The sequence below is a fragment of the Pleurodeles waltl genome, chromosome 2_1, assembly GCF_031143425.1.
Source record: "Pleurodeles waltl isolate 20211129_DDA chromosome 2_1, aPleWal1.hap1.20221129, whole genome shotgun sequence".
NCBI classification, from domain to species: domain Eukaryota; kingdom Metazoa; phylum Chordata; class Amphibia; order Caudata; family Salamandridae; genus Pleurodeles; species Pleurodeles waltl.
The window spans coordinates 771,801,431-771,945,609 of NC_090438.1; the positions used below are offsets into that span (position 1 = coordinate 771,801,431).

A 144,179-nucleotide genomic window follows, 5' to 3' on the forward strand; every position below is an offset into this window, starting at 1 on the left:
GATTTAAAATGACACCATAACTAATGAAACTGGATAAGGGGAAGCGGAGATATGAATTTTTAAAGAATTAATGATTTTTAGCGTTTAGAAACTAACAGCGCCAATCTGGTCATCTGGTCGCACCTCGAACGGGCAAAGTCAAAGTTTGAGGCTGACCGCAATGGAACCCTGCTCGGGTACAGCTCACAGGAGGCCTTGGTCAAAAGTTTACCTTCAGACTTAGTCGTTTTTCTGGAGATTTTCTTCAGTGGGACCAAGTCACCAGTCCAATCCCACTCTTCCTCGGATACGAGTTGCGTGAGCCCTCGGTGGAGATTTTTACCTTCGACTTAGTCGTTTTTTTGAGGTGAAACCCCTTTGACTGGGGCAAACATGAATCTTGATCCAATGTCCCTGGAGCCCTCTTCAGATACACTGCCCGATGTCCTACGTTTGGACTTAGTCACTTTTTCAGAAATTTTCCTCACTGGAAAGAACTGGAAAATCAGGCTGGGTCGCGGTTGAGGCAAGCCGGCTAGAGTTGCCGCAGCGGGTCGGTCTGTTTATGGAGCTCCAAACTTCTGGATCTTTTTCCAGATGTTCTTTTAAGATGCTCCTTGAGGGTGCGGACTACAACTCCCAGAATGCACCTGGCACAAACTCTTTTTTGGCCACTGGGCAGTGGTCAGCTGGTTAGTTTCTTCAGGAGTTGGTGCAGGGGACTCTGGTTAGCACGTTTGCACCTGTAAAAAACAGGGAGTCCCTCCTTGAACCAGTTGAAGCCAGGCAAATCCCTTCTTGTGGTGAAGTCCAGCTGGTGCAGTCCTCCAGAGTGCAGTGTCAAGGTGTAGGCCAGGGGTCCAGCAGGGCAGTCCTTCTTCTTCTGTAGTTCTTCCTGGTAGGGATCTGAGGAGTGGGTGCAGGTCTGCCAGTTGTATCCTTGCTCCTGGGTGAAAAACAGGGGGTACTGGTTCTCTAATCAGGTGCAGGGTCCTTCCCCCTGTGATGACCACTTCCTGGGAAGCGTGGCAAAAATCAGTCCAAGGGAGCAACATTCCTCAAAAATCCATCATGGCTGAAAGTGATTTTTGGAGGATATATCTGGCTGAGCCCACCCAATGATGTGGCTAAAAACCTTAAACACACCCTTCTCCTGCCCTCTCCTAATCTAATTAGGGGGGCACCTAATTGTCTGGGTTTGCAGGATGTGAGGGAGGTGCTGGGCTACTCCAAATGTCCTTCCCTGTCTTTGAAGACCAGTTTGGCAGCCCTCCCCCTTCCTGCTTCCCCATCTGCTGAAGGAAGATCTCGTCCCCTAGGCACATCTCTTTGTGTTGATCCAGGCCACTTCACAACTCATCAAGGCAGCCTAGCAAGGATGCCAGAGGTTGGCCAATCAGAGCAAAGCAGTAAAACACTGCAGGGCCGAAGCTGGCAACATTTCAGGCAAAGATTAAAACTCTTTACCTGAACACGCTATATTAAATCCAACAATTGTAAGTTGTGAGATTTATTATAACAATTACATTTATACCAAACTTGAGGTATCTGTGACTTAAGGAGTCTTTACAAAGTAAAATAAAGTCCCCCGATTCTAGCCTATGGAGGCCATTCACTACAATGAGGGAAAAACAAATTTGGCTGTTTTACCTCACTAGGGCTTATAAAACTATTTTTATAAGGTCCCTGCTTATAGTATCATGGCACCTAGCCCTAGGGGCACATAGGGCACACTTTAGGGGTGACCTATATGTAAAAATAAGGTAGTTTAAGTCATTGGAACTACTTTTAATTCCAAAGTCGAATTTGCATGTAACTTTAATTTAAAAGCAGCCAGCAAGGAAGGCCTGCCTTTAAAGTGACACTAGGCACCCAAGCAGGCACTTATGGGTGAACCACCTTTTCTGGGGTCCCTAAACCTACATGCTCTACCAAATACTAGGGACTTATAGGTAGGTTGACTTAACCAATAATAATTGTCCTAATTTGCATACTCATTTTATATGGAGCACAGGGCCTGGGACTGGTTAGCAGTACCCAGGGCAGCCCCAGAGTCACGAAAACACCAGCAAAAGGTGAAAATGGGGACAAGAAGTCAGGGGGCCTCTGTAATCAGCCCTGTTTTCACACATATGCATATATTTTATATAGGTAGTTATAGTTAGGGCCATGTTTCCATGGATAAAGCATTTTTTGACTTGCCTATATCTTTGGCACTATTTGACGAATCTTCACAAAAGTTTCTAAAAATAAGTGTGCTGTGATTCTTGTTGTGCATCGAAAGCTTTGGGGTGATCTGTCAAGGGGGGTGGCTGAGAGAAAGGGGGTGTCAAAAAATGTGTGTTTCCCATAGTAATTCCCAAAGGAGTTTTGAACATGACTAGAGCCCTAACCACTGGACGGAATTACACCAAATTTGGCAGAAAGGTAGCTTTCGGTACACAGACTATACTTTTAGTTCTTTGGTGTAAATCCATCCAGAAGTTGTTGAGAAATTAAAGGAAATCCAAATTTGTATATCTGAGGCCGCGACTACTTTGCGAATGATGACAATCTCTTGCAGAGATCTGCAAAGCTCTGACTGGCTGTCAACACTTCAGCTAGGAAGCTGAAAAAAATAAAAGGGGCCAGGGTAAGGACACCCTGACTCCTTAGCTCTGGTGCTGTGGTCCACCCACCACAGGGCAAAAAAGCACTTTAAAAAAAAATTTTTGGAACATTGCAGGGACGGTCACCTCCACAGTAGGGCTTTAATCAGATACAATGGGGGGTGGGGGGGGGGGAAGGGGTGCGGGCCCGCAGTCCTGGGGTCCACCACCTCCCCGGGGCTTTCAACAAATATAGTGCAGGAACACCCTCGCCATGCACTGCCCCACAAATTGTGCCACTCACGACATCTTTGATAATATCAATGTAATATTTGCAGTAACATTTTTGAAAAAAAAACTGTGCATGCAGTGGCACAAGTTATAGTTACCTTAGGGCACGAGTTATAGTTACTTGAGATAACTCTAACTATAACAGGTGAATTACTATGGTTTTGTAAGCTGGACGGGGATGGGATACCTTTTACATTTGTGACAGAGTATTCCCCTCTGCCAAGATCTAAACCAGGCCCAGAGTCACTTGTGGTCTTCTAGTAAAGTTCTTGCCTGTCACTGAGTAGGATGAAGGTTCAAATCCTGGTACCTCATGCTAGTGCATCTATATACTTACTAGAGTTTTGAACGTTAAACATTCCCTGCGATGTAATATTTACGTCTTTGTCCAAATCTTTGTGTTAAATGTCATAGTTATGTATGTATACCACACTGCAAAGAGTCACCTGTAGCTTAATGGATAATCTCTCAGACCTTCACACTGAAAGTTGAGGATTCTAGTTTAGGTGGGCCTGTGGTAATTCCCCTAATTTAAATTCAGATATTTAAGGTACATACCGAAAGGTAATTTCACACTTCTTACTTGACAAGTACATTTTTCTTTTAAATTTTTCCGGAATTATCACCTTCTAACTATATCATTCACCAAAGCCTAAAATATCTCTCTCTCTCGATAAGTTTCTCTCTGTCAATATCGTTCTCTAAATGCCTCTCTCTCTTTATCTTCTCTCTCTATTCCATCCTATAATGGGATGGGTGCGAGAGAAAGAGAGATTGTTAATGCAACGGTCTCTCCATACAATGACTTCAAATAGTCACAATAGCAGGATGTTAGGTTTGAATGTTATATAAAGTTTTGAGGCAAAGCAGAACAGAGACACCTCTGGTCTACTGGTAAGGCTTTTGGACTGTCAGTAGACTGATGGTTCAAATCTTGGTATCTCACAGCAGTGTTTATGTCTATTTAGTTTTGTTTTAAATATTAAACATTTCTAGTGATGGAACAATTACATCTTTTTCTCATCAAAAGCTTTGTGTTGAATGCCGTACCTATGTTTCGACATTGTATAGTAAAGAGTCACCTGCTGTTTAGTGGTAAACCTTTTAGCCCCTGGCTTGCCCACAGAAGGGCATGCATGGTGCGGAGTTGAGTGCATCTAGCGGGTAGGCTGCAGTGCCTAGCCAGAGGCCAAACTCTTTGGCCAACACTCGCCGTGCATGGCCAAAGGCTGTGCATTGCGCAGGGTTTGGTGATTACAGGGGGAATGGCCAGAGGCCATGTGCGGCAGTGGTTGTATTAGCGTAAAGTAATTAAAACTAAAATTACTTTACTTTAAAAGATCACATAGAAATTCACTGAAAAAAACAAAGGTTACAAGGATGTTATAGTTAGGAAATATAATTTAAAAACTCTAAGATATTCACTTAAAAACCAAAGGTCACAGGGACAAAATAGTTAGGTCCTAAATTAACACACAGAGAATCATAGAAATTTAGCAGTTATAGCAGTAGAGATAAACATCTTGCTTCTCTACAGTTCGGAGAGAATGGTTGGAGGAATTTTCACCCAAACTATCTGTGACATCCTGCCCACCGCCTCAGGGGATTGGCCATTGTCTATGGAATTCTTGTGTCATGAGAATTCCGATGCCGCCTCTCTGAGGTGACTAAGAACTGAAATGTCAGTTGGGACTGCTGCTGTGGCGGAGGTGTAAAGAATAAACTAAGAGTTAATTCTTGAAGAGCTGCACTTCATTTTTGGACATTTCCTCTACAGTTTATACTATCCTCTTTTAAAACCATTTCCTGAAGGTCTTTGTTTTGCTTTAGTGTAAAAAACAAGCACATTACTGATAGAAGGTGGCTTTGTGTGAGAAGGAGAGCTAAAATCTTGGTATGTTAATCTTTCTAATTCCTCAGGCTGTTTAAAAAGCACCTCAATACGTTTTCCTTACCCATTGATCCCACATATCACAATTCATACATTTTTGTGGCATTTTAATCCATATTTGTTCTTTTCAGATCACTTGGTTTGGGATTGTCTTCTTATTTCCTAAATGAATTGTTCTTTGGTATAGCCTTTCAATTACCGCTAGCAATTTTCACTGAGGAAGACTTTGTGGCCCATGCCAAGCAAACCAGGCGAAGCTCCAGATTTCTCACAGAACCCAGTTCACTTAATAGGAAGAAAAATATTTTGAATTTGACCTTGAGGAGCTCAGTCATACCACTTATCAGTACTAAGGCCTCACATTACCCCGGTCACTTACAGTCACCAAAATATAAAAATGTTATTACATTTTGCAAGTACATGCTGTGCTGGTCATTTCCTGCTCTTAAAAGTTAATGTCCCTTTGAATCAGGCTCTGTATTTTTAATGTTTCTCACACAACTTCACAGGATTAACCTGGTAACCTTTGATCATTATGACTAGACAAGCCAGACTAAAAGTGTATCTTAAATGTTTGTGCATATTAGTTTCTCATATATTTAATTATTATGTCAAATATTTTGAATACAGCCTAACAAAATTGTTACACATATACAATGTTTTGTATGATTGTCAGACAACATTTTTTCAGGAATGCATGGAACACATTGCTGACTAATCAAAAGTCAACGTTTGGGTTTGCAAAGTTGTCAAACTCACATCTTCATTTTGTAAATTTTGATAAGCACTTACTTAATTTGTTGACCACCACCCACAAAAGGATTGCGAAAAATAATTCTATAGTATTAGTTTTAAGACAACCTCTTGGATGGAAAACAATGTTTCCTGTTCACTGTTTCTTCTTAGACAAGCGGGAAAAGAGTGAACCAATTTTGCCGTTTATTTATCTCAAAGTTGATAATGTAAGATATCCCAGAGTAAGATATTAATTTTGCCAGATGCATCTATGCCATCAAGGATGCCATATTCCTACCACTTGTGTTTTTTACAAACCACTGTAATCTATAAATGTCATTCAATTAAAGTATACTAGGACTGTGCCCAATGGAATGCATTGTTTGATAAACGAAAGACAAGGACAGAAACTGGAGTTAATGATGACATGGAGTCTTTTGCTTACCTTAGCTAAAATATATCTGATACATTTTCCCTACGATTTATTAGTGGAATTTACTCCCGGGTCCTTTAAATAAAAGGAGACATAATGTGCCAATTTTCTAACCCTACCTATTGTCAAAGTCTGCCACATTGGTCACTATGGGGAACAGAATCTGCCATAGAAGAGGATGCTACGGGTCATGTTATGCTGGATAAAGAAGAGGAATGGATGGTCTGCCTCAAACTTTATAGTACGGTGGCTACTTTTTACAGCTATAATGCCTGCAGTGGCAGCAGCTGCCTCAGTGCCTTCTTCATTAACCTCCACAACAGCCTGATGCAAGATATGGGACAGAAACAGGTCCCTTTTGGCAGCCATTCCGGTGAGATCAGCCTTTCCCTCTATGAAGATATCACTCATCCCCATTCTGCTCAGAGTTGATTTGAGGTTGTATTTCTCTTCGAGCTTGAATCTGGGTAGTTCCACCTCAACTTCAGACATCTCCATCTTTTCAGGGTTGCACCACTTGGCTATATTTTCAAAGCTCAGTTGTGCTTCCAGCTAGAATTTGGATAAAGAACAAGCAATTTCAATTTACTAAACTAAGAAAAATAGACATTGATTGCTGCTGCCATAGGAGAAACTTACAAACACATCTATTTCTTGACTCGCATACTGTTATCATATGTTTCTGTTTGTACAAGAATCTATTCATTCAGTGTTACTAGCATATCAACAAGAGAAAATAACACCCATCTGTATAGCAACTTGTTCCAAAAAATTGTTTACTGAATGCATAGATGTAACTGGTAAAGGAGATACATAGAGATTGCTGTACAGAATTAAAGACAGTCGGACATCATGTTTTGAATGTCAGATGCTTATGCCAGATGACTATTATACAAACAGAGAGAGTACATTAACCTGTCTCGTTCACTGGAAATTGTGTAAGCATTATAAAGTGATTCTGGAAGAATACAGGCAATAAAACGTTTGTAGTAACATAAGATGCCCCAATCCCCACCAACAAAAAAGCTTGTAACTAGAAAGGCAGCTACACAGGACCTCCAAGTTTCAGCCTGCTTTTTCAAGACATTCCCATAACATAGGTGTGACACTTCTAGTGAACATAATTGCTAGCTAGGTCAAGCCTCAAATGTCTGTGTTATACTATTTCTTTCAGAAATGTCCTCTTTTTTAATATCGAGTTTAGAAATGGCCACATAACTGTCCTGTCTTTACAAAGACTATTGTTCCTTGTAATATTCTGGGTAGCCACTTTGTCCTGAAGGTGTATTGCGATTGTGGTCGGCATGCCTTGCAGCTCTTTATTTCTTTTGTACCACGTCCACCAGGATATTTATGGGCAATGTTCTCTCTATTTGTTTGGTGTGTGGTAAGGCAATGTGTTTTTGAGCTGTATGTGCAACTGAGACACAACCCAACTCACTATGTGGGCAAATGTGTTACCTGTAATAAGGATGATTGAAAGTCAACACCTCTTTTTTATGGACTAAGGCCCTCATTCCGACTTCGGCGGGCGGCGGGTGCCGCCCGCCGGTTGGAATCCGCCGAAAGACCGCACCGCGGTCATAAGACCGCGGGGGTCATTTTGACTTTCCCGCTGGGCCGGCGGGCGATCGCCAGAAGATCGCACGCCGGCCCAGCGGGAAAGCCCCTGCAACGAGGAAGCCAGCTCCGAATGGAGTCGGCGGAGTTGCAGGGGTGCGACGGGTGCAGTGGCACCCATCGCGATTTTGACTGTCTGCAAAGCAGACAGTGAAAATAAATCTGTATGGGGCCCTGTTAGGGGGCCCCTGTACTGCCCATGCCAGTGGCATGGGCAGTGCAGCGGCCCCCAGGGGCCCCATGACACCCGTTCCCGCCATCCTGGTTCTTGCGGTGAAAACCGCCAGAAACAGGCTGGCGGGAAGGGGGTCAGAATCCCCATGGCGGCGCTGCAAGCAGCGCCGCCATGGAGGATTCCCTGGGCCAGGGGAAAACCGGCGGGAAACCGCCGGTTCCCCTTTTCTGACCGCGGCTTTACCACCACGGTCAGAATAGCCCTGGAAGCACCGCCAGCCTGTTGGCGGTGCTTCCGCTGCCCTCCGCCCTGGCGGTCAGAGACCGCCAGGGTTGGAATGAGGGCCTAAATGTGCTAAAAGGTAGGTTTTAATTGTTGTTCCAATTTTCAAAAAGAGATAAAAATCAAGTTGACCTTCAACTGTGGGTAGGTAGTGAAATACTTAGCTACTGTATGTCACTGCACAAATACAAGTCCTATCCTCACCGCTGATAACCAATGTTAGAAATGGGGTTTTTGGTTGGCAGTCAGGCTACCCTCTGTCCAAGCAAGAACCCTCACTCTAGTCAGGGTAAGTCACACACAATCCAAATTATCCTGTGCCCACCCTCTGGTAGCTTGGCACGAGCAGTCAGGCTTAACTTGGAAGGCAATGTGTAAAGTATTTGTGCAATAAATCATACAATAACACCATATAGCACCACAAAAATACACCACACAGTGTTTAGAAAAATATATAATATTTATCTGGATATTTGTAGATCAACACAATAAAAGATGCAATAAGAATTTGTAGAAGTATCACTGAAAAGTGATATAAAGTGTCTTAATTCTTTAAAAAGCAAACAAAGGGCCTGATTCCGACCCCGGCGGTCAAGGACCGCCGGGGCCGGGGTCGGCGGGAGCACCGCCAACAGGCTGGCGGTACTCCCCAGGGTGTTCTGACCGCGGCGGTTCAGCCGCGGCCAGAAAGGGAAAACCGGCGGTCTCCTGCCGGTTTTCCGCTGCCCTGTAGAATCCTCCATGGCGGCGCAGCTTGCTGTGCCTGCCATGGGGATTCTGACCGCCATCCTGTTCCTGGCGGCTTTGGCCGCCAGGAACAGGATGGCGGTATGGGGTGTCGTGGGGCCCCTGTAAGAGGGCCCCACCCTGAATTTCAGTGTCTGCTTAGCAGACACTGAAATTCGCGACGGGTGCTACTGCACCCGTCGCACATCCTCCACTCCGCCGGCTCCATTCGGAGCCGGCATCCTCATGGAGGGGTGTTTCCCACTGGGCTGGCGGGCGGCCTTTTGGCGGTCGCCCGCCAGCCCAGTGGGAAACCCAGAATACCCGCGGCGGTCTTTTGACCGTGCAGCGGTATTCTGGCGGTTCCCTCCAGGCGGGCGGCTCCCGCCGCCCGCCGGGGTCAGAATGACCCCCAAAGTCTCTTTCAAGCACAAAGTACCTGGTTTGGAGTGGAAAATCTCCGCAGAGGGCCGCAGAGGAGGAGATGCGTGGAAAAATGGTGTGTGCGTCGGTTTCGCCCCGTCACACACGGACTTGCGTCGTTATTTTTCACGCGGGGAGACGTTAGTTGTTCTGCGGGAAGAAAAATGGTGTGTGCGTCGGTTTCGCCCCTTCACACATGGACTTGTGTCGTTATTTTTCATTCGGGGAAGACGTGCGTCGTTTTCCGCCATGCAGGCTGACTCCTTCTATGGTTCGCGGGATTACCAGATGTTCCAGGGTCTGTGCGTGGTTTACTCGGCTTGTTATGCGGCTGCGCGTCATTCCGGGAGGCTGTGCGTGGAATTTTCTTTCTCACGGCAGGCATCGCGTCGATTTCCTCTCTGGAAGCCGGGCGGCGTTGTCCATGCGAGCCCGTGCGTCGAAGTTCCGGTCGGCCCGTAGGTGTCGCGTCGGGCAGCGTCCGCGTGCGACGATTTTCTCACTGCGGAGCAAGCTGTGCGTCCAGTTGTTCGCCGCACGAGGAGTCCAAATGAAAAAGAGAAGTCTTTTTGGTCCTGAGACTTCAGGGAACAGGGGGCAAGCTCTATCCAAGCCCTTGGAGAGCACTTTGGCAGCCAGACAAGAGTTCAGCAAGGCAGCAGGCCAACAGCAAGGCAGCAGTCCTTTGTAGAAAGCAGACAGGTGAGTCCTTTGAGCAGCCAGGCAGTTCTTCTTGGCAGGATGCAGGTTCTGGTTCAGGTTTCTTCTCCAGCAAGTGTCTGAGGTGGTAGGGCAGAGGCCCTGTTTTATACCCAAATGTGCCTTTGAAGTGGGGGAGACTTCAAAGAGTGGTTTAGAAGTGCACCAGGTCTCCTTTCAGTTCAATCCTGCCTGCCAGGGTCCCAGTAGGGGGTGTGGCAGTCCTTTGTGTCAGAGCAGGCCCTCCACCCGCCCAGCCCAGGAAGACCCATTCAAAATGCAGATGTATGCAAGTGAGGCTGAGTACCCTGTGTTTGGGGTGTGTCTGAGTGAATGCACAAGGAGCTGTCAACTAAACCTAGCCAGACGTGGATTGTAAGGCACAGAAAGATTTAAGTGCAGAGAAATGCTCACTTTCTAAGAGTGGCATTTCTAAAATAGTAATATTAAATCCAACTTCACCAGTCAGCAGGATTTTGTATTACCATTCTGGCCATACTAAAAAAGACCTTCCTACTCCCTTCAGATCAGCAGCTGCCACTTCAACAATGTATGGGGGCAGCCCCAATGTTAGCCTATGAAGGGAGCAGGCCTCACAGTAGTGTAAAAACGAATTTAGGAGTTTTACACTACCAGGACATGTAAACTACACAGGTGCATGTCCTGCCTTTTACCCACACAGCACCCTGCTCTAGGGGTTACCTAGGGCACATATTAGAGGTGACTTATGTGTAGAAAAAGGGAAGCTTTAGACTTGGCAAGTACTTTTAAATGCCAAGTTGAAGTGGCAGTGAAACTGCACACACAGGCCTTGCCCTGGCAGGCCTGTAACAAGGTAAAGGGGCTACTTGAGTGATTGGCACAACCAGTGCTGCAGGCCCACTAGTAGCATTTAACCTACAGGCCCTAGGCACATACAGTGCACATTACTAGGGACTTATAACTATATTAGATAGTCCAATTGGGTATGATCCAAAGTTACCATGTTTAAAGGGAGAGAGCATATGCACTTTAGCACTGGTTAGCAGTGGTAAAGTGTGCAGAGTCTAAAAGCCAGCAAAACAGAGTCCAAAAAGTGGAGGGAGGCAGGCAAAAAGTTAGGGGTGACCACCCTAAGGCATGTCAGGTCTAACATACGTCATTGTTTATCTGCAATTGTGTCTGTGTGTGTGCCTTTCTCCTTACACCCAAAGTTGGAGTTGAGCTTGTGCTCCATTCATGCATTGCAGCGACCCTGGGGTGTTCTGGAGTGTCCAATGAAAGGGTTGAACTACGTTGGTTTGCACTGGAGTGTGCAGTTGCATGCTAAGGTCCCCAAAGGCTGGTGAAATTTCAAGGACTTACTACTAAAGCTAATAAATTTGTGTTGCAACGTGTAGGCTGTTATTGGCTGTGGATTGGAATTGCTCCATGACATTACCATGTCTACGGACATGACCGATTTTTTATGTGTTCTCATTACAATTTTGGTCTTTCTGCATCAGGGCCGGCAAAGTGCCTCATCCAAAATATCATTTGTCCCTTCACTCCATCTGTATCCATTTGCTTCATTGTTTTTCAGCTCTACTGTATTCTGCTATGTTGCCATATCACCTCAACTTTTCAATTAAACGGGGGGTGGTTTCGATGCCACACAAGATGGCTGCCTGCCGCAGGTGCTCGTGCCGCGCTACGAACCTTTTTAATCACTGTGTCGCCTCACACTTTCAAAATGAGGAAAATACTTCATACCTCATGTCCTTATAACCAAGACAATTCTCTGGTTGTACATTGGTGAAGAAAATGGCCACCTTCGTCATGTTATTCTTCAGTTACTTGGTGGCTGTGGTGTTTTCACAACGCAGCTGCCATTTTGAGACTGCAAATGCCGGTTGTTAATCTAGGAGAAAACTACAATTGATCTGAATTCACTAAGGAAGGCATTTTTCCCAATAATTTGAGGTCCTTTCTTCAATACTGGCCTAAGATTTTGACATATGTGAGGAGTTTTTAAGTATTTCTGCTTTAAGAAGTCCTTCACACATTTGAGTGAAACATATTCTTCATTTGGTGGGACTATCTATAGAAAATGAATTCTTTACTGGTGGAGGTGCCTCTTGTGAGCTCCTATCTATTTACGAATAGAGATACATTTTCTGTGAAGGAATATTTTTGTCAAATACTATGGGTCTGCTACTCCTATAGTTTGGGATCAGTCGTTTTGTACCCTTTGAATATCAATTCTGTGATTGAATACCCTCATATGGGAAGACTGAAGAATGTTTCTCATACTTGAAATCTAAAATCTACACAAAAGAAGTATTTACTTTTACTGGTCATTTAAAGATGGATAATCCATCTCCCTCTGAAGCTGTACAGTCGACTCATTCTCGTAATGCTTCTTCAGCTGTCTCATCTAGCAAAACGAAATCACCAATGTCCACGAAAAAAGTCTTAAACAAAAACCCCCATTACCAGATAAAGCTGTAAATCCTATCTCTATGGAATTGCTTTTGGAGGAAATTAGAGCTCTTTGACCATTTGTTGAAGAAATCAATAATCAGGTTCAACACTGTGATGTCAAATGGTCTCAAATGGATTCAAGAATTTCTGTAGTGGAGCAGCATGTGTCAGCTGTACAAGATAACATTAATAAAATTCTGTCTTGGAAATCAACTTAAGCAATAGACAGAAGATTTGAAAAATAGAAATAGACGTAACAATTTGAGGATCTATGGATTACTGGAATTGAAGGTCCAGACCCTCTTGTCTTTTTCAAGTCTTTTACACCAAAAATACTGGACTTACCTCCCACTTCCACTTTTAAATACAAAGAGCACACAGGCTAGGACCTCGTTTGACTAACTTGTCTTCCTCTTCCAGGGCTAGTGGTGTAATTAAATTTTTTCTAGAATTCACAGACTTATTAATAGTTCTAAACTCAGTAAAACGCCAAAACCAGGTTACTTGGTCTGGAAATAAAATCTTCATTTCCCATGTCTCTAATGTCAGGGCTCAAAGAAGGAAGGAATTTCTTCCACTTCACCCGATGTTGAGCTCTCTGGGTGCTCATTATGGATTGTTCCATCCTTGTACTTTCAAAGTCACCTACCAAAATAAGGCCCTCACTATGTACTTGGCGGTCGAGACCACCATGCCGGTGGTGGCGGATATTTCCACCACCGGCATGGCGGTCGAGACCGTCATGTAATGTACACAGTGGGGACCGCCACATGCGGCCTTCCACCACCACCAGGCTTCCACCGATAGGCAGCCTAACAATGGCAGAATTCTTCATCTGACTGGGATTAAGAACCCTTGTTCAGCCAGTCATTCACTGGCGGGCTCACCAGCAAGGGAAGGGCTGGCAGAAGGGTTGCTCAGGTTCCCCCTGGGGCCCCCTGCACTGCCCATGCACTTGGCATGGGCAGTGCAGGGACCCCCATGCAGAGCCCCGTCGCGCAGGTCTGATCTGCGCAACGGGGCTGTTGCACCCGCCGCACAGCAGCACTGACGATGGCTCCATGTGGAGCCGTCTGCAATGTCTCGGCCCAGCATTTCGCTGGGCAGGCTGGTGGAAACACTAGCGGGGTCTCAAGGGTGCTGGCGGTCTGTGATAAGACCACCAGCATGAACACAGTGGGTATTCTCGCCGTGTTCATAATGACCCCTATGTCTACTACATATGCTCATCCAGCTGAACTTAAGAAATTTATTGACCTATATTCGTGGTCAAACATGGATACTATCGGTTCACCTTCTGATTAAATCCTATTATATGATCACATGCATAATTGTTTAGTACTGAATTCTCTTGTGATATATTGATGTTCTACTTATCATTAAGTTAATTTTATTCTCTCTTGTAGAATCATTTCATGTAATACCTCGTTTGTTCTCCCCTTCTACCTTTGTTTGGTTTCGTTGTGGCGTAGCTCCCTTATGCCGGTACGCCATTGTCATCTGTGTCTCATCACCCCAACATTGTGTATGATTTTATTTTGTTAGGTACGTAAATCAGTCGTCTTCATGGACATGTACTGTCTCTCTTTTTCTTCTCTCTGTCCTGTTCTGTTCTGTTTCCTCTCCTATTTTTCCCTTTTCGCGCTTTCCTATTCCTCCAGTTGTTTAAATAATTATTTCTCATTGTTTTTCTATTTTTTGTACATGGTATGTTTTTTGCCTGTTCAGAATATATTAATCCCCATTACATATAAATATTTTTATACTTACATCATTCACAGTTATTTCATGGAATGTGAAAGGTTTAATAATCCTGTGAAAAGACAGAGAATTTTATCTCATCTAACCAAGCTTGCTCCTGATATTGTGTTATTACAAGAAAGACATCTTGATGAAACAGAAGCTTTGAAACTTAAACGTAGTTGAGTTGGTCATTTATTTGTATCCCCGGCTGACAATAAGACAAATTGTACTATTATTTTATGTAAGAAACATCCACAGTTTAACGTCCTCTCACAGGAAATAGATAAGAAAGGTGGATGGATTATTCTACAATTTATGACCAATAACATTGCAGTAGTTATTTATAATATTTATGCCCAGACTCAGAATGATTTTAACTTTTGGCCTATGATCTCTCAGAAATGTCGTCAATATTTTGGAACACAAATGATTTTAGGTAGTGATTGTTATCAAATTATGGATCCCTTTTTTAGATTGGCAATCTCCAAAAAATTTCTTCTCAAAGAATGTGTAAACAATGTCATTCTACTATAACGAGCTCCTCATTTATGGATTCCTGGAGGATTGCTAATCCCACTTCATGTGACTACACATTTTTCTCAGATACACATGGTTTACTCACTAGATTAGACCATATATTCTTATCCAAACCTATGACACAGCATATCATTCAGTCTCTTATTGGCCCTATTGTACTTTCAGATCATGCCATGGGGGTCATAGGTTTGGACTTGGCTCCTCCAAATGCTCATACATGGTGCTTTAATAACTCTTTACTACATGACTCACAGTTTACTAATTCATTTCTTTCATTTACAATTTTTTAAGATTAATGATCACCATAACTTGTCACCCTCTATTATTTGGGACTCATTTAAAGCAGCTGCTCAAGGCTTTATTATAGATTTTTCTTCCAAGGAAAGGAAACTCCGTGTTAAAGAGCATAACTCCCTGTTATCAAATATTAAGAGTTTAGAAACTAAATATCACACATCTAAATCACATACGGATTTAAATAATTTGCTTAAAGCTAAATTACAATTTAACACTCTTTCTACAGAGGAAGCATCTTTCATTTAAAAAAAAGTAATGCTCTTTATTATGGTGGAAGGAATAAAGTTGGCAAGCTATTAGCTAATTCTCTTAACGTTAGAAAACAATGATTTCAAATTGAGTCAATCTCTAGACCTGATGGTAATATACTGAAGAAACATGATGATATTTTGACTGAATTTGTTAATTTTGTATAGGAGATTATATTCCCCAAAAACACAGACTCATCATTCTCTGCTTGTCTCCGAGTCTGTATGCCTTTTTCATTAAATTTGATGTTTAGTTGGGCTTTTCGTTCTGGTGCAAGATCATTGCATGAGCAGAGGACATGGTGGAGGTCTTCCGTGTCCTCATCACACAGGCGGCAGATAGAGTTGGTTCCATCTCTCAGCCAGGGGGCCTCATTTAATGCAAGTGGTAGGAGATCTAGTCGATACTTTAAGAATGAGTCCTTTGTTCATATCAAGAAGCCCTGGCCTAGGTATGACTGTGGTGTCAAAGACGTATAGTTGTGCAAAGTCATCCATGTATGAGACCTTCATGAGAAGGCTGCTTTGTCCTCCAGTAGTGAATGAAGCCTAAGTGATTTCCCAGCTGCTTTCTTGAAGGCATTGTGTGGGATTGGGGTCCTCCACAAGTCGGTGAGCCCGGTCTTCTTAAGTGAATCATCTAAGTGGATTCTGAATGGAGGGGTGTTCTTGTGTTCAAGCTCTTGCCACATGTGGTAGTTAAGAGTGCCCAGGGAGGCACCATGGGCGTTGCTCCAGAATTTTATGTAGGCAACGCGTCGAGCCAGGGATTGGTTCAGCAGACCAAACTCCAGTCTCAGTTGGGTGGGGGAGGTGTATGTAGGGATGTTAAAGATCGACTGGTAAAATTTGCTCACTGCATGGTTTAAGATATCAGAATCCCTGCCTCTTTGTACTTCACTCCCGTATGTTATTGTGGGGAGGAGCTTGGATTTTAGCACTTTTAAGAGGGGGGTGTACGAGGGCCCATTCCGGAGGGTTTTTAGTCTTTATAGAGATAGCGCTATGGTTAGGCTTTTTCCCATTAGGCTTTTCCTTTGATGCACGAAGTTCCCCGATTTGCCAATAACGACTCCAAGATATTTATACTTGTCTTTTTGAACAAGTCGTGTCTCACACCAATACCAGGCTCTCAAGAGTGCCTTTGATCTAATTGACAGTGTGCGTGTTTTGCCAAACTTTGCTGTCAAGGCATTAGTGGCTGAGTAGTGCTGAGTGGCCATTAGTAGTCTCTAAAGGCCTATTTCCGTGTGCCTGATCAGTACGAGGTCGTCGGCGTACATGAGGCATGGTAGTTCAAGGTCCCCAATTTTTGGAGGGTGCAAGTTTGTGAGTGCACTTGCTAAGTCTGCTAGATATAGATTAAACAGTGTGGGGGCCAATACGCAGCCCTGTTTTAGGCCTTTAGTAGTAGGGATCCGCCTTGAGAGATGAGTGCCTGTGCCCAATTTTATCTGGACCCATGTGTCCATGTGAAGGGCTTTTATCAGGCGTAGGAGTGGATGTGGAAGCCCCCAGGTTTCAAGCTTCTTCCACAACAGATTCCTGTCCTCATGGTCAAATGCAGCCTTGAAGTCAACAAAGTATAGATTGAGCTAACATTTCAGTGTTATAGTTTTGTCGGTTAAAAGGGCAATGGCCATGATGTTCGTGAGTGTGCCAGTATGTTTGGACAATCCTGTTTGAGTCGTAAGGATTATTCCCTTTTCAGTAGACCATGCAAGCAGATGATCCAATAACAGTCCTGCAAAGTACTTTGCGTTGTTGTCAATTAAGGCAATCAGACGATAGCTATCAGGGAGCGACCTGTCCCCCGTTTTAAAGATGGGAAAGTTTATGGACCCCTTCCAGGACTGCAGAATCATTCCTGTCAGACCTATTTCCAGGTAGATGGGTTCGAGAATCTTTTCCCAGAAGCGTCTATTGTGCTTGAAGACTGCGGGTCGGAGGTCATTTGGTCCCGGGGTGCCTTCTCTCCAGCCCTTGGCTATCTAGTGACCGAGTCAGTGAGTAGTGTGACCGTAGCCTTTAGTGAGGACCTCTGTGGAGGAAGACTTCCTGGCAAGATCGTGCTTTGTGGGACCATGCTAAGTGATATCGGTCTGTTGAAATGGACTTCAAGATGTTTGGCCCACATGGCTTCTGGTACATGCGATGTAATGGCACCATGATGTGGACGTGTGAGGTTGCATATTGTATGCTAGAAGCGTGCACTGTTATTACTCCTTGCATCCGAGTGTAGTCTGGCCCACTGGTCTTCATTGTGGCTCCTATTGATTGCCCATTTTAGCTTCTTCAGTGCCTGTTTGTGGTGCCTTAGGGTTGTCAGAAGGTCTGGATTGCCCAGGCTGCCACGGAGTCGCCTCATACTGGAGTTGATTTTTCTCTTTGCATCTCGTAGTGCTGTCCTGTGGGCTTGTGCCAGGTGAGTTACGGCTGCAGGAGATGGCAGTCCCCTGTTAGTGTTTGTTTCCGCAAAAATTCCACTAAGCCTGGCTGAGAGTTGTTCCCATTCCTGCACTTCGCTGTCATTATTTGTTTCTATTTCTAGTGCGAGATCCATTGCTGCTCGATGACTTGATCAATGTTTGATTGCCCACATTTGACATATTTACAGTCTGTGGTGAAAGTGGTAATGTGTGCAATATTCGTTTTCTCCATTGTGGTTATCCCCAAGATGATGGATAATTCCTGTGGGCAGTGATCACTCTCGCTCCTGTTGCCTAGCTGGAAAGAGACTACTTGCTTGAATAGTAGAAGGGAAACAAATGTGTAATCAATAGTAGTAGAGGCTGTGGTTGAAAAATATGATGCTGCCAGAGGCGATTCCTCAGTAAATCTGACGTTCAGGGCTCTTAGCTGTCATAATTCTAAGCCATTGAGCAAAGTCCTGCTGATCTTTGTAGGACGGCCGTGTTTATTGGCCCCTTGTATGGGAAGGTCCCAAGCGCTTAAAAGGGCAGTTGTGGTTTCATCTGTCGAGGATCCTAATAGATACAAATTGAAGTCACCTGAGATGATGATGTCGGCCATGACACCGCTGCTTATGTAGTTCTCGAGTAGAGCCACTAGATTATTAGCGTCACTGAGTTTAAGTTTGGGGTGAAGAGAGGTGTTTACGAGAACTATCTCTGCTGTGGGTGCACTCGTCGTGGCAGTAATTGACACAAAATTGACGGAGGAGCAGGTGGAGTGCAAAGGGGTGACTCTAGTTGATAGTGCTAAAGAGACATAAGTGACCAGCTCGGATGTCCATACTTCACCTTCCTGATTGCTAGGGTGATGAAGCACATATAGCCCTGCAAGTGGAATGGTTCATCCAGCCAGGTTTCCTGCATTAATATAATGTCAAAAGTTATGATGTACTGAATGAAGTCAGAGTTCAGAGCTTTGGAGAGAAGGCCATTTACGTTCCATGAGCACATGTGGAGGGTCTCCTTTGACAATATAGAGCCCATCTTTTTGTCTGAGGTTTGTCACCCTTGCCTACTGCACTTCTTGATTGTTTTTGAAAACCACCTTAAATCATTATTGTTTGAAAAGAGGTTGGCTGAGGTGATGGATTTTTGGGGCTGAGATTCACCCCTTGCCGTCGTGGAGGAACTTGAGAACACCGGAGAGCAGCCACGAGCTCTCCTGAGTACGGAGCGTGTTTCCCTGCACTGGGAGCCCGATTCAAAGGCAGGATCCGGTGAAAGCAGAGGAGCTGGGTAGCCAACCTCACAGTGCGTGGTAATACTGATGCCCCAGTGTTGGAAGGTTGTGCTTTCTCCTAGGATTGTTTGGGCAATTAGGCTTGTCTTCCATGCAGCTTTAGTAGATTCAGGAGCAGTGGTGTTAGTTGGGTGGAGAAATTCTACTGCTAGGAGATCAGTTGAGTTGAGGCCACTTGTGGAGGGAATATGTGAAAGTAGCTGAAGAATATTCCCCATGTTCTGGATATCACCAGATCCCTTAGATTTGTAGTGAGGATGAAAAATTAGTGAGTTGGTGGTTGAGGATTCTGGTTGAGTTTTGAATTTCTGCAGCGGATGCAGAGAGTTCCCTGGGGAGGAGGAGTATCCTCCCAGATTCCAGCAATTGTTTGACCTGCTGGGTATAGAGTTTCCCACTTGTGCATGATTTGTGGGGCTAGGAGGTATAATAGTTGCTCCCAGGACCTGTGGAGGAGGGGCCGTTAGCTGGGCCGGGGAAGGATTGGGGGAAGTTACTTGTGTAGATTGTCCCTGACTTCCGGAAGATGAAGGTTGGAGTTCTCCGGTGATGCCCGCCCCTTCAACAGACCAGGGGAAGTCGCTTTTGGCAGCGTTCTTCTCCTTGGTGGCCAAACTCAAGGATGGGACCACAGAGATTGTTGATGGGACAGGGGGCCCGGGAGACATAGCTTCGTTGGTGGCCCAGATATCAGGTATTGTTAGTTTGGGGGCTGCTTCTGGGATCACTCCATTCCCTCCGAATCGCTTTTTGCGGCCTTTCCTCCGCTGAGTACGACTCTGCTTGGCATTGAGTTTCACCATGGCATTGCCATCCCCAGGACTGCCAGTTGAGAGTATATCCCTTAAAGGTATGGGTACGGTTATTATTGGGGTCAGATTGTAATAGTTTGCTATCGCTGGAGTCTCCTGGATGGGGCCGTTTGCTCTTTCATCGTTTTTTGTTCCCAGGCTGATGGTTGTGGTCTCAAGTGGATCCAAGTGAATCTTTCCCAGGACTTGTGTGGAAAGATCAGGTGAGGGATGCAAGTGTGGGTGATCGCTGGAGGCTCCTTTCTTTAGAGATGCACAGAGGTTGGTTAGCATCAAAGGTAGTGTGGCTAGTTTGTCTATTATGAGGCCACATGAGCAGCTTGTGAGTGCATGAAGATGGATTTGAGGTCGCCTAATTTCTCATCAATGCCTGCTATGAATACTGCCAAGGTGTTGAGCAAGGTTAGCTGTATGTCCATTTTGTCTGGATAGTGGATAGTGGAGTGCTTCAACTAGGAGCTGAATGGTGTTAAGCAAGCAAGCCCAGGCTCCATCCATATGCGGATGGAGATGGTTTGAGGCAAGGTCCTGTCCAGTTGTTGATGTGGTGCTTGTGTCTGTGCTTGCTCTCGTCCTTGCACCGTCATTGGGAGACAGTTGACTAAGAAGTGGAATGGCCTCTTTGTTCCTTGCTTCGTCATCTAGAGACTGCTGGCTGGGTTCTGAGGTGAGTCGAGTGGCAGAAGGGGAGCCTTGAGAGTATGAAACAAGCATATCTCCCAACTCTTGAGTGTTTAGGTAGGATAGAGTTTCTACTCCCGACCCTCCGTTTTCATATTTGCTGAAGTAAATGAAGGGGGGGGGGTCGGAGGTCCATCATTTGTTGCGTTTTCTAGGTGAGCCCATCAGGGGCCATTGAAGGTGTGGCCAGAGCATCTGTGGGCAGCTGTCCCACCTTGTTGACAAAGTCAGGCTGCACCGCTTTCATTCCACAGAGCGCTAGGTGAATTTGGTGGGTCGCACTCTGTTGGGGGGAAGTCCACCATGAATTTACTGGAGTCCGTCTGGGCTCCTCATGCACCTCTGCCCTGAGGAATTTTGCAGATTGCCCCAAAGGCATTAAGATTGTGCTAAGTGCAGGAAGCTGAGCAGGGGTTGGGCTTGAGGAAGCCCCCGTTGTGGCAGAGTCATTTCTTGATGGAAGGCTATCTGCTGTTTATGTGAGGATTAATGGTGACTGTAACCTGTGTGTCATTGCTATTGGAGAGGAGGAAAGGTCTACAGTTTTTTTTAAAAGGAGAACTTGGTGTAGCTTTTCGGTTGAGAGTAGGAGGTGCGGCGTTTTTTGGATTGTTCCAGGCCGTTTCTCAGTTCCAGACTGTGCCCAACATGAGGTCTGGAGATGGGTTCCTCTTCTGGTCCTCCCAGGAGTGGCTCTGACTCGATCTCAATGAGGAATGAGGCATTCTGTGTCTCATGTTGACAATCTGGAGCTTGAGGTATCCTCTTCCTTTTTCCCATTGCGATTTTGTTAGGGGGCATCTTTCTTGTTTTGCCTGACCACATGGTCATAGGGTTTCCTTCCCTTTTTTGCCTCCTATGGAGCCTGTGGGTTTCCGCTGATGGGGTGATTGTGGTGGTGATTTTGGTAGTGGAAGTGGAAATGGTGGCGTGGAGGAGTTGACGGTAGGCTGTTTGAACTGTCACTCGTGAGGGCACTGGGCTCCTCTGAGGTAGAGTCAGATGTAGGTTGAAGAGTATGGAGATCTCGATGCTGGTGCTGCAGATGTTACTGACTAGGCGAGTGGGGCTCACCGGCCATCCGCATGCCGCACTCACCCTAGGAGGGCTGCTTCCACAGATGCTGGGGCACACCCTTTGCGGTGACTGGTACAGTCACCGCACTTGCCTGTTACCTGATGCCTGCACACAGCGGGGTTCGGACAACACCAACGCTCCTTGCTGCCCTCTGCCTGGCCCTGCCTGCTTGTCGGTGCCACCAGGGGCCTGATCGGGGTGGGGGGGGCTTGGGAGAATCGCCGAGGCCAGGTGCTCAGGAGCTGAGGTCTCTAGGGCCTGGGGGCGCAGGCGGCAAGGTGCGAGGCAAAATCCCATAGCAGAGGTGGGGGGAGGGCCCCAACCGCAAGGCGCTGAGAGGAGGGGCGGGAGAACCGGTGACGGGTGGAAGGGGAGGGTAGAACCGGGAGGGGGAAGCCAGGTGGTAGGAACCGGGGGTTAGGGGGGTGGAAGAGAGATGCTGATGCCGATAGCGGCAGGACGGCAAGCCAGGCAGTGGGTGAAGCCTCCACCTAGCCGGGTGCTGCTTGCCCTGCAACCACAAGCCTCAAGCACCCCCGCGTCCCCAGAGACAGCCCAGCCTGGCCCAACCAGCTTGGCCCTGACCCAGACACTTCTCCTGCTCCCGCACATTACATTGCATGCCGCTGCGTCGACCTCCTCCCCCCTCTCCACCTCCTCTCCTCTTGCGCTGCCTGACGCACACCCTCGGCGCCCCATCCTTACCTCCCCACGTCTCTGCACCCTGTCCTGTCCCGCCTGTCTGCGGCACCACGGCAGGGCACAGAGGCGAGCGTGGGTGAGCGCAGACACGGATGGCTGGCAGTGCTAGGTGCTCCTCGCTCGGTTCGGGCTCGGCTGCGGCTCTCATTGCTGCTTCCGTGTCAGCTCTCTCTGCTTCCAGGAGGTGCACCTTTATGCATAAGTCCTTCAGAGGACATGGCGGCCGAAGTGGTCAGGGAGTGAGAAACATAAGCTGCAGACCCAGCCACTTTGAATGCATGATAAACTCGTCTCAACTACAAGATGCCCAGCCCTATGCGAATAACTGCGTTTTCTTTTCATAGTGTGTACTAGTGCTCAATTAGCATATAACAAACACAAAGAATAGACTACCCAGTCAAGGAGAGACTGAGGTATGTACTCCTCTAAGAAGCTCTTGATACTGTGGACCATCTCCATACAGAACACAGAACTAAAATAAACTCACTCCTAACTCATAAATAGAGCCTGCATTGTGCCTTTAGCTCTATACCTATCAGCTACATCTTGCACTAGGGAGGTGTCCTAGAAACCTCAATGATTGCCCATTACTTAGTCAACATATACCTGACCTAATTCCCTGAGCTTATGAGCTCTTTTCAATACGCCTGTTACAAGTGGCCAATAAAACCTAGATTATCCTTAAACTGAAAGGGTTATTGGTCTTCGGGACACATGAGCTTCCCAAATACCTACAGCCAGTTAACTGAAAGCTAAAGTCACCTGCAACTGTTTGCCTCCAAAATTAAACCTTTTTATTTGCAGAATTAGGAAAACATACATTCTAAACTCAGTCCTGTCAAGACATAAAGAACTTGATGTTGATGATGATTTAGAAACTTTCAATCACACAACAAGCCAATGGTGTGCAGTAAGCAACTTCAACAGCATTAATCATTATGCTAGATCTTCTCCTTCCTAGGGTAATCCAACGGGATCCAAGCCCCAACAGCCAAAGTGCCGCCACAGCTAGACAATGCCAATGGACTCACAATCGATCTTCCGAAGCACCTAATCAGCAACCTTCATTGAAACCAGATGCTGCCAGCAACATGTCTGCCTGAACAGGGGTGTCGGCATCACCTCTGCACCAAAGACCCTGCACTGCTCACCGACTGCAAGAAAAATATCCATTAAATTTCTCACGAGTCGTAGGGCAATCCGCAGCGCTAGACTGATTTTTATGTAATGCATATTCAAACTCTACACAAAAAGACGACCGTTAGGTCGAGAGTGCAACTGCTGCAAATCATCTCTCCTTTCAGAAGAAATAGTTTGCGTGGAAGGTATGAAAAAACTTTCTCAGTTTAAAATACAGGAAAATATGGCAAACCCTGTCCAAGAAAATAAGGATCAGCAACCACCCAGAAAAGCAATTATTTGTGGCGTTTTCCCAAAACGTGACAGAACCTCGAGAATATATGATCTCATCGACAATTTAATTGTTAAAAAATTAGGTAAGTAAGTATCTGAATACCCTGCTTTGTCCATTTCTCACGTTCTCTGTAACTCGCATTATTAAATGCTGCTGAAGACCCATGCCACTGTTCTAACCAGCCTTCACACCTCGCACAGTACCCAACTTATCCCACATACAACAAGTTACACCCAACATGCTTTCGATCATGCACCCAAAGGGCATCCAGGAAGCGGATGAGAGAGAGAGCTCCACAATATAGACATTTCCTTTAGGCTTTCCAAGGGGCAAGGAATGCACTATATAGATAACAATAAAATAAAATGATATGAAACATGCTTAGTTATAATTGTGAGACAAACACGTCCCTGCTACTAAATAAATGATTGCTGAAGGAAACTAAGGGCGCAGCACCGCTTGGCAAAAGCCAAATGGTTTATTATGCCTGCCACACTCCATGCCCTTGAAGAGATTATAAACACCAGCAAATGGTTTTGCGAAAAACAGACTGCCAGTGTGCTTTACTAGAGTCAACATCTCAAAGGGCTTAGAGTGTCTTCCATGTTACCAGATGACTATCCATCCCCAAGGATGCAATGCTTTAATTCTGACCTGGGCTTTTGTCTTAAAAATCATTGTTTGCAGAGATGTTAAATCAAATGGATCAACGGAAGTGAAAAAGGGCCACAATTTACAGACTGCACAGGGCTGTTAAAGGAAAATAAAACTTTCAGCATATCTACAGCAGTTGTAAGCTGTGGTCAGTGAACCCAGAAAGGACTAATGTGACCAAGGTCTTTGGTACATACACGCTTTTCACTGAAATGTTAGTGTGAGCATATCTAGGGCTAATGTCTGTGTGAATGTAGAAGCGTAAAAGCAGACAGTAGTTTATGCTTTAAACGAAAAAATGTCACTATTTGTAATGTACAATTTTGCACCTAAAGCTGATATTGTCTATTTAGTTTTACTGCTCTGCTTGACGAAGTGTAGTGCGGGCCGCTGTAGCTATGCAGCAGGGGAACCCAACTTAATGTGGCAGGGTTGACTGAATTATGCAGAAGAAGATGGATTATGTGGTAAGTGCAGCAAATCAATAGGTATACATAAAACACAGGAGCCGTGGCAGATATGTACAAAAGTTCCATTTTGCATTTCCTAAATAGCAAATCTTTAGGAAATCACTATTTAGAAAACGCAAAATGTAATGTAGTAGTGATTCCTATTAGGAAATCGCAATTTAGGGAATGCAAAACATTCCCTACCTATGGGACTAAGACCCTCCTTAAATGTAAGTTGTAAAAAGTGATGTTGTTGTAAAGCGCTCATATGCCCTCAGGACTAGGGAGTGCTTAAAAGCGCTGCAAAAAGTGCATTTTTGTACCTTTTTGGAATTTGGACATGGTTACCTTTGAATTGGATTTGATGGTTATAGTATTTAATAAATGCCCATTTTGCATTTAGGAAATGCCTTGTACATGTGCTTAGGAAATAACAAATTGAAAATCCCTATTAGCGATTTCTTATTTTGGTAATCACAAAATGCAATCGCTACGGGGTAGAAACGCAATTGCGAGGCCATCTAGCCCTTTGTACATATGGAAAGCCTATTTAGCATTTCTTAACGGGCCGAAATAGCAATTTGTTCCCTTAAGAAATGCTAAATGGCTTTGTACATGTGAGCCCATGAATAATCTTCAGCAGATTTGCGGAGTTGTGTTTATGTTGTTCCATGTAATGTCTGACACCTTTAACCTGTTCTGTTTTTTTAGCCACAGGATACTGCTGTCTGGGTCTTAGGGTTTCCCTTTTTACATTGGAAGTATGGGCTGAAAGATCCCAGCTGAAAAATGATTCTGACTAAATTGTGTCAACTTGACATGGGGCCCAGTGTGTGTGTTTTTGTTGGGAAAGTAGCAGGGCATCAGAACAAATTCTGAATTCCTAATGATTGCAGCCCAGCCCTTTCAATTAAGCCATGTGATGCAATCCACCACTTCCCCACTTCACTTAGTTTATGGACTGCATGTCCACGGTGAGACCATAATGGTGTATTGCCTTCCAAGTCTTGCCCCACTCAGCCTGTTGCAAGAACCATTAACTGTGTGGTAGGAGTGGAGCATCCTCTACACTGCAAGGGACCTTTTGCTAATCAGTTAACTCCACTGCTCATGAATGTACCGTCTTTTAAGCACTGGGAACTCTAGACAAAGCTCTGGCAGAGCACCACACTGTTGTGTAGCAGACTTTCACTCTCCTTGCTTCTGCTGAGACCTCTACACACAGCTATGAGAAAGCAGTTCAGTTTTATTTTAGGCCCCCATATTTCTAGAGTATGAGTAATATCCACAACCCTCACCCAAGCTATTATAGGAATTCCTTTTTAGTAAGCTCTGCTCATACACAACAGCACATCAGTTTTGCGTTGAATAGTATAGTCCACTGGAGCACGCACAAGGATACCACAGTGCCCCCCACCTCCAGTACCTCAAAATCAAAGCATCCTGGCTCACCTCTGCTAATGCACATAAAGGAGAATGTAGCAGTATCGTTTTTTCCTGCTATTTAATCTGACTGGGCTGATAGGAAACAAAACAGTGCATGTGTAAATACAGTGAGACCATTCTGAGAGCAGATGGGCCAACACTGCTCTTCTCATTGATACTACTGTGGAGATACAAGCAGTTATTCATAGCCAAATGCAGAAAGGGGGCGGATCACAAGACAGGTTTGACTGCCATTATTTAATTTCCTTGGTGGTAAATTAAGGCATTGCTTGCTGCACACACATTTTACCATCAGGTGGTAATGTGTGACAAGAACGTTTGTGTACATTTGCTGTTTTGTTATGGTGATGATGAGTTATGTTGTTTGTTGTGCTGTGTTTTAATAAGTACTGTTTTTAATATTTTAATTGTGTGATGTTGCTTTGCATAAGTAATTTTCTTATGTTCCGTTGTTTACTTTAGATATTTCATTATCCATTGGTCCTTACTGTAATCAAGAAATCTCCGAGGAAGACTACAACCATGAGCATTATTGTTAGCTGTGTAGTGTGTGAGTAAAGTGCTTTCCTCTATACTGCCTTGTGCAGGCCCTGCAGAAAGCAAAAAGGTTACCCAGAATTGACATATAAAATGCTTTGGGCAGAGCATTGTGCAAAGAGTAAAAAGACAGAGCCAGAGTGTGACGAGTGCAGCTTTCTGTAAAGTTTAATATATACTCTCGATGATGGTGCAAATCGCCTTTGGCTATCATACGTTTGTTAGTATTCTGCCTCGTTTTTTGTTTGGACAAACCATGGCTTCCATGGTTTGTCAACTATGAACAAGGGGGGGCATTTGCGGTTTCATAGTGGTCCGTAATCTTAAACCAGGAGATGTGTGCACCCCTCTAAGACTGAGGTGGACAACTACTTTCTTTTGTGGGATGCCAGGGTGCCCTGAAAGGCTGGGAGGAAATCCCACAGGGTCTTCTCAAGACACCGCCCATTGGATCTACATTTAATACCATCTCTATGAGGAACTTAGAAAGTCTCCACTGTTGTCGGGCAACTGGTATAATTCCTATGATTCAAAATGCACCAGGTGCTGAAGGAGAAGCTCATTTACATGAGGTCCTGCAAAATGCAAATGAGCATTACCTTCGGGGAATAATGTGGTATTCAATTGGTTCATATGAATATTTTCTATTTTGCCATCTGGTTTGTGTCCCCTTCCTTTGATATAAAAGTGCCTTATGCCTAAACATATGTCAGAATCATGTTAGGTTTTGCACTCTGCACACTTCATGCAAGGTTTTGGGACACACAGAGATATTATGATAGCCATCACATCTGTGAGTGCCAAAGAGGACTACGTAGATTCCTCTGTTTAAGTGTAGATGGGATGGGAATCTGGCAAAGTGTAATGGAAGCAGTCAATAGAATTTTCTTTGAAATAATCTAGTTAAACATGGATAACTGCTTATTAGTGGGTATCTTGGCATTTATAACAGCGGTTTCTCCATGTTTTTGACATACCAGGACTTGAAAAATGCCTAGGCAGCCAGAAGCTCCAGACAAACAAAAAGAAGAAGTAGATTCTTAGGTTATGCTTTCAATCTTCAGAAGAGACAAGTGTTCTTCCAGTTATATTGTGCTAAAGTCTCTGGTATCAGACAGCATGAGGTTGTGTTACTAAGTTGAAATACCATAAGATTCTGCTGTTACCTGTTCCAGTCCGGTGGAGTCATCATTGATGTCGTCTGGGAGCAGTATGATCATGCTTAGGTCGTTATCTACATAGGGCAGCTCGAGGACCGTGGTCATCAGTTCTTCGATGTACAATATGTGAAATTTCTCTCTCTGGAACATCATCTGGACAGGTTTAGATGTCGCCTACAAGAAGGCAATATCACAACGTTAACACAACTAGGTTGCTTACACCAACGAAGAAAAGAAAACACTTCCACTTAATTGTGCAATGGAGGGGCACTCGATTCACATACGGCCTGACTCACAAAACCCTTTGTGCACATGACTGTATTAGTGTCTCCAAAGGACAGATACTGATGCAGATTGTTTTATGATAAGTTCGGGTTGAAAACCATGGGGCCTGCTGTAGAAAGGTGGAGTCACCAGCCACTTGGTGTTCTATGCACACCTCCACCTTTATTTTGCGATGCCACTCACGTACTTATCAGAGACATTGCAAAATAGTAATTCACTGGCAGTTGCAGAAAGTCCTACCTCATTAATTTTTATGAGGCAGTAGCGTTTTTGTGACTCCTTGTGAATGGCTGCAGACCACTATTCTGCATTTGTATTTCCTGCATGCTGACTTTTTTCGAAATAAAAAGTGGTGCAAATGGTGAATGGAAAAGTGTGTTGGGGGACACACATATTGATCATCCGGATCATCTCTGCTACACCTAATGCCAGCAGCCATGAATCACAAAGTAGAAGAAGCTGCTTCCGAAACACATCTTACATTTGGAAAATCTGTTACCACCCGATGGTAGATCTTGTTAACTGATGAATGCCTTGTGACCACAATTGTGGTTTCGCATCAGAGGTATACAGCATATCACTCGAGAAGGAGACTGCGTGCGTATTTTTTGTGTATTTTGGCTGAAGCGCTTCTCAGGCTCTCACGAGAATTGTGGCAGTCGGCTCCAGACTCTGGGTGGGATGTGAAGGAAAAGCTGGCTGGCGCGCTCTGCGTGGAGCTCAACCCGCTGCCCTTTCTTTTGCTTCCTCAACCCACTACTTAGCGGGTGGAGAGTCTCGTCCCACAGCTGCCCATGCAGGAGCACATCACCACTCACATCTTGTTCTACAACCTCAGGATGGCTGACCAACAGCCGCAGAGGGAGCCCGATGTGCCCACGGACACCACGGCACCACAGGTTCCAGGGGAGCCGCCAGCACAGGCATGTCGAAGGAAGGCACACAGGCGAGTGTCGTAATCCAAGACAATGGGGTGAGCTTTTCTCTTGAAAATTTCTCTTGAAACTCCTAAAGCTGTCAGCATCACCACTGAACTAAACTGCATGCTGAATGCAGCTCTTCTTGTCTTCCCTTCTAGCTCCTCCCCTGAGCCCGCCGGGCGGTCACCTGTATCTTAGCACACACCAATGGCCAGGAAAGAAGAATCTTCCTTCTCCCTCCCCATCTTTAATGGTAGTTGTCAGTCTGGGTTACTGCTTCCCCACAACACTACACACCATTAACAACTGGAAGTGTTCATGGGCACAACATAGCCACTCCTAGGGCTCTCCTGGGTCCGTCCCTTCCTTTCATTCTTATTATGGTCTCTATCAGTCCCGAAGTGCTGCGAGCTGATGAGACGGTTTTCGCACAGTGGCTCGACACATAAATGGCTCTGAACGCGGATGTTACACTTCCCCTTTGGGGTGGTGCAGAAAAATCTCCATCAGGAGGATCTATCATCAACCTTGGCTGAAGTGTTGCAATCCTCACACAAGGGAAATTAAGTTACAATCTCTTCAGGATTAAGTAACAATAGAGGGCCTTTTATACATCTTCCACTTTCTCTGACACCATTCTCTGCAACAAGAACTGACAGTTAGATCAATTCACTTTAAAGGGGGAAATGTCTTTATAATTAAAGAATAACCAGAGTCTGAATGCTAGCATTTTAGACTCTTGGTCAAGCTCTTTTAAAATGTTAACTTCCCTCTGGGGTAATGGCTTGAATATCAATCTGATGTGTTCCAGGCACTGCTGTTAGAACGCTGCATTTCATACTGTTTATTAATTAATTTGTGTTTAAATAATCACATATACCTTGCACAGGGCACTTTACCTCCAAGAAAAGTTCTCTAATGTATCTAGTTTTATATATTTCATTGATTGTGAAAAACGAAGTGGTCTTAATTAACTGAAATAAACTTACGAATTAGACTGTTAAAATTGCGCTTGTGCCTTAATCTCTTTCTGAGAATTTCAGGTCAAGTGTCAGAATGTAATGCTTCCAGCACTGGGTATCCCATATTAGTAACGTGGCATCACTGTCCCTGCAATGTAACAACCCGCCAAACCCTGACTTAATGATGATATCACAGTAGTTTAGCAACTTATATATTTTTGATGCTATGTGTGCAGAAGGTTTCTTAAAGCCTCACTGTGCAACTTTTTTAGGTGGAGCCTAGGCAGCGTGCTATCTCTCAACATGTTGTAATCGACATCTGCTGGTTTGCAACACGTCCATTTCACGCCCATCACTTTCATTCATTCCTTGGCCTGCCTTTCAAAATTCCCTTGATTTTGTAGGTAAACGCTTTAGGTTTGTCCTGCCTAGAGGCTCGTGAGAAAACAGGGCTGATTGCAGAGGTCCCCTAACATTTTGCCCCCATTTTTCACTTTTTGCTGGTGTTTTCCTGACTCTGATGGTGCCCTGGGTGCTGATAACCAGTCCCAGAGTCTGTGCTCTGTATAAAATAAGTATGCAAATTAGGCTAATTATAATTGGCTATGTCAACCTACCGATACGTCCGTAGTATATGGTAGGGCATGTAGGTTTAGTGACCCCAGCACAGATAGTGCACCCAGTGTCATTTTAAAGGGAGGCCTGCCTTGATGAGTGGTTTTAAATTAAAGTTATATGCAAATTTGACTTTGGAATTAGAAGTACTTCCAAAGACTTAAGCTACCTTATTTGTACATATAAGTCACCTCTAAGGTGTGCCCTATGTGCCACTAGGGTTGGGTGCCATTTAAATATAAGCAGGGACCTTACAATAATAGTTTTATAAGCCCTGGGGAGGTAAAACAGCCTAATTCGTTTTTCCCTCATTGTAGTGAATGGCCTCCATAGGCTAGAATGGGGAGACTTTATTTTAATTTATAAAGTCCCTTTAAGTGTCAGATACCTCAAGTTTGGTATCAAATTAATTGTTATAATAAATCCCACAACTTACAATTGCTGGATTTATTATAAAGTTTTCAGGTAAAGAGTTTTAAACTCTACCTAAAAAGTTGCCAACTTCAGCTCTGTAGTGCTCTGCTCTGATTGGCCAGCCTCTGGCAGCCTGGCCAAGCTGCCTTGATGAGGTGTGACGAAGCCTGGGCTGAACACAAAGAGACATGCCTGGGGGAGGAGAACTTCCCCCAGCAGATGGAGAAGCAGGAAGAGGGGAGACCTGCCAAACTGGTCTTCAAAGGCAGGGAAGGGCATTTGGAGCAACCCAGCACCTCCCTCACATCCTGCAAACCCAAACAATTTGGTACCCCCTGATTAGATTAGGAGGGGGCAGGAGAAGGGAGTGTTTAAGATTTTTAGCCACACTAGTGGATGGGCTCAGCCAGATGTAACCTTCAAAATCAGTTTCAGCCATGATGGATTTTTGAGGAATGTTGCTACCTGGGATTGATTTTTGTCACACTTCCCAGGAAGCGGTCACCACAGGGAGAAGGACCCTGCATCTGATTGGAGAACCAGGACCCCCCTTGTTTTTCACCCAGGGGCAAGGATAAAACTGGCAGACCTGCACCCACACCTCAGTTCCCTATCAGATCCCAACAAGGAAGAACTTCAGAAGATGAAGGACCACCCCGCTGGACCCCTGAACTGCACCTGGACACTGCACTCTGAAGATCTGCACCAACTGCACACTTGGGCATCACCACTAAAAGGACTCTGCCTGTCTTCTACTGCTTCAAGAAGGGACTCCCTGTTTGCTACAGGTACACAGGAGCTGCCCAGAGTTCCCTGCATCAAGTCCTGCAAGCAGAGCCCAGCTGACCAGCATCCAGTGGCCACTTGAGGATTCTGACCAGGTGCATTCTGGGAATTGTAGTCCCAACTCCAGAGGGGCAACTCAGAGCTTCTGGAACCTTGGATCAAGTTGTGGACATTTCAAAGCCCCACAAAGGACCTCTGGAAGAAGATCCAGAAGTTTGGAGCAACTCCATAAGTTGAAGAGGTGCACTGTGGGAGTTACCCCAAGAAGGAAACCAGAGCCTCTGAACTCTTGGCTGGTGCTGTGGACCACTTTCCTGAATCAAGAAACACTTCTGAAAGTAAGTGTAAAAGTGTCACCTCATGGCAATCTGTTCCTTTCCAATGTGACCTTTTTTTTTAACCCATTGCATGCTAGTTGCTTCTATACGCTAGAAAGCATAAATTCTTTAGAAATGCATAGCTCCGGTTCCCCTTTTCCAATTTTAACATATTGGTGTCATTTTAAAGATAAAAACATAATCTATCTCTATAAATTGGTGTTGGATTTTTATTGCGTTTTGTGTTTTACTTATTTACTGTTTTGTGATTTTTAAATGCTTTACACATTTGTCTGCTAAGATAAGCCTTGTCATTCGAAGCCAAGCTACCAAGGGTTGAGCTGGGTTTAATTTATTGAGACCTAACTGGACCTAAGTGGAGATTAGTGGCCTATTGCTTAGTGTAGGTACTTACCTGCCCTTACCAATAATCCATTTTCCAACAAGGCTGCTTTGTTACCGCCTTGAAGACTGACACAGTTACATGGATTATTATACAATCGGCCATATGCCTTAGTGTGGCATACTACTTTCTTCTTTTGCCTCGCCACTTCGCGCTGACTGGCCGCAGGTTGCTTCTTCCTCTTCCTTTTTTTAGGCATGCCACTGTTTCTTTGTGTGCACAAAGACTGCAAGCTGGAGGACGGTTCTTTTTTACTTATTTAATACTTTTTTTAAACAGGTTCATATATAGCGCAAACTCAATTGGAGAAGCCCTTTACATGAGTACATAAAGTTTCATATAGCGTGAACTCAACTAGAGGAGCGCTTTACATTACTAAGTGAAGTTTCATGTAGAGCGACTTCGATCTGAGGAGTACTTTACATGAGTACCACTTAATAAGTTTAGCAGTGGAAGAATATACAAACTGGAGCATTTAAAACAGAAAAAAACACAAAAATCCTCAAAGTGGCTCTCCCGGCACAGCAGTAGAGCCGATACTATTATATTCATTGCACTCTAGACACTCGCCCCATAATGCTTTACGGGGCATTCTTTTACAAAACATTTTTGCCCATAACTCACCAAACAATGTGCTCTTTCTGTCGAAGTCATCTATGGGTCCCCACACTAAGTTTGGGGGGGGGACCCCAAAATAATAATATAAAAATATATCACAAATAATAGCAATATTTTTATTTTTTGCTGCAGATAGACGAGGAAAGTAAATTGAAGTGCATTAGTTATACACAGGGCCACTATAATTATGTAGCAGAGAGGACCACATTATGCAGCAGGGTTGACCAATTTATGTGGCGAGAAAAGTCCAGTTATGCATTTACAGCGCCAATAGCTCTAACTCAAGCAAATGTGAGTGCTATTGCATTACAAATGATTGTTTAAGGTAGTGTTAGAGAGCGCCACTTCCAAATGTTGGGAGCTAACAAAGTAATAATTTTCACTGACATTAGCAATGCGTTTCCAACATTAACTCGTTACATAAACATACACTTCATAAAAAGTAGGTATAAGTGGGGCTGTTAGTGTGTGATACTGCATAAAACAACCCCCTATTTTTGAGGGTGTGGGCTTGTGGATTTCTCCACATGGAAACATGTTTTCCACATGGAAAAAGATTAATACAAATAAACTGGTACCTCCACATTTGCACTAATCCTTCAACTGCAAATTATCCTTTTTATGTACATACAACAGTTGGAGAGTGAGGCCTGTTGAGCAGAAGTCTGAAAAACTACAAAGGTCAGATTTCAAGTTTTCTCAATCTCAAAACATTATGACTAGTGCTCTTGTTTTTTATTATTTATGTTTTTGACATTTCTGTTTGTATCTATCCATATTTAATTTTTGGCCATATTATCAGTGTTTATCCATATTCATTTATTTTGTTTTTAGAATAAATGGACTTGTAAAATGGTATAGTTTCATATTTATGTGTTTAGTTAACTGATGTACATGCACTCATACTTTGATGCCTGTTGCATTTGAGCAAATTAAGCAGCCCAAAAGCATCCACATGTACATTTTAATACTGTATACACATTTAGGTTAACATATGCCTGTATTTAAGAAAATCTCATCCTGTTTTTTAATTCCCCGTGCTGTCTGTCTGTTCAGCTGTTGGCTGTATTCATGAAGGACAGCATGGTGAGTCACTCATGAGAAGCATAATTTTCTGTATTCTGTATTTTCCGCTTTTAAAAATAAATACAGAGAGAAAACACATTGTTTTCTGTCTGTATTTATCGGCGAAAATCAGTAAAAAACAAATAACTGGGATCCTTAATTATGAATGCTATACAAATCATGGATGTACTGTATGCCTGCATAAGCGTGGTATTTCTTAGTTTTAGTGTCAAGAGCCAGGGCTTTTGCATAAAAAAGTACTCTTTTTAAACCAAATATGTATAAATTGAGAATCATTTTTTAATCTTCCAGTATAATTTCCCTGAAATGATCGGAAAATATATCAATGCTTTCAAAGATTTCAGTGTATCCATTACAGTCTTTGTCTGTCAAATCTAGGTGTTTTATAAAAGCTATTGTGGTTATTTTGTGTAGCTAAAATACATTTCTTAACTGCAATTTGAAGATGTTTACATTGGAAGCATGTAATTCTGGCAGACAATTAGCTAAGCATTCAAGTAGAATATGTAATAGAGTTGTATAAGCAGGGAACAGAAAGACCAAATTCATTGAAGATTAAATAGATTCCTATTGGATGACTTTCCCGTTTACCGCCTAGTTACACTCTATAAATCAGTTAATGCAAAAGGCACTCACAGCCCCTCACCTGGCACTCTCTCAGACAACTGCACATTCAACCCAGCAATGAGGCCTTCTATGAGCCTGATTCACAACGATTTTCCTGTCACCTACTCTTATAGTATTGCTGGCTTACTCCTTAATTCTACGTGTTAGTCAGGAGTAGCCCACGAATAGCGTGGCTTACTGCTGGTATACAAAAGCTAGGCAGGAGTCCTACAAGGGTAAGGACCTGATTTAGAGTTCAGCAGATAGGTTACTCCATCACAAATGTGACAGATATTCTGTTTGCTGTATTAAAAGTGCCATCGGTTATACTACATTTGTAATGCAGCAGATGGAAAAACACGTACTTTGAATTTCAAATCAGACCCTACGTCAATAACACTCATTGCAGAATCTTTGCAAATTAGGCCATAGCTATAATGGTGACACTAGATTGTTCCTAGTGTTGAAGATGAGAGGCAGCGGTACAATTAGAAGTGGTGAACGGAATAAAGAACTAGCATTAGCAATGCCGGTAGGTCTGGCTTTGATGTGATGCACACTGCACTCACATAGAGACACCTCTCCCCTTGCACTGACACAGGCACACCATCATCCTGCTTTCACACAGGGACACCACTCAACATGCAATCACAACGGCATGCCGCTCCAGTACATTAACCCAGGCATGGCATCCAGCCTGCACTCATAGGCTTGCCACATACTCTGCACTTATACTGACACGTTTTCTGCACTCAAATGGACTCACCACCTATCATGCACTCATACAAACACACTCTTCCTGCTGAACTCACACAAGCACACCACTAACCCTTTACACACATAGGTACAACTCTCGCCTTGCACGCACACACAGACATCTCTACATTCACACAGGCACCCAACAGGCCCTGCACTCACATTGGTACAACGCACTTCCCACACTTCTGTTGGCAGAACTCTCATACTGTGCTCACATTGGCACAGCACTCACTCTGCTCTCAAATAGGCACAGCACACACTCAGACACACCCACAACCCCCACAGGCAACCCAGTCATCCTTCACTCACATGGGCACACCTGCACTAATCCAGATGCACACCAGCACTCACACAGGTGCACTCCTTCCTCTGGACTCACCCACGCACACCCCTCACTCAGCACTTATGTGCGAACACCAATCACCCTGTACTCACATGGGCATACCTCTTATTCTGCACTTATTGAAACCCATCCCTCTCACAGCACTCACAAAGCCACACTAACACACTGCTTATCCTGCACTCACATTGGCACAACACTGAATCCCCACTCATACAGATGCACCCCAGTATTAGCACAAGCACACCACACCCCCTGCGCTTATAAAGACACAACACTCAACCAGTACCCATGCAGATGCACTCCAGCACTCACATGGTCACACTGCTCAGCCTGTATTCAAACAGGCACACCCGTCCAACTTCATTAATGTAGCCCTACCAATAACCTTGTGCACACGTGGTCAACCCTCACATCATACACTCACATGAACACACCCCTCCTACGTCCCTCACACAAGCACAACACTCATCCTGCACGCACACAGACAAGCTGCTCACTTTGCACTCACACTGAGAACTTGCTCATTTGTCCATACATAGTCACATCCTAAACCATCCACTCGGACAGTCACACCCCTCACCTAGAATTAGATCGGCATAACATTCACCCTGCACACACAGAGGCATAGTGCTGACCCTGCACTCAAAGAGGTACACTGTTTGTCATGGCTCAACAAGTGTTGGGAGGTAACATGAAATATAAGACCAAACAAGAAATAAGAACACAATCGATACACAAGAACAGATCAAGATCAGAGACCTGGAGACTGTGGACACTGGACAGCTGTGTCTGAAAACAGGGATGAGTCTTCCAGGTCAGTCAGAGATGAAAGAAAGTCCAATCAGAACCATGGAAGCACTCCATCCAGGACAATTTAAGAAATTGAATGGCTTAAACACACTACCTCGCAACTACTTAGTTCACTCATCGTGTTTGTGCTCCCTGTGCCACTATTTTATTTTCTCTTGCTCCTGTTACCTGCATCATCTATGAAGAAAGCTTCTCTGTCAGTTTTTGTCCTTCTACACCTGTACTTAATTGGGAACCGGTGTCACAGACAGTGTCTCCAGGTGCTCCGTAGGTCAGAGAAGGTCTCCAGATACTTTCTGGGTTAATTAACAGTGCCATGTATTGGCGCATCGGGTGAGCAATATGGAGACTGGGGCCTGTTCACGGTTATACATATACACTTATTTTCATAGTCAAACTATGTGTGAGCATTATTATATACAGTCATGCTGTCCATCTGGCTGTGTGTCAACACCTCTGTTCTTCACTCTAAGAAAGAGAGAGAGAAGTGCAATACTGAACTCTGAGGAATTACCCTCCAACCTCCAGGTTGTTTCTCTTCTAATCCTGGTCCCCTTTCCTCCTCAGGAGAGCTTGTAGATTTGATTCCATTCTAGTCCAGGCTACTCAACCCACTTCTCTTATTTGGTGGAGAGGGGGTGAATTAGCACCTGGGCCTACTCATCTACACCTCCCATCACACCCTACCAGACCATAACATCTTGTACTCACACAAACACAATCTTTACACATACAGAGACACAGCCCTCTCCCTCCACTCACTCTGGCCCAGCTCTAACCAAAAACTCAAATAGGCACACAAATACAGTCACACCTGCACTCCACGCACCCTGCCCTCACAGGGAAGCATCTTTCATCCTGAACTCACACAGGCAGACTGCTTATTTTGCACTCATACAGATAACCTGAAAAATGGCAACATGCCACCAATATCACAAGACACTACCATATATCACCAACTAAGGACATGTGAACAGGGAAGAAGCATGGATGATGAGTTCCTGGTATACTGAGACTGCAAGAGAACATAGGAAAAAAGAAAGCTAAATAGTGTGGAAATTCGGTCACTTAAAGGGCATCGGCAACATGAGAATGGAGAAGCGCGAAAACAGTGGACGTTGGCGAGGAAGTCAGCAATTTAAAGTGGAGATGTCAGTTAGGAAATCATCACAGAAGAATCTAGACAAGGAAAACCACAAAGGCATGGTGTGGAGGGGATAAAGAAGGAAGAGAGTCAATCAGTAAAGGTGAATTGGAAATCAGGTGAAAGAAAGCCGACAAGGCTCCCTCACCACATTCTCAAGGCATCAGAAGTCAGTGCAACCAGGCTTAGCCAGGAGTCTGGGATTGAGGTGAGATTGTTGTGGTCCAGCTGTAAATCACAAGAAAGCTGTCTGAAACTGAGATTAAATAGAAAGGGTCAAAAGGCTTCAAAAGAAAAATTATATTTCTGTCTTCCCCATGTTCACTGTTTCGTTCACAACATCCCGGCTGGGAGAGACACCTGTCCATGGACCTCAATGAAGCTGTCCTTAACCCCTGCTTGAACCCTAGCATTGGCCTAAGGAGGGAGGAAAAGCTTTTTTTAATTCAAAACTATCTCTCTCCTCCGACCTCGCACTAGAATTGCTAAATTAAACCAAACTATTCACTTTGTACTCTCATTAAAAAGATTGGTTGGCATCAGGGATAATTGTAAAAAGTAATGGAGATCAATAGAAACCTGCAGAATACTATAATTCCACTCTTGATGCAGTTGCTGCAGGGCTCCCGTCTTGCTTACAATATACTGTGCCTACTGCCCATCTTGTATAGGCTTCCACAAAAACTGTGCTTCATCCTACCCTTATGATGGCTGTGCCCCAAGCTGTAACTGCTCTTCTGCTCTCCACTAAAACCCAACATTTTTTCATGGTCAGCTTATCACCACAGTTTACTTTTACTATCCACCTTTCACATTACTCTTGTCTTTACTACCCATGGCCCAAAATGGCAAATCACATGAATTTTTTAACTGTCAGTGCCCACCTGAATAAGCTCTGTATTGATCTCTCCGATGCACCAATACATAGTTGTGATCTTGTAAACGGGTGTGGCTCATTGGCAGCCTTTTATGCCATATTTACCTTGTGTGAATTTGTGAAACGTTTACCTCAATTATGCTCTGCTCAAGTTGCTGAATTGTTTATCCTTGCACGTGCGTGTAGACTCGCAGCCTGAAAACAGTTTCTATAGTCACTGATTCAATATATTCCTTCTGAGAAGCCCATGATTTTGGGCTCCTCTGGATGCAACATGTATTCCTCAGCTCAGTTGTATCCCCCCAATCAAAAATGGTGCTTCCGGCAAATGTTTACTTGATGCTCTTTGGTTGCCTCTTAAACATGTCATTGTTAAATGTGCTGTACATCACACTTCCCAACATGAAGTGTTTTGGGTGAAATGCAATCGTTGATCAAATCTCTAAAAAGACTGCTGAGTCCTCCAATTCTGAAGCAACATTGTACAATTATTGAACGTCAAGTATCTTAAAAGATTTGTCTGAATTGCAGGATTGTGCTCGGGAGGCTGAGAAATCGGCTTGGGTGAAACATAACTGTAAAGGAGACCCAGATGGAGTTTGTAGGGCTAGCAAAGGGAGAGTGCTTGCTAGGAACCTTCTCCTTCCCTAACGTACCAGACTATACCACGGTATTGCTCATGTCTACAAAGATGGCATTTGCTCTATTCTTTCCTTATGTTAGCCAGCAATATTGTCATTCCTGTGCCACGCGTGCCAGGAGTCAAGTTCACAATATTGGGAAAGGGATTAAAATCACCCCTGCTGCCCATCCACCACCATAGGGCACCTTTGTCAGTATATAGATGGACTTCACATGCTGAGTGCTGTTCATTTTTATGTTTTAGTGATATTTTGCATGTTTTCAGGCTCGAGTGAAGCGTACCTTTGCACTAAAGAAGATGCTGTTGCACTTATTAGAGATTTCATTCTTATATTCAGAATCCCATTTCAGCTAGAAATGGGGAATGGCTCCAACGTTGTGTCATGCAATATACAATGTATATGTGTTATCTGTAGTTCAGGTAGTATTTAAGGTCTTGGGTATCAAGCAACACTTCCTGAGCCCTCTGGGAAAGTAGAACATGTGAACTCCACCTTGAAAAACAAGGTAGCAGAAAATCTGTCTGAGACTGCTCTTAAGTGGCCAAGTGCACTACACTTGGCACTCTGGCCAATCAGAGCCATCTCTTCTCAAAAGATTAAGCTGAGCCCTCACAAGATAGTCATGGATTGTCCTATGCTGCTCCCGTCCCATCCCACAGTGTCTCCAGATTTGCTCGACTTGCACTTAAACAATGTCATAACTCTTCAGGACTGCAAATAACATATTCACTGCCTCCATAGCTTTAATTCCCAGGTCAGTGCTGTCTTATCTTGGTTGCCTTACAGACCTCTGTCACGAACTGCAGCAAGAAAACTGGGAAAGTGTGCAAATCCATAAATGGAAATCAGCCTTCTGGTCTTAATGGCATCATCCCTTTCAAGTCCTGCTCACCACGAGACTGCCGTAAAGTGCTTCAAAATACCAGCCTGGGTCATGCAGGTACCTGCAAGAGGGCCACCAAATCAAAAGACTCCAGCCCTGCAGCCGTTTGTGTGTCCGTGAGCCAGAAGTCTTCTATCCATCCTGTACCTGAACAAGTGAACAGTCATTCTTCAAAAGTGCACAGAGGAACACCGGCTGCCGACTTCCTTGAACCTTGTTCTCAACAGGATGCAGCTCCTGCTCTTACCCACCAGTACCACCTATGGCCAAGGTAGGCGAAGCCTCTTCAGCTACTTGATTCCCAGATGGGTCTGGCCGGTCTTGTCTACTGCAGGTCTTGCTATTTGGCTTATTGAGTGGGTCTGCTCTGTAGGGCCAGGTGGTGAGCACCAAGAGACCAACTACACCCTGCCAACTGCCCACCTTTGGGACCAACAAGATCTGTACAGTGTGAACACTTATTAACACTTCTTTGAGCAGAACAGACAAAGTCAAAAACTCTCTTCTTCTCTGCTCACTTGTCCATGGATGACAGAGGGAGCATCCCTAAGGCCCCCGTTCCTTTTGATGACAAAGAACAATCTTCATGTGTACTCCATGGGCACTACCGAAACTGTTACAATGGTCCGTGTTCCTTTGCCCTATCGGCTAGAGGTTTTTTAATCCCTGAACAATACATTATCCCTTCTGCTGTTCACCATGCTGACATTAAATAAACGGAAACAAGTAAATGGAGCGTTTTGTGTGGTGTGGAAAATGATTTCTCCCTTATTGCCCGCCACAACTCTGAATTCATCCTTATTATTCCTACAGCCGCTCCCATGAAGAACCTGGCATCTATTTTGTTTCTGTAATCAGGTGCATACCTGGTTATCCCATGCCTAGCCTGGATCGGGTTATCCTGCTTACAATTAACCCAACCACACAGCAAGCTCTTCCAAAGTCCCCACACTGGAGAAGCCAGCCCAGGGAAATATCCGAAAAGCCTGCCTCTTTGATGTAATTTCCCCATGTACAGGATCCGTGAAGTACACACTGTACCTAAGGTTTTAGAGGAGTTTGTAAATTTCATTGTAAGAGCATCGGGGTTAATTTCTAATAAATTAGAAGCTCAAAGAACTGTCCTCTTACAAGACAGAATGACTTGAATTTGTCTTGGATGTCAAGAATGGAGTCTGTGCCTTTCTGGGATCTGAAGGTTTTTCCTTCATTCCAGATGATGCATTGAGTATGCATACTCAGATTGATCACACCTGCAATAGTATTAAGAAATTACAAAGGATTAACAATGGTTTGGGACTTGAAGGATGGACTATGTGGTCTTGAGTAAAGAGCATTTTAGGGTGTTGTGAATGAAGATACTAGGGAGAGATTTAAACGTTTCAATTTGCCCATCTTGCTCTATGTATTTGTCAGCTTGCATGTGGTCTGCAATCACTGTACTGGAAATAAAGAGCCTTCCCTTGCTTTCCTCTCACTTTACCCATCATCAATGCTGAGGCAATGACAAACATGACTATCTGTTGCTGAAATCTCCTAATGATGATGATATGTCTCATGCAGGAGGCAGACTTATGAATGATTTATGTGGTTGGAAGATTACACTAGAAGAATGCAAAAGAGAAGGGATTTTGGAATTTAAAAAATTGCCTCGTGTAACTTAGCATGACTGTGTTGGTGGCAGCTATATTCTTGCTGCCTGTGAAAGCAGTGCATTCAAGTTGTGACATCTTTCATTGTGCTAAGTCTTACTTTTATGTATGTTGTGTTAGACTGGCATTTTGGGCAGTATGGCAGTCTGGCACTTCCCGACAGGCTACCTTCAAGGTGCCAGTGTGTGGGCTGTTTTTTGTCCTATCACAACCCATGGGACCAAGAAAAGTATAACATAGTGGCCCATTTAAACTGGCCCATATGACAGTGCCAGTCTGATATACTGCCCAAAATGTCAGTCCAAACTGCATGTCTGACAATGTAAGCAAGAAATTCTCAAGTAGCCTGCTCAGCTCTGAAAGTGTACATTTTTGAATCGTTTCAAAGTTTGTATGTGTACTATCTGGAGTTTTGCCTCTACATCTGTCATGCCTCCCTTTCTTTCCTTTTTGTGACCTCCATTGGATCCCTGTGTATGCAAATGTATTATGTTAGCTTGGGTATTTGTGTATGTAGCATTCCAAGTTCATATATGCTGGGAGATCCTCTTGTCACCCATTTCTGTGATTCACAAATTGTGTTTTTCCTTTAATTAATAAACATTTTAAGACTTTGTGTTGGCATGTGAGCACATTCTTTCGACAGTACAAAACAAGAAACTGGAAAGCATGCATCTCTTGCCACATTTAAAATTCCACTGGTAATCCACCAGATCTGGGTGTTTTATCCCTTGCCAAATATACAATGGCCTTCTTGATTTTCACTAAAGCAAGGGATTAATTTAAAGCTTCCCTCTATATTTCAGTCAATGTAGAAACTCCTGCCTTTATTAAGTGAGACTGTGGTTGCCCAGGGTCAGAAGTTAGACATCATCGTAGAAATGAATGCAAAACAAGTAATGTTGCTGTGTATTCAGTGTGGCACTGCTTTCTGTATGTAGGAATGCCACTAGATGTCTGGGCACTTCTAATAAAACCAGCCAGGTCAAGCTCATGCCAGCCTTTTCTCCCTACTCATGATGTCTGGCCAGGAGAAAAAAAATGCCCATAAGAAAAAATGCAGGGTCAGGCCAAAAGGAAAAAGCTTGAGATGGTGCAAGTACACAGCTGGTTGGGAATGTTTGTCCATATTGGGTCCAGTGGTTGAACAGCGGGTGATCTCATTTCATTCAAAGGGTGTCCTAGGCTGTGTTGTATCATGTGTAAAATAAAACAAATCACATTTTCATAAATTTTTTGTCGATGCAAGCGAAAGGAAACAAGAGCACTTGATTGATACTGTTTAAGAGACACCAGCTCGTGAGCAGATAGTAATAGGTTCTGACGGGAGAGAATGAGAGAAATCTTTGAGGAGTATATACACTAATACAAAGAAGTGCAGAATAAATCAGTTTTTTCAAATTCACGGTTTGCATTGGCAGCTTTAAAACAGGGCTATACTTCCCACTAGATGCAGAAAATGTGCAAATGTATGGTACTAAATAAACTGGCTTCTGAGCTTCAAAAATAAAATAAACTTATCAGTTAATATAGAAAATGAAATCAAAGTTCGAGAATAAATTGTATCTTTACATCATAAGGCACATTCAGATATTGACATGTTCAAAATATAACATTGTAATAAAGGAACGGAAATGCTTGATTTTACTTTCTCAACAACATTGATCCTCTGGGTTTTCTACAGATTCACCTAGAAAACCTATTTTATATTTTCTGTTTTTGTTGGGTATGAAGAGGGCGAGAGCTTTTACCTTCTTTCTAGACAGTTTTTCCTCCCTCAACCCGCACAATTTTGCTGCGCTTGTCCAGTTGCACCTTAGAACCGGATGTCATCTTCAAGCAGTCACTTACCTTTTACAGAGGGTTGACATAATGGTCCTAATATAACTGGCCAGTCGTGTTTTATGTACTTTAATGAAGCACTTTCTTCAGAGGTTTGACAATTCATAGTGTCTATTGTATTTACTTAGATTTTTCTGGTTCCACTAATGTGATCAAACCTTTTAGGTAATTTACTGTACCTTACTCAATCTGAATAGTTTCTCTTCTGAATTTTGTTCTGGAAATTTCCTTGCCCAGTTTCCCTTGAAGTAGATGGCATTCACAAGGACCAGTCTGGTAAGTGCATCAATAGAGCCCAGTGGCAAAAGGTTCTGAATTTTACCTTTAAGTAAACATAAGAGGGATGTTTAAAGACACATTGATAAAACAGTACAACCACGCTAAACGAAATTAAGTGAGTCTAGATATGACTGATGAAATATGACTGACGAAAAACACAAATTCAATGCATATAGGGATTGTCACTCTGAAATGTAGGAGTAAAATGTGATGAAAGTCATTGAATGTGTATGGTTAGCTTTAAATTGTGCTTTTAATGTGTGCATATGCATATGTGCGTATGAGTGCATGTGTGGGAGCCTATGTGAGTACATGCATGTGAGTTTGCTATTCTGGCAGTAAACCATTGCATATAGTGGGACGTCGTGCATGATGTTGCCCATCCATGTTACAAAGTTAACCTTGATATGGCATTGATAATTTGTGACCTACTGTGGGCATCCAAGGCATGATGGTGTCCACCCCTGGTATGATGCTATTCTTGGTAGACTTTTAATAACTCCTGGTCTATTGTAAGCATTCTAAGCATGCTGATGCCCATCCTTGGTATAAAAATAATAATAGCACAATAAGTATAATTATTCACACAGTCTGTTAATCTGTGAGATGGTGATGCAAGGGTACTCAAAGCAGAATCTATACAATGAAGGCACCAAAGCTGTATTTACTAAAAATTAAAAGCTGATATATGAGGACAAAAGCCATTTTTGATTAAATGTCTATGCTTTTGTTTATGCGAATTGTGTTTCATTTTCCAAAAATAAAATATTGTATTTGATAACAAGATGTGAGTATTTCCCTAAACTGAAAAGCTGATGTTTATAGGCAAAGCCATTCCATCTTTAAATATAGATTTGAAGTGCAAATCTGCGTGATAATGGCTAACACTGTTTAGACCCTTCATCTGTTAGATTAGTATAACCCATCTGCTATGTCAACTGGCTTGGTGTCTGTGTGGCAGCACTGATATGTTACACTATTAAAGCTGACCACTTGTACTGTTCTGCCTGAGATCACACGATTTGTGAATGTCAGATATTACAGCACATCTCTTTCAAAGATAACCAATCACTGCTGTGTGTAATTGTAAACTTTGCCATATTATCTCTGGAATTTCGTGTGCCTTAACTCATTACAACCCACTGAAGTTTTGTAGCTTTTCCTGCTATCTCACATTTTTTTCTAGCGGAATGTGGTATGTTGCTCCACACTTAAACTTTGAAAGCTCTCTCCACACCCACGCCCAGCCTACCTTGCTGCTGGGCCTGTCCTCCCTGCCCCCAGAAGCCTGGACTCCTGCTCAGCTTGACCTGTTACTAGGTCTGCTCCTGGTGCCATCCACTAGTCTGGTCTGATGTTGTGGGGTCTGTGCTGGTGCAGGCCGGAACACCCCACCCCCCAGTTCTACTTTGCTAGGTCACACAACTGGACTGGAGTTCACAAAATCATCCATTGTTCAGAGCATTCCAAGAGGGGCCTGTTGCTGACTCACTGCCCTACCACAAGACTTTGCCAATAGAGGTTGACTGCCTAAAACAGATTGAGTCCAGGAAAGAGAAACGCCCTCTGCCCAGTCTGCAAAAACATCTAAGCAGATGTCAGGTAAGATTAGATGGTAGGTTCAAGTAGAGCATTCAGAGAAGAGATTTAATTTATACTTCTTGTATTTCATTACATTTTTTCCAGGGCGCCACCAGATCTCATAAATGCCACACAAACTTGATTGGCCTATGACCTTGTATTGGGCATTTATTTAAACTGGGCCTGCTTTAAAATTTCTACAAAAATGCACCAATCAGTGATCCAAGCAAACTATACAGGATACTGCTACTAATGGCGCACTGCTGTGTTTTGTGTATGTATACCAGTATACATAATGTGAATGTGGTTTTGTAGTGTCAGTTTGTAAACACAGCACAGAGTCATGTGCTTGACTTCTAAATTGTCCAGTATTTATTTGTTATATAACTAGGCTCAATAGTGTATTCTTGTGGAGGGGCGGGTAAAGTTTTTTACACCGGCATATGGAGGTGTGTATATATTTATGCCATTAAGATTGTTCTTTACTGTCAAGATAACTCCAAATTAGTCCATCTTCCCCTACCACCACAAATCTTGCCAATTACCTCTCTCATTTAAAAGCCCCAGCCAGTGCCCTGCCCTTTTTATGTGGGTACTGTGTTGCTTGTAGGAACAGATCTGAGACTCTCATCCCTTAAGTATGATTGACAAATGTAAGTCATTGAGAGGCTTCAATCTCACCCCTTATTCAACGATATTTCCCCTCCTTAAAATAAGCAAGTTTGCACCATCTACCTAAAATGTTTTGTTTTTTATTGACATTAATGGGATCACCCTCATTTGACAGGTTGACAGGCATTACTTGTCACTTCTATTCTTGGCGGCAAAAATGGAAGACAATGACGTTACTCACTCTCAGTCTGAATTTCAACCCAGGAATTAATCCCTTGTCTTGCATCTTCTGCGGCTCCTATGAAGTCAACAATCTGCATCTTGGCATTGTAGAATTTTTCAATGCAGTAGGAATATTCCTAAAGTGCAAGAGACATAGACCACATAATTTATAGCAAGATAATTCACTAGAAGATAAATGCAGCTGTGGATTGGAAAACCTCATGTAATCCAATTGGGAAATTATTTGATTATTCGTAACACTAAATCTAGGTGGCATGGATTATTTTGATTTCAAAGATAATGTTGTGACAACATTGACCTGCTAAGGCCAACACTAGCAGGACGTGGCTCTATCAGATATGTAAAGTGCTAAATACATTTTGCAGAACAATATGATAAGGCAATAGTCATCTCAAGAGCCTTCAATATGCTTGAAACAGTAGAAACTAGGAATGATATTTACATGTAACAACTTTGCAATTCTTGTCATTTAACCAACTTGACAAATAGAAATTAAACATAAATATATTGAGTTTTTATGAACACCGCTTATGAACACATGCAACCTTGAGTTTAAAATTAAGACTGTTTAAAGATGATGAGCCTCGGAACACCCTTGGTGGTTGCACAAACTGACTTCCTTCCTATCATGTAATGTTTTTTACAAATTTGATTTTGGTGAAGTGAGGCCACTTTAGGGATAGCAGTTTATGACTGTTGCTTTCACTCAGTTGTAAGCTTGCTTCATTAGATTGTAGCTCTCTCTGCTGCGTCCATAAGCAGCCCCTCAATAGGAGTGTTGGTGGGGTGGCCCACTAGATTTGGAGGAGGGGGAGCGTGTCAGCCTTATATGCTGCTCTCCCACTGCCCACTCCTGCGGTGGAAAATCAGAATAGCAGTGCAGAGATACATGGTGCATGCAGGATGGGTGACTTCAATATCAGCCAAATCTCACAGCGCATGGTGTGTGTCTGTGAGGCAACAGTGAGAGCCAGAAGTGCAACACAAAATAACGGGCCCCTTGTAGAATGTGACGAGGGGACATTGAGTCTTCAATATCTCACAGATATTCATTCACTTTGGGCTGGATTGGGCCCCATTGAAGGGGCTGCAGGGCCCTGCTTTCCGCCCCTGGTGAGAGCAGGTAGGGGCAGCATATGCAAAAGGTATTCAGCCCTGGCTCAGGTAAGAGATCGGCTAGCTCTGAGCCATGTAATGTGCTGAGTCCTGCCACCCAGGTCCAGTCTCCTCCTCTCATTGGCTGACCATTCTACGGAATAGACATTAGGAGGAGGAAGCTCCATCTGGGAGATACTAAGTGGGAGTCAGTGATTGCTTATTGTGCGTGTTTCAACACTTTGTACTACATTTCTCTCTGCCCGCTTACCTGAGCCACAAACTACCCACATGTTGGTACTCGGTCTCTGCAGGATTCAGAAGGCAGAGAGTAGTAAACAGCAACTGCCTGCCTCTTAAACACGCCTGCGGCTACCACCACATGGTCACTGTCACAGTGACCCGTACCCCTTCCTTTCACTTCTTGCTGCCTGTACTTCCGGTGATGGCAGGTGGGAACAGACTGAGATATGTAGAGCCACTGCTACGTAAGTGTTGAGGGGAGACTTTAGCTGAGTGTTCATGGGTGATCAAGTGTGAATGTATGCATGTGCGTGAGTTAGCATGTGCCAAAAAGAATGTCATATTTGTGTGTTCTCCTGACTTATTGTGTGTGTACCTGGTAAAGAGGGACAGGTTGGTGGGGGGTGTGACACAGAATTGTCCCACAACTTTCAAAGGTCAGCGCCCTCTGCTCTGTCAGCTCTCCAGGAGATAATGCCTAATAGGAAAGAGACAAAATCTAAAAAGGGAAAAGGAAATATAATTTTGCTATGCTGGGAAAATGACTTCCAAAAAGAACAGCAGTGCGCTGGATGTGACCACAGGAACCAAGACTGAGCAGTCATGCTTTGGCGTCAGGCTGAATTGGCGGCAACTCAAGAGGTTTCAAACTAAGCAGAGAGGACAAAGGACACTGATGATGGCGATGAAGCTATTAGAGTCCCCACACAAGGCTGCCATGAAGAAACAATAGATGCTAGACATTTGGGAGATACGAAATAATGCAGACGTACACTATGATAAATCAGAATACTAACTCACAGTAGTTGAGATTATGGGGCAAAGAGAGATGGAACATGTGAGATCTGGATGCGACTGTGGCGACTCAGGGAAGGTGGGAGGGGAACGTGGACAGCCATGGCCAAAAGCAAGGTCTGAATATGGGACCTATGCTGCTTGGCCCGATAATTAGATTGTTGTCGTGATCAATTTGATGCCTAAGAAAATACCAGTCAATACCAACTATACTGCTTGACTCTCTTACCTTTGTTGTTTAAACAATAAATACAGTTTAAAAAAAAAACTTGCCAGGAAATTCCTGATAGAGCAGCAAACGAACTGTAAGGTTTTGCACTGGATTGCCTAGGTCAGCGGTTCTAAACCTGTGGTTTAGGGACTCTTGAAAGTCCGCAAAGGCCAATCAGGGGGTCCGTGACTGCTCAGACAATGAAATACTATTAACAGGTAAATACAGGGTAAATAAATTAAGAAGCAAAATGTACAACTAACATTTTTTAAACGTTTTGTAAATGTGAAAAAACTGAAATTGAAGACTAGAAAGTAAGTTAGTATACTCAGATTGAATTGTGGGAGCAAAACAAGTGCAAAACAGAATATAGTATGGATGATGAGTGGCCACAATTGACTTACAAAAGCTCCAAGCTTTCTAGTAAAATTAAAACATTTTCTTTTTATATTTGTGAATTTAATACAATATTTTAAAGTATTTATTAATTTGTGAATTTCTTTGATGAATACTTATTATATTTTGCATATTGTTTTGCAGTTCAAATTATCGAAAATGATTAGGCCAGGGTCCCTGTCTTCTAGTAATGACCCAGTGGAGGTCCCTGGATTTCAATAATGATTAAGCGGGGATACAGAGAACTCAAAAGGTTAAGTACCACTGATCTAGGTATTTGCTTGAAGCATTAATCATTAGAAAATACGTGGATTTTTGCACCCTAGAAGCAGAAACTCTTGGGGAGGAAAAACATCTAAGTGGTGTCTCTGAAGATGTTAGAATGATGCCAGAACAATGAGCTGGACAGTGTCCCTCCAGCTGAGAGCTAGAGTTTTCTTCTCTTCTTTTCTCTTGGGCAATCAAGTATATGCAGCGCTTTGGCCGCTTTTGCCTGCTACATACCTAGAACGGACTCTATCTTGATTTTGCATCGACTCTGTATTGATCTTGCCCCCAGAGTCTCACCCTGCTCCAGAGCTGTGCCAACTGTGTGTCTGCCACCTGCCACCACCACTGTTACCACTGTTGCTGTTACCGCCGCAGAGCAGCTTGCCTGAACCTTACCTGAAGTACACTGGAAGACCACTGGAAGCTAACTAACTAACTCCATCTTTCTGTGCCTTGAGCAGTTATTTGGTTGAACCACCTGTAACCACCATCGAGAGAGTATCATGCTTGTGCCTCTCCCCTTATGTTCACTGGTGCCCCGTGAGGCAAGTTTGCTGATAGGGAGGTAAGGCAGCGCTATCTACACTTCCTTCTACAAAACTCAGCCAATGTTCTATAGTACAGCATTTCAAGTATTTCAAGGACTCAATAATTCAGTACTCAATCAAAGCCTTGGCAATATGCCCAAAAGGAAAGTTCTCTCACAGAAAAAAGCTAAAGAATCCTTAGATGATACTTTTATTTCATCTCTGGTACTCCCTCTTTCAGGAGTTTGAGTTTGGCTCCAGTTCATCTAACAAGTCAAGAAAACAAGGGACAGAAGAGCACAATCAAGAAGGCACATCCATAGCCTCATCAACATCCATAACGCCTGACTCAAGGATGTCCCAGGGGTTGCCTAGTGTAAGTTTTCAGAGGACTTTGGCCAAAGGAGCCCAAGCACCAGCACAAGGGCTGATTAAAGAATATTTCTACAAGGTCCCCCATAAGGGACCTCACTCATCCACCTCATTGGGCTCATGGGAGCCCAACAAGCCATCAACGTCTTCATGCAGCGATTGCCTAGAGGGTCTGTCGGTTACAGGGCTAAAACCCCTCAGGTCAAACTTCTGCCCAAGGCTAGAAGCGGAGATCCAGTGCAGCAAGGGGATTCCTCCATCTGACCCTACACTTGGCTTCCAGGGACCTATCCTTGAGAGAGCAGTACAGATGGGAGATAAATACCCCTCGATCTAGTCGGACACAGACAACTGGGGTTTGGAAGGAGAAGTTCTGCCTAGCAACCAGCACTCATGCACGGTTATGGTGACCACTCAATTGCATGACAGTGCTGCTGCCTCTTTGTTTCAGACAATTCCACTGGAAACTCAGGGTCTCTTTATGAGTTTGGCCGGCGGCAGATGCCGCCACCACCAAACTCTTTGGGCCGGAAAACTGCCACTCCAGTTTTCTGCCCACTGGCCCTATTACAAATTTCCCACTGAGCCAGTGGGCGTTTCTGCCTGCTGGCCCAGCAGGAAACTTACCAAAACATTGACGCCGGCTCGTAATTGAGCCTGTGGCAATGTTGTGGTCTGCCAGGTGCGACAGCACCCGTCACGCACGCTTTTCAGTGCCTGTAATTTAAGCAGTGAAAAGCGCAATGGGGCTGTCCATGGGGGTCCCTGCACTGCCAATGCCAAGTGCACAGGCAGTGCATTGGGCCCCATGGGGCCCCAAGGACCCTGTCTCCACCAGCCTTTGTATGGCATTAGAAACACCATGCAAAGGCTGGCGGACACCTGGGTTGTAATCCCCAGGGCAGCGCTGGTAGCAGCACTGCCCTGGTGGATTAAGACCTTCGCCACTGCCAGGCTGTCGGCTGGCCTAAAAGTGGCGGTGCCGGCGGTGCAACCATGGCGCTTTCACCACGGTCGTAATATGCAGGTCAGACCACCACTTTGGCTGCAGTCCGACCGCCACAGCGAGTGTGGCAGTCTTAAGACTGCCACACTTGTAATGTGGGCCTGAGTCACCAAAGAACATTCCAGAGGCCAATTCCATTTGGTCCCCTACAAAAAAGCCTAGGAGGGAAATCAAATCTGATTGGGAAATCTATCCGACCGCTTTCTTGCCACTCTGGAAGACCAAATTGAAGTATCACTGGCACAAACCTCTGTACTTAGGAATTAGCTTAATCACAGATCCATCAGCCTTACACAACTAGGGACATCAGTCTCTCCCCCCACAGTCTCTCCTCCCACACCCTCCCCAGCCTCTCTGTCTTCTAACAGTATTCAGCAAGATATGATACCAGGGCTCTTTTATGGCAATTGCAAAAGATGGAGCTTCAGATGGACTCAGTCCAATCTATTGCTTCACCCTTAGTGGATCTGGGTCTCAGACTAAACTCTTAAGAAAATTTCCTTGGGTGGGCAGGGGGAGATCAACCCTGCTCGTGTTCCCCACTGATCGATAAACTAAGGGGCAGATTTAAGAGCCCCTAGCACCTCCTTGCACCACATTAGCATCATTTGTTGTTACGCTAATGTGGCCCAACGAGGCTAAAATCGCCGCACCAAATTTACAAACTTTTGCAATGCATGCGTTGCACCACTTTGTAACCCTTTTGCGCTGTATTATACCTGCCCCAGGCATAATGTAAGCAAAGGGGGCATTCCCCCATTAGGGGGAGCCGAAAAAATGGCGCATAGAAAGAGATTTCTTTGGGTAATTTTTTTCAGCACTTTTAACGCCTGCTCAGAGCATGCGTTAAAAAGAGGCACACTATTGTTTACAGTGGGTCTCAATGGGCTTTGCAAGATTAGCATCAAAATTTTAGACTATCTTGAAAAGCTCCGAACTACTGTCTACAATTCTGATGCTAATTCCCTAACTACCGCCATGGTAAGCTGTATATTAAATACAGCACACACATGGTGGCATTAGGGGGGGCAAGGTGGCGCAAGAATAGTGGCACTGCACTGGGTGCAGCGCCACTTTTCTTAAATCAGTGCCTATGTTTTTTACCCAAAATACTATGGACCCTTGACAGTGTCAAGATCATGACCAGCACCTCGGGAAAAAATACAGGTGCAACACCATTGAATTGAACTCCCATAGCCAAATTAACTGGTTCCAATAACAAGTCCTTCCCAGTTGTGGCAATCATGTTCCCCCTTGGGACAGAACAGAGGTATAATTTTTCAACAAAACAGCCCACTTGCCCCCCCTAGCACTACAGTGGACTTGTCTTCCCCTAGTGCGATCAAAGTGAGCACACATGTCCAACCTCCTTAATCACTGGCACCATCAGGCTCATCAAACACCTTCAATCTCTCAAGAAGGCTGAAAAAGAAAATGAAAAAACAGTCAGAAAAACAGTCCCTCATAAAAACGGCCATCTTTGTTTGCAGGGGTTACCGCCATCTCTCAAGCAGTCCAAGGGGATGGGTCTTCTAAGCTTTTCCCTATATTTAACTCAGTTTCCAAACCAAGTATGGGGCATACAGAGGACACAAGCCCACCACGCTGCTAGCTAGAACCACTGCCCACGAGAACCACTGAGTAACTTCACCCTTTCAGAGACAGCGCCGGATAGTGCATCAAAAGCTGCAGAGTTCTGATCTCCGCTAACTGTCCTGAAAACAAATAAAAAGTGACCATTCAAGGGGTCAACACAGCACAGGTACCAATGGTCAACACTTACAAACTTGGAGTCACACTGATGCCTGCGCCTGTTGCCGAGCTATCACTGGGTCTCAAGGAGATCCAAGAAGGCACATGCTTATTAGCCTCTACATCAGAAACAATGGCAAACAACAGTTCCTCAGACACAGCGCAGGTGGGACTGCATACAGATGTTGCTCCTACAAGCTCAATTTTTGCACCAAAGAAATTTACAGTGGCCGAACACTGGATCAATGGGGCGGAGCCACCAAAGCCCAACAGGCAAGGGCCTGTGGTTCCAGCAGTCACAACAATTCCTAGACCACAAATGGCAGAAATGAGCACTAATACAATCCCTTTTTGCACTGACTTAACCATCAGCTCAACTCTTATCGAGGGCCCTCCAGGTCCTGCAAGCAACAGCCGAAACGCCTATTGGCCTTGTGGTATCTTGCCTAGCAACTTGGCTCAAGTGAGCACATGACACGAGCTGAATGATAACTTGGAACAGGCCCATTCCATCAGTGGATCTTCCAGTGACATTAGAGCTCACAACAACTAGCTATAGCCAACACCAAGACCAAATGACTAATGATTGGAGGCAAAGTGGAACGATAACTAGTCAGAAACATCACCAAGATCAAATGTTAACATGAGGCACAATAGCCCAATAAGCAATTTCTCTCCTGATCACTCGAGTCACCTTCAAGGTGCAATCAGGCCCTCATTCTCCCAACCCCAACAAGCAATGGAACCACAGTTTAGCAGACCAGGGGAAGGCACACATGTAGGCACCAAGGATTTGTTTGAATTGGCATTTATCCCACACTACACCCTCAGCGGTGCCCATGATATATTAGGCAGAGGAAATTTGTTACACCTGTTCCAACACATTCCAACTTTGAAGAATCTAACCTCGGCTGACTTCTGTGAATTTCACTCAGACCACAGAAAAAGGAACCTTGGATGCCATAATAACCACATGGCAAAGAGCTGATCTTAGAGACGCCATTCTAAGTAAATCAAGGATCTTTGAGGAATGAGGCATTAAGCTGTTAAATCTACATACAACAAAATACCCTCATGTGTTACTGCCACATGAGCCCCTTAGTCTGCATTTGAGCGTCCTGAGAGGGGATTTGGGCCCACCCATGACTAGCTTCCAAGTGCGTCAAAAGCTACAAACTCCCTAGAAGTATCACGTGCTCAAAACTTAAGAAATTTAAGATATGTGATAAGAAATAATGACATTGATGGATAGTGCCAGCTGGGCCACTTTCACCATGGCACTCGAGGGGATTATTCCTAGCCACCATCGATCAGACCACTCTCAATCTCAGAAATCCACAAAGTAGCCTCAGTTTATAATCACACCGTGGAACATGGCAGGTCTGAAGACAATTCTGACAAGCAAACTGGCGGTGGCATTCTTGCACAGAAGCAACATCATCAGCTTACATTAAAAGTGGGCACATACTCCAACAGTTTTAGACGGCTTCTACAAGCTTTTCAAGGTGGCAAAACGTGCCAACCTATTTGGCCGGCCATCAGGAGGTCTTTAAATCTTCATTAAGCAAACCGCCAAAATTTAAGTTATGCCCCTAAATCAATCCTCCCCAGCTTTGCAAGTGTAAATAATGCCAGGGCTAACAATTTGTCATATAAGACTCTCCTACTCCTGATTAACTGTTATCATAACTCACAGAAAGCATTACAACTCCATGCAACTGATGACCTTTGCAATTGCCTTAAAGCCATACTTCTGGATCTGTTGAAGGGGAATTTAACATCAGGGACTTGGGAAGCTTCACTATCAGTGCCCAAAATGACAAAGAACAGGAAAAAATAAACAATCTTCCGAGTACCTTGAAATTAATTGCTGCTGAACAAGTATTTAAAACTCAAGTTCCCAATTATCAGTTTCCCTCTACTTTCAAAGGAATTTCAACAATTGATTACATCTTCCTGTCTGAATCTCCAGTGAATCACCTCATTAACCTTGAGATTCTCAACAGATGTGAAAGTGATCATAATCATCTGACCTTAACTGTGAATCTAGGAGCCCCCATTGCAGCCAAACATTGGACAGTGGGGCCCTCTACATGCGTCGAAGCAACAAAGTTAGTTAGGAGGATCAAATGGAAGGCCACAGACACCTCAAAAGGGACCAAGTGGCTTCGCATGGTGATCACGGACCCCAATAATACTCAGGGAGACACTCAAACCAGGTGGGCCAGACTGACTATGGAGCTCATGATCTCTTTACTAGCAACTGGGGATCACATGCAATCCTTGAAGGCAACAGGAAAGGAGCAGCATAACCAGCATTACAATAACGCTATTATCACTACATGGAGAATGCTAAGAAGGTTCTTGCACCACCACAAGTTCAACCCAGCTGTTAAAACTACAACAGAGATCATCAAATTGCACAAAGAAAATAAAAAAGTAGTGTGGGAAGCAAGGAAAGCCTTACAAGAAATGGAATGGCTAAATGCAGGAGGCTGGCCTGGCTTGTAGTGGGTACCAAAGGTGCTAACACCTTGTGCCAGGTCCATCCCTTATTAGTAGAGAAGAGGTGTTTCTAGCAGCTTAGACTGATAGAAGGTAGCTATGGCAAAGCAGCTTAGGCTGAACTAGGAGACATGCAAAGCTTCTACTATACCACTTACATCATATGCGCAATATCATAAGAAAACACAATACACAGAGTTACTAAAAATAAAGGTACTTTATTTTTATAACAATATGCCACAAGTATCTCAGTGAGTACCCTCAGTAAGAAGGTAAGTAATATACACAAGTTATATGTACACAAACCAAAATTAGGTAAGTAAGAGCAAGAAAAGTAATGCAAACAGTGTAGAATTACAATAGGTTGCAATAGGCAAGCATAGGAATAGGGGCAACAAAAACCATATACTCCAAAAGTGGAATGCGAATCACGATTGGACCCCAGACCTATGTGACCTTGTAGAGGGTAGCGGGACTGTAAGAAAACAGTCAGGGTGTCCAAGATACCCCACCCCAAGACCCTGAAAAGTAGGAGTAAAGTGCACCTACTACCCCAAAAGACCACAATAGCCATGATAGGGGGATTCTGCAAGAAGAACAAACACCTGCAGTGCACTGACAACGGATTTCTGGACCTGAGGACCTGCAAGGCAAGGGGACCAAGTCCAATAGTCGCAACAGTGTCCGGGGGGGCAGGAGCCCAGGAAACCCCAGATGAAGATGCAAGGAAGTTGCCTATGGATGGAAGAAGCTTGGAGTTCTGCAAGAAAGAAGAGGACTAGGAACTTCTCCTTTGGTAGACAGAGGTCCCACGTCGCGATGAAGCTTGCAGAGGTGTTCCTACTCAGAAATTCCGGCAAACAAGCCTTGCTAGCTGCAAGGATCATGGTAGAGGTTTTTGGGTGCTGCTGAGAACCAGGAAGGACCAGGATGTTGTCTTTTGGAGGAGGAGATTGAGGGGGCACTCAGCAACTCAGAGAGCCCTCACAGAAGCAGGCAGCATCTGCAGAAGTACCCCAACAGGCACTTAGAAGAAGATTGAACCGGAGTCCATGCGAAGTTACAAATGGGAGTCCCACGACGTCAGAGGAGAACTCAGAAGGTTGTGCACTGCAGGACGGAGTGCTGGAGACCCAGTCTAGGCTGTGCACAAAGGAAATCCTGGAAGAGTGCACAAGAGCCGGAGCAGCTGCAAATCATGCAGTACACAGCTTTGCAGTCTAGCGTGGGGAGGCAAGGACTTACCTCCACCAAACTTGGACTGAAGAGTCACTGGACTGTGAGAGTCACTTGGACAGAGTTGCTGTGTACCAGGGACCACGCTCATCAGGATGAGAGGGGACCCAGGGGACCAGTGATGCAGTCTTTTGGTGCCTGCGTTAGCAGGGGGAAGATTCCGTCGACCCACGGGAGATTTCTTTGGAGCTTCTGGTGCAGGGTGAAGGCAGGCTAGCCCCAGAGCATGCACCACCTGGAAACAGTTGAGAAAGCTGGCAGGATTAGGCGCTACAATATTGCTGGTAGTCGTCTTGCTACTTTGTTGCGGTTTTGCAGGCATCCTGGAGCAGTCAGCGGTCGATCCTTGGTAGAGGGTGAGGAGGGAGATGCAGAGGAACTCTGGTGAGCTCTTGTAGTCGTTATCTGAAGAATTCCCCAAAGCAGAGACCCTAAATAGCCAGAAAAGGAGGATTGGCTACCAAGATAGGAGGATTGGCTACCAAGAGAGATAAGAGCTTATCAGAAGGAGCCTCTGACGTCACCTGCTGGCACTGGCCACTCAGAGCAGTCCAGTGTGCCCCCAACACCTCTGTTTCCAAGATGGCAGAGGTCTGGGACACACTGGAGGATCTCTGGGCACCTCCCCTGGGAGGTACTGGTCAGGGGAGTGGTCACTCCCCTTTCCTTTGTCCAGTTTCGCACCAGAGCAGGGCTGCGGGATCCCTGAACCGGTGCAGACTGGCTTATGCAGAGATGGGCACCATCTGTGCCCATCAAAGCATTTCCAGAGGCTGGGGGAGGCTACTCCTCCCCAGCCCTTAACACCTATTTCCAAAGGGAGAGGGTGTAACACCCTCTCTAAGAGGAAATCCTTTGTTCTGCCTTCATGGGCCAGGGCTGCCTGGACCCCAGGAGGGCAGAAACCTGTTTGAGGGGTTGGCAGCAGCTGCAGTGGAGACCCCGGAAAGGCAGTTTGGCAGTACCCGGGTTCTGTGCTAGAGACCCGGGGGATCATGGAATTGTCATGGAATGGTATTGGGGTGACAATTCCATGATCTTAGACATATTACATGGCCATGTTCGGAGTTATCATTGTGACGCTATACAGAGGTAGTGACCTATGTATAGTGCATGCGTGTAATGGCGTCCCCGCACTCACAAAGTCTGGGGAATTTGCCCTGAACGATGTGGTGGCACCTTGGCTAGTGCCAGGGTGCCCACACACTAAGTAACTTGGCACCCAACCTTCACCAGGTGAAGGTTAGACAAATAGGTGACTTATAAGTTACTTATGTGCAGTGGTAAATGGCTGTGAAATAACGTGGACGTTATTTCACGCAGGCTGCAGTGGCAGGCCTGTGTAAGAATTGTCAGAGCTCTCTATGGGTGGCAAAAGAAATGTTGCAGCCCATAGGGATCTCCTGGAACCCCAATACCCTGGGTACCTCAGTACCATATACAAGGGAATTATATGGGTGTACCAGTATGCCAAAGTGAATTGGTAAATGTAGTCACTAGCCTGTTAGTGACAAATTTGGAAAGCAGAGAGAGCATAACCACTGAGGTTCTGGTTAGCAGAGCCTCAGTGAGACAGTTAGGCATCACACAGGGAACACATACAGGGTACATACTATGAGCACTGGGGCCCTGCCTGGCAGGGTCCCAGTGACAGAAGGACTAAAACAACATACATACAGTGAAATATGGGGGTAACATGCCAGGCAAGATGGTACTTTCCTACACTAAAGATACATCAAATGATCCATGAAAGAAACCTAGCCCCCTTCTGGAATTAGATCAATCAACTAAAAGCCCCAAACTCAACTGGGGATAATGAAGTTTCGGAAGGAGTCTAGGTGAACTATGTAGCAGCACAATTTCTAGCCACTCAGCTGCACCAGACCACATGGATAAATTGAGGTCTCCAGACCAGTCCACATGGAACCAGCAGGATCTTACAACTCTGGCCCAGGTTAGCAAAATCACCAAGGCAATGAAAAACGACATGGCACCAGGATCTAATGGCCTACCTGTTGGAATCTTAAAATGGGGCTTGGAGAACTGGGCCAGGGCTTTAACTCCTCTTTTCAATCAAGCCTTCCTCTCTGCCCAAGTCTGAGATGCATGGAGGGGGCTCTATCTTGTGCCCCATTTTTAATAAAGGGGACCCAACAAAGCATTCTACCTAACATTTGATAGCCCTACTAGATCCTGAGGCAGAAGCTTACACTTGATTACTACTCAAACAGCTAGAGACTTGGGTTCTGGACAATGATGTTCTTCCATTCTTTCAGACAGGCTTCAGGGCAGCAGCATCAACTGCAGACGACATAACCAGCCTTGCTGTTCTTAATCATCAAGCAACCCAAAGAAAACAGCTACTACTCTTCTCCTGCTTCATTGATTAAAGCGCTGCCTTTGATAAGGCTCCACGCTATGGAGAAAACTAACTATGTGGGGAATTCCATCAAACCTCTTCGGGGCGATAATTCCTCTTTATTCGGACACATGGGTTTGTGTTAAAATTGGGCCAAACACTGTTACCTCCAAAATTACCACCAAAGGTGGTCTGAAGCAAGGCTGCGTTCTCGCACTCCTGCTCTTCAACCTGTACACAGCAGACCTGGGCAAAGCTCTGGTGAACAACTGCTTGCCTCTCCCCTCATGCCCACAATTAGGACACTCGACTCTACACATTCTTCAATACACAGACAATATTGTATTAATGGATCACACTAAAATGGGCATGCAGTGAGCACTGACTAGTCTCCACACATACAATGAAAAGAACTACCTTACAATTAATCAGGACAACACCAAAGTCATAATCTTCGGCTGTTATGAGAACAAGAAATCTCTCACTTGGCGTATGGGGACCATGATTATTAAAATGGAACCGAAATATAACTATATGGGAGTCTGGCTCACAGATACCTCCAAATCCTCGCCCCACGTAGGCTCATTAAAAAAGAAAGCTGCTGCCATCACATACGGTTTTGCCTGCCTTAACAAGAAATTAAAAAGTCCCTCTGCTGCACTAATACTCAAAGTCATAAAGGCTTCCCTCCTCCCAGCACTACACTACGGGCACCAGGCCTACGCTGGTGCCTGTGCTCTCAGTCTGGAGCATGCGCAGTCCTCAGGTTACACAAACATATTTCAATTGCCCAGGCATCTTCGTGGATCTAGGAATTTGGTTTGGCAAATCAAGTGCTAACTTGTGAGTCCGACACCTTGAAATACTATCTACACATATTGAAAACGCCTGGGAACTCATTCAATGCCTGCTTAAAAGACACACTTGAGAGCCCAGGGAACCCATGGCATTGGCAATTACAGAGGGCAATTACATTGCTTCAAATTGAAGTACCAGCATTAAGACTGAACTCCATCTCCTTTTTGACCTGGAAAAAGGCGATCAACAGGCAGCTGTCTTTAATTTCATTTCAGCAAGATATTGCTTCTTTAAAGTCCACAGATATTCTACTCACCCTGAACGCCTTATATTTGGTAGGTAGACACCAGCCTTACCTTTCAGAGGCCATTAACAGTCAGATGTGAAGAGACATCATGTAAAGGCGACTGCTTGGCCTACTAATAGCAGACTTTAACTCGGCATGGGTCATCCCAGGTAAAGAGGGAGCATTTAGACTAAGTAACTTCAAATGAGAGTCATGGCTGCACCTCTTGTGCTGCTGCCCCTCTGCCGCTGTCAAGAGGTCCTTACTGAAACCAATTTCTTTGAGGAAGGGGGCCCGCACTTGTCAGGAAGCCTCTTCAATATGCTTCTCTCTATCTGAGGTAAGTACTTTGTCAAGGTGTGGTAAATATGTCAATGAACTTAAGGCTCACCTTCGACTCTGAACCAGTGACTCTAAACCCATTAACTACACCTAAAAGCTCATAACTGATTATTGCACAGAGATATCTGGAAATGCTTAGCTACGGGCGACTTACTGCATGCAACACTTTTTAAATACCAGTCATGCTTAAATCTAGTATTTTGTAATTTGCATTTTAACTATTGTGTTTTGGGGTTTTATTTTGCTCCTCTCAGCTTTTAGCATTTTAAAAGATTTCACTATAACTACACTTAACCTTTAGTGCTTGAGGTTTCCTTCGTGCTATAGAAACAATTGTATTTAGTTGTGTGAACATGCATTTTTTTCTGTAAATGCTGGTCTTGGATGGTTGCTGTTGTCCAAAATAATCTGTCCAAAAGTGTGTTACGGTTTTAATTAAATAAACAATAAATTTGACATTGGCACTCCGCTTAGTGAACCAGTTCAACTTACGCTCAGAAAGTTGTAGGTCGCCTCTCCAAAGAGTCTGTTAGCAGTTTTAAGCAAGTAGGCTCTGTTAGGAGCATTGATTGCAGAAATAAGTTCCTGGAAACCACGATGAATGTTATCTTTTTCAAAATCCGTTTCCTGCTGGGTCAACAGAAAAAGAATAGTTGCAAATTACACAGATTAACAAATTGTTGCATCATTTACATGAAATTTGGATACCATGTTACAAACGTAGTAGTAGCGTGAAGTCAGATTTACAATCAGAAGAAATCTTATTGTGCCTTTATTCCGATGTGTGATATAAATGACCCATTATAATGGTATATAGATATATAATTTGTTACTTCTTCCTAATAGTTTAATTATTTCTTAGAGGGGTGTTTTCCTTGGACATTATCTGAGGTGCCTCAATGCTATTGCTTAGCACCGAGGAGATAACTCACACCATACTACATTTGCTAAAGGCGAGGTATTTTGTCACCGTTTTTGCAGCTGTCTGTACTCTTTTGCATCATCAAAAGTCAATGTAGTAATTTCCCTACACAGTTAAAATATCAAAATTATTCTTTGTTATCCCAGAACACCAGCGATCTGTGTAAAAAGAATTGGAATAAAGTGTAGATAGTTTGCTGTCTAACACCACAGAAGCAGTTTATTTTATCAGGGCTATGGCAGGTTATTTAATTAGATATTCCTTCCTTCCACAAAGTCGAACATTTATGGTACTGCCATTTTTTCTACATTGGGTAATCCTGAAGACGATAAAAAGCATTGTTATAAGATCGCTATAGGTTTAATTAATTGTGTGCACATTTAAACAGCCGGGCATGTTTGTTCTTCGAATGTTTACTTAACAAGGGCATTGAACAATCAGTGACGTCTCTAGAAAGGCTTTTGTGCGTGGACAGGTATGCGCCTATGCCTGTGTATAAGACCACTCGGCCCATCTAACTTGACCACTTTCCTGGCATCTGCAACACCGTCTGCATTGCGGTTGCACTGCGATTACATTATATACAGAGAAATAACTAAATAGGTATTCAAGGTTAGATTATGTCTGGCAACCATCTAAATTCACATCTCCCTACTTGCTGTAACCTCAAAGCTCCTGTGTATGAGCTTAGGAGTTAGTTATCGCACATGATAAATAACGAGACCTCAGGGCATTTCATTGGTTGGGCAAAAGGTGCTCGAAAAGGTTTCAAAACAATGGCTAAAGTGCCATACCACAGTAGTAAGACAAAGAGCTAAAACAATGGTAGCATGAACAACTGCCCAACACTTTGGTTAACTTAGATCATATTCATTCCGCTTCCTCGGCTGCTGGCATCATCGTGGAAAGGCACCCTTTCTTGAGCTAAATACCTCCCAAACTAATGCTGTACAGTTGGCTTCTCTTTTTTCAAATGGTGGTAATTCGCAAATGTAGGCCACCTCAAAGCAGGAAATGGGAAGCTTGACTCAAAGAAGAAACATTGTATTCCCATTTAAACCTGTGTGCTTAATGTTCAACTATTAGGCACATCAAAACAGCAGCCCTTTGGGAAGTGTGATCTTCCAAGGCTTTAAGTCCTTATGCCATGGATTTGCCCCAACTTGTGTTCTACATATGTACCTAGGGACAAGAGTGGAAATCTCCCATAATTTTATAACGACTGATACAGCTAAGGGATGAGCACTTAAGGGTATGCTAACATGCTTAGATGCTAACCAGAGACCAGTAATTATGACAGAACAGGTGGTACAGAAATTGGCGAGTGAGTTTTAGGCCCCAATATGTGTCTTGAGTTAGGGAAGATTTGTTAAACAGTTGCAACATTCTTCAGCACCTCAGCCATATCCTGGAATTAAACCATCTTAAATCAGAGGACAGGAGCTATAAATAATCTATTATCAAAATAGCGGTAAGGAATACATACACCGCTAAGGACTGGGATTGTTTAGGTAACACACATGCAAGTAACAACCAAACTATACTCAGTAACCAATCTGTTTCTTTAGGCACCAAAGAAATAGACCTGAAAACACATCCAGCCTTGCATATGTTACGACCATGGAATGTGGATGGTTTGAGAAAATAATTTATTTAGGAAACTGTATCTTTTTTGTCAATATGAACCATTTGTTGTATGCAAGAGACATAGGACTTCATGTGCAAAACTCATTTGTGATTACAGTCTCTCTGATTTGCAAAATCACAGGGATTGCAACCACAGAACGCTTTTCTTTATGTACAAAAACCCTTTTACAAGCTGGATAATACTTTCTGACTCAAATAACACTTTTGTAATCCTTTATGAATCGTAAATAGGAGGTGTGTGAAAGGGATGCCCTGCTCCTATTTTGGATTGTACACTATTGATGAGTTTTTGATTCCCGAGTTGTGGTGGTAACAGCATTGCAAATTGGAAGGGGACTCTCGGGACTGTTCCCTTTTGGGAACTCTATTGGTAGCCTCAGAGTAAGAAAGGCATTATTCCAGTGAACCACTGCCTGCTTCCTCTGAAGTTTCCCAAAATAGAAAAATTGAAACTTCACTGGTTCCTTTGAGGAACGTGGTCTGTTTTTTTCAAAAAAAGGTTTTCTGTTTTGTGTTAGAAATTGGGTCTCTGGTGGCAGTCAGTTTGCACTCTATCAAAGCAGGGACCCTCACTCTAGTCAGGGTAAGGGAGATACACAGCTCAGATAACCCCTGCTCATCCCCTTGGTAGCTTGGCACAAGCAGTCAGGCTTATCTCAGAGGTAATGTGTAAAGTATTTGTTCAAACACACACAGTAACACACCACAAAAGTATTCCACACCAGTTTAGAAAAAACGCCAATATTTATCTCAATCAAACAAGACCAAAACGACAAAAGTACAACATGCACAAGCAACATTATGAATTTTCAAAGATATAAACTTCAATATAGCGCTTAGAAATATAAATGCTTCAATTTGGTGTTATCATGGCATCGTGATGGAGTAATTCTCAACAATTCAACACCAATGGCACGAGTCACGGGGTAACATGGACCCCAGGTACAGTATCTTTGGCAATGAAGAAACAAGCCAGTGCAAGGAGTTGGGGAGGAGAGGCGTTTCTGGATCCGGTGCAGCGTCAGTTCCTTACTATGGAGCAGGAGAGGTGATGCGGTGTTGGTGCAAAGCGTTGGTTCCTTACACTCCGGCAGGGTCGATGTCTGGCGGGTCAAGACACGGTGGGTCAACCTCACAGGGTCGCAATCATGCTACGGGGCTGCGGGTACCACTGCAGAGTTGGATATAATCGATGTCGGTTACATGGCACTTGGGACTCACTAAGTCACAGGACATCAGCGGGGCTGCAGCAGCGTCAGCCCTGCTATGTTGGCGGAGTTGTTGCACTCCAGCGGGGACCATGGCTTCGGTTGCAGGCGGTGTCATGGGGTCAGGCAGCGGCGTTTGATCTGGGCATCATCAGGAGTCAGTGCAACTGTTGTTTTCTTGCTGTTCAACCGGCTTTCACACCTAGGGGCCCAGAGACTGGAGTAGGCACGCTAGGATCCATAGCAAATAGACCCAGAGGCTAGTGGGTGAAGTTTTTTGCTTTCCTTGAGACTTCTTAACAGGAGGCAAGCTTCACAAGCAAGATTGCAGAAAGCAGAGTCCAGTCCTTTCCTTCTTAGGCAGAAGCAGCAGCAGGCCAGCACAGCAAAACTACAGGCAGAGTGGCAGGTCCTCCTCAAGCATCAAGTTCTTCTCCTTGGCAGAGGTTCCTCTAAAGGTCTGGGGTTTTGGGTCTACTACTTCTACCCATTTCTGCCTTTGAAGTAGGCAATCTTCAACGTTGTTTACAAGACCATGCCTTGCCCAGACCTCACCACATACATACAGCAGGGATTGGAGACTGCATTGTGTGAGGACCGGCACATCCCTTTCAGTTGCAGGTTTCAGCTCCTCCCTCCCCACTCTAGCCCAGGAGACACATCGGGGTATGCAGGACACTTTCCAAGCTCCCTTTGTGTCACTGTCTATAGGGAATTCACAAATAGCCCAATTGTCAGTCTGACCAAGACGTGGATTACACAAGCAGGCAGAGGCACAGAATGGTTAAGCAAGAAAATGGCCACTTTCTAAAAGTGGCATTTTCAAACTGACAATCTAAAAACTAACGTTACCAAAAGGTGTATTTTTAAATTGTGAGTTCAGAGACCCCAAACTCCATACCTCCATCTGCTACCAATAGGAAACTGCACTTAAAAGGTATTTAGAGGCAGTCCCTATGTTAACCTATGGGAGGGATAGGCCTTTCAATAGTGAAAAACAAATTTGTCAGATTTTTCAGGACATGTAAAACACACCAGTACATGTCCTACCTTTTAAATACACCGTGGCCTGCCTATGGGTCTGTCTTGGGCCTACCGTAGGGGTGACACTTGCCATGTCAAATTGGCAGTGCAAGACTGCGCACACAGACACTGCAGTGGCAGGTCTGAGACATGTATACAGGGCTACTCACGTGGGGGGCTCAATCAGTGCTGCAGGTCCACTAGTAGCATCTGATTTACAGGTCCTGGGCATCTTTACTACACTCTACTAGGGACTTACTAGCAAATCAGATATGCCAATCATGGATACCCAATCACCAATACAATTTAGACAGTGAACTCTTGCACTTTAGCACTGGTTAGCAGTGGTAAAGTGCTCAGAGTATCAGAATCAGCCCTGAAACAAATTACAGCACAGAGTCCAAAAACAGTAGGCCAGAAGCAAAAAGTACAGGGAGACCACGCCAAGGGCTGCCAGGTCTACCATTTTGGAATGAAATCATATCGATGGTGGTCTGATGTCCCTTGCAAGCCACCATCCCGGTGACTGCAGGCATTCGCAGGAGGTTGAATATTGCAATGTGCCTAATGAATATGAAGCAGGATGTTTTGAGACCCCTCGCAGTATAGTATTTTGTGACCCAAATTATTAGTACATAGGTCACTTTACAAAATACTGTGACATTTGCAAAAATGTAATAATTGTACTCCAGGCACATGGAGTATTATCCCACTCATGCTGCCAGGTTACACTGAGCACTTTGTCTCAGCAAACAAGGAAAGCAAACTGAGCAGACCATCATGCATCATTGGTGACTTTAACTTAAATCTGATGAAAGACCAAATTGAAGACGAACATAATGCTATGAAGGACTCTCTATGCGAACTAAAATATATTCTATAGAACAAAGATAGGACACTGAGGGTGAAGGTTTAGGACATTTTCTTTCTTCCCAGCAGATGAGAAGTTTGAATGGCAGGATGAAATCATGGGCCCGATGTAAGAAGGATTTCTGTGATTGCATAAGATTTGATTCACGGAAGCGGGCTGTTTTCGACTGCAAAAAGGGCTTTTTGCGTGTATGTAACTTAAACTGTAATTCAGTAACATGTACCAAATTGCAATTCGGGTTTTCCCCTGCATACTAAATCGGTATTTGGAAGGGGTGTGTTTATGGTACCTGTTAGACTTTTCCTCCTTGGCGTGGTCTCCCCTACCTTTTTGCCTCTGTTTCCCAGGTTGTTGATGTGTGCTGGACTCTGATGTTGCTGTTTTTGTTACTCTGGGTACTTTTCCACTTCTAACCAGTGTTAAAGTGCAAGTGCTTTTTTACAAAATGTGTATGTAATTGGTTTATCCATGATTGACATAGTTGATTTATTAGTAAGTCCCCAGGACAGTGCACTAGAGGTGCCCAGGGCCTGTAAATCAAATGCTACTAGTGGGGCTGCAGCACGTTTGTGCCACCCACATAAGTAGCTCTGTAATCATGCCTCAGACCTGCCACTGCAGTGTCTGTGTGTGCAGTTTCAACTGTAAATTTGACTTGGCAAGTGTACCCACTTGCCAGGCCTAAACCTTCCCTTTTCTTACATGTCAGACAACCCTAAGGTAGGCCCTAGGCATCCCCAATAGCAGGGTGCAGTGTATGGTTAAGGTAGGACATATAGTAATGTGTTTTATATGTCCTGACAGTGAACTATTGCTAAATACATTTTTCACTGTTGCAAGGCCTGTCCCTCTCATAGGTTAACCTGGGGGCTACCTTTAAATCTGATTAAAGTGTAGATTCCCTTTGGGAGCGGATGGACATAAGGAGTTTGGGGTCTCGGAGCTCACAATTTAAAAATACATCTTTTAGTAAAGTTGATTTTAAGACTGTGTGTTTGAAAATGCCACTTTTAGAAAGTGAGCATTTTCTTTCTTATACCATTTCTGTGACTCTGCCTGTTTGTGGATTCCCTGTCTGGGTGAGTTTGACAGTTGGGTTGGTTGCACCTCACACTAGACAGTGACACAAAGGGGAACTGGGGTGTTGTCTGCTTTTCCTGATGAGCCATCTGTGCTAGGAGGGATAGGAGGAGTGGCCACTCACACCTGAAAGGGCTGTGCCCGCCCTCACACAATGCAGTCTCCAACCCCCTGGTGAGTGTCTGGGGCCTGGTCTGGGCAAGGCAGGATTTCCCATTCAGGAGAGACTTCGCTTTGAAGTAGGCCTACTTCAAATGAGAAATTGGGCATAAAAAGGGCACCCAAAACCACAGACTTTAGAACACTTCTGGAAACCAAGAGGAACCTCTGCCTGGAGAAGAGCTGGAGAGCTGAGGAAGAAGAGCTGCCCTGCCTGTAACTGTGCTTTGTGGAGCTATCCTGCAGTTGCTGCTTCTGCCAGAGTAAGAGGGTAAAGACTGGACTTTGTGTGCCTTCCATCTTGTGAAGATCTCCAAGGGCTTGATTTAGAGCTTGCCTCCTGTTGTTTGAAGTCTCAGGGACAGCAAAGACTTCTCTCTGCCAGCACCTGGAGTCTCTGGAGAGACTCCTACTCTGCCCTGTGGTGCCCATCCACTTCCTGGGTTCCTGAAAGGAGAAGCTGGCAGCCTAAGAGGAAGAAATCCATGCACAGAACGCCGTGCGGGGAAAAGATCGACGCAACTCTGATCTGCGGCTGAAAAATCGATGTGCCGCCGGCTTCACGGCTAAAAATCGATGCTCGCCTGTAACGCAACCGAAGAATCGATGCACGGAGCTGTAGAAATGATGCGCAGCATCGCTGATGGAGGCTGGTGAGATCGGAACCCACGCTGCGTGGTTTTCGGATCATTGTGCAGCTGGATTTCCGACGCAAGCACCGCTGGGCTTGTAAAAATAAATGCAAGGCCTGCCCGGACCTGAGAGTGCTGACTGGATCGACGCATCGCTCTCCTGCGGAGAGAAGAAACAAAACGCCCGACCCGACGAAAGGAGAAATGGCGCAAGGTCTCGCTCGTGAGTGAAATAAACGAATCGCAAGACCTTTTTGACGCACACTCGCCCGTGCGGGGTTATTTTTGATGCACCCAAAGTACATTTTCACGCTAACAGTGTTAGTGTGTGTTTAAAACTACATGAAGCCTCTTTTTGCTTTTTACTTGATAACTTGACTTGTGTATTGTGGACTTTTGTTGTTTTGGTCTTGTTTTGTTTAGATAAATATTCTCTATTTTTATAAACCTGTGTTGTGTAATTTTGTAGTGTTTTCATTAAGTTACTGTGTGTGTTGGTACAAATACTTTACACCTAGGACTCTGAAGTTAAGCCTACTGCTCGTGCCAAGCTACCAATGGAGTAAGCAGGGGTTAGCTGAGGGTGATTCTCTATTACCCTGACTAGAATCAGGGTCCTTGCTTGGACAGGGGGTAACCTGACTGCCAACCAAAGACCCCATTTCTAATAGTACCCCTTCCAAGTACTGATTCGGAGTGAGATGTATTAATGTTAGGGCTCCCACTTTTTATGTTGGTTATTGTTTACTATTTCCGTCTGTATTTATCCATATTTATTTTTTGACCATCTTATTGCCATTTATTTTTTAAATAGTATAATTCTATATTTACTTAACTCTTAGACGTGCATAGTATGCGGATGCCTGTCGTGTTTCAGCAAATTAAGCAGCCACATATAACAAAACATTCCACCCACAGGTACATATTAGCATTATACTATAAATATATGTTAACATATGCCTGTATTTAAGGAAATCTCATCATGTTTTTAACCCCGCCATGCTGCCTGTTTGCCCAGCTTTTGCCCAGAGTTCCTAAAAGACAGCATGAAGATTGTCTCACAGTAACCCCAATTTTCAGTATTTTCCCACCTTTAAAACTAAATACAGACAGGAAACACATTGTTTTCTATCTGCATCTATCTGTAAAAATGAATAAAAATAGACAACTGGGAGTCTTAATGAATGTTTTGAGACCGAAATCTGGTAGCAAAATATTTATGTTTTAGCAGCTACTGAAAAGTAAAAGTAAGGCGTTCACAAACAGCAAGGTGTCTTCAAGAGACCTCTCCCCTTCCTAAATATTTACAGAACATAAAAAAAAAAACACATTAAGGAAAATAGGTTGCATTTTGTTTTAAATGCACTATTTAAAAGCAATCACAGTCATTGTGGTCTGCTGACCATATCAATCCACCATCTCTTTGACTTTGATGTTTCTAAATCATAGTGGGTTGTAATTTGTGACCTACCTCATAAATATCCATGAAGTAAGTCAAGTCGCAACCCAGTTTGATTCGATATTTTGCGAACCGACCTATTAATACACAAATAGGGGTTGTTAACTGCGGCCAGTATTTTGTGACCAGTCCTTCGTATATCTTGTCCCAGAGGGATTCTCATTAATCCAGATGTAGAATCACTGTTCTGGATTACATGTTTCCACTCATTCAGGTCAGGATTTTGGCCAGAGATACTGACCAATTTTGTGGTTGCAAAGGATTCGAAAGGCAAAACAGGATAGGCTTTTCCTACCTATTAAAATGAGATTGCAAATGGATACTGATTCCGTATTTAGAACAGATGTTCTGTGGGCATCCTTTCCAAATACCTAATCGGTGTTGAATGTACCAATGACTTGTTCCTTCAATTGTGGTCACAAATCATTGAAAAGTTAATGACGCTTGAGCTGGGGTGGTAACTCACTCATAAAGGGGGTCTCCCTTGAAGCCTTTCCCCTTTTTGAAATCTAAAAAAGTTTCATGGTGAGTCATAATATTCCAGGGGAGCACCGCATGCTCTAACTAAAACCTTAAAAAAGGTTTTTTTAGAAGCAGACCCAGTTCACTTAAGGAAAACAGAATTTTTTTTAAAAAAAAACTTTATTGAAACATAACCTATGGCAAGGTGGACTACTAACCCTTGTAGGTCATCAGTGGTGTGATTGTGGCCAATCATAGTGAGTCACAGTTTGCCACCTACCTCATGAATATTAATGAGGTAGGTTGGATTGTTGCCCACTCCAATTCTGAACATTGTGAGCTCATCTAACAGGACACTGATTGAATAACAAAATTCCGTACTATTCGCAAATATACTGATCTCAAATTGCGACTAGTTTTTGCTATCAGTGTCAGCATCCTTCTGGCTATTCATGATCATTAAATCGGTGGAAAGTGATTATTTCCGAATAATTATTATTTTAATTATTATTTTTAATAAATGATTTGGCCCCGTGGACGGTGAATTCATCATGTGTGGAACAGCTAAAAGAATCCAACTGCAAAAAAAGAGCTTTGTGGTTCTCATCTAGGAGTGAAAAACTGAAAGATTGACAATCACAAGAAAGCTTAAAAATCATGAGGGACATTTTTAATAATGTTAAAGAGCCAGTGAACCTGGTGACTTATTGGAGTAAGGTAACAAACACCTTGTGTACCAGTACGGCTCCAGAAAAGAGTATTATGTGAAATCACAATCAGATTTGTAGGAAAAGATTGTTTTTTTGCAAATCTTTAAAAAAAATGAAAAATGCATTGAAGTCCCTACTACGAAATTCAAAAGCATTTATCAAACAGGAATACATATTTATAATCAGGAAGCACTGCAAGACAAAGCATACAGAATATTTTTGCATTCATATATTTTGAGGAAACATCACCTTGCGTGCTTTCTTAGTACAGCCTCCAGTACCACTTATTGCATCAAAGTGAAGAACCTGTGGGTAAATAAATTGGGAAATGTTACCAACATTCTAGAATAATGCTGATGAATACATAATCTGGATTACTGAGATAAAGGAGGAGCTTTATCCTTGGCTAGTACAGACCTGCCACCTTTACCAAAAACCTCACAGTCTGAGGAGGGGACTGGCCTTGGATCTGGTGTTGCCGTGGGCTGAGAAGCACCTAAGAGGCACTTTTGCCCCAACCTGGCCCTAAACCGCCTCCTCAAAAAAACTGAAAATAAGCTTGCTGAAGCTGCTGCCGATGTCCTGGGGTGTTTTCACATTCTTTAATGGACATCTGCAGTTAAAAACCTCAAAAAACGAGCTGAAAACCACTGTGTGAGGGGAGCCAATAAGGGGCTACATGTACAAACGAATTGTTTTGCGACTCGCAAATTGTAAGTCAGAGCGACTCGCAATTTGCGAGTCGCAAAACCTTATGTTGAACAGTGTCAATGACACTGTTTGCAATTTGCAAGGGGGTCGCAAATGCCCTACTTCATGAGTATTCATGAGGTAGGCTGCAATTTGCGACCCCCTTGGGAATGGCTGCCCTCACAGGGATGGTGGCTTGCTGGAGACAGCAGACCACCATGTCTGCTTTTAAATAAAGCAGTTTTTTTTTGGAAATGCAGCCCGTTTTCCTTAAAGAAAAACGAGATGCATTTCAAAAACAAAAAAAGAAACGTTTTTGTTTAATTTTTTCAGAGCAGGCAGTGGTCCGTGCTCTGAAAAACTGTTTTTACTGCCATTCACAAAGGGGAATGGGTCCCATGGGGACCCCTTCTAGTTTGCGAATGGGTTAGCACCAGGGTGACACTGGTGCTAACTGCGGTTGTTTTGCGATCGCATTTGCGGTCACAAAACAATCATACATGGGACTGTGACTCGCAATTTGGAAGAGAACACCCCTTCCTAATTGCGACTCGCAATCCCTTTTTGCGATTCGGTAAATAGTTTACCAAATCGCAAAAATGCATTCCAACATACCGAAGTGCATTTTGCGCATCGCAAACGGCCCGATATGCTGTTTGTGATGTGCAAAATGCTAAGTACATGTAGCCCAAGGTGTGTTACACGGTGGCACCAGGTGAGTTGGCAGGTCTGCTAGTATGCAGTTTTGCTCCATTTATAATATTAGATCCCAAAACATTCTAAGTTTTGAACAGGACTCAAATCCAGACTCTTGTTTTGCAGTTGCCCCCCACCTTGCCGACCTTTCTTTTCCCCTGTTTTTGTAGATGCTAAATCTACTACTCACCACTCAAAATGTCAATTGCAAAAATATGGACACAGTATCATTAGAAAATTGTACAAAACAAGCCCACCACTACCACTCTTTATCGTTGATTGGCTGCTCAATACATAAACACTACAAAAACAAGCAAAATACAAACATCACAAAACCAATATACACAGTAAACATATTAACTGAAGCTCCCCTTAGGACGGTCAGGGGTTAAACATGGCCATTGGCTACTTTATATTATTAGGTCTGGCTTGCTAGCCATAGCAGTCTGCACAACCCACTGTTTATAGTAATAATAATAATATAAAGGGAGTAGACTTTGGGTTAGTCTCCTTCAGCCATGGATTTGAGACTTTGTCAATCGCATTTTGGATCAGCCAGAGGAATAGTTTTAATCTCTCACCATCATGCTTTTAGCTGTTTAAGGTATTATTCTGCCTCCTAAGGACCGCATTGTATTCCACCTTTGGAAATTACTGTTTTGTGAATAAAGAACCCATTTTTAAAACAATGTTTCAATGCTTCACCTGCTAAAAGCTGCACATTCTGCCTGATAATGAACTTCTTATATCAACTATCATCTAACACGGTGTATATGTTTATCAGTTTTATTTTGCAATTTTTATGCAAAGAAAACAACATAAAAAATAAGAGAACAAGCCTTTTTAATAAAAATGAGACCCAGCACATAAAAATGCAGGTTCATTCTTTCACTGCTCTTACTTCAGAGTAAACTTTTTTCTTATTTTAATGGGAATGCTCAATACACTAAAAGTTATTTTTCCATCGGTCCCTCTGACTAATAAATGGGCAAAGCATATGGACCACTGTAAGGCCCTTGAGAGACCAATTTACCAAGGACGTGGGTGTCCAAAGGAACATGGAATGATTTGGCAGGGGTGGGCCGATTATAGAGGCATCACTCTGGAGCCCTGCCTGGCTCCGCCTTGGACTCTGCATGGACAACTACAGGCACGAAGGGCGAGTATGAATACAAGCCCTGTAATAATGCTGTATGGTCCTCTGGCCAAAGGGAGGGGGCGCGGGTGAAAGATTCAGCACTGAAGTGCAATGATATCAGAAGAGCGACCCCTGGTGGAGCAAGATGTAATATTACACCGTGCATGAATATGTATCTCATAAGGGATGTGGGGCTTGCTTTACAAAATAAAATAAAACGTTTTTTTTTTTTAAGTTACTTTTCCAAAATTGCTTCTATGATTCTTTTGTTTACCTAAGTTACATCATTTTGTATTAACTGCTCACAATCAATAATGTGAGAGGAACCTTTGTTTTAGGGCATTAAAGTGTGCTGTCTTGAACTGACTGTGGGAACAGTCCTGCGAGTGGCTCGGCAACCGAAGAGGAAGTCACAAATGGCGTCCAGATGTTGAAGCTTTTCTTTTGTTAAATCCCAGGGTCTCAGGAGCAGGTACATTTGCTTAGAGACAGTTCTTCACTGCAATCATTCAGAAGGTGACAGTGAGAAGCGGATGTAGGGAACTGGATTTCATTCTGTTGTGTTTCCTCTCCTCTCCTTCCTTTGTCCCTTGGCCATTTTACCTACACTTTTTGTTTCAATTGGTCGGGTCTATTGGAACTTGGTGGAGGAGGGCGAGATGCATCTCTTGCAAATAGAAGGGCTTTACCATGCTATGAGCAAATGACTGACTACATTGCATCAATCGTAATTACTTTAAATTTCTTAATTACAGCATGCACCCCTTTCTGCAGAGCTTAGATCAAGCGATGTTGACAGTATGAAGTCAATGATCCAGGGCTACCTTAAAAACATTATCCTACATAGGCTATCTTTGGAACCACAGGCTGCAGATTAAAATCAACCTTTATTTAAATTTACTACCACTTAGACCAAAATGTCAGTGCTTTCTGGAAGAACACATTAGAATGCAGCAAAAAAACAGGGGTGCACCCTTCAACTATATACTTGTGGTTTGTCTGAATTAAAATTTGAGCCATTCCTGCAGATGTGGAAATCGTCTCTAAAGATTCCTTTTTACTGATGTACTGGAAGGGAGCGAAGGCAGAAGTTGGGATGCATGGGCCATCACCACAGTTCCCTGCTTAATCATCTGCCTTGCTATTATCTCCAACTGCATGAGCCATGATTTCAGTCAGAAGGCTTCCAATAAATGTGACAAGGTAGCCTAGCATAGAGTAAACAGTGTATTTATAAATATGACCCGCTAGCCCTTTTTAGTGATACATAAGCTGTAATGTTGGCATATACCTGGGTAGGGATGGGGTTGAATTATACTAGTGAGCAAAAACAAAAACTACTTGTCTTGTTTTTGAGAAGCATGCTTGTTTTAACAAAAACGGCCTTTTGACTACAGTGGAAAAATAGATTTAATCAAGAATTATTGATTTCTAAAATCCATGGGTTATATAATAATCATTTTCAGGAATACGTATCTAAAAATGTTCAGCACATGTGAATACTCCTAAAATAAGTTTGGATATTATTTTCCATCCATCCTCCCACCCATCCTTCTGTCCATCTGTTCATCCATTCATCTATCCTCTTCCTCTCTGATTATTCTCCTGACTGCATGTCTCCCTGCTGGCTTGTTGCCTGCCTGCTCCATATCTATCTGTCTGTTTGTCAGGCTTATTTGACAGTCTATTTGTCTGCTCCTCTGATTCTCTAACAGTCCCTTATTAGGAGGAATCTACCTTCAACTTAGTCACTGAATTGCAGCTGTTCATTCTAAGCCCTCCTCTAGTTTATCTCAGTTCTTTGGGGTGGGTGTGGATTTGTTACTGTCTTTCCTTTGCACTTACCTGGTCAGTATTTCTAGCTGATCCCTGCGACATTCGGATGTTGCTTGACAAAGGAAGCAGCCTGGCATTGATTCTTCATGAATTAAGCTCCAGCTTTGACACTGTATTTCACTGTCTAAGGCTTCACTCTATAGACATTAGACATAAAGCTCTACATAGACCATGTTCTTATCTAAAAGACCATACTCAATCAGTACTCTTGTCATCCTACCATTCTCAGTCCAGACGGCTATGTGGGGTATCACAGGGCACGTCACTTAGTCCTACGCTCTTTAACATCTTTGTTACTCGTCTGGCAGAGCTTACTTGGGGTTTGGCTTTCCTATGCTGATGATACATAAATTGTGGTCTCCTTTGCGTGCACGAAATCTGCCAACCCTACTCATTCCCATGGCCGTTTACCTACTGTGACAGATGGATGGGCTTAAATTCTTTGAAGCTAAATGGTTATAAGATCGATCTGCTCCTCTTTGGCGGTGCTTCCTTTATTTCATCTCTTTTTGGTGCACCCCTTAAGAACCTGCAAAGATCTGGGAGTATACTTAGATGTCTTTTTGTCATTTACAAATCAGTAGAGTTACTTATACACATGTTTATCATCTGCAGATGCTCCAGAATTACCTACCTTCTTCTCCCTCCTGAGATTTGCTTTTCAGTTGTTCAGGCATCCACCATGTCATGCATTGACTGTGGCAACTACCTTTATCTGGGGCTCTCACACAATTCTCTGCAGCACCTTTAACTGGTCCTGTGACGAGGACATAAACATTATGTCCTCGTACTGGAGCATGGGGCAAGCGCTACTCCTTGAGCCTCCCCCCACCACCCTAGGGCAGGGATGGTAGGGGAATCGCTCACCTTTCCTTCCCCATCCCATGACCCCTCCACTGAAGCGATCGTGTGCTGATCTCATCAGAGGTCATCTCCCATCATGCTGGCCGAGGAGAAACAAATTCTTTTCTCCTCGGTACAGGGGCAGGGGAGGTCAGGGAGGCATGAAAAGGAAAGGAAAGGTTTTTCCTTTCCTTTTCATGTCTCTCTGAATGCCACTAGACACCAGGGATTGTTTTTGTTTACTGCTATAAGGGGAGCGACCCTTAGGCAAGGGTCGCTCCCCAGGGGACCATTTTTTAATTAGGCCTTTTCTGCCCCCCCCCCCCGGGGGAGATCGGCCCATATTAATTAGCCCGGGGCAGAAGCCACTAGACACCAGGGTTTTTTTTTTTTTTTTTTAATTGTCATAAGGGGAGCGACCCCTTTGGCAAGGGTTGCTCCCCAAGGGGGAGGCAGCATTTTTTCCTAAGGCCATTTCTGCCCCCTTTACCCCCCCCCCCGGGGGGGCTGATCGGCCTATTTTAATTAGGCCGGTCTGCCCCAGGGGTGCAGAAGCCATTAGACATCAGGGATTTCTTTTTTTTTGTTACTATGTTTATAAGGGGAGCGCTCCCTTAGGCAAGAGTCGCTCCCCAGGGGGCAATTTTTTTATTCAGCCTTTCCTGACACCCCACCCCGGGGTCAGATCGGCCTGTATTTATTAGGTCGATCTGCCCCCAGGGGGTGGCAGAAGCCATTAGACACCAGGGATTTTTTTTTAATTACGTTTATAAGGGGAGCAACCCCTTAGGCAAGGGTCGCTCCCCAGGGGCAATTTTATTATTAGGCCTTTTCTGCCCCCCTTGGGGGCAGATCGACCTATATTAATTAGGCCGATCTGCTGGCAGAGGAGGCAGAAACCACTAGACACCAGGGATTTTTTATTTTGCACCAATTTCACACAGGGGGCGCGACCCCTTAGGGAAGGGTCGCTCCCCTGAAGGACAAATCTATTTTTGTAAGACCCATCTGCCCCCAAGAGGGGCAGAAAGCCCACCAGAGACCAGCGAAGATGGCCATACTCCCACCCCAAATAAGTGGGGGCAAAGTTGTTCTGCCCACCGGTGGGCAGATGGGGCAATTACTCCCGATCCATTCCTAGGGGGACAGAAAGCCTACTAGATGCCAGGGAATTAAAAAAAAAAATTGTGGGGTGGTGGCTACTAACCAGTATGGGCATGGTTATGCCCCCACCCCAGATGAAGGGGGTAACAGTCTTTCATCTCTCCCCCTGCACACAAAAATATCTTGACCCTGGCAAGCAAGAGGACATTTGATTATTTTGAGTTTTGGTTTTACATTTGGGCCATGAGAGCTTGTCTAACTCTCAAAATCATCCCACTTGGAATGGTGAGGGCTCCACTTTTTGGACACTGCCATGTAGAAAGATCCACAAGACCTAGACACATCTAAAAACTATATACATGGGTGAGTCCAGGGTGGTGTGCTTCACATGCACCCTGCACCATTTTCTTACCCACAATGCACTACAAACCTCCAACTTTGCTTGACATCACACGTTTCCCACATTTTTGTGATGGAACCTTCCAGAATCTGCAGGAATCCAACAAATTCCTACCACCCAGCACTGTCACATCTATATCGAAAAAAATTCTGCCCCACTTGTCGGCCTGAAAATGTTTTTTTCCAACTGCCCCTTTTGACCAGCTTTGGTTCCCCCTAATTCTTTTACCTGTTTTTGGCTCTTCCCTGTCACAGGCACTTGGCCCACCTACACAAATGAGGTATCATTTTTATCAGGAGATTGAGGGGGGCGTTGGGTAGTAGGAAATTTGTGCCAGTGTAGTGATCCCACACAGAAATGTGGGAAAATGTGATTTGTTTGCTAAATTTGAGGTTTGCTGAGGATTCTGGGTAAGAAAACACTGGGGGATCCAAGCAAGTCACACCTCCCTGGACTCCCTCGGGTGTCTAGTTTCCAGAAATGTCTGGGTTTAGTACGTTTGCCTAGTTGTCTGCTGAGCCCAGGACCAAAAACGCAGGGCCCCCCCACCCAAAACAGGTAGTTTTGTATTTGAGAATTTTTATGTGTCCACGTAGTGTTTTGGGGCATTTCCTGTTGCGGGCACTAAGCCTACCCACACAAGTGAGATACCATTTTTATCAGGACACCTGGGGGAATAATGGGTGGAAGAAAATGTGTGCCTCCTCGCAGTTTCCAGAACTTTTGGTCACCGAAATGTAAAGAAAGGTGTTTGTTTGCCAAATTGTGAGGTTTGCAAAGGATTCTGGGTAAAAGAACCTGGTTAGAGCAACCCAAGTTACCCCATGCTGGATTCCCCTAGGTGTCTACTTGTCAGAAATGACCAGGTTTGCTAGGTTTTCCTAGGTGCCGGATGAGCTAGAGGCCGAAATCCACAGCTAGGCACTTTGCAAACAACTGGTGTGTTTTCTTTGGGAAAATGTGATTTGTCCATGTTGTGTTTTGGGGCATTTCCTGTCGTGGGCATTAGGCCTACCCACACAAGTGAGGTACCATTTTTATCAGGAGACTTGGGGAATTGCTGGGTGGAAGGAAATTTGTGGCTCCTCTCAGATTCCAGAACTTTCCATCACCGAAATGTGTGGAAAAAGTGTTTGTTTGCCAATTCTGAGGTTTGCAAAAGATTCTGGGTAACATAACCTGGTGAGAGACCCACAAGTCATCCCATCTTGGATTCCCGTAGGTGCCTAGTTTTAAAAAATGCACAGGTTTGGTAGGTTTCCCTAGGTGCCAGCTGAGCTAGAGGCCAAAATCCACAGCTAGGCCCTTCGCAAAAACAAATGTTTTCTTTGGGAAAATGTGATGTGTCCATGTTGTGTTTTGGGGCATTTCCTGTCACGGGCACTAGGCCTACCCACACAAGTGAGGTACCATTTTTATCAGAAGACTTGGGTACACACGGGGTGGGCGTACATTTGTGGCTCCTCTCAGATTCAAGAACTTTCCATCACCGAAATGTGAGGAAAACGTGTTTTTTTGCCAAATTGTGAGGTTTGCAAAAGATTCTCAGTAAGAGACCCTGGTGAAAGCCTCACAAGTCACCCCATTCTGAATTCCTCTAGGTGTATAGTTTTTAAAAATGTAGGGGTTTGCTAGGTTTCCCTAGGTGCCAGCTGAGCTAAATGCCAAAATCCACAGCTAGGCAATATCAAAACACGACAAATTTCAATGTAAAAATGTGATGTGTCCATGTTGCGTTTCCTGTCGCGGGCAGTAGGCCTATCCACGCAAGTGAGGTACCATTTTTATCAGGAGACTTGGGGGAACACAGAATAGACGAACAAGTGTTATTGTCCCACCTCTTTCTCTACCTTTTTTCCTTCCAAATGTAAGACAGTATGTAAAAAAGACGTCTATTTGAGAAATGCCCTGTAATTCACATGCTAGTATGGGGACCCCGGAATTCAGAGATGTGCAAATAACCACTGCTTCTCAATACCTTATCTTGTGCCCATTTTGGAAATACAAAGGTTTCCTTGATACCTATTTTTGACTTTTTATATTTCACCAAATGAATTGCTGTATACCCGGTATCCATTGCAATGTGCAGCTCCTTAATTGGCTTGGAGTACCTAGAGTTCTTGATGAACATACAAGGCCTATATATTCTCGCAACCAGAAGAGTCCAGCAGGCGTAACAGTATATTGCTTTTGAAAATCTGACATCGCAGGAAAAAGTTACAGAGTAAACGTGAGAAAAATGGCTGTTTTTTTCACCTCAATTTCAATATTTCTTTCATTGCTGCTGTTATTTTCTGTAGGAAAACCTTGTAGGATCTAAACAAATGACCCCTTTCTGAATTCAAAATTTTGTCTCCTTTTCAGAAATGTTTAGCTGTCCGGGATCTAGCATTGGTTTCATATCGATTTCTGTCACTAACTGGACGGGTGCTAAAAGCATAATAGTAAAAATGGGGTATATCCCAGTAAAATGCCAAAATTATATTGAAAAATTTGGTTTTCTGATTCAAGTCTGCCTATTTCTGATAGCTGGGAAGATGGTAATTTTAGCACTGCAAACCCCTTTGTTGATGCCATTTTCAGGGAAAAAACCACAAGCCTTCTTCTGCAGCTCTTTTTTTCCATTCTTTTGAAAAAAACTAAAGTTTTACTGTTTTTTTGGCTAATTTTCTGGTCTCCTCCAGGGGAACCCACAAACTCTGGGTACCTCTAGAATCCCTAGGATGTTGGAAAAAAGGGCGTAAATTTGGCGTGGGTACCTTATGTGGACAAAAAGTTCAGAGGGCGTGAACTGCCCTAAATTGCCAAAAAAAGGCTCAGCACAGGAGGGGAAAATGCCTGGCAGCGAAGGGGTTAACTAATTCACAATCTGTCAGCAAGATAGTTTCTAAATGTTCCCTGTCATCCCCCTATAACATCTCACCTTAGAAACTTGCATTGGCTGCCAGTGGAACAACACCTGCATTTTAAAGACCTCCGTGTTGCTCGCCCCACATTTTACTGCCCTTATTCAAAGTAGAATTATATGATATTTCACTGTTGATCAGGTAGCAAAACCTTCTTTTTGGTGCCCAAGCCTTGCGAGTCTCTGCATATTTCTTTCCGGTCAGAATCAAATCAGTTCAAGTTCCATAAGAGTTTTTCAATTGACTCCCTTCCCCCTTGCCAGCCATATAGCGCCAGGCAGGGCACCCACCTCAGCATCTATCTATCTACCTGCATGCCTGCCTACTTTTCTTAATTGATTTTCATTGAAAAGAGTGGGTCTTAGTAACTGCTGAATGAACATCATATAGCATGAATAATGTAATCTTTTCAGGCATTAAATACAAGAATGTGAGACCCAAGAATGAAGAATACACAGATAGCAAAGAGATAGAGAAGCAAAAGAGAGACGAGATAGAGACAAAAACCGTACACCACAATGCCGCAGAAACTGTAGTATATCCACTAGTAGCATTAGATATAACCATGGGTGGCAATCCCACCATGTCCGCAATTTGGGGGGATCTGACATCAATTAAGTACAACCATGGATACAGTTCAGTAAGACAGTGCATTAGTTATTTCTGTCACCAGATTCATGAGGTAGTGCTATGCACCACGGTCGCCCTCAGACTTCACAGTAAACATGTGGCTGGCATTATTGTAGTAAGTCTTCATGTCCCAAAGTCATGATTCAGAGGGGACGTTCATCATTTTTGGAGTCCACTTTTATCACAAATACATTCCAACACTCCACTCCCTTAACCAGTACACCTTGCAGTTTCATCTTAGAGTAGCAAACAGCTTCAGTTTGCATCCATGCTAACAGTGTACTCAGCCATTCCCCTACATCAGGGACAGCCGATGCTTTCCAATGCATCGCTATTTGGCGCTTAAAGAGAACAAGGGCCAGGTCAATACATTTGTGATTGTGTTTGTCCGTTGCTGTCCGCGACCACACCCCCAGTACGCAGGACTCTGGTATGAGTGGCACTGTATGGTCAGCTATCTCACTTATGATTTATGTAATCTTACCCCAACTGTGTTAAAGCGGCTGACAATCCCATGTCAGGAGATAAAATCTTGCCCCATAAGTTTTGCAGCGGGGTCACACTGGGGCCTCCCTGGAAATATCTGCGCTATCGTATGCAGCAATAAGTAAGTCTGACGTAAGTAAAATTGTGTATACCAGTACTGTGTGTTACAAGGTACTTCTTTGATCTGTCTTGAGTCCATTGGCTATCAGTTAATGGGGGGACCATACCATGTCCCACCACACCTGTGCCTGTGTGAGCTCCCTAGATGCTGTGTGCTGCAAAGCCAGGTATATGTTGGTAATGGCATGCTGAGTGCCCCCATGTCCAAGCAAAGTATGTAGTATCTGGGAGCAGGGAGGCTCTTTCCACTCCACCCCCTATTTGGCTAGTATCTGCCTCTGTGGCGCATCATATGTCAAGAAGTGCCCCACTGGAATTATTAATCCATTCCTGAGTTCATGGAACACCCTCCTTATACAGGCCACTCAGTGTCAGGAAGCCGTGCCAGACCAAGCGCCCACAACAGCTCAGCCGGTCGTAACAGCCAAACCCGGCATCTGCCTTATTGGGGCCAGAAGAGAGTATGGCGTCCCATCATCATGTCTCATCACATACCTCACCCAACACAGGCAGGACATCCTCATCTGCCTGCTCTCTGTAATGTGTTGGGGTCTCTGTGACGTCACCCATGTATACATTGGGACTCCATGTAGAGCCCCTTGGATCTGTACTCTCTCGGGCAATCATCGGAACCCAGCCACCACATTGGCCACTGGAGCTGGACCGCCGCATAGTACAATTCATAATTGGGTGCACCCAGCCAACCCTCCGATTGCGGTTTCTGCAGCACCTGTAAGGTCACCCTTCTTCTACCCCACCCCAAATGAGGTCTGTCAGTAGGCTGTGTACTTCCTTAAAAAAGCTCTGAACCTATTGCAACACGCCCCACCGGTGACAATGGGAAGGATGTCCAAAAAGGGAGAGACCTGCAGATCCCCTTCAGGGCCCTGTTAAGGTTGCCCTCTCTTGGGTAATCTGAAACATGATAAATCTGTATTCCTAAACATTTAAAAGTATCATGGCACCATTTTTATCGGCAATGAGGGCGAACGCCCCTTTTCGGTGCAGGCACCGGCACCAGCGCCAGCGGAGAACTACATGACGTGTCTCAGTTAACTAGCAAGCCAGACATCTCCCCAAAGTCATCCATCAGAGTCATTAAGTGTGGGAGTGAGGAGGGGGCATCACGTTGGAACACCAACGCATCATCCGGGTACCACCTGATGCACCCCATGAACCGGTATTCCCCATTGTTTTGCTTGAAGTCACAGTTCTCATGCCAACGGCTCCAGAGCCAGGGTGAATAACTGAGGGGATAATGGGCATCCTTGCCTGGTACCTCTATGAATAGCAAAAGCATCTGAGATGGTAATGCCTGTGCACACTCTCGCCATCGATTTGCTGTATAATGTCTTGATCCAGCTCACAAAAAACAGAGCCAGAGCCATCTGTGTGAGTGTGGACACAAGGAATCCCCATTCCAGGGTATCAAAAGCCTTTTCTATGTCTAATGATAATGCACAAAGTTCCCTCCCAGGACCTGGGGCCATATCAATAAGACGAATCAGACACGTATTATTAATGAAGGTATTGTGGCCAGGAATTAACCCTGATTGATCCGAATGCACTAGACTATTAATAACCAGGAGTAGCCTGTTGGCCAATATTTTCCCTAGAACTTTAGAGTCCAGGTTCAACAGGGACAGTGGTTGATATGATTGAACATCTAATGGATCCAGATCTGGTTTAAGTAACACTACTATCAGTGCTTCTCTAAGTGCTTGGGATAGTTCGCCAGTCTGTCGGGACTCATTAAATATCTCCAATAATTTTGCCACTAGTGTGCCTTTGTATTGTGCGTAGTATTTGATGGGGAGTCCATTGGTGCCCGGCATCTTATTCCTAGCAATGTCTTTTATGGCCAAGTTATTTTCAGCCAGCTGCAGTGGTGCCTCTAAGTCCTCTTTGTATGTAGGCATTAGCCAAGCCAAGCCGTCTAGGTAAGTGTGCACGCAGTCCATTAGTGGTAAAGGTAGCGCTCAATACAGCGATTGATAATAGTCCTTGAAAGCAGAATTTATAGGCATTTGTGTATTCACCATCTTGCCGTCAGGCAGACGTATGGCTCCTATTGGCTTTCTTTGTGCATCATCCTTAACTAGCCACGCTAGTAATCTGCCTAATCGGTCCCCTTCAGCGTGTATCATGTCTAACTGCCTCCCATAATCATGCGTCTCTAGACACATCTCCATGTCTCTATATTCTCCATTCAGGGTGCGCAGCTGCTCTACATAGGTGGGTGAGCACACTACTTCCTTTTCTAGGGCTCTCATTTCCTTCTACAGTCGGAAGAACTCAGCTGACAGTGCTATTTCGGGCCCCACAAGACGCTGCCATACCATGGCCTCACACCACTACCTGGTGGGTCTCCCACTCCAGTGCACTTCAAAATAGGTTACGAGCAGATTAGAGAGGGCTCCTCTGTATGGAGAGTCCAATAGGACCTCCGGTTGAAGACGCCAGGTGGGTATTACAGACCGTTCTCTGCCCCATTTAGGGGAACATCAATGGGGAGTGGTCCGAAAGCATACATGCCATGTATTCAGTTCCCTGGGCCCGCCATCCCAGGAATTTGCTGCATAGGAATAAATCTAACCTCGTGTGGATATCATGGACTGGTAAGTAGTAAGGGTATTCTCATGACATAGGGTTGTGTAGATGCCAAATGTCTCATAAGCGATGTTGCGTTGTCAACTCCTGCAGGTGACGTGTTGCTCGGGTGGATGTTGCACCCTGCATTGTAAGGTTAAATCTGTCTACGTGTAAATCTGGGTCACAATTGTAAACACCCCATCATATTCCCGGGGACCTAGGGTCATGCAGTATGGCAGGGGTGAGGGTATTGTGGAAAGCAGATTGACCAACATTTAGGGCGTATACCCTATCAGCAGGGGAAGGCCATCAAGATGTCCTTCCAAGATCACATACCGGCTGCCCGGACCAATTTTATGCAGCTTCACAACATATGGTACTCCCAGAGCAATTCCTATCAACACCCCTTTAGCGTAGGCAGAGGAAGTAGTGCTATACACCTGTTCCCTCCATCTATTCCTCACCTCATTAAGTATGGTTTGTGTGTGTTGTGCGTTTGCTTGTAGAATCGCCACTTGTATATGGCAACGCTTAAGATATGCTTGTATTTTGCTATGCTTTGGGGTTTTGGCCATACCACAGATGTTCCATGTCAAGAACTTATATTGAGGTGCGGTAGTGTTCTCTTGTTCACCCATATGGTGGTGTGTCTGTATACCATACCCACTCCTTCACCCCTCTGGAAAATAAGGATCCTGTTGACCTGCAGTAGCATCCCGGGACTGAGGACCCTATGTATCCATAGCGAATACTTTGTACCCCGACTGCTGCTCCCAGCATGTTTCACCAGTCCCCCATATTATAATGCAGTGAAAGAGACACCGTATAGAGGTTAAAAAGGTTGAAGGAACCAAACATAACAAACTTAACTTCCACCCTTGCCGGTAAGACTGAAAGTCTCCAGCCTAATCTCCTCACATAAACATTATCAATACTAAGAGTAAGTTAATAGTTCCTTAACATAAACCTCTTCCAATTCGGTCATCGTCCTGAGGCGGGGAACTCTCTCAGAAGCGCAAGTTCTGCTTTTCTTCCCGCCTGTGCTCATGACAGTTATGTTGGACCTATGTACCCGGACCCCTCTGCCATTATTCTGGTAGACCCCTCATCCAGCAGGCCCAGGGGAGTGCCAAAGGTGCCCATCAATACTGAGGAAGAAGTTGTGCCACTACAGTAGATCATCTGCAATCTCAGTGTCATCTCCGGCCCTTGATTTGTGGTATTCGATGAAGCCTCCGAATGGCCTGCCACCGAGTCGGCATCCGAAGAGTGACAGTTGCCCAGTATCGCAAACATGTTTGTGCTAAGAAGTGCCATCTCCTCCACTGCTTTTGCTTGTTCCCTTGCCGTTTGCGCACCATCAGGTCAGTGCGTAGTCCTTCTACGGCGCTGGGGACAAGTTATAAGCCATTCTCCTGTGGCTTGATCAGGGTCCGTCACCTCTGCCAATCGCTCGGCATGAAGCCAAGTCCAGATGTCTTCTGGGGAGGTGACCCCCTCGGGAATAATAAGGTATACTTCATGGAGAGCTCTCTGAGTTTTCACTTCGTGGCAGAGTAAGGATTGCAAAGCCACTGCACCTCAGCGGAGAAGTCGGGGAATGCCATATTAGTGGCATTCTCGAAGTGCCAGAGACCTTTCAAGCGAAACAACTGTAGGATTAAGTCACAGTAATTCAGAAACCGGGCAATCAGTGGGCGTGGTCTGACCCCCGCCGGTGGTGTCCAGGTGTATAGTGCCCCCTCTCAAAGGAAAAAAGTGTTGGTATCTTACCTTTCAGTACCATAGAAATCACCCAATCTTCTCCGACCAGTTCAACTTTGGGACCCTCCCCGAGCTCTGGGAAGCCAAGGAATCGGACATTGTTGTGGCTGAAGCGTCCTTCCGCATCCTCCGCTCACCGATGAAGGGCCTCAAACTTCTTCTGTAGTTCTTGCACCTGTGTCTGTAGGCCTTGGAAGGTAGGTCTCATGCTGGTGAGCACTGATTCCTATTCATCGACTTTCTCCGTTAGTTTTCGATGGTCTGCTCTAAGTAAGTTGACTTCTATGGAGACCGTGTCAATCTTGGCCTCCAGTGTGGTATTAGAGTCAACTATTGCCTGCAAGATTTGAGCAAACTGTGCAAAATGACTGCAGAGGGTGGTGTCCAACCTGGCCATAGGGTCCTCTGATGTATCCATCGAGGTTGCATGATTAAGGTTGCATAAAGGTTGCATAAAGCATCTTGTCCCATGGGATTGGGGTCTTGGTTCGCACCATCGTGCAGCCAGGTCACTGTCTCAAGCAATAGTTCCAAACTGTTAGTATAAGGATTCCATAGTGATGCACTTTCTGTACCCCGTTCCCCAGTGCCGTTAGTCAGATCCGCGTTGAGGCTTGGGCACCCCTGATCCTGCATGCCACAGAGGGGACAACCACTACTGCATTACAGTTAGAGCAATCACAGGGCAGTGTGTCAAGCTCGTCAGTGGATACCCAGATGTAGGGTTCACAAGAAATCCATAGTGAAGCGTGGGCACCCCCAATCCTGCGGGCCCCAGAGGGGCCAACCACTACTGGGTCAACGTTAGAGCAATCACAGGGCTGTGTGTCAGGCTCATCAGGGGATACCCAGATGTAGGGTTCAAAATAAATCTTGCAGTGGAGGGATTGGGTGTCAGATTAGTATCAATACAAATTAGGCAACTTGGGACCGCTGTGCTAGCATATGGCCAGCCTGCGTTGAAGACCCTGGGTATGCACGCCCTGGCGTCATTATAGCACCAATATGTCAACGTCTCTGCTGTGCTAGGTCCTGGCCCAAAGTGTCTGTCCTTAGTTCCCAGTAGAGGCGATAAGAATCAGGTGGACTAAGGATCAGAGTGACCAAAGTGGTTTGCAGCAATGAATGTCTCCTCCATGTAGTAGATTAGTTATAACAAGATAGTAATTCATGGGCCTCCTCACCCATGCATAGTCCCAGAGTCCGCCAACTCAAGCCACTCATAGTTGGAGCAGGCTCATCGCAGGTCACTGAGCCTCATCATGCCGTCAGCGTATATCATACTCACAAGTCTCTTTTCACGCCATAGCCTGGGGCCCTCACTAGAGCTCTTGCAGACCACTACAGTGCTCACCTCCACTGCGCTCTCTCCCCACAGGTGATGCTGCACACTACTGGCAGCTCATCTTTAGTTGGGAGTTCCTTGTTCCAACTCCAGGCCTCCAAACTGCAGGAGATCTTCTGCCCCGGGCGCTGCAGTGACAGTGCGCCCAAGGGCACGTTTGGGCCGTGCCCTGTTCATGCCGGCCAGGCCCCATCTCACCACGGGCCTGCGCTGGATCCTCTTCTCAGCCCTCTCGGTGCGCCAGATGCCAGGGCTCCACCAAGTCCAGCGGCACCACCGCAGTGTACGCACCCGATGGGCACGCAATCCGCTTCTCCGGCATCCATGATTCCCCCGAGTTCCACCAGGGCTAACGACGATGCCCCAGGGGTTCAGCAGCACAGGTCCGGTAGGATTATGTGAGATTCTAGGCGGACCGGGCCAGAGCTCAGTAGATTGTGGCTGTCAGGGTCGCCATGTTGGCCACGCCCCCTACCTGCCTACTTTTTAATGTATTTCATTGCAAGTAGACATATCTATAGTTCTAGCTGTCTTTCAGTCTACCTATGTCTGCTGGGCTATCTGTCTCTCTACCTACTTTATCGCCTGTTTATGTATCAACATAGTTATCTATGAGGTTATGTATCCTTCTATTTGCCTATCTGTCTGCCTCCTCATCCACCTGTTATGTCTGTTTGTCTTGTTATTTTTCTTTTCACCTACGTTTCCATCTATCTGTCTACATAAATGTATCTATCTATATAACCTTGCTAAAATAATAAACACAAGAACAATACGAAAAATAAAGACTGACATTTTATCGATACGTTTTTAACCCCTTCGCTGCCAGGCCTTTTCCCCCTCAGGTGCCAAGGCTTTTTTTTGCTATTTGGGGCAGTTCGCGCTTAGGCACTCATAACTTTTTGTTCACATAAGCTACCCACGCCAAATTTGCGTCCTTTTTTCCCAACATCCTAGGGATTCTAGAGGTACCCAGACTTTGTGGGTTCCCCAGAAGGAGGCCAAGAAATTAGCCAAAATACAGTGAAAATTTCATTTTTTTCAAAAAAAATCGAAAAAGGGGCTGCAGAAGAAGGCTTGTGGTTTTTTCCCTGAAAATGGCATCAACAAAGGGTTTGCGGTGCTAAAATCACCAGCTTTCAGGAACAGGCAGACTTGAATCAGAAAACCCAATTTTTCAACACAATTTTGGCATTTTACTGGGACATACCCCATTTTTACGATTTTTTGTGCTTTCAGCCTCCTTCCAGTCAGTGACAGAAATGGGCATCAAACCAATGCTGGATCCCAGAAACCACAACATTTCTGAAGAGTAGACAAAATTCTGAATTCAGAAAGGGGTAATTTGTGTAGATCCTACAAGGGTTTCCTACAGAAAATAACAACTGAAAAAACGAAATATTGAAATTGAGGTGAAAAAATCTGCATTTTTCTCTACGTTTTACTCTGTAACTTTTTCCTGCAATGTCAGCTTTTTGAAAGCAATATACCGTTACGTCTGCTGGACTCTTCTGGTTGCGGGGATATATAGGGCTTGTAGTTTCATCAAGAACTCTAGATACCCAGAGCCAATAAATGACCTGCACCCTGCAGTGGGTTTTCATTCTATACCGGGTATACAGCAATTAATTTGCTGAAATATAAAGAGTAAAAAATAGCTATCAAGAGAACCTTTGTATTTCCAAAATGGGCACAAGATAAGGTGTTGAGGATCAATGGTTATTTGCACATCTCTGAATTCCGGGGTGCCCATACTAGCATGTGAATTAAAGGGCATTTCTCAAATAGACGTCTTTTTTACACACTCTCTTATATTTGGAAGGAAAAAATGTAGAGAAAGACAAGGGGCAATAACACTTGTTTTGCTATTCTATGTTTCCCCAAGTCTCCCGATAAAAATGATACCTCACTTGTGTGGATAGGCCTAGCGCCCGCGACAGGAAATGCCCCAAAACACAACGTGGACACATCCCATTTTTTGACAGAAAACAGAGGTGTTTTTTGCCAAGTGCCTACCTGTAGATTTTGGCCCCTAGCTCAGCCGGCACCTAGGGAAACCTACCAAACCTGTGCATTTTTGAAAACTAGAGACCTTGGGGAATCCAAGATGGGGTGACTTGTGGGGCTCTGACCAGGTTCTGTTACCCAGAATCCTTTCCAAACCTCAAAATTTGGCTAAAAAAACACATTTTCCTCACATTTTGGTGACAGAAAGTTCTGGAATCAGAGAGGAGCCACAAATTTCCTTCCACCCAGCGTTCCCCCAAGTCTCCCGATAAAAATGATACCTCACTTGTGTGGGTAGGCCTAGCGCCCGCGACAGGAAATGCCCCAAAACGCAACATGGACACATCACATTTTTTTAAAGAAAACAGAGGTGTTTTTTGCAAAGTGCCTACCTGTAGATTTTGGCCTCCAGCTCAACCGGCACCTAGGGAAACCTACCAAACCTGTGCATTTTTGAAAACTAGAGACCTAGGGGAATCCAAGATGGGGTGACTTGTGGGGCTCTGACCAGGTTCTGTTACCCAGAATCCTCTGCAAACCTCAGAATTTGGCTAAAAAAATCAGATTTTCCTCACATTTCGGTGACAGAAAGTTCTGGAGTCTGAGAGGAGCCACACATTTACTTCCACCCAGCATTCCCCCAAGTCTCTCGATAAAAATGATACCTCACTTGTGTCGGTAGGCCTAGCGCCCGCCACAGGAAATGCCCCAAAACACAACGTGGACACATCCCATTTTTTGACAGAAAACAGAGGTGTTTTTTGCAAAGTGCCTACCTGTAGAGTTTGGCCCCTAGCTCAGCCGGCACCTAGGGAAACCTACCAAACCTGTGCATTTTTGAAAACTAGAGACCTAGGGGAATCCAAGATGGGGTGGCTTGTGGGGCTCTGACCAGGTTCTGTTACCCAGAATCCTCTGCAAACCTCTAAATTTGGATAAAAAAACACATTTTCCTCACATTTCGGTGACAGAAAGTTCTGGAATCTGAGAGGAGCCACAAATTTCCTTCCACCCAGCGTTCCCTTAAGTCTCCCGATAAAAATGGTACCTCACTTGTGCGGGTAGGCCTAGCGCCCACAAAAGGAAATGGCCCAAAACACAACTTGGACACATCCCATTTTTTTTTTACAGAAAACAGAAGTGTTTTTTGCAAAGTGCCTACCTGTGGATTTTGGCCTCTAGCTCAGCCGGCCCCGGGGGGTCAGAAATGGCCTCAAATAAATTTGCACCCCACCCCCTGGGGAGCGACCCTTGCCTACAAGGTCGCTCCCTTTGCGTGACGGCGCAAAAAAAAGATCCCTGGTGCCTAGTGGTTTCTGCCCCCTTTGGGGGCAGATTGACCTCAAATCGGCCGATCTGCCCCCAAAGCGGGCAGAAATGGCCTAAATACAATTTGCCCCTCCAGGGCAGCGACCCTTGCCTAAGGGGTCGCTCCCCATCTCCAAAAAAAAAGAAAAAAAAAAAGATTGCCCTGGAGGCCTAGAGGTTTCTGCCGGGCGCAGAAATGGCCTAAAATAAATTTGCCCACTCACCCCCCCCCCCCGCGGGGAGCGACCCTTGCCTATAAGGTCGCTCCCCTTGCGTGACAGCGCAAAAAAAAGATCCCTGGTGCCTAGTGGTTTCTGCCCCCCTTGGGGGCAGATTGACCTATAATCTTCCGATCTGCCCCCAAAGCGGGCAGAAATGGCCTAAATACAATTTGCCCCTCCAGGGGAGCGACCCGGGGACGCTCTCATCTGTAAAACAACAACAACAACACAAATCTCCAGTGCCTAGTGGTTTCTCCCCCCCTTGGGGGCAGATCGGCCTAATTAAAATAGGCTGATCTGCCCCCATGGGGGGCAGAAATGGCCTAAAATAAATTTGCCCCCCAGGGGAATGGCCCTTGCCTAAGGGGTCGCTCCCCTTACGTGAAAAACAAAATAAAAACAAAAAAATCCCTGGTGTCTAGTGGTTTCTTGGCCTCATAAAAATAGGCCAATCTGCCCCCATTACCCTTCTCGTGTAATTATGCAGGGTCTCACAGAATTTTTAGGTAATTCTTTGTAGTTATGCTATAGCTTATTACACAAGTTACACCCACGCCTACTCTTTTCCAGAAACACCCCTCCTCCTGAAATGGTCCCACAATTCCTTTTTGCCTGGTGAGATGCTTTATATTCCACCCTGCACTTGCAGCGTCCACAGGTACATATGTCTCCATGGTTCAAACAGCTCATCTGTCCAGTCTGCTTCCCCGCCCACTCATCAAAAGGGTTACCACTTATCTAATATAAAGGGAATCTAGCCTCTGGGTTGTGACTGAATCCAGGTCAAAACTGTCAAGCCTCTAAGTCTATAGTGGCCTCTGACTTACAGGATCAGCTACCTTAATTTCTTAATGTCAAAGTGCGTGTTGCTGGGGAATCAATAGTTACAATCACAACTCCATCACTGTTTGTTTTGTTTGCCCTCAAATTGAAGCCCAAGTAGCAATTCTCATCGCAATCCCCATTGCTTGCTAAGTTTATTCAGGTGATCTTTATAAATGTCAGCCTATGTGGGGCATGTCTGACAGGTTTTGATCTCTGCAGTCAGAGCTTTCAAAGAGAACATCTTTTCAATTATCACTGCCTGACCATTCCCCATTTTCCTTTCTTCTTTTTTCTATCTCGAGTGGTACACATAAGTATGTACAATATCTGGGAGTTACACCCAATTGAAGAGCCCCACTCAGGGTGAAACTGGTCTTGGGTTGCTTGTGTTCTCGTTCAGGGAGGATCAGCCCTGGCAGTGCGAGCAGGACTGTTCCTACTGGATCTGTGTGAAGACTGATTTGTATGTGGTTGGGTCCAACTATGGTGCCATGATGGGCAAAATGATGAGTTGGAATGATTCCCTGAGCAATTGCCATTGATTAGACTTACTGTAAGCATTTCTCCCATCGCCTTTTGAGTGTCTGATTAATTATCTAAATCCCTCATTTTGAATCATCCGGTAATCCCACTGGGTCCACTAACAGAAGTTACCAGCCCCATTGGGATATAAGATCCATAGAAATACCACAGATCAGGATTATTTCATTTGGAAACTTTCGCTGCTGAAAGCAGCCAAAATCTAATTGTGAAATACCAGGCGAAATAGGAGGATATTGTTGTGGAAAGACAGATTTCTGCAAGGTATTCCCTCAAATCCTATAAAATAGCATATTTCTGAGTTACCAATGTCCGCAGTGTCAGTAACATCTGGGAGATGTAACATTCAGTTGTCAGAAATATCTGCAGGCTTCTTTTTTATATTTCTATCAGCTGCTTGGTGTAACTTCTTGCTTGGTTAGGTTAACTCGTGGGCATTCATACTTTAGGACAATCAGCGGCTCCCAATGCTTTCTGAAATGGGACCAAGACGTTTTGGCACTGCTCACAAATCCACCGACAAGTTAGCTTTTTCAAGGCCCTATCTTCAAATAATTTGATCTATCATCTACTGAATTTTATGTGTCAAAATTGATTTTACAAACATGTCCAAATTCGTAACTTAGTTTGAACCCACATTTAAGGGTGCTTTGTGCGTTGTTCTGACTATTTATTAACTCTTTATCAAATCTGTTACATATCAGTTGTATGGGTATGTCATAGATTCTATATTAAATGCATTGGAGAAAAAAATATAACCTTGTTCGCTGTTGCTTGAGTCAAAACATGAATACATTAATCACTGCATCAATATATAAGCTGTACCATGATTGATCACAGTTATATTTCAATTAAATGCAAGTTTACTATATACTTGAGGACGAAATTCAAGTGCAGAGTGTTCCAGATGTGGTCACTTTCACTCTGCTTCCGGCGTTTTTAGCACGCCATTGGGAACATATATTTAAATGTATTACTGGGAATTTATTCCAAAATGAGACACAGTTATACTGGAGATGAGATGAGATGAGATTGGATGAGAAGGGACTGGATTGGATTGGACTGGATTTACGCATTGGCCCATAGAGGCAGGTTCTGTCTGGGCACTGGCCATCATGAGATTTGCTGGGCTATGCAATAGAATTAGAAGTGAAGAAATTTGAGCCTGGTCTTTAATTTTCCAAATTAGATCCAAATCAGGACCTGTTTTCAAGTGTCCTCAAGCGTCATCCGTAGTCAAATTGAGAGGATCATTAATATGCATCCAGAAAAATGCAGAAGTTTGAACGACTTCTTGACCAGTGTGAAGAATCCTAGAGGCCAAACTAAGAGTCGCAAGTAACTGTATGCTGGGCAGAAAGGGGAATACCACCCTGTCCGATTTGTAATGGCGGAGTGTTCCAGTACCCAGACTTACCCACCAGATCTAAGAATACTGGGCTTGATTTTACATAAGCACTTCAATACAAATATTTTAAAAATAGTTTTAAAAATTGACAGGTCCTTATGTTTCTCTCAGTTTTGCACAAATGCTCAAATGCATTCAAGGAAATATTTGCAGCTGGGTTTTGCTGTGCATCAGGGGTGCCTTGCCAAAGCGCAGACTTGCTTATGACAGGAATGCTTTGAGAGACAAAAATACCTTAAGACCCTCCTAAGTCAACTTAAACAAACATTTCACTCACCTGTTCCATTTGGGCTGCTGTGTGGCCTTTTGCACCCTGATAAACCATAGCGAGAGCAGTCGAGATACTCCATGGTGAAAAAAATACATTGTCCCCCTTGTGGCTCTCTATAATGTTCTTGTAAAAATTGAGCGCAAAGTTTGTGTTCGCCACAGCTACGCCTGCAGGGAGGTAAAGTGTAAAATATAATGAGCATGCTCTGCAGAGACGTTTTTGAAAACACTCACACTGTTAGTCCATGCAATAATTAGATTATTAGTCGAGTGATTGCACCAGATCTCACTTACACATATGTACTCAAGGAGAATTAAAAAAAAGTCAAAGGTCCACGGAATTCATAATGCAGATCCAAGCTACGGTAATCTTTGCTGTAATTCTGTGAAAGTTGTTTTAATTACTATCTGTTTTCCGAGTAGCTGCACAAAGCAGCCAGACTGACTCCTGGAGCCAATTAATAAAAGACACCATCCCCTTTCCTAAATGTTCTATGTTAAACTTCCATATGAGCCAGAATGAGGGACATACCTATAAGTGGTGCAGCACGTGCTCTGGGACTGGGGGTCAGAGGTGTGAGGGCCTCTACACCCAAAGTGTTTCTGTACTTGACTACCGAACTGATGGCAAGGGGCCTATTCCTCTGACTTGCACATGGGACCATGATATCTGTGCTAAGCCACTGGCTTGAACGGAATTTAAAAATATATCTGCTTATTTTGCAGAAAAATTGAAAATACCTGAAGGTGCCAGAAATATGAGAAGAAACAACAAGGTCAATTCACAAAATAATGTATGAGTATGGGAAGGTGTACTACAGGACTACTCTTTCATGTCCCCTTGGACGCCTTTGTGAGTTAGTCCAAAATTTCCAAATCCCTATGAGTAAAACTGCAAAGAGAACAAACCTCTTTCTGTTTGCACTAACTCTATACGGGCACTCCTTATATATATACTAACTGTATCTGAATAGCCCTTGTACACTTCAAATGTATTCCCATTTTAGATGCTTTGTAGCCAATTCATAAAGGCATGCAAAATAAAAAAGAGCACTACAGGAGCCCAACACTACATACTACAAAATGCCTTTATAAATAGGCTCTGATATTTCCAGATCTATAAAGCCAAACTCAAAATGGTGTCATGTCTTTTTTATTTGGGTCATATCCCTTGGATACAAACACCTTAGGTTGAAAAGCAGGAGATTAAAAACAAGCTAAAACACAGAAGAAAGGAATTGGTAAGTGTTAATGGTTGAAGGTAAGACTTATGCTAATGGCAATGTATATTATAAGGGGAGGGTGAGGAAACAAGGGGAAAAGCGACCTCACCAATTAAAAATATATATACAGGAACAGGTAAGTATTGCGAAGAAAGGGTAAAGAGAGCAAAGCCTTAGGATTAGGAAAAGAATTCAGGGAGGGACCCTGGTAAGCGTAAGTCTATTTATGGGTGTGGATAGTTCTTCACACACGTAAAAAACACTCAAGGGGTGGAAAAGAATATGCTTTAGGGAATTCTAAGGCGTGAGTAACCTTGAAAGTATGTGAATACTGACAAGCAACTATATCTGTGGGCATCTATATTATCCTCACATTCTCCTTTCCCTCTTGGAAAATATTTGTTTTTTTCACTAAAGAACAGTGCAGGTGTAAATCACTTTCTGGGGAGAAGGGGAATGAATCACCCTAGGATTGGTGGGTGTGTTGGCAAAGGGGTTTCTCTGTGGATAAAAAAATGTGCATTTGCACAGGGGATCATATTGTGTCTGTGCTGAGTTCTCTCTACTGTGTACTCCATACAGCAGGAATGTGATCCCAAATGGAATATCAAATGACCTTCCCAAGAATCTGCTTGTAAATCTGATCTAGCACATCTTTCTGTGTGCTTTCCTGGGATTGTTTTGTGAATTTCAGAAAGTAGTAAATCTACACTCCGATATAGGTGTAAATCTGGAAGCACATTTACTACTTTCTTGGCAACTAGGACCCAAAGTGCCCCATTGATCTGAAAAACACAAGGGGGCTAATTCACAAAGACATGAAAGGATATATCAAAGAGTATCTGTTTAGTACTATTTATGTGATCTTAGATGCCTTTGTGAATAAATCCCAAAAGATTTAAATGGAAATAATTGGAAATATGCAACTCATTAACATACACAATTACCTCAGTAGTCTTGTTTTACTTTGCTATCCCGAAGAGGTACAGGGGATGTGCAATGGAAGATGGTCTGAAGGCCCAATACCCTAAATATGAATGACTTCTAACGAGGAGGAGTGAAGATGTACGCACTATAACAGGATAATACAGAAAATGTAAAGAAGGACAAACATTTTGTAACTTCACATATAACGACCAGGTCTGCTCATATCTCATTTCAATTGTTTGCAGAAACATCACAATGACATTGATTTTGATTTGCAAACCATCACCAGCGCACTTCACTTAAGAAGTCTGTTTCAAACCTTTAGTTTGCTATGACATTTTCCTAAACCTGTAGAAAAATAGCTCAGAAACAATGGCATGTATATAAATCTTCAAGACACTCTTCACTGTAACCACAAATCAGTACAAAAGGGCTGCAGAAGACTTACAAGGTCATTTCAAGTTTGGTGGAGCAGGGACACCACCTAAACTAGTAGTGTGTTCCCACTCCACCAGATACAATGTACTGTATTCCTTTTAGAGTTTAGGGAAGCATTGAATTTCTGATGACACAACCTCAGCTGCCTCCACTATTGACAGCCCCTCTGCCACAGAATGATCAGGTCGCAGCGATGGTTGCCCCACCCTGTTTAAATTATTTACAAGTAGTTGTAGCTGACAAAGAGGATTGGGAAAGAGTTTCTTGTAAAGTGATCATCACATGAGAGCTCCCAAACTGAGAATCAACCGTGGACCTCCGTTTCCAGCATCTTGCCGGTTACTGCTGTGGCACAGCAGAGACAATAAGTAAGATCTGACCATTAATTAACCATGCCCACTTTTTGCATCAATAGTCAGATTCTTGATATAGGCCTAAGCTTTATATTTGCTTGTGCAACAAACTAGTTTCAATAGTTTCTTGATTATGGGCGGATGTGGTGGCTGCCTAATTAGGGCATGTGAGATGGAGTCCCACCACTTCTGAGAGTCACCATCACAGTAAAAGCTGTATGAAGCAAGTGTCATCAGCTTAATTTCTGACTTTTATGTGCTACATTGCATGTGTGGACCATTGGCACATAATGCTACAGCCCTGCTGCCATATATACAGTGTGCACATGAGTCAGGCATCCCGTTTTTGACTGCAATAAGGATGTATCTGTGCCCTTAGATTCGACAAAGCTACCCCAGATCACCACCTGCACCACTCATTAAATGTGTGTGGCTGGTGAATGGGAAAAGTTATCAAGTCAGGGAGGAAGCTTCAATAAAAGTCTGTACACAAATGTATGTATTATATGGTGTACTCCAGGGTCCAGATCATTAAACATCAGCAGTATTTCATGCCATTGGTGGTAAGCTAAGACCTTTTACCAATGTATTACGAAAGCAGGTGTCTGGCAGTGGCAAGGTATGCACAGCATGCTTGTGCATACATGTTGGGTGGCATGTACTGTATTTGTGGTGGTGATGTGCTCTATTGTTTTTTGTTGCTGCTCTATTTTTGAGCTGCATTAATACATTTGAGCTTATTCTGTTGTACTATGGTTGCATTATGTTTTGACTGTTTTGCTGTTTTGTGGCCTGCTATGTTTGAACTGTTGTTATGCTGCTTTGTGTTTGTTTTTGTTTTGAGTTCTTATGTTTTCTTCAGAGATGTCAACACATTCTGCAACATTTCCAGCCCAAAGCAGCACTTGTCACCTTAGCACTGCTCCCCCTTTCCCAACTGCTTATGGAACCAGTCAGCTGAAAACAATGGAAGGGACCATGTCTTAAATTAGAGCTTTCAGTGATCACTTCATGTGGGAGCGCCCTGGGGGTTCATTTGACCAATACCTTTTTGACTTGTCATGTCTGTAAAGTACTCTGTATCGTCTTCAGAGAGTTTGGATGTAGTGAGTGTTCGACAGAGCTTCGTTCTGGTTTAGCCTTCCTGCAAATAATATTGAGAGGGAGAGAGGAGAGAAACACTAAAATGACTAGGCTAGAAATCTTAACAAGCATTGGCATAGCCGATAGGTCTAGCTTTTTGGACCTTATAAGTGTTTAGACATGCAGCATATAAACCCCACCAATTACGTCATCTAATAGAGTGGTTAACAATTAATTTGGCATTGTGAGCCTCACAACATACACCACAAACAGAATAAGCAGTCTTTGACAAAGAAATTTAAACTGATAGGTAGGATGTACAATTTATAGGTAGAGAAAGAGATTAAGGGCCTGATTCTAACTTTGGAGGACGGTGTTAAACCGTCCCAAAAGTGGCGGATATACCACCTACCGTATTACGAGTTCCATAGGATATAATGGACTCGTAATACGGTAGGTGGTATATCCGCCACTTTTGGGACGGTTTAACACCGTCCTCCAAAGTTAGAATCAGGCCCTAAGGGTGATATGTGGCAAAGCAACTATGCGAATGTGGACTGACCAAAAAAGGATGCAAGAAACTTATGAAAAGAAACATAAAGCCATGGCCCCGTCCATTCACAGGTGAAAGTCAACGAAGGGAATCCCATACCAGCGATGTCTTTGGGCCAGGGAGCCGCTACATTGTTCTCTGCTATGCCTATCCATAGTGAGACAACAACACTTTTAAGATTTATTGAACTGGACATGAACTCATACAGTTGTATCGTTTAAGCATATAAAAATATGTTGATGAAAAGTCTGTCAGTTGCCTATATTTTCAGGTATCTTGGCAATAAAGCACTCTGGATACATTAGGTGAGATGAAAGGTAGGAAGTGAGCTGGTTGTTATACAATTCAAGGTGCATTTTTACCACCCTAAAAAAATTGTAAATCTTTATCCTAGAAATTATTTACATCCCAAATTTCTACACGAGTTTTGTTTTTTGGTTTTGAGGAAATCTTTTACCCTCCACTGTGACAAATTGTCAATGTGAAGTAAGTAGTCTTGAAAGAGCAGTCGTTGGAGGGCACAGCTCGAGTACTCGCTGTGGCGACCAGCACAGATTTGTGGTTTTGATCTTTAAGTAGTAAGCCTTTGACACACCTGTGCATTTGACACACGTTTCACACTTGCCTGTCATGTGAACTTCCAATGCTCACAGGCTCTTGAGGCTGATTGGCTGCTGGTGAAAGCTCCTTCCATTTTCAGCTGGGAGGAGGGACTACCTGCAGGGAAAAGAAACCTGAGCAGCCTTCCTGCCAGGAGCTTGGACACCCTGGATGGGAGCAGGGGTGTCCTTGTGCGCTTGCCTTGTGTGCTGACGGTGAACTCGTTGGGGAATGTTCACGGCTGGGTCACGTTCAGAAATAGGCGAATACTTGGGCCTCCTTGCTCTGTAGTTGGGGATGAACTAGTTCCATGAGGAGCAGGGTGGCCACTGATTTTCATAAGGCGGGCACAGTAGTGAAATGTCTACCACTGCTGAAGACAGCAACCACTGAGGATAAGCTTAACATTCACAGGCTATCAAAAACACAATTTTTCGACCAATAAAAGACCAGTTAACGGACCAGTCTTCCATGCCATTAAAGCTGACGATGCGTCCTACACATTAGTTACATAGATACCTGTTGTGAGACAATACAAACATGAAGCGTGGCAGCCTTGAAGTGTGTGCCGTGCTGATTAAAGAAAGGCAAGGGGCTGCCATGCTTAAACATGAAGCACGCGTCACCTGATTATGGGGAACATTTGGGAGTATTACATACAAAACATGCCTTTTCATGCAGGGTAGTAAGGGCTATATAAATGTAATTTATTTTAAACACGAGGGTGCTCAAGAAAACAAAAGGGAAGGAGGAAGGGGTTAAGGGTGGGTGCACGGTGGGAGGTGACTTTGTGGGGAGATAAAACCCTAAATAAAAATGGCAATTGTCTTGGAGAGAGGATGTGGCATAGCATTTAAAGCTGCTGACTTTGGAACTGGGAAGCTGGGCTCGTGTCTTGGCTTCAGCTCTCCCCATGCGTTAAAAAAAAAAAAACTAGAACACTTAAGTTTCAATCTTAGGAGCAGTTAATAAAAAAAGTATTTAAGCATGGTGCTGAGCCGTGTGGGCTCCAAAAGAGTATGGGGAATTAAAGTTTGTTTGCACACACATACACAGCTATATTTTGGTTGGCTAATGAGGTCAGCTGAGTGTGATTTGCGGGCATGAGCCAAAGAAGCCAAAATTAACCGTTGCGGATACAGTGCAGAACATGAACAGGAAACTAACAAAACACTCTAAGGCAAAGGAAAAAAGTAGTGCACCAATACTAAACTATGTGGGTAATAGTGCAATGATCGATGTAACAAGATCAGTCTCCAGGACAGGAACAAAACAGCCAAAAGGCAGGACAAAAGAAAGCATTTACCAAAGAAACCAAAGAAATGTTGAAAGCCAGGCCAAGGAACAAATGAAAGTGATGGGCGTGTGGTGGGCGTGATGAAAGCCAACATAAGTAGATTACAGCATATCGAGAGACAGGGCATGCGCTCTGCCTTGGCTCGACCTAAGAATATATCTTCCGAAATCTATTTTAAGGGATGTGAGTGAATCGGTCAAATGCACTCTCTCAATTTCTGTGGTCTCCAATGTAAAGGAGTGCTTTCAGGTGTCAACGGCTGCCCTGATACTGCTCTGACAGTGCTTTCAATTGCACCGGTCACTGTAGATGGGAACTAGCACTCATTTTTGGGAACTGGAATTTAGTTTTCATCAATGGTCTTTCACCAGAACAAGAAAGCGAAAGGCAAAAAAGGGAGGAGTAAGAGAAAAATAGGAACACAGTGTCAAAAGCAGAAAGCAGAGGTGAAAAAGAACCTGTATTCATGCGATAAAGAGACAGGAGTGTAGGATGATGGAAGAAAGAGGCATGGGGTAGAATCATGAATGGACAGCTTAGTGTTCATCAACCACGGGTATACATTGCTATTATAAAACATTGTACTGGGTGTTCCGTGCAGTGTGTGTCAGTATCTAACATTTGCTGGAGTACGTTTTGGTTTATAGCAGGACTGGCACGCAGCCTTGCTAGAGGTACGTTATGTTAATGTACAATCACCATTACACTCCATGCTGTGCACCTTTACCACAACACTTACTATACTCCACAAAGACAATATTAGTCTTAAATACGAATCACCCACTGCATTGGAAATTAGTTCAAATGTAGTACATGCTTAATTGAGGTACACATTGCTTTCTCCTTAAAAATAAGGTACAACTGCACATTTGGTCATTAATACCATGTTTAAAATAACTATAATAGGTTAGTACAAAAATTTGTACTGAATACCTGCCTGTTAAAAATAGAAGAACTCAAATTAACGCAGGGTTTGAAGAGACAATAGTTGTTAAAGTGATGTTGCATATAAAATAAACGCTATGTTGCCAATTCACCAACTCACACAGCATGCTGCTCTAATTTAAAACCACAAAAGTACCAGAAATAGACTAGAAGTACTGTGACCACAACAAATAACTTTATTTAGAAAGTGGAACTGGTTAAAAAATGCTTACCTGTGGCTATATCTAATGGATATCGTCAACCCCAACTGTAAATAAAAAAAAGCGTATTTCCGATCACTCAAGTTTCTACAGCATAAAACATACTAAAATTGCTTAAAAAATGCAGTCTATGGCGTCAGTGATGCCTAAAACATCTTCTCTGATTATTGACATTGTAGGAAAGTATGCATTTTACTTTCTAATTAAAAAAAGACAATGTTTCTACAGTTACATTCTAAAACATGAGTATAACTGGAGGAGTGGTATATTCGGGGTTTACCAGAATTTAAATAAAAAACAAAAACCAGCGCTCCAATACTGCCAATGGAGTTTGCGCTGTTGGAGCTGTGAGAACCACAGCTGTCATGAAGCACGAAGGGAGAGACAAAAGGGAAAAAGAGTAGTTCGTTCACGCTGAAGTATGTGGCTGATCATGCAATTATCCACGTAACAGGATAATTCCGGAAGGTGGTAACAAAATCGCCCCAAGGCGGGACGCATTCACCCATGACATCAAGAGATTTTGAAAGGCAAGCCCACAAACACATGAAAGTGATGGGCGTGGTTAAAGTCCACAGATACATAACAACAGGTCGGCAAGCGCTTGCACGCTCGACCTAAAAATTGGTCACTCAGGTGTTACTTTTTTAACAAACGCTGCTACTGTTTTAACAAATGCAATAACAAGTTTTCGAGTGTTAAATAAATCATAAAAAACTTTGCCTGAAAATCATCATTTTGAAATTAGAAGATATCAAATGTTTTCTCAAAACAAAAAAAATTGTGTATCAATTCACAGACAAATTTTAGTATCTCTCCAATTGCCGAGGCATACAGGTCCTCACTCTGTAGGTTTTACACGGGTCACTTGATTCATAGAATTAGAAGCATTCATGAGCCCTGCCTATGACTTTTAGGACTAATTACTGTACACATACGGCAATATGTTGGGGATATATGTGTTTTTCATACCCTTATGTCTGTAGAAGTTTCGCACTGCTGATATTTTGGATGTCCAGAGTTAGAAAGTGAATGAAATGTCATTAAAGGTGTTTTTTTATAAAGTTTTTTATTCACATCACAGCCTTTTCCCACGTGATGTCTTCCTTCTCTCAAAGCCCCAAGGAAAAGGCACGATTTTTTTACACTCTTCTACGACGATGATTCAGTGTCAGTAGTGGTAACATAAGAATGGTACTTCAGGCTGAGGATAGGGTCTGCCATTCCTGGAATCCTGGAACACTGGTACGAAGTCGCCCCACTCCAGCCTTTGTAAAGGTTCTTAAGACAGTGCTATCGACATTGAATCACCTTTTGGCAAATAAGTTTTGATACCTTAAAACAGAACCAACCTTAGTCTATAAAAGCACTGCCCTAATGAAGCGAGGTGTTCTGGCGAAACATGTGTTGGCATCTATGACATATTGATTCTTAAACAGCTCAATGAGTGGAATAAGAAATAAAAAGACTAGTCGTATGAAAATTGAAAGGAAGATGACTTGAACTTTTTTATGCACTGCCAATGAAGAACCTGCTTAAAGCTTTATGCCCTAAATAAATGACTTGTGTAGAGTTTGGCAGATGAGATACTCCCTCACAATCACGGCAGATGTCCTGTGTGTCATTTTACAGGTGCATTATAACCTAAGGCACTTGTGATACTGCAGACAGGGTATCCAGCACATTTTGACAGAGTATCCCGTAAGCCAGACTCTGAATAAGGACCCTCAGTTTTGAATCATGCTGTCTGGTCTGCAGGGTATGTAGGTGTGGCTGAGAAAGAGTCCCTATTTAGATACATTCTGCATGCTCCCGCAATACAAAGGATTCAATTGTGGTGATGTTGTGCATTGATGCTGTCGCCTGCTTGCCCATAATTGTGCCTTTTTAGATATGCAGGGAAACACTAGGGATAAAATAGCACATTGCATATTAATGAAGCTAATGCTGTTCATTACTTATGCACAGAGTGCATTTATATGCAAAGGACATTTAATGTAAAAAGGACGAAAACACTGCTTAGAGTCTAGCCCCCTAGTCACACATTTTCTGGCCCGGTTGCAGATAATGGCCCTCATTCTGACCCTGGCGGTCAAAGACCGCCAGGGTGGAGGACCGCGGGAGCACCGCCGACAGGCCGGCGGTGCTCCAATGGGGATTCCGACCGCGGCGGTAAAGCCGCGGTCGGACCGGCACCACTGGCGGGCTCCCGCCAGTGTACCGCCGCCCCATTGAATCCTCCACGGCGGCGCAGCTTGCTGCACCGCCGCGGGGATTCCGACCCCCCCTACCGCCATCCAGATCCCGGCGGTCCGACCGCCGGGATCCGGATGGCGGTAGGGGGGGTCGCGGGGCCCCTGGGGGCCCCTGCAGTGCCCATGCCACTGGCATGGGCATTGCAGGGGCCCCCGTAAGAGGGCCCCTACATGTATTTCACTGTCTGCTGCGCAGACAGTGAAATACGCGACGGGTGCAACTGCACCCGTCGCACAGCTTCCACTCCGCCGGCTCGATTCCGAGCCGGCTTCATCGTGGAAGCCTCTTTCCCGCTGGGCTGGCGGGCGGTCTGAAGGCGACCGCCCGCCAGCCCAGCGGGAAAGTCAGAATTACCGCCGCGGTCTTTCGACCGCGGAACGGTAACCTGACGGCGGGACTTTGGCTGGCGGCCTCCGCCGCCCGCCAAGGTCAGAATGAGGGCCAATGTCTGTTGCTAAAGTAATGGGATCATTTCCAAATTTCCAAATGCAATAAAGGATTACTACATTGAAATAGCTCCATTGCAGCCAGGATGCTGGATTGGGGGAGCTTCTGGAACCCACAGGATGAAAATAATTAATTTATACGCAGTTTTTATTAGAGCATTCTGCAATTATTTAGTAATGATATTCCAGCAGTAATACAGCTAGTGGTTGCAATTGTCAAGCCTTTTAGACAGACAAGAATTTACCTCCTGACATATATAACTTTTTCACCACAATCTATGTTATAATGGAAAAACTCAGTAGCTAACATAGGTACTAAACTATAATACAAAAACCTCTGCTGCTCACAGAAGCATCATACTCCACTAGACCTCACCCAACTCATGAATTCCTCCCAATTTGAACAGTTTTCATTCAATCTTAGGTCTTACCTAAAAGTAGCTTTGGCTGACCTATTGAATCCAGTGTAGACCTAGAGTGGGCTTTGTTTTCTTCCAGTGGCAGTTGGTGACCTTTGCAAGTGGGTGGGGCATAACACTTTGTCCAAATTCAAGCAAGCAAATGAGCCCATCTCTTTCTATCTGGGTTCTAATTCAGAAAAATGGGTTCTACTTCAGAAACAAAGCTTAAACCTTTTAAAGCACAATTTTCACATGCATGTGTTCAATAAGCTCTAAAAAGGGCACTCATTGAATATCAAGTTCTAAAAGGGCAATCATTGAATATCAAGTTCTAAAAGGGCACTCATTGAATATCGCAGTACTTCCATGGTGGTCCAAACCAACAAACCATGATGCTTCTCTGAGGTTGACCCCATTTTTAAAACTGTGTAGTACGTGCCCCCAATAATCAATAATTACCTATATTGTGTAAGGACCAGCATTGGTCCCATCATATTCAATGGATACTAAGAATTACGGACAGTGTGGCAACGCCAATATTTTGCCACTGATGCCATTCATACAGAATGAGTGGCACATATGTCGATCCTTACCCCTGGTGTGTCAGGGCCAGCATTTTATCATGGTTGTCTGATCCCTCCCATAGGTCATGGCTGTCCTTTCTAATGACTTCCTGTGTGCCAGTGCCAGCATTTTGACACAGGTGTCATTTGTAACAAGCATTACCTCTACTGTGCCTGTGTCAGAATTTTTACACAGTAGCCCCATGCGTCAAGAATTACATGTGGTGTACATGCACAAGCATTTTGCCATGGCTGCTACTGATGCCAAGATTATGCCCAGTATTCTAGTACAAGTATTTTGCCACAGGCATTCCAGATGCCAATAATTATCTTGAGTGAGCCACTACTAGCATTTTGCCATAGGTGTTACATGTGCTAATAATTACCTCTAGTTTGCCATTGCTAGCATTTTGCCACAGACTTCATGCCAAGACTTATCTCCAATGTACCATCATCAACATTGTGCCATGAATGCCCCACGAGCCAAGAATGTTTTCTAATGTGCCGGCACCAGCTTTCCATTGGGTGTCACCTATGCCTATGTGCTTTTAACATAGCAGAGCTGGCATTTTTCCCTGAGTGCCTCTGTAGGCCAAGAATAACCTCCAGGATGCCAGGGCCTGCGTCTGACTCACAGCAATAGCACACTCATGCACACACTGTCACTCACTCAACGTCACTTACATTCACTCACTCACAGTCATTCTCACTCACCAATTCTCCCTGTCTGATACTCATTCTGATGCAATTCTCATTCAATCACTGTTACTCACTTGAACTCACTCTTATTCTCACTTACTCTTAGAATCTCACTCTGTCATTCTTACTAAGGCTGTTTGGTACTTACACTCACTGTCACTCACTCTTGCCTATTTCCACTCAATGACTTTCCCTATCACTCTCTCTAACTCTCTTTCTCACAGACATGATCACACTTATAGACACATGCTTACACATACACAAACTGAGTCATGCACACAAACTCACAGCTGCATGCATGCACACAATGCTTGAGTGATTTGTGTTTTTTAGTTGCCTACAGCTACCTTCACAGGTCTGTTTCAACTCCTCAGCAGCCGGTCTCACCAAAGACTCTTAAGGTACAAACTCAGCTCCCTCTTGACTTGAACACTTAAGCAGGAAGCTAAAAGTCAAAATCTCTGCAGTGCACACACCATAGTGATGCACTGCTTGGGTTCTAACTTTCAGCTTTGCTTTTTCACTCCACCCTCTCCTAACTCCTCACAGGCTCCCAAATCCACCCAAAGCTATGATGTAGTGGGAGAGGGTGTGGTGACAGACTGGGCACTACAGGGCTTAAGCTTAAAGTGCCCAGAGCTACCTTAAAAGCAATACTGTATGGAGTCACATATGGGGTGGCTTGAAGGCAAGTCAGAACTCTTTGTCAGGGCTAGACCTTCTCCAGCCCTGGAAAATATGCCTCATAGCTGGCACAGTAGCATCTCTGCTTCCGGACTAGCCATCAGGGAAATTTAGGAGCTGATTTATATCTCGGTGAATGGAATATTCTTTCACAAACGTGACAGATATCCCGTCTGCCGTATTACGATCTCCATAGGATATAATGGGATAGTAATACAAAGGACAGGATATATGTCACGTTTGTGACACAGAATTCCACTCTGCCAAGATCTAAATCGGGCCCTTACTGGTTCAGGCTGCTGTTTTAGCATCCCTTGCAGCGAAGTTCGGCTTTTTTATTATACCAATTGGGCATAGTAGGTAATATAAGCCCATTATTTTCTACGGGTATCATAAAGCAAAGACCAGAAAACAAGGAGGGCGGATCCCTGAAGCCAATAATGGAGAGCTGCCACTGATGTCCGACCATTCTTATGATTCAATGGCTTTCTCTTCTATTTCAGTCCCCTGCTGCTGATTCAATTGTCTTTCTTCATTTTCTTGTGCTTAGCACACCCAAAGAGCGCTCTGGGCTCACTGTGTTTTGACCAAATGAGTTGCTTGCTTTTACTTCTGATGTCATAACCTTGTATTAAGGTGCATGAGGGACTATTTGTATGCTTCTATGTGCCTCTCTGTCCAACCCTTTCCTCCTTTCAGCTCCTTAAATATAAATAACCTCCCAGTGCCTACTTGACACAAACCATGGTTTCAATGGGTATCCATTTTTAAATAGATTTTAATATCTGTTCAAAGAAAGCCGCCATTATGTGTACATGTGTGCATACTTGGCAATGAGCTTGAAATGTTTTTTTTTTTTAATCAGAAAAGCCAACCAATTTTAAGACCCCCATTGTCCAGCAAGGATGGAACGATTTTCTTTCATTTTAAGAAAAATTATTCTCTATGCGTCAAAATCGGCAAACCAGGGAATTGATAAATTGCCTATTCGGGTAAAACCATTGAGTCAAACTCGGTATCAATGACAGTCTCTTTGCACCTCTTCCCATTCATCATTACTTCCAACAAAGATAACCAAATGGTGTGGCAAATGTGAAACCTCGTCCACAGGCCTGGTACAGAAGACGAGCGTTGGTGAGTTGAAGAGAGGGTGTATTGTTTGTATCAATATCTACATAGCTCAGAAATGCGTCCTTTGACAACATAGAATTGTGGTGAAGCACATTAAGTAGACAACTGTGTCAATGCCCCCATAGGCCTCCATGCAAGAGTAGGATGGGATACCAATTTCTGTTGTTGTGGTTTGAAATTACTGTGGACTGCTGTGTGCCCCTGTGATTTATCCAACCTTTTACATGTATGTGTATCTTTTGCTTTAAGTAGCTGGGCATTTCTGCTTGTCAACAGTCCCTGTTAAATTAGAAAACAACCGGAATTAGCACAGTCAATAGGACAGGCATTAATGCTGTAACGCGTGCAAACACAAGTTCACATATGTTCATGCCTGCATGTACACATTAGCATATTATAGTCAGACCTAGTGGAATGCCCTTAGTGTCTTGGTTTCATTTAGGAAGGAAGGCAGAACTACTTTATAAGACGCCTTGCATTTGTTATAGTCCTGTTTTTGTTTAATGTTTAATGTACGTCCAATAGCAACGGAGCCTGTGTTACAGACCTGCCTTCATTTCTGTGCTGTAAACCCGAAGGTCAGGAGTATACTGAAGGTACACATGCCACGTGACCTTCATTTCACCTAGAAACAAAAATAAGATCTGTAATTAAGTTAAGGGAGCTTTCCACACATTCCTGCTTTCATTTCTATGTGAAAGGATTATCATGTGGCAAGTTAGCTAGTACAGCTGAAACTTTAAAACTTTACTCAGCCACAGTGACGAGAAGCCACCTGCTAATCTAATTTAAAGTAAGTACTCAGCCCAAGTGGCAATGAGGAGAAGTTGTCAGGATCTGCAGTAACTTATAAGCTGTCCTTATTTCACCTTACCCAATGATGTCTGGTCGATCTGAAAAGTAAAAACACAATAGGCAGTCAAGTTAAGGTTTCGATCTCATGTGAGACCTAGGGCAGAGATAACAGTAATGATTGCAAGGGTTGAGTTAATAAATAATTACTTAAAGGATGCATGCATTACATAAATCATTGAATGTGCAATGATTGAATGTACTTTTTTAAATATAAATTTAGATTTCAAATAGTTCTTCAGACACTGCAATGGAAGGCATAAGGATGCATCAAACAGTCAGTGGAAAGAGGTAAGATAAAAATATATTCCTCTAGGTGGAGCTAAAACCAGGTCTAATTATTTGTTCAAATATAGGCAGATAAGTGCACTATCGCAGGAGCTAAAAGGTAAACTGACCTTTCATAAGAGTCAAAGGTTATGTGATGTCATTTCCTCTGATGTTGAAGCATATGTGATGAAACTTAGCAGTTTAAAGCACTTTGAAGTAAAATCTTCCATTAAACAAAATATGTAGCATTGTAATAGTTATTTTTAGGTCTGCCGTTAGACAAAAACATTCTATTTTACTAAAAGCATATGTGTTATGTACTTACTTAAATGGGCTTTTAGGCAGCGCTCTTCATCCATTGGTTTGTTGTGTCATTCATATTTTGCTTTCACCAGCTACATCATACAGCATGGGGAAATGGGTCAACCTAATTCAGCCACTGCCTAACTTCACTTTGAGTGACTGAATTTTGCTCTTTAACAAGGAGCACATCCGCACATAAGGTTGATCCTTTCAGCTCCAGGGTTTTTGTTTTCATGTTCATGCTCTATCCATCTGTCTGTTAGTCTAACTACCTGTCTGCCTGTCTATAAACCTATATATCTACCTGCCTGTCTCTCTGACTGTGTATCTACCTATCTGCCTGTGTGCTTATTTGCTTTTCTATCTATGCAACTATATCTCTCTTTGAAAATCTATTTACTATCTATCCATCTATCTATCTATCTATCTATCTATCTATCTATCTATCTATCTATCTATCTATCTATCTACATGTCTAGCTATGCCATTTCTAGCTACACTTCTCTATGTATGCAACCTTCTCTATCCAGATATCTATCCATTCAGCCATCTCTATCTATGCAACTGTCTACTATGGGTTGACAGAACTGGGGGAATTTGAGTCAGCAGAATTCCACAGAATTACATTAAAATTATGCAGAATTTTGTGGAAATCCACAACAGGATAAAGTGGGCATTTGGTGCTATTCTCTTAGCTCAGAATACACAGTTGAGTCGAAAAATGGTGCAAGGATGCATTCAACTCTAAGAAAATAGAGCAGCCAAACACTACTTGGTGCCTTTAAATACTCTGCAGTGGTTATCCTGCAGAGTATGCAAAGGCAGCACTGCCAAGCGGTATCCAGTGGTTTATAAACTTTAGAAACCAATACTTATCCCTCTGCAGTGCATGCTCCTTGCCACTCTTATATACTCTGCAGTGATTACCCCAGAGTATGTAAGGGTGCCGAGGGGTATGCAGTTGCATTGCAGTGGTTTCGTTTCTAAACAGGGCTGTATGAGGGAGCAATCCATCTATGTTTAAAAAACACTGTAGATTAAACTTTAATCTGTAGTGATTTTTAAATATAGTTGGACTGCTCCTTCTTCCAGCCATGTTTCAAAAACAACCACTGAGAATGAATTCCGCCAGTGCAGTGGCAGAATTTATCAGTGATTCTGGTTTACAACAGTAACACAGAATTCCTAAATTCCTTCAATTAAGCCAGTGGAATAAAAAATTCTGCCCGATCCTACAGTCTACCTATCTATCTAGCTAACAATCTAGCTACTTATCTATCTTTCTATGTATTTATGCAACACTATCTATCTATATATCCATCCAACTCTGTCTACCTGTCTTTGCAAGTATCTTTATTTATCTATCTTTGTAACCTTCTCTACTCTATTTGTAATAAAGCTGTACAAAAACATTTTAAAAAGCACTAGCCAAGAGGCTACCAGCCAAAGCCTAATCTATCGGCTTTTTTTATGTCAGGTGTTAGGCAAGACCTTTTGATTTTACTAAATTTATGTGAATAATGAAGTTATAGATATTGTCAGCCAGACTTTTTACAATAGCCTGTTGCTGTGTCATTCCTATTTTTTGTCCACCCTTTCTAGCATGCATCTAGGGGCAGTGCGTCAGCCCACTTCAGCAATTGGCTGACTTCACTATGAGTTACAGCATGCTGCCCTTTCCTAAGGTAGTTCAGGCTGGAATGTTCCCATTGGAGCAGGGTCAAGACTGATTTGCACATGGCTGGGTGCAATCCTGGATGGCATGGTGTGCAATATAACGAAGGACTTGCAACCCCAAGTAATTACCAGTGGCTGAGATTAATTCAAGCATTCCACTCATCGCTTTTTTTGTATACTTTAGTGTGACACCTTTTCACAAGGAGCACATCCACACGCAAAATAGTTCCCTTCAATGCCAGAGTCTACCATGGTAATGTGTGTTTTTTATGAGACCAAAAAAAGATTTTTGCCTGTAGCCAATGGTTTTTTAACATTGATGAAGGCCCATCAATTTGCCAACCAAAGTTTTTCCGAATAAATCATAACAGAACAAAGCAACAATTGCCAAACCAAAAAGGCTGGAGACCAGCACCAGACCTATTGCGAAATACTTGATTTTCTAGCCCCTGGCCCTCTGAGAAGGAATATTCTATATACCGAAACACTGAGGATTGAGAGTGTTAAACTTCACTATACTCACTTGCTGGTAGCTTCGTCTAAATGTCTAATTTTTATCTTTTTTCATTCGACTAGAGACAGTTTCCTTGAACTTACAAAGTATTTTCAGCTCTGATTAGGAACAATGTATTTATATTTTAGTGCACAGTGTAAAGAAAACTATGTGTTGCAATACCTGAATATCTTGAGCTAACAGCATGACAATATATGTCAAAACTTTAACTGCAAGGAAACTGCGGTTAATATTGAAACATCTGCACAACTGATGATAACGTGCCAAGTTACAGTTGCAACCAGTTGACTCTTTCTAATGCCACATAAGGGTAAGAACTTTTTACAGCATAGGCCAATAATGATAAATTTCTTAAATTTACCAAATAATCATTGAAGGATAATGAAACTACACAATTTGCTTCTTCATACAGTTGGGTTACACTACTGAGATCCTTCACTTTCAACCCAATTCTTTAAAGTATTTTGAACTTTCTCATCAGACTTACACCTACATTTTGAGCACATTTCCGACAATTATAGATTTCTTAAAGAATTCCATGACCGCCCTTATGAGCAAGTGATAGTAGCAGGTTCACTGAAATGTGACATGGGTACATCTATTCACACTATGTGGAAATGCCATGCAAAAGGGCATTTGTACTATAAAAAAGTTTGCAGTGTAAACACCCCTTTCTCTACACAAGTAATTTTGCGGCTGTGCCTCCCCTTTTTCACCCTGAAGAGAGGTTTACTCCTGCCCTGTTCTAGCAAAATCTGACAGTGGAAAATGCCTGCCAAATGTCTTTGAACACTCACTAAGCTGAATTTCCGGACGTACATTAAGTTTGTCATGTGCCCCCACGCTGGAATGCCCACATTCCGCTCCACATTCGCTCCCATGAACGATTCCACCGTAATGTGAAAAAATAAACATTTAAAAGCACAAATTCACATTCTTTGAATCAGTAAATTGGACTTACACTCTTAATTGAAAGCATATTTGTGCACTTAAATATCACGCAGATGTGCAAGTACCCTTGGTACTTGGGCCCTTTATTGTACTGCTCGTTTCTGTTCATGCTGTGCTGGAGATGCGAAGTGACCACCATGCATGGGGGAGAGAAGGGGCACCTAGACAGGAGTCAGGAAGGGAGGCTGGGCGCCGTACTAATTCATATTTTATAGTGGCAGCCAGTTAACAGGCTGCCTTGGTACTTGGGAAACCCATTATGTCACCACTCTGTTAGTGAAACCACATTGCTAATATGGCTGCCATAGTTTTAATGTTTCAGTACTAGCGCCTCACACTGCTGTAGAGAACTAGCACTCCTATGCAGAGATACTGTGTTGTTAGAGGGACATCAACACCTCTCAGTAGGGTTACAATACTTGTGGCACACAACAATTTTACTCTTTAACAGAGTTGCTACACTCGCATTGGATGGCAATGGACGGTACCAGAACTGCAGCGCCTTTAATTGGACAGACACACGACTTGTATCTTGCGCTCGCGCCACGTTTGGTTCTCGCTGTGATCAAACCCACACTGATGCCACTTCTTTAAACCTTGCATCTCCTAATTTGAAGTGTGGTAGCAGATAACATGCAAAGCAGCCCTCTTTGTTATTGTCATTAAATTTCTTCAGTTAAGCATTGGAATTCGGAAACTGTGAGCCCCACCCTCATTTCATACTCCAAAAAATAGGTCTAAAAGTTGAACAGCCCTTTGCCCTCCTTATGTGTCTCTGTCCTTGCGCGCTGGATAGTGTTCCCACGGGTGGGGAGTCGGAGATGGACATGTCTTTTGTTTAAGTGATCATCATATGTGAATGGAGGAGACTGTTATATCTCCATGACAAACGCTCTACTGCTTGGTAAAGTCTGCCCATTGCTTAGTCCTTTGAGGAGCAAGTGAGGAGAGCCACAGCAAAGTTACATTGGGCAAGGTGCCATTAGGCCCAAAGTATATACTCCTTGAAGGGCCCGGGCACCGGTAATGACAACCTAAAATGAAAAGGAGGCTGAACAGGGTCTGGAAATGGTTACCATCCAGAAATATACTAAGATATTTAATCAAACAATTAATTTTATGTTGTCTATTTTGAGTATGGTATGCTTATTCTGAGGAATTTAGCAACTATTGCGAACAAAACTGATTTTAAAGCATGTTCAGTCTGTATCAATGTTCAAATAAAACATTATTTCAAGTCAGGTTTGAGGGCGAGGTTTCAGCATCTCCTCAAATACCACTTGGGAGGCATTATGTCCAGTGGTGTTGAAAGTACGCTACCACCCCATGACATTCAAAATGAAATTGAGATCAACATTTAACGGGGGAGGTAAGGCGCTATACCAGTGCTGCCTGTTAAGCCAGTGTTGGCGATTGTCTCTCCAAGGGCTTTTTGGTAATGGTTGCTGCAGATGGTGCATTTTAAAGCACACTGGTCCGATAGCATTCTAAAACAGCAGAGGAATAAAGAGATTTGGTGTTCTCCCATAAGACATTTTTTATCATAATGGGCTCTGTGGACACTGGCACTACCACGTATGCTTACAAAAATTAACAACGTAAAACCTAGTACAGCAATGCGAGAATGGGTCTCTCAGTAATGGACAAGGCATTGAAATATATCACATAAGGAAACTGAACATTTGGCAACGCTCACTGAAACCCAGGACGTATAAGTGTGCCTGACACTTTGCAATACATTCTCACAGTTTGAGCAGGGGGAATGAGTTAAGAATGTGTGCACAGTCCCTCCTTACTCTAAAACTATTCCCTTACCTGGTGTCCTCAAGAGAGACCTTCGCTGGACTGCCTGTGGTGAGGCGGTTGATGCTGAAATAAATACCCCCCTCGCGCCCCTCCTTGCTTCTTTCGTATCTTTTCCTAACCTCATTCTCCTCCCCATCTCTAGCCACCGTTTCCGAAGAGGAACCTCTGCTACGGATAATGCTCAGGAAGAAACCGTTAGAAAGCCCAATTTATTTAAAGCATCATTGAAGCCAGTACAGAACTGGTAAGGGACTCAGAAAAATAACGTATCCAGTACCAAGCCAAGTCAAAATCACACTGCTTGTGTCTTTTTTTTTAATTTCATAGGGAGCATTAAAGTGTACGACCATAACACCATGGCCATTAAAGAGACAAAAGGCCTGATCAACGGGTTCGCCTGCAGATATTCCATCCACCGTTGCAGCAAAATGGAATCTTCTTCCAAAGTGACTGAGTAACATTTAGAGGTCTCTGTTAAGATGGCGGAGGTTTCTCTGCCTTAAGTAGCTGATTCCAAACTCGGAGGAGCGGAGGAGAGGCTTAGTGGGCACAGTCTTCCACGGATAGTACATCAGAGCTCGTGTCGGATAGTGAAATTCCTGTAACCAAAGGTGGGCCCTAGAAATGCACCCACATAACAAGGGTACATCGTTAGTACTTCAAAAATGAGCTTTTTAAAATGCTGGTGGTGTTTTACAGGAGGAGTGTGAACATCTTCAAACCTTAAGCTGAAAGTCTATCATCCTTTACACGGTGGCCTACTATGACGGAAGTGTGGAAGTAATTTCAGGTTTGGCTGTTGACATAGCAGCATTTGTGACAGATTTGCCACGATTTACCACCACAAATTGGCAGACCTGATGGTAGAGCAGAGGAAATTTCAACCAACAGGAAATTCCCATCTTCAGATCTCTATATACAGCAGTTAGGCCTAAGAAGTGGGTGGCAAATATATTTCTTTCACAGATGAATTTCCTTTCTTGTGTAAGTCAGTCCTAATATCTGCTTTTAAAGTATATCTAACAAGCTTTGCCAAAGTCAATAGGTCTGTTTTTTAAATATTGCTTTGTGACCTATTATATTTTTTTAAAAGGAGTAGAATGAGGGATTTTTGTTTTGCAGATGGTTTTCTTAGTGAACATATGCAATAAGGCATACATATCTAACAATGGTGAAAGGATAGCAAACATTTTGTGATACAGTTCTTTAAACAGCAGTGTGAGCTAGTAATATATGTATAAGGCAGTGCTAATGTCTAGAAGAAATGTGAAAGGCAAAGAGAGCTTAACTACATAGGCAAAGCTGGCTTCTTCCTTTTAGGTGGAGCCTAGACAGGGCTTGCGCAGTCAGGATGATCTGTTGTCTGTACTTTGTGTGCTTTGACTCCTTCCATCGCTTTAGATTTGTCTAGTCGGTTGTCTTGTAAAAATCCTTGCTTGCCAGTGGGTGATGTGGCTTCCTGGTCCCTCCATTTTGTAACCTGTTCACTTCCCGGCAGCATCGCTGCAGGACTTGCCGGCTTCCACTTTTTCTATTTTACTTTCTACTGCCGAACCTTTTTTTAAAATTCTTCACACATATTTGTGCATTTCCCTTTATCAGTGCGGCACCACCCCGCAAAAGAGACACCATCCCTATAATTCAGCATGGAGTCCTCCCGGCCGGCTCCTCCGCTTGGCCAGGGCCTCTTCCTTTAAATCCAGGCTTCAGCACTCCGCTCACTTTCACAGTGTGTGAAGGCACGTTGTTTTGTTCTGGGCATCTTCTTTCTGTCTGCCATTTGTTCCTGCCTTTCTCCACCACCCATCTCACCCACTCCCTGCTCCCTGAGCTGCAGTGTGGCCAAGAGTCAGGTCTGTCTCTTCCAACAACTCGCTGAGAACTTGCTGTGTCTCCCCGGCTCAAGTCTTCATTTTGCCTGGTGCATTTTGGTGTCGTTTTCAAGCATGTTTGTACAGAACCGCGAATGTAAGTTCTAAACATATTGTTCATTTTCTGCCTTACAACAGATCTTGAGCATCATACGGTATATTGCATTCACATGTATGATAGTGTGACATCATCTCAGCTTGCCCTCCTGTCTGTCCCGTCGACACTCGTTTTCAGTCCTCTGCATATTTTGCATTGGAAGCATGCGTTTGCATGACGTTCACGTGGCTTAATGCGACACTTTAGTGTGCCCCAATCAAAGCAATTATTATGTATATTGTTACTTCTGAAACGTACACCCTGCAGTGAAGGACCAATGCATGTCAACCCTGGTGGGTTGAAGTAAGTGTGTACAACTCTCTGGCACATTTCTCTTACATGTTTATTAAAGGCTACACTAACTTCGATAAGTCTATAAGCTGTTGATTTGTAGAACAAGAACTCTACTGCTGAAATCGTTGCCAGATTTCCCACAGAAAATTGTAGTTTTAAGGAGCAGCAGGAAAAGATGAACAAAGGGCAAACACTACAAGTATCTATCAGCCAAGAAGGTTTGCGCCAAGCGTACCCTTCCATTTCTTTGTTTCTTCATATTCAGAGAGAATGCAATAAAGCAAGATAAACTTATTGCATGAGTAAAGGCATTTCTGATGATAAGTGGAAATAAAAGACATATATAAATACAACCCAGTAATGTTCGTAATTAGAACCAATCATACGTATTAAAAACGAAATAAACAGACATACTGATTCCAACTGGGATTCTATTTAGAGTGTTATTTGTGTAATTTCTCCGGGGTTAGTAGCCCATTAACCACGTGCATGCATTTCCTAGGCAATATGGGGTGATACACAGTGGTGGTCGGAGATCAGAAGCTTCCACAGGTTTGTGCCAGATGTCTGTCCCCTCCTCCACCCACAGCTGCTGCCCAGCTTCCGCCAGCAGGCAAAGTTACTTACGGCCTGATTTAGATATTGGCAGAGGGGAATACTCACTCACAAATGTGACTGATATCCCATCCGCCATATTACGATCCTTTATCCTATGGAGATTGTAATAGGGCAGACGGGATCCGTCACGTTTGTGACCGAGTATTCCATCCTCTGAGATCTAAATCAGGCCCCTACTGTTTATAACCTCCCTCATAAATCAGCTTTCTGGGAGAGGAACAGAACATGAGATCTATGAAGCAGATTAACCTCTCCAGCCCAGCTCAGTGTTTTGCACACACTCTGTGATAGGCATATCAATCTTACAAGATCCCAAAATTCTGAATTTATATTTGTTTTCTAGGCTGTTCAATACTCTTGCAATCACACACAGAATGTTCTAGTGCTGTTGACTTGCATCAAGGCACTTGTCTTTCTGTCTGTGCATTAAAAAGACTTTAAAGTTGTATTTACTGTAAATCAAAGATGGTGCTGTTGTGTTTCAGCAGATTTATATGTATGTTTTTTTAGTTTTTTTTGGCTGCCAACATTTTGCACTTTATCCTCATCAGAGGGTTTGAGACAGTGTAATCAGACGGAATTTCAGAAATGTAATGCCATAGATTATAAGATGCAAACAGTGAAAAAACCCGTGAGAACCGTGTATCAGTGTACTTTTCGAAGATTGATGGGCAAAGAAAGACAATTCAAGCCAACCAGTCTGCGCCCATTACCTTCACTTTTGTAGCTCCTAGACTCGATACTCCAAATCTGACAGCACATTTGGACTGCCCTCCCAATACTTAGGCCATCAACCTACTTACTTTCATGCACTTCAGTGTCACTCCGCACCATCTGAGCAGCACCACCTCAGCATCAGCGCAACACCATCTCAGACTCAGCACAGAACCACCTTAGCTTCAGCACAGCCCGTCTCAGCATCAGCACAGCACTACCTCCTCATCAGTGCACCAGTGCAGCACCAACTCAGCACCAGCGCAGTGCAACACCACCTCAGCATCAACTCAGCACCACCTCAGCACCAACACAACACCACCTCTGCACCAGTGCAACACCGCCTCACTACCAGCGCACCACTACCTCAGCATCAGCATAGCACCAGCACAGCATCACTCAGTGCCACCACAGCATCACTCAGCACCACCACAGCACCACCTGAGCACCAATGCAGCATTATCGCCGCACCAGTGCATCAGTGCAACACAACCACAGCACCAATTCAGCACCACCGCAGCACCACCTCAGCATCAGCACACCACCACCTCAGCACCAGTTAGTCTCACTCAGCACCACTTCAGCAGCACCAAAGCATCACTCAGCAGCACCTGAGCACCACCATAACACGAGCACAACAAAACATCAGCATCACTCAGCCCCAGTGCAGCACCAGCGCAGCTCCATCTCAGCACCAGCACAACACCACCTCAGCACCACGAAACACCACCTCAGCACACCACCTCAGTATCACTCAGCACTCCGAAGCACCACTTGAGCACCAAAGAATCACTCAGCACCACCTCAGCATCCCTCTGCACCACCTCAATATCATTCAGCACCACCTCAGCACCAGTGCAGCACCACCTCAGCACAATATCAGGGCAGCACTATCGCATCAATCAGCACAGTACCACCTCAGCATCAGCTCAGCACCATCTGAGCATCAGCACAGCAGCACCTCCTCCTCAGCGGACCACTACCAGTTCAACGCCACCTCAGCATCAGCGAAGTACCAGCTCAGCACCACCTCAGCACCAGTGAAGAACCACCTCAACATCAGCACAGCACCATCCCAGCATCAGCACAGCACCAACTCAGCACCACCTGAGCACCAGCTCAGCACCACCTGAGCACCAGAGCAGCACCACCACCTCAGCATGACTCAGCACCACCTCAGCAAAACTCATCACCACCTCTCCATCACTCAGCACCACCTCACTATCACTCAGCATCACCTAAGAACCACCATAGCACTACCTCAGCATCAGTACAGCACCACCTCAGCACTATCACAGCCCGACCTCAGCACCAGTGCAGCCCCACCTCAGCAGCAATTCAACACCAACAGAGCACCATTTCAGCATCAGCACAGCACCACCTCAGCATCAGTGCAGCATCACCTCAGCATAGCACCTACTCAGGATCACTCAGCACCACTTGAGTACCAGCTCAGCATCACCACCTCAGCATGTCTCAGCACCACAGCCTCACTCAGCACCACCTCAGCACCACTCAGCACCACCTCAGTATCACTCAGCATCACCTGAGCATCACCTCCACACTGGCATACCACCACCTCAGCACCACCTCAGCATCACTCAGCACCACCTCAGTCTGCCCTCATAATCAGGCATCTGTTGATTCACCCTCTAGTGTCCATCCTCTGCTTGTGTTGTAATTCAGATGTTATTTCCCAACCTCCACCCTCCCGTTGTTCAGCCCCCCATAACAAAAACAGGCAGAAAGAAGTTGCCAGCATTTCACAGACAAAAAAAAATAGAAGACATGTTTCTGTTTATTCTTTTTTTTAATAGGGCTGTTCACTTGTACATAATGGCCCTCATTATGACATTGGCGGTAAATCCCACTTACCGCCATGCTGACTGCCGCCAACATACCGCCGCGGCAGCGGATATCTGTTCACCATATTATGACAAACACAGAACCAATCCATCACTATTCAGCCATAGACACAAGTCCACCACACCAAAGGTCAGTGATAAACTGGCGGTATCCAATGCCACACCGTTACGCCAACAGAACAACGCTCACCACATTATGACCCACGAATCACCACGGCAGACTTTCAACCGCGATAAACCATTAGCGGTACATACCGCCACGCTCAAAATACACACACACAAACACACACACCTGACACCCATACACACACCACACCCACACCACTATAAAACACATACCCACACTACCCACAACTCTTTCCGACTACAAATAATTGCCACCAGAGAGAGACAGAAAGAGCACTCACACAACCAGAGCCACATACCACCATCACCTATACACAACCCACGCACCTCACAACACACACCCCAACACATCACCCTACACACCCTCACCCACACTACTCACACAACACCCATGGCACCACAACGACACCCCAGATTCTCCGAGGAGGAGCTAAGGGTCATGGTGGAGGAAATCATCTGGGTAAAGCCACAGCTATTTGGAGCACAGGTGCAGCAGCTATCCATTGCTGGGAAGATGGAGCTATGGCGGAGGATCGTGGACAGGGTCAACGCCGTGGGACAGCACCCAGAACAAGGTACGACATAAGGAAGAGGTGGAACAACCTACGGGAGAAGGTGCGTTCCATAGTAGCAAGACACCAACTAGCTGTACAGAGGACTGTCGGTGGACCCCCACCTTCTCCCCCACAACTAACAACATGGGAGGGGCAAGTCTTGGCAATCATGCATCCTGAGGGCCTTGCAGGAGTTGCAGGAGGAATAGACTCTGGTAAGTCAACTCTTTACTACTATAAACCCCCTACCTGCATGCCATCACATTTCCCCACCCTCACTCCCATCACTCCACCACTACCCACACACCCCACCATCACATCTCACCCATCCCAGTGGCAAGTCCTGCATGCACCACCAATGCATGGACACCAGTCACAGACCTGCATGGACACCCATCACTAAAGCATGCACACTGGAGAGAATCAGCTAGCCCACCACATACCAACTCACACAAGTTAAAGCTGCCAGGGCACATATAATCTAAAAGGGCAACCCACCCATGCACAAAATGTCACAGACAGAAACAATAACACTGCATTTACATCCCCACAGGTATCCCAGCCAATGTCACCGGAGAAGAGGTGCCAGCACTAGCCAATCCCCCCACAGAAGAGGCCCACAGTGATGACAGCAACTCAGCTCGTCTGGATCTGGATGATCAACCTGGCCCATCAGGGATCTCCAGACAGTCGGTTACCCAGGCACAGTCACACACCACCACAGAGCCTCCCCCATCTGGAAACACCACCACAGCACCCACCCAGAGTACCCACACTTCTGTCCCCAGGACACGTCAATCAGCAGTGTGTCCACCACTACAGGGACCCCAGGGCACCCCCTATACCCAAGACAATCAGGGACCTGGGGTTAGTGGCAGTGGGCACACGGTTCAGGAGACAGAGGCACAGGACTACAGGGAAGCTGGGAGGAGTGCTATGCGCCAGGGGGAGGACAGGCCCAGGGAACCGACTCTCCAGTAGGCACTCACTGAGATCCCCGGAGCATACCAACATTTCCATGATATGCTGGGCCAGTTCCTGGACAACGTGAAGGAGAACAGGTGGCTGCAGGAGGGACAGTACCAGAGGATCAGGGAGGACTTGCAGGCCATTAACACCATTCTGGTCTCCATTGCAGAGGTGCTGGCAGACATGTCCAACATTATAAGGGAGGCAGCCTCACAACAGCGGGCCCCGCCACTAGCCAGACAATTGAACAACCTTCCACCTCCGCTGCCGCTAGTGGACATGATGCCCCACCACAAGACCAACAGACCACCAGCACCCCTCCCCCTAAAGAAGGAGAACCACCCCGCAAACATTCCCTGCGATCCAGGCAGAAGCCAGAGACTATTGCCAAGACCCTAGCCAGGAAATAAGACTCTCCTGATTGTCACCCCTGTGTCCCACTCTGTCACCCTGTCCACCTTAAACTGCTATTGCTCCCCTTCCTATGCCTATGGACAATGCACCTGTGCTACAAATAGACTAGAACTATACCCTGGACTTTCCTCCATCATCAACCCAGCCCATTGCACTTCCACCTTTTCTTCTTAGCACTGCATTAAACACCATTTGAACAAATACCAGTATGGAGTATGTCAAATTAGTATGTATTCCTTTAACTAGGTTCAAACATTGCAATTCAACTGTACAGTTATGTGTACATAGGACAGACCTGTAGTTGGCTGCAGTGAACACACCAGGAACAATAGTGGGGCACCAACATCTGCAAAAAGAGTTACCAAATGGTACAGTGAGTGGGCATAGAAGTGGGAAATCACAGCCGGCCAGTGACAATCTCAAACAATAAAATGACAATGAAATGTGAAGTACCACTGTCTTACCTGTGTGTCATTGGAAATATTGTCGAATCACTGCTGTTCTGTTGTCCTCATCCTCTGCCTCCTCATCTTCACTGTCCACAGGGTTCACTGCTGCCACACGGCCATCTCCAGCCTCCTCCTCCTGCAGAAAAGAAACACGGCGTCTCAAGGCAAGGTTATGCAACATGCAGCATGCCACGATTATCTAGCAGACCTTCTTGGGTGAGTAGTACAGGGATCCACCTGTTAGATAGAGGCACCAAAACCTGGCCTTCAGAAGGCCAAAAGTACATTCAATGATCCTTCTTGTTCGCCCATGTGCCTCATTGTAACGTTCCTCTGTCCTTGTCCTGGAATTCCTCACAGGGGTCAGTAGCCATGATAGGCTGGAGTAACCAGAGTCACCTGCAAATTTCGAGGGACAACATTTAGCCACACACTATCCCTTATGGCCCACATCATACCCATATATCAACATCAACTGGGAGGGAACAAGGGCTCACCTATTAGCCACACACTGTGCCTCTGTAGTTGGCCCATCACATTTGGGAACCTGCTATTCCTCAGGATAAAGGTATCATGCACAGACTCAGGATACTTTGCATTGACATGGGAAATGTACTGGTCAGCCAGGCACACCATCTGGACATTCATTGAATGAAAACTATTTCGATTTCTGTAGACCTGTTCATTTTGCCAGGGAGGGGGACAACTGCAATATGTGTTCCATCAATCGCCTCAATTATGTTGGGGATATGTCCCGTTGCATAGAAGTCAGCTTTCACTGTGGCCAAATCATCCACTTGAGGGAAAACAATGTAGTTGCACATGTGCTTAATCAGGGCACACAACACTCTGGTCAGCACTATTGAGAACATTGGCTGTGACATTCCTGCTGCCAAGCCCACTGTCACTTGGAAAGAACCAGTTGCCAGAAAATGGAGCACAGATAGGACTTGCACAAGAGGGGGGATCCCATTGGGGTGATGGATAGCAGATATCAGGCTAGGCTCCAGTTGGGCACACAGCTCCATTATTGTGGCCATGTCAAGTCTGTAGTTTAGGATAATGTGCCTGTCCTCCATTGTTGCCAAGTCTACCAGGGGTCTGTACACTGGGGTTTGTCTCCATCTCCTATTCATCCGCAGCGGTTGCAATCTAGGGGGCACAAGAGTGAGGGGCCAGTCATAAACTGTACATTGTAGCCACAACAGTACAATGCATGATGTTATTTTGAAATGTATCTGTAGCATTTGTACAGATTGTACAATTGTGAACTGTGACTCATTGCAATCCAGGGCATGCCCCCCGAACCCCCTGAAATGGCATCTGCCTGTCCTGTGTGGATGGACAGGTGGAAGTGAGGTATTTCCGCTGACGTGCACCGTTGCGGGAGGCAGTCGGGAACCGCTGTGCAACGCCTCATTGGATAATATTGGAACCCTATGGGGTACAGTGGCCAGTGGTGATGTACGCCGGCGGTGGCGATATGCACCGCCTTGGACATCACCACCATTTTCTATCTGTTCACTCACTTGCTACCTGACCTTCAACAGGAGAGGACCTACACTGCATGTGCTGCTGTGACCTGTGTCTGGAACCTACCATGGCGCGTGTGACTGGGTAAAGGGCCCCTGCCTTCACCTCAGCAGAGTTGGAGCGACTGGTGGATGGGGTCCTACCACAGTACTGAATGCTGTATGGGCCTCGAAGACCAACAGGTGAGTACACTGTGAGCATGATGCATGGGGCATGAATGCATGGAGTTGTGTGTGTGAAGGCCTCGTGTGGGGGAGGGTTGGTGGATGTCCCCTGGGCGACGTGCAGCTTCTGTGCTAGGCCATGTCTGTGCAAATGGGAATGGGAAGGGGCATGGTGGGCCATGAGTGTAACAGGCAGGGCGGTCTGAGTAATACCTTTCCCTGTGTCTATTTTCTCTGCAGGTCAGCGCCCATCAAAAGAAGGGTATATGGCATGCCATCGCCAAGGAGGTGCGGACCCTGGGGGTCTACGGCAGGCGGAGCACCCACTGTCGGCAACTGTGGGAGTACCTGAGAAGCTGGGCTCAGAAGACGGCAGAGGCCAAGCTGGAGATGGCCTCCCAACGAGGAAGGGGTGCCTGTCAAACCCTGACCCCCCTGATGGCTCGCATACTGGCAGAGGCCTATCCGGAACTGGATGGGTGCTTGAGGGCATCACAGCAGCCACAAGGGGGTGAGTACAGTGCCCATCATTACAACTTACGCATAGTAGGGTGGTATCCGGGTGGGGGATGTGTGTCAGTGGGTGTCCCTAGGCCAGGCCTGACATCGCAGAGTAGGTCCATGTTGGGCAGGGTTCAGATGTGATATTCCTCCTACCTAGCTAGTAGGCATCCACTACTGGGCATGGCTGTGTGGGTCCGAGGTATGCTGTAGTTGGCGGTATGTGTCCCTCCCCATGGCCTGGTGACTAGCATTGTTACTGGTAGTGCACTGCATCGTGCGTAAGGCTGTACACTGTGTGTGAGGGTGCTGTGTACGCCAACGGTGGTGTTGGTGCAGCCACTGACCAAGTGTTTCCTTTGTCTCCCCCCTTTTTGTTTTGTCATCCTGTCCTTATGTGCATTAGCATCATCTGGCGGAGGAGCAGAGGCACTGGCGACGGAGGGAGCTGCATCCGACAGGACCCAGGAGGCAGAGTCCACCGACCATCTCTGTTGGGCAGTCAACCATTGTGAATGCCATCCAGGGGCTGGCAGCCCAAATGTAACAAACCAATGCATTTCTGGAGGGCATTCACACTGGCTTGGCAGCCCAACAGAGATCAATCCAGGCTCTGGCCTCCTCTCTGATGGCAGCCAGTGTCCCTGTTTCCACCCTCCCCCCCCTAACTTCCTCTATCCAATCCCATTCCCCTCAACCTATTCCAAGCACACAGGCAGACCAGCATGCACACAAGACAACACACAAGAGTGGTTCAGGCAAACACAAGCACCACACTTCATCCCACAGGCACTCACACAAACACCATCCAGATGCAGACATACCAACATCCACTGCCTCCACTGTGTCCCCCTCCTCCTCCTCCTTCTCCACCTCCCTACCAGTTGCGTCTCCACTCACACCTGCAAGCACTATATCCTCAGTCACTACCGCCATCACCACCACACCTATCAGAACACATACCTCACTGGCAGACACCACCCCAACAGCCATGCACACGTCCTCTGTGTCCTCTCCCACTGTGTCTGTGCCCCCCAGGTACACAAATGCAAGCACTCAGACACCCAACAGCCATCCACCTCACAACAGCATCCAGCCCATGCACCTGCACCCAAACACAGCAGACAGACACCTCCTACAACTACTCCCTCTTCCTCCACTCCCAAGCCTTCTCCCTCTTCCCGCCCCAATGTCCCTAAGATGCTTTTCTCTCCACCATTGACCTCAACTCCCTACCCCTCCCCCCGTCCTTCACGTCTGGCCAGGGTGGGTAAAACCCAGGCAAGCACCTTAGCCACCCAGCCCACGGGCCCAGTAGTGTCCACAGCAACTCGTGATGGTAAAGGGCATGTTGCCCCCTCCAGAGCCAGTGGGCAAGTCACCCACTTGAGAGACTGTGGCCTTGCACTCCCCAGGACAAAGAGCAATGGGCATGTTGCCCCCTCCAGAGCCAGTGGGCAAGTCACCCACTTGAGAGACTGTGGCCTTGCACTCCCCAGCCAAAAGAGCAAATAACATGTTGCCCCCTCCAGAGCCAGTGGGTAATTTACCCACTTGAGAGACTGTGGCCTTGCAGTCCCCAGGACAAAGAGCAATGGGCATGTTGCCCCCTCCAGAGCCAGAGGGCAAGTCACCCACTTGAGAGACTGTGGCCGTGCACACTCCATGACAAAGAGCAATGGGCATGTTGGCCCCTCAAGGACCAGTGGTGTTGTTCCATCTGCTGGCTGAGGTGCCCCCCGTTTCCCGTCCCCCTGAGGTGCCTGCCTATTTTTGAACTGATGCCCCTGCAGTGTTCTCTCCGTGTTGTTCCAGGAGACAAGTAGGGCCTTGGACTTTGTGATGTGGCCCTGTGGCCCATGTACGTTGAAGACTGGGCAGTGTCCCTTGATTTCTACATATGTATATACTTTTAGTTGGATGTACGTATTTTTGATGTATTTATATTATTACACTCACTTTCATCTATCTGTGTTGTCCTTGCATTATTCCTGAGTGGTACGGGGTATATATGTTTTCTTGTGCATCTGATTGTGTGTATGGTGTTGGGGGTGTGTGTTGCGCGTGTGTGTGTCACTCTCGTTTTCCTCCCCCCCTCTGTGTGCTAGGCGGCTGTACTCACCATGGTGGTCTTCACCGTTGTTGGTGTTCGTGGTGGAGCAGACGTAGAAGATCATAGGAAATATCTGCAGCTCTGGTTCCATGACAGCATGGTTCTTCCCTGTGTCTCCAAAGGTGAGTTGTTTCCCTCCAGGCTTTTGATGTTGTTGGTACCACCCCGGAAAAGGGGGCGGATTGCAGGGTCTTAATACGGTGGGCGGAACATTGACTTCCGCTTGGCTGTAGGCGGCTACTGCAGTGGTCCCTGTTGTTTCCACCCTGGCGGTCGGTGTTGTAAAGTGGCTATCTATCTGGGATCTTTCCTTCATGGTCATAATTTGGCTTTAGTTACCGCCGGCCTGTTGGCGGTATTACTGCCACTTTATCACCAACCACCAGGGTTGTAATGAGGGCCAATGTCTTCTTTGTTATATATAGGGAAACACAAATGCTTATTACTGTTGTGGGTCTATTCTTCACTCTGCTTCGGCAGACATATTTCAGCTTAGCTTAGGCCTGCAGTCCGTGCCATTTTTACCTAGGTATGTGCTCTCATTTCATGTATTCGGTTTTATTCATTTTTATTTAGCCTGCTTTCAGATGGGATGTTTTTATTTTCAAATCAGCTGTAACATTATGATTCTACGAAAGCATTGTTATTTTTATTCAGAGTACGGCATTTTGCCATGTACCCCTGTCCAAGGTTGACAAGAACAAGTACATGATAATCCAACTAACACTTTTTGCCACAAGAGTATGTAAACAGTCTGACATTTTTCATGTAACAGAAATATTTCTTATAAAAACACTGTATAGGTCAAGGGCAGCAGGGAGGTCACTCCAGCCAGGATTCCGTCCACACTTCATGTCCTTACATTGCTGACTTCGGCCCTGTCTCTACAGCCACCCCCTTGAGGTATTCCTCAAGTTAGTGCATGAGCTACAGACAGCGCAACTCACAAACAAGGAGCAATGGTTGCCCCTCCTTGTGCGTTCAGCAGTTAATGCACTAACTTGCAGAGTTTCTGAAATAAGTCTGTGATGTAAGTCTATGTGCTTTAGACTATGTGAACATCTTGAAAACATGTGTAAACTAGGCTCTGCCCCACACGTTTTCACATTATGATCCCAGCTGCTTGTTCTCTTTTTACAAGGCGGTGGGGGCACAGTCGGACTGGCCTATAGGGGAGTCAGGCAGTGTCAATGCGCCAGTGTGGCAGATCAGTGGTAGGACTTAGCAGTTTGTGTGCCTGTTTCATGGCCTGGTGTGCCGGTATTTACTATGGGTTTCCGTGCTGTTACCACAAACATTACCTGCTGCAAAAACAAATGCATGCAGCCTCCTATACCTTGCAACACTTCCATACAATGTGTCTTTCCAAGTTCAAAACTGGCCTGATTTGCAAATGTGACACCCTTCTTTAACTATCTCATTTACTAAGTGGGCCCACTTTTATGTTGGTGCCCTTGTCTACTATTTGTCCCACTCTGACCGTAGGTGGGGGCGACACAAACCAAAATGTGTACAAAATCACACTGTCCTCATTAAAACCCAGGCCCATGCCATGTTTCACAAGGTGAACACAAATCTGAATTTGTTTTACATCACCATTACAAACATAGGCAACGTACGCTGGCCACAAACCTGTGAACACCACCACCAGACCCAGCACAAACAATGGATGATGACAAGGAATAAGCACGTGCATTGAGGAGATATAGGAGTCCTACACATAGCACCAATACAAATCATACCAGTTGCATACCCCCCCCCCCCCCAGATAAATGCATCAGCAGAAGCAGCCCTGGGACACTTTCACTTTAGCATCAATGAAAGGTCGGAACTGTAAATACTACTGGTTAAACATTCAATCAAACTATGTGGGACACTCATATAATAATGAATTCCGACCACCATGCGTCTTCCTTAGCCACAGGAGCAGCAATACTATTATCTTAGAAACAGCATGAACAGGTCACAGTGGAATGGGATGACCAAGGGGAATGGCCAGCCAGGATGGCTGAGAGGATGTGCCCTTATGGGGCTCTGTCTCTCCGATAAAGAAGCCTTTGACATCGTGCCATATCCAGCAGTAATGTATGCCCTGGCTGGCCGTGCTCCCCCTATCACACGATCGCTCCTCTCGTGGGGGAGTGCCTACTGAACTACATCTGCACCAGAGGAGCTGGGCCGGGTATGGATTGAGCACTGCTGGCCGTGCGGTCCGAGGCCTGGTGACACCGTAATGCCCTGGCCTGAAAGGAGACATTTCTGCCCTGGAGTGATCCCAACTAGGGCCCGTGAGTGCGTAGCACAGGGTTTCATTTCGGCCTCTATGTGGTTGCTCTTCCTGGAGGCCTCTGCAACATCGTACTATAGACTTATGATTAGTCCCGGTGTGCCCATTAAAGAAATGTCATATGCTTCAGCCTCTGGGCTCGCCCTGCACTTCATCTTCCTAGTTCGGGCCACTGCCTGGCCAGAAGGGCTCAGGAGGACTTTGCACCCAGGACTATGTTGGGTGCTTGGCGCCTGCCGCTTGTTCTGACACACCTGTACTATGGGGAAGGATAGGCTCCAGAGACAGCAGCAGGGGAATACTATTACCCAATATACCGTCCCTGTCCAGGGCACCCACAGACTCACTCAGCAGGAGTTCCCTGACATGCCAGATTGTTCCCTGGAGCCTTAGGAGGAGCCATTGTGTGCTGTCCTTTTGGAAACGAAACATGGCTCGAGAGCAGCTCTTGAAGACCAAAGTGCGAGGGGTGTTCATGGAAGTAAATCTGCTGTGGGCGGCCCTCTGCAAAGTGGCAGACAAGATGGAGGATGTGTAATCCAACATTGTGTTCCTGCAGAAGGAGGTGAATCAGTTCAAACAATAGACCTCCTGGCTGACAGAGGTCTATGGGAACCTGGAGGGTCGGGTCAGGGATGCCGAGGGTTCTTCACAGAGTAACAATGTGCACGTATTGGGATTCCTGGAAAGAACGCTTCCTGACACGCTGGGTGAGGCACACACTGCACTTAGAGACGTCTGACTTTTTTGTCATAGAAAGGGTGCATAGGGCACTAGCGCTGCTTCCACCTCTGGGTGCCTCTTTGCAGATCTTCATCACTAGAATATTGATTTACAGGGATAGAGATGCAATATTGAGGACTGCCAGGGAGGCACCTGTACTTCAGTTTGAGAATTGTAACATTGCAATTTACCCCAACTATATCCAGAGGGTGTAGGAGAGAAGCAATTTTTTGTAACGGTCAAGAAGAGGTTTCCATGCTATGGACCTTAAGTATATGCTCCTCTACCCAGCTACAGTCTGTGTCATTGTGGCGGGAAAGTTGCATTTTTTCTAGCTCTCCGAGGACATGTGGTCCTGACTGGACTTGTCAGATAGGCCCCCGGTGCTCCCTCTGAGTGAAGCAGAGCCTCAGTCTAGGGATGGCAGCCAACCAGCAGCGGGATGCCCTGGATGCATTGTGATCCAGGATGATGGCACAATGGGCTCTGCTGTTGTCGGGCCCCTCTGAGTAGTGGAGACCTTGCTGAGTAGGGCCATACAAGACAGCACAGTACTGGGGATGGCTCCTTTTGCCAGGGACTTTGTTTTTTGGGATTTACCAGCCTTCCAGGTCCTGGCAGAGTCTGTGGATGTGTCTGCCTGGTGTGAGGGAGGTTGTGAGAAACTGAGAGACTTCTATCCCTGTGAGGACTTTCCTATATTGAAATGACACAGGACTGTTTCCATGTAGGGCCTGAGCAATTTTTACAACATGTCAGTATAGCAGCCTTAGTCAGGGATATATGGCCTTTGTTAGACTTGTCATCCTTGGCATGGTCTCCCTTAACTTTTTGCCTCTGTTCCCCAGGTTGTTGATGTGTGCTGGACTCTACTTTTACTGTTTCTGTTACTCTGGGCACTTTACCACTGCTAACCAGTGCTAAAGTGCAAGTGCTCCTTTACAAAATGTGTATGTAATTGGCTTATCAATGATTGGCATATTTGATTTACTAGTAAGACCCTAGTAAAGTGCACTGGAGGTGCCAGGGCCTGTAAATCAAATGCTACTAGTGGGCCTGTAGCACTGGTTGTGCTACCAACATAAGTAGCAGTGTAATCATGTCTCAGACATGCCACTGCAGTGAATTAACTGTAAATTCGACTTGGCAAGTGTACCCACTTGCAAGGCCTAAAACTTTCCTTTTCGTACATGTCAGACACCCCTAAGGTAGCCTCAAGGGCAAAGTGCAGTGTATGGTTAAGGTAGGACATATAGTAATGTGTTTTATATGTCCTGACAGTGAAATCTTGTTAAATTCGTTTTTCACTGTTGGAAGGCCTGTCCCTCTCATAGGTTACCATGGGGGCTACCTTTAAATCAGATTAAAGTGTAGATTTCCTTTGGGAGCGGATAGACATGTGGAATTTTGGGTCTCTGAGCTCACAATTTAAAAATACATCTTTTAGTAAAGTTGATTGTAAGATTGTGTGTTTGAAAATGCCACTTTTAGAAAGTGGGCATTTTCTTGATTATACAATTTCTGTGACTTGCCTGTTTGTGGATTCCCTGTCTGGGTCAGTTTGAAAGTTGGGCTGGTTGCACCTCACACTAGACAGTGACACAAAGGGAGCTGGGGTGTAGCCTGCATATCCTGATGAGCCATCTGTGCTAGGAGAGAGAGGAGAAGTGGTCACTCACACCTGAAAGGGCTGTGCCTGCCCTCACACAATGCAGTCTCCAACCCCCTGGTGAGTGTCTAGGGTCTGGCCCGGGCAAGGCAGGATTTCACATTCACAAGAGACTTTACTTTGAAGTAGGCCTACCTCAAAGATGAAATTGGGTATAAGAAGGGCACCCAAAACCACAGACTTTACAAACACTTCTGGAAACAAGAGGAACCTCTGCCTGGAGAAGAGCTGAAGAGCTGAGGAAGGAGAGCTGCCCTGTCTGTGACTGTGCTTTGTGGAGCTATCCTGCAGTTGCTGCTTCTGCCAGATTAAGAGGGCAAAGACTGGACTTTGTGTGCCTTCCATCTTGAGAAGAACTCTCCAAGGGCTTGATTTAGAGCTTGCCTCCTGTTGTTTGAAGTGTCAGGGACAGCAAAGACTTCTCTCTGCCAGCACCTGAAGTCTCTGGAGAGACACCTACTCTGCCCTGTGGTGCCCATCCAGTTCCTGCAACCCTGAAAGGAGAAGCTGGCAGCCTAAAGAAAAGGAAATCCATGCACAGAGCGTTGTGCGGGGAAAAGATCGATGTAACTCCGATCTGCGGCTGAAGAAACGACATGCCGCCGGCTCCGCAGCTGAAAATCGATGCTCGCTGGAAACGCGACCAAAGAATCGATGCAGAGAGCAGGAGAAATGACGCACAGCATCGCTGACGGAGGCTGGGAGATCACAATCCGTGCTGTGTGGTTTTCGGATCATCGTGCGGCTGGATTTCTGACTCAAGTACCGCGGGGCATGTAAAAACAACGCAAGGCCTGCCCGGACCCGAGAGTGCTGACCGGATCGACGCATCGCTCTCCTGCGGAGAGAAGAAACGACGCGCCTCGACCCGACGAAAGGAAAAACGATGCAAAGTCCCGCTCGTGAGTGGAATCAACGCATCGCAAGCCCTTTTTGACACGCACTTGCCCGTGAGGGGTTATTTTTGACGCACCCAAGGTACATTTTCACACTAACAGTGTTAGTGTGTGTTTGAAACTACTTAAAGACTCTTTTTGATTTTTAATTGATAACTTGTGTATTGTGGATTTTTGTCATTTTGGTCTTGTTTTGTCTAGATAAATATTTCCTCTTTTTCTAAACTGGTGTTGTGTCATTTTGTAGTGTTTTCATTAAGTTACTGTGTGTGTTGGTACAAATACTTTACACCTAGCACTCTGAAGTTAAGCCTAATGCTCTTTGAAGCTACCAAGGGGGTAAAAAGGGGTTAGCTGAGGGTGATTCTCTTTTACCCTGACTAGAGTGAGGGCCCTTGCTTGAACAGGGGGTAACCTGACTGTCAACCAAAGACCCAATTTCTAACATTGGTGATCAGCTGTTGGGATTTGGACTTGTATTTGTACTTGACATACAGTGATTAGGTGTACACTACTATTTTGAGTGCAGACCACTACGTGAGCACATACTACCTGTTTGGTGATCTTTTGATTTTTTCTCTTTGGGACTTTTTTTGTTCTACTTCCATTTTTTCGCTGATTCCTTGATTGACTTTCTTTGGAACTTCATTTGGGAACTTGTTTTTCTGCCTTTGGAACTTTGCACTTGTTTTTGAATCTTCACCATGTCCCAAGCTGGAGATGCATCAGTTGGAGCTGACTTTGACCTTGAGAAATTGGAGAGTTATACCAAGGCTCAGTTGAAGCAGTTCTGTAAAAGTTTTGGCTGTCCCGTTAAGAGCTCATCCAGGAAGGAGGAGCTGCAAAAGTCGCTGAGGGCTTGGGTGACAGCCAAGAGTACTGAAGGGCACACGGAGGATGAGGGCGATGGGGAGGAGGAGGAAGAGTGTTCTGTACACAATGGTATTGTGGGTGGGCCTGTTATGTCCAGGGAGAAGGTCTCCAGGGCAGGTAGCAATGTCTCATATAAGGGGCTGACACCTGAGGAGTTACAGGACAGACAGTCGGAAAGGGAGTACCAATTGGAGCAAAGAAGGCTAGCCCTTGAGGAGAGGAAGTTAGGAATAGCGCATGAGCTTAGCTTGAAAGAGATGGATCTTAGAAGCCAGTCCAGTAGCGATGGTGGCAGCAACCCTACAGTGCAGCCTGAGAGGAGGGTGCACATTCCTAAAAACCTTGTGAAAGATTACAAGAGGGAGGATTACATATATTTGTGGTTCAACGGGTATGAGTCAGCTCTCCACATGAATCTGGTCCCTGAAGCTCATTGGGGTGCAGGTCTGTGGAAGCACTTTGAGGTAGAGGGGAGGGATATACTGACAGCCTTAGGGGATGCTCAGAATCTCACCTACTATTGCATGAAGGATGCCTTTCTTACAAGGTATGGTCTTACCCATGAGCAGTACAAGGATAAGTTTAGGTCCTACAAGAAGAAGGAATCCCAAACATGGTTGGAATGTGGTGATTATTTTTGCAGGTCACTGGATGATTGGGTGAAGGGCAGTAAGGTAACTACGTATGAGGGGCTTTACAATTTGATTGCTTGGGAGCACTTGTACAGTTTATGTTTTCCAGAACTGTGCCAGCATCTAATTGACAGCAAGCTGACTGATCCCAGGAAACTTGCGCAGGAAGCGGGCCGCTGGGAGAGCACCAGGGTCCAAAGGAGGTATGGGGGAGACCACGCCAAGGGTGGGCAGGGTCCCTCTCAGAAGAAAGGGGGGTAAGGGAAAACAGGGGGAGTTCTCTAAATGGCCCCAAACTGATTCCCAGGGTAAGGATTCCCAACCCCCCAGTGAAAAGAAGCCATGGTTTTCCAAAGGGAAACCAGTGGCAGATGGTCCCCCACGTAAGTGCTATGCATGTGACCAGGGTTTGGCAGTGTAACGCTTGGGGAAGAGTTGGTTTCAGGTGGGTGGGAACCAGCTGAGATGACCCTTGTCTCACTAGGGGACAGTGAGATGGTCCAGAGAACCTAGTGCCTGAAAACACTAAGAAGTACAAGCAGTGGGTGACCATCAAGGGACAGAGGGTGGAGGCTCTGAGAGACACAGGATCCAGTGTGACTACAGTGAGGAGTCAGCTGGTGTCTGAAGAGCAGATAGATCCTCGGGTACTTCACCAAGTAGTTGCAGTGAACAACTCAGAGCGCCTGTGCAGAGTGGCGCAGGTTCCCTTTGAATGGGGGGGGGTTCAGGTTCCTTGAAGGTAGCTGTGAGTCCAACCATGTCTGTTGATTGTTTGCTAGGCAATGACCTGGAGGATTCCCCTTGGAAGGAGGTGGAACACAGGTCTCACTTGGAGATGTTGGGTCTGCCTGGGTGGGTATGCGTATCCACCCGGTCAATGGCAGCCCGTCCGGGTCATCAAGAGCCCCTGGAGCCTGAAACAGTGGCCCAGGGGACCGCCAAGAAGAGGAAGAGCAAGGGGTGCGAGAAACCGGTCCCAGAAGTTCCCACAGTCCTGGAGGAGGCGGAGCCTGAGGGTGACGCCCCTGACCCTACAAGGAAACAGGTAGCTGAACTGGGGGAGATCCCTGAGCTGTCGCAGTGGCAGCAGGAAAGGGGGCCCACCAGGGAAGCATTCTGTGCTGCACAAAAGTCATGCCCTACTATGGAGGGTTTGCGGCAGCAGGCTGCAGACCAGGCGGCTGGCAAGAAGCCAGGATCACAGCTGATCTATTGGGAGGATGACCTCCTGTATAGCGAGCCTAAGGTTCCTGAGCCTGGGTCAGCCCGTGTGCTGGTGGTACCCCAGTGCTGCAGGGCCTTCCTACTGGGGTTGGCTCATGATATGCCTTTAGCTGGACATTTGGGGCAGGACAAGACCTTTGAAAGGCTTGTCACCCACTTTTACTGGCCCCTAATGTACAGGCACTCAGATGCACACTGCAGGTCTTGTCAGACTTGTCAGACAAGTGGCAAGAGTGGGAGGAAATGTAAGGCTCCCCTCCAGCCTTTGCCTGTTGCCAGTACTCCCTTTGAGAGGGTAGGCATTTGCATTGTAGGGCCTCTGGATTCCAAGACAGCCATGGGCAACAGGCTTATCCTGGTCTTGGTGGACCATGCCACCCGATACCCAGAAACCATTCCTTTGAGATCAATCACTTCTCCTGAGGTGGGTCGTGCTTTGATGGGGGTTCTTGCCCATATGGGGTTCCCCAAGGAAGTGGTATCTGATAGGGGTACCAACTTCATATCCACGTATATGAAGTCTCTGTGGAAGGATTGTGGGGTAGCCTACAATTTCACCACCCCTTACCACCCCCAAGTAATGGTCTGGTTGAGAGATTTAACCGCACCTTGAAAGGCATGATCATGGGCCTGTCAGAGGCCTTGAAGCGAAAGTGGGACGTCCTCTTGCCATGTCTTCTGCTCACCTACAAGGAGGTGCCTCAAAAGGGACTTGGGTTTTGTCCCTTTGAGCCGATTTATGGCCACCCTGTGAGGGGACCTTTGAGTCTGGTTAAGGAAGCTTTGGAGAAAGCTCCTAGTAAACCCCCCAGGATGTATTCAGTGACATGCTGGCTTTGAGAAACCATACTGCCGGCTTCAGGAGTCTCGCTCAGGAGAACCTGGAAGCAAACCAGGAGGACATGAAACGCTGGTATGACCAGAATGCCACTCTGGTTGAGTTTCAACCTGGACAAAAAGTGTGGGTGATGGCACCAGTTGAGCCTAGGGTGCTCCATGATAAGTGGACTGGGCCATTTGAGGTGGTGGAGTGCAAGAGCAAAGTCACCTACCTGGTGGACTTGCGGTCTCCAAGGAACCCTTTAAGGGTCCTGCAGGTCCTGCATGTCAACCGCCTCAAGCCACACTTTGAGCGAATTGAGCTGTCAATGCTCCTTGCAACAGATGATGGGGTAGAGGAGGAGAGCGAGCCTCTTCCTGACCTCCTGTCTGCAGGAGAAAAAGATGTGTCATTGGAGGGAGTGATCCTCTCCCCCTCCCTGACTGAGGAGCAGCAAGGTGACTGTCGCTATGTGTTGGGACAGTTTTTCTCACTGTTTTCCCTTATCCCAGGAGTCACACACTTGTGCACACATGATGTGGACACTGGGGACAGTACACCTATTAAACAGAAGGTTTACAGGGTGACTGACAGGGTCAGGGCATTCATTCAGGATGAGGTATCTAAAATGCTTACCCTAGGGGTTATTGAGCACTCCAGCAGTCCATGGGCCAGCCCAGTGGTATTGGTCCCAAAGGCTGCTGCACCTGGTGCCACTCCAGAACTCAGGATCTGTGTGGACTACCGGGGACTCAATGCGGTCAGCAAGGCTGATGCACACCCCATCCCCCGAGCTGATAAGCTCAATGACCGGTTGTGAGCTGCCAAGTACCTCAGTACGTTTGATTTAACATCTGGGTACTGGCAGATTGCCTTAACTGAGGGGGCCAAGGAGAGGTCAGCATTCTCTATGCCAGATGGACACTTTCAATTTAAAGTGATGCCATTTGGGATGAAGAATGCCCCTGCCACCTTTCAGAGGTTAGTCAACCAGGTATTGGCTGGGCTGGATGAGTTCAGTGCCGCCTACCTGAATTACATTGCTGTGTTTAGTTCCACATGGGAGAAACACCTGCAACTCCTCTGGAGAGTGTTGGAGATCCTGAAGAAGGCAGGCCTCATTATTAAGGCGAGCAGGTGCCAAATAGGGCAGGGTTCTGTGGTGTACTTAGGACACCAGGTGGGGAGTGGCCAGGTGGCACCTCTACAGCCTAAGATTGACACAATTCTGGCTTGGGAGCTCCCCAAGACCCAGACTGAAGTGAGAGCCTTTTTAGGTCTCACAGGATATTACAGGAGGTTTGTTAAGGGATATGGTACCATTGTTACCCCCTTAACCGAGTTGACTTCTAAGAAGCAACCCAGGAAAGTGATCTGGACAGAGGCTTGCCAGAACGTTTTTGATGCCCTGAAGGCTGCCATGTGCACAGCACCTGTGCTGAAGGCACCTGACTACTCCAAGGAGTTTGTTGTGCAAACAGACGGCTCAGAGCATGGTATTGGAGCAGTACTCTCACAGCTTAATGAAGAGGGCCTAGATCAACCCGTAGCCTTCATTAGTGGGAGATTACTGCCCAGGGAACATAGGTGGAGTGCCATAGAACGTGAAGCGTTTGCTGTGGTCTGGGCACTAAAGGAACTAAGACCTTCCTTGTTTGGGACTCACTTCCGAGTTCAGACCGACCACAGGCCCCTCAGATGGTTAATGCAGATGAGGGGTGAGAATCCAAAACTGTTGAGGTGGTCCATTTCCCTACAGGGGATGGACTTTACAGTGGAACACAGTCCTGGTACAGAACACGCCAATGCTGATGGTCTGTCCAGGTTCTTCCGCCTTAGTGATGGTAACAACCATGAGGTTGGGTAGTTGCTCCCCACTTTCAGCTGGGGGGGGGGCACATGTTCAACTTTTCATCCTTGGCGTGGTCTCCCTTAAATGTTTGTCTCTGTTCCCCAGGTTGTTGATGTGTGCTGGACTCTAATTGTACTGTTTTTGTTACTCTGGGCATTTTACCACTGCTAACCAGTGCTAAAGTGCAAGTGCTCCTTTACAAAATGTGTGTGTAATTGGCTTATCCATGATTGGCATATTTGATTTACTAGTAAGATCCTAGTAAAGTGCACTGGAGGTGCCAGGGCCTGTAAATCAAATGCTACTAGTGGGCCTGCAGCACTGGTTGTGCCACCCACATAAGTAGCTCTGTAATCATGTCTCAGTCCTGCCACTGCACTGTCTGTGTGTGCAGTTTTAACTGTAAATTCAACTTGGCAAGTGTACCCACTTGCCAGGCCTAAACCGTCCCTTTTCTTACATGCCAGACAGCCCTAAGGTAGGCCCTAGGTAGCCCCAAGAGCAGGGTGCAGTGTATGGTTAAGGTAGGACATATAGTAATGTGTTTTATATGTCCTGACAGTGAAATATTGCTAAATTCGTTTTTCACTGTTGCAAGGCCTGTCCCTCTCATAGGTTAACATGGGGGCTACCTTTAAATCTGATAAAAGTGTAGATTCCCTTTGGGAGTGGATGGACATGAGGAGTTTGTGGTCTCTGAGCTCACAATTTAAAAATACATCTTTTAGTAAAGTTGATTTTAAGATTGTGTGTTTGGAAATGCCTCTTTTAGAAAGTGAGCATTTTCTTGCTTATACCATTTCTGTGACTCTGCCTGTTTGTGGATTCCCTATCTGGGTCAGTTTGACAGTTGGGCTGGTTGCACCTCACACTAGGCAGTGACACAAAGGGAGCTGGGGTGGAGCCTGCATATCCTGATGAGCCATCTGTGCTAGGAGAGAGGGGAGAAGTGGTCACTCACACCTGAAAGGGCTGAGCCTGCCCTCACACAATGCAGTCTCAAACCCCCTGGTGAGTGTCTGGGGCCTGGCCTTGGCAAGGCAGGATTTCACATTCACAAGAGTCTTTACTTTGAAGTAGGCCTGCTTAAAAGGAGAAATTGGGTATAAGAAGGGCACCCAAAACCACAGACTTTAGAAACACTTCTGGAAACAAGAGGAACCTCTGCCTGGAGAAGAGCTGAAGAGCTGAGAAAGAAGAGCTGCCCTGCCTGTGACTGCTTTGTGGAGCTATCCTGTAGTTGCTGCTTCTGCCAGAATAAGAGGGCAATGACTGGACTTTGTGTGCCTTCCATTTTGAGAAGAACGCTCCAAGGGCTTGATTTAGAGCTTGCCTCCTGTTGTTTGAAGTCTCTGGGACAGCAAAGACGTATCTCTGCCAGCACCTTGAGTCTCTGGAGAGACACCTACTCTGCCTTGTGGTGCCCATCCAGTTCCTGGAACCCCGAAAGGAGTAGCTGGCAGCCTAAAGAAAAGGAAATCCAAGCACAGAGCGCCGTGCAGGGAAAAGATCGACGCAACTCTGATCTGCGGCTGAAGAAACAACACGCCGCCGGCTCCGCAGCTGAAAATTGACGCTCGCTGGAAACGCGACCAAAGAATTGACGCATGGAGCAGGAGAAACAACGCGCAGCATCACTGACGGAGGATGGGAGATCGCAACCCGCGCTGCGTGGTTTTCGGTTCATCGTGCAGCTGGATTTCCGACTCAAGTACCGCTGGGCGTGTAAAAACAACGCAAGGCCTGCCCGGACCTGAGAGTGCTGACCGGATCAACGCATTACTCTCCTGCGGAGAGAAGAAACGACGTGCCTTGACCCGGCAAAAGGAGAAACGACGCAAGGTACTGCTGGTGAGTGGAATCAAAGCATCGCAAGCCCTTTTTGACATTCACTCGCCCGTGCGGGGTTATTTTTGACGCACCCAAGGTACATTTTCACACTAACAGTGTTAGTGTGTGTTTGAAACTACTTTAAGACTCTTTTTGATTTTTAATTGATTACTTGACTTGTGTATTGTGGATTTTTGTCGTTTTGGTCTTGTTTTGTCTAGATAAATATTTCCTATTTTTCTAAACTGGTGTTGCGTAATTTTGTAGTGTTTTAATTAAGTTACTGTGATACTGTAAATACTTTACACCTAGCACTCTGATGTTAAGCCTACTGCTCTGCCAAGCTACCAAGTGGGTAAACAGGGGTTAGCTGAGGGTGATTCTCTTTTACCCTGACCAGAGTGAGGGTTCTTGCTTGAACAGGGGGGGTAACCTGACTGTCAACCAAAGACCCCATTTCTAACAACCTTCCTTCCCTGTGGCTCCATGTATGTCACTTACTGTTCGAGGACTGTTAGAAAAGGGATGGGGCTGCCACTTGGTCTCTATTTATACAGACACATAATGGCTAATCAATTGCATGTCCCATTCCCTGCCCGGGTGGCTAGGGATAGTGATCTGGGGAAACATCTTTAAGGTGTGCAATGGCCAAGAATGTATATATTAGTGAAGTCTATATCCAGCAAAGCTAGAGTTAAACTTACACACTTTCATTTCCTGCACCGCATATGCAAGACACCTGTGCTTTTACATCAATTGGACCCAAACAAGCCACTTAGTTGTCTCAGATGCCAGGCCCCTGTGGCCTTTTTTGTGCACTTAGTGTGGAATTGCCCAGCAGTACATGCATCCTGGTTTACTGTGGTGGAACTTGTGAAAGGCATGATGTGGACGCCTGCTACTGCAGACCCTGCCATTTGCCTGTTGGGTGACATCCATCGGCAAAAAGGCCAGAAAATGGAATTTAAGTTCTTGCACTTGTTGCTGCTACTAGCTAAACAATGGGTTGTTACCTGGATGGGTCAGATTGGGCCTGGTGTGGAGCGATAGGTGGTGGATGTAGCTGAGTGGGAAGTGGCTGAGAAGGTGCGACTGAAAATGCAGATGAGATGATAAGGTGAAGGATGATCTAGGGGTGTGGGTAGAACTCCTAGCTAATTTTGCAGACTCTGGGGGCACTCAAGTACACTCCTCAATGGAGGCTGGAGATTCTACTGATGCAGATGATGGCTGAATCATGTTTATGACGGAGTTGAATGTGGGTGTAATGTTCCTTTGATACTGCTTGATATGAACAGACTGTTCGGCTCTGTGACATGGTTGGGGGTGGCCATTGTTCATGTAACTGTTTTTGTTTCTTCCAACAAAGTCAATAAAAAATCTTTAAAAAAGAATGGGATGACCATGTTCTATAGTTTAAATGAACTTGCCTGCCTTATCAGGTTATTTCCCACCGCAGATCTGAGGTCAACCACAGTTAAACTCCAAGGAGGATAGATCCGTGTGCACTGTATGGACCAATGTACCAATATCCACAGTGTGGGGATACAGACAAGAGACCACAAAATCCACATCATGAATTTCTGCACACAGTTCTTCTGCATTTCATGTCACTTGTGTGAGTACATTGCACCATCCAATAAAAAATGACAATATAATACTTCATATGCCTCAGTGTGGTTGGTTGAAAAGGGAGGTTTTGATTAGGGACATACAGCTGAGAAAATGTGTCCAGATAAATAACAACCCAAGTTCAAGACAAGCTTTTTTGAGGAACAGATGTTGAGTCAGGTCTGGTAGGTTGTGATATTGAAAACAAAATTCTTGTGTCGTCTGACCAAGCTAGAGATATGGTTAAACAGGCAATCTGTCTTTCAGAGCATGTAGCACTTTACACCAATTGTTGGACCACAGGAAATTCTAGATTGATGTTTAGGGCAAGTGCATGCTTAGCCATCTGGTTAACCTCTCAGGTAATAATAATGACACTGCAATTTATGATAAGGAAATATATATACAGTGTAAAATAGTGTTACAAAGTCAGTATCATGTCCACCTGAGCAAAATAAGATCAGGAAAGTAATATATGTGTTCTGGGGAAAATTGCATTTAGCAACCAGAGATTCTATTCCGTGATTCTCTAATATTGTGTAAATCTGACATTTTCCCAGTTTAACAGTAAGGGCAACTCCAAACCCCTGACACCACTGAGAACAGTCTTTCTGATAAACTCAATAACATGAAGCTGTAGCCTCAGGTATACCTGTCCATCATGATCTGTTATCCAGGTTTACTAATCATAAGGTTATAATGGTCATTATCAAGCAGAAACTCGTGGATTTTAAAGGCTGGACAAGGAATAGGTTTTAGCAGACCCTACCTCGTGGGTTTTGGTAAATCTAGAGCACGGGAGTCCTAGTAGAAATAAAAATAAACATCGATAGAGTTCTGGACAAAGGTATATTATCCACAATTGCATGGCAGCAGAAAGAGGGGGTAATCCCAGGCATTCTAGAGATCTGCCTACTTAACCCTGCAAAAAGTGAATAATCCTATGACGAGAAAAGAGTAGGGAGAAAGGGAGGAACCAAAGCAAGAGTGCCAAACAAATTTGACACATCGAGCATTAGTTAAAAGTATGTAAATTCAATAATTAAATAAAAAAATAGCAATGCTGTTTTATAAAATGGAGTACACCATAATAAATTAAAAGAGAAAGCCAGGTATCATTCAAGAGTTGCCATTACAAGAAATACAACAAAGGGGGCATTAAAATAAAGAGATCAAATGTTTGTAAAGGCAAATATTTGAACGGAAACAGAGAATTTGGTCACAAACTTACTATGATGGTGGAAGTGGGAGAGCCCATTTTGCACTTCAAATGCTGTGTTTTCTAAGTGGTGAGGGAATTCATGCCTTTTAGCCTTAGAGTGCCACATAAATTATGCAAAAAAGAGAAGCAGAGAACTCTGGGTAGTTCTCAAGTTGAGGTCGGGACAGCTCCTGTATGGAGCAACCTACAACACCAGAGACACTCTAAATTTGCTCACCTCAAATGTCTGCTTTCTAGCAAAGTTTTTAAGCATTGGATTAGCTTAGTGCCAGCCATGCTAAGTTAGAAAAGCACAAAGGCCCTCATTCTGACCTTGGCGGTCGGCGGAGAGGCGGCGGTCGGACCGCGAACAGACCGGCGGTATTAAAAATGGCATTCTGACCGCGGCGGTCACCGCCGCGACCGACCGCCACTTCCCCACTCCGACAGCCACGGCGGTCATGACCGACGGGCTGGAGTCTGCGCACTCCGGTCCGGCGGTCGACCCAAGACCGCCAACGGTATCATGACCCTGCTTACCGCCGCGGTTTCTGGCGTTCGGGAACCGCCATGCGAACCATGGCGGTAGGCACTATCGGGCCAGGGAATTCCTTCCCTGGCACTGATAGGGGTCTCCCCCACCCCCCACTGCCCCCCCGAGTCCTCCCCCCACACCCTCCACCCCCCTGCCACCCCCCAGAGGTGGTACGAACCCCCTCCCCACCCCCACCCCGACATGCACATACACGCACCCCGACATGCACACACCCCCAACATGCACATATACACACCCCCTACACACACACATACACAACGGGGACACATACCCGCACACATACATGCCGACATGCGCACCCGCCGAACTACACACATTGCACATAGGCACAGCAGCACTCCTCGCCCGCATGCACGCACTCACACACCCCCTCTACACACTCACACGCACACCCCCATGCACGCACACATCACACAACACCCCCCCACCCCCTCCCCTCACGGACGATCAACTTACCTTGTGCGTTGGTCCTCCGGGAGGTGACAGGAGCCATGGGGAGGTGACCGCCAACAGAAGACCGCCAACAGAAGACCGCCACACAGAAATGTGGGTCGTAATTCTGTGGGCGGTGTTCTGCTGGCGTGGCGGTGGAGGTTGACCAGTCTCCACTTTCCCGCCGACCGCCAGTGTGGCTGCTGGCGGTTTTCCGGCGGAACGCTCCCAGCGGTCAGAATGCGCACAGCGGCATACCGCCGCGGTCGGCGGTCTTCACCGCGGCGGTAACTCGGCGGTCTTGCGAAAAGACCGCCAAGGTCAGAATGACCCCCAAAGTGTTTTGCCATTTCTACAGTAAAGTCTTTAGGCACAGGATATATATGTAAATGTACACACACACCCTACCATCCCCCCTCGGGTCACAGATATGCACAATAAATTTGGGGTTTGCTGGGGTGCCTCAGTGCTTGGGCGAAGCAGGGTGAGCCCCAAGGCCCCCACGCCGCCATTGGCTCCCCGGCCTGAACCATAGTGGGTCCTAGCAGGAGCCGGCCCTGTTACTTTGCTCCCATCTGGACAGGAGCATCATCTTTCACAGCACCCACCCAGGCAGGAACAAAGGGCCAGATGTATGTAACTTTTTTCTTGTTGCAAACGTCCCAATTCACAGAATCAGGCTGTTTGTGACAAGAAAATAGCATTTCGCAATGCACAGACCCAATTTTGCAATTCGGTAATCTATTTACCGAATCACTAAAAGGGTTTGCGATTCGAAATTAGGAAGGGGCGTTCCCTTCCTAATTGCGAGTCGCTGTGCAATGTATGATTGTTTTGTGACCGTGAATGCAGTCACAAAACAATCGTAGTTAGCATAAATTTCAAATTGGTGCTAACCCATACGCAAATGGGAAAGGGTCCCTTGTGAATGGATGCAAAAATATTTTTTCAGAGCAGGCAGTGGTCCCACGGACCATTGCCTGCTCTGAAAAAATTAAAAGAAAACTTCATTTTTTGTTTTTAAATACAGCCCGTTTTACCTTAAGGAAAACAGGATGCATTAAAAAAAAAAAACTGCTTTATTTAAAAGCATTCAAGACATGGGTGGTCATTCTGACCTCGGCGGTAAAAGGCGCCTACCGCCGGTCAGAAATCCTCCATAATCCCGCCGCGGTCGCGGAAACC

The 144,179-nt window shown here is 44.9% G+C and overlaps 1 protein-coding gene across 2 annotated transcripts; it reads right to left on the reverse strand.

The window, feature by feature from the left end:
- Positions 1-5,308: 5,308 nt before the first annotated feature.
- LOC138268422 (leukocyte elastase inhibitor-like) lies at positions 5,309-114,159 on the reverse strand. 2 transcript variants are annotated; one of them, XM_069218051.1, is made up of 12 exons: positions 114,113-114,148; positions 108,605-108,623; positions 108,278-108,355; positions 101,563-101,597; positions 97,920-98,016; positions 93,939-94,099; positions 71,052-71,108; positions 61,122-61,256; positions 46,435-46,552; positions 43,901-44,043; positions 27,762-27,929; positions 5,667-6,469 (listed from the first exon to the last, which is right to left on the reverse strand). In XM_069218051.1, exons 5-12 carry the CDS (start codon positions 97,933-97,935, stop codon positions 6,065-6,067), a joined length of 1,203 nt encoding a protein of 400 aa, XP_069074152.1. In that variant the 5' UTR covers positions 97,936-98,016; positions 101,563-101,597; positions 108,278-108,355; positions 108,605-108,623; positions 114,113-114,148; the 3' UTR covers positions 5,667-6,064. The 2 variants fall into 2 exon arrangements, with proteins under 2 accessions (XP_069074144.1, XP_069074152.1); XM_069218043.1 differs by lacking the exon at positions 108,278-108,355 and having other exon boundaries at positions 5,309-6,469; positions 114,113-114,159.
- Positions 114,160-144,179: the final 30,020 nt, after the last annotated feature.

Excerpts from the sequence above, each read along its gene's own strand:
- LOC138268422 (XM_069218043.1), bottom strand. Across the intron at positions 44,044-46,434 it reads GGTTGAAATTCAGACTGAGA|GTAAAATTCAGAACCTTTTG; the intron begins GTGAGTAACGTC and ends GTTTACTTAAAG. Across the intron at positions 6,470-27,761 it reads ACTCCACCGGACTGGAACAG|CTGGAAGCACAACTGAGCTT; the intron begins GTAACAGCAGAA and ends TCCAAATTCTAG.